General features: G+C 40.8%; 9 protein-coding genes across 16 annotated transcripts; 2 read left to right on the forward strand and 7 right to left on the reverse strand.

The window, feature by feature from the left end:
• Window positions 1-16,851: 16,851 nt before the first annotated feature.
• On the reverse strand, window positions 16,852-42,637 carry atf7ip (activating transcription factor 7 interacting protein). Of its 5 annotated transcripts, XM_028405430.1 has the most exons (15): window positions 42,066-42,636; window positions 24,514-24,566; window positions 23,111-23,605; window positions 22,958-23,018; window positions 22,568-22,762; window positions 21,972-22,147; window positions 21,727-21,864; window positions 21,549-21,620; window positions 21,381-21,454; window positions 19,703-19,767; window positions 18,467-19,114; window positions 18,287-18,388; window positions 18,069-18,146; window positions 17,849-17,925; window positions 16,852-17,703 (listed from the first exon to the last, which is right to left on the reverse strand). In XM_028405430.1, exons 3-15 carry the CDS (start codon window positions 23,597-23,599, stop codon window positions 17,248-17,250), a joined length of 2,631 nt encoding a protein of 876 aa, XP_028261231.1. In that variant the 5' UTR covers window positions 23,600-23,605; window positions 24,514-24,566; window positions 42,066-42,636; the 3' UTR covers window positions 16,852-17,247. The 5 variants fall into 5 exon arrangements, with proteins under 5 accessions (XP_028261231.1, XP_028261222.1, XP_028261204.1 ...); XM_028405421.1 differs by having other exon boundaries at window positions 18,467-19,111; window positions 22,568-23,018; window positions 42,066-42,637; XM_028405403.1 differs by having other exon boundaries at window positions 22,568-23,018; window positions 42,056-42,637.
• A 3,380-nt stretch (window positions 42,638-46,017) lies between these two features.
• On the reverse strand, window positions 46,018-59,876 carry septin3 (septin 3). Of its 3 annotated transcripts, XM_028405363.1 has the most exons (12): window positions 59,850-59,876; window positions 58,842-59,048; window positions 57,231-58,762; window positions 53,945-54,358; window positions 53,727-53,855; window positions 50,139-50,220; window positions 49,905-50,042; window positions 49,424-49,541; window positions 48,749-48,844; window positions 48,470-48,566; window positions 48,327-48,378; window positions 46,018-47,966 (listed from the first exon to the last, which is right to left on the reverse strand). In XM_028405363.1, exons 2-12 carry the CDS (start codon window positions 59,045-59,047, stop codon window positions 47,837-47,839), a joined length of 2,994 nt encoding a protein of 997 aa, XP_028261164.1. In that variant the 5' UTR covers window position 59,048; window positions 59,850-59,876; the 3' UTR covers window positions 46,018-47,836. The 3 variants fall into 3 exon arrangements, with proteins under 3 accessions (XP_028261164.1, XP_028261174.1, XP_028261183.1); XM_028405373.1 differs by lacking the exons at window positions 57,231-58,762; window positions 58,842-59,048; window positions 59,850-59,876 and adding an exon at window positions 56,875-57,010; XM_028405382.1 differs by lacking the exons at window positions 57,231-58,762; window positions 58,842-59,048; window positions 59,850-59,876 and adding an exon at window positions 55,394-55,758.
• A 2,807-nt stretch (window positions 59,877-62,683) lies between these two features.
• Window positions 62,684-68,326, reverse strand: LOC114435878 (serine hydrolase-like protein). 2 transcript variants are annotated; one of them, XM_028405844.1, is made up of 12 exons: window positions 67,662-68,326; window positions 67,320-67,457; window positions 66,272-66,385; window positions 66,147-66,188; window positions 65,718-65,737; window positions 65,551-65,625; window positions 64,575-64,681; window positions 64,167-64,246; window positions 64,042-64,076; window positions 63,851-63,927; window positions 63,673-63,760; window positions 62,684-63,315 (listed from the first exon to the last, which is right to left on the reverse strand). In XM_028405844.1, the coding sequence occupies exons 1-12, from the start codon at window positions 67,672-67,674 to the stop codon at window positions 63,181-63,183; spliced, it is 924 nt and encodes a 307-aa protein (XP_028261645.1). In that variant the 5' UTR covers window positions 67,675-68,326; the 3' UTR covers window positions 62,684-63,180. The 2 variants fall into 2 exon arrangements, with proteins under 2 accessions (XP_028261645.1, XP_028261636.1); XM_028405835.1 differs by having other exon boundaries at window positions 67,320-67,463.
• A 179-nt stretch (window positions 68,327-68,505) lies between these two features.
• Window positions 68,506-74,892, reverse strand: serhl (serine hydrolase like). The gene is made up of 13 exons (XM_028405808.1): window positions 74,830-74,892; window positions 74,674-74,765; window positions 73,667-73,810; window positions 73,130-73,243; window positions 72,068-72,109; window positions 71,931-71,950; window positions 71,781-71,855; window positions 70,788-70,897; window positions 70,634-70,713; window positions 70,514-70,548; window positions 70,356-70,432; window positions 70,186-70,273; window positions 68,506-68,980 (listed from the first exon to the last, which is right to left on the reverse strand). The coding sequence occupies exons 1-13, from the start codon at window positions 74,874-74,876 to the stop codon at window positions 68,855-68,857; spliced, it is 1,050 nt and encodes a 349-aa protein (XP_028261609.1). The 5' UTR covers window positions 74,877-74,892; the 3' UTR covers window positions 68,506-68,854.
• A 1,904-nt stretch (window positions 74,893-76,796) lies between these two features.
• mb (myoglobin) lies at window positions 76,797-78,573 on the forward strand. Its single transcript, XM_028406053.1, has 4 exons — window positions 76,797-76,855; window positions 77,393-77,493; window positions 77,860-78,079; window positions 78,191-78,573. The coding sequence occupies exons 2-4, from the start codon at window positions 77,411-77,413 to the stop codon at window positions 78,329-78,331; spliced, it is 444 nt and encodes a 147-aa protein (XP_028261854.1). The 5' UTR covers window positions 76,797-76,855; window positions 77,393-77,410; the 3' UTR covers window positions 78,332-78,573.
• A 2,601-nt stretch (window positions 78,574-81,174) lies between these two features.
• Window positions 81,175-84,285, reverse strand: pane1 (proliferation associated nuclear element). The gene is made up of 6 exons (XM_028406001.1): window positions 84,129-84,285; window positions 82,602-82,678; window positions 82,321-82,419; window positions 82,142-82,221; window positions 81,896-81,987; window positions 81,175-81,443 (listed from the first exon to the last, which is right to left on the reverse strand). The coding sequence occupies exons 1-6, from the start codon at window positions 84,183-84,185 to the stop codon at window positions 81,294-81,296; spliced, it is 555 nt and encodes a 184-aa protein (XP_028261802.1). The 5' UTR covers window positions 84,186-84,285; the 3' UTR covers window positions 81,175-81,293.
• Window positions 84,286-84,885: 600 nt separating this feature from the next.
• Window positions 84,886-90,608, reverse strand: LOC114435836 (putative RNA-binding protein Luc7-like 1). Its single transcript, XM_028405756.1, has 10 exons — window positions 89,911-90,608; window positions 89,357-89,451; window positions 88,302-88,400; window positions 87,584-87,694; window positions 87,353-87,496; window positions 86,933-87,109; window positions 86,484-86,674; window positions 86,376-86,405; window positions 85,975-86,133; window positions 84,886-85,751 (listed from the first exon to the last, which is right to left on the reverse strand). Exons 1-10 carry the CDS (start codon window positions 89,969-89,971, stop codon window positions 85,514-85,516), a joined length of 1,305 nt encoding a protein of 434 aa, XP_028261557.1. The 5' UTR covers window positions 89,972-90,608; the 3' UTR covers window positions 84,886-85,513.
• Window positions 90,609-91,064: 456 nt separating this feature from the next.
• smdt1b (single-pass membrane protein with aspartate-rich tail 1b) lies at window positions 91,065-92,624 on the forward strand. The gene is made up of 3 exons (XM_028406077.1): window positions 91,065-91,258; window positions 92,050-92,208; window positions 92,372-92,624. The coding sequence occupies exons 1-2, from the start codon at window positions 91,097-91,099 to the stop codon at window positions 92,185-92,187; spliced, it is 300 nt and encodes a 99-aa protein (XP_028261878.1). The 5' UTR covers window positions 91,065-91,096; the 3' UTR covers window positions 92,188-92,208; window positions 92,372-92,624.
• Window positions 92,625-92,708: 84 nt separating this feature from the next.
• LOC114435573 (myosin phosphatase Rho-interacting protein-like) lies at window positions 92,709-100,522 on the reverse strand. Its single transcript, XM_028405351.1, has 16 exons — window positions 100,432-100,522; window positions 99,194-100,314; window positions 98,392-98,531; window positions 97,993-98,146; window positions 97,837-97,914; window positions 97,007-97,039; window positions 96,722-96,790; window positions 96,549-96,638; window positions 96,307-96,401; window positions 95,257-95,896; window positions 94,948-95,182; window positions 94,597-94,696; window positions 94,295-94,454; window positions 94,058-94,171; window positions 93,227-93,313; window positions 92,709-92,912 (listed from the first exon to the last, which is right to left on the reverse strand). The coding sequence occupies exons 1-16, from the start codon at window positions 100,520-100,522 to the stop codon at window positions 92,766-92,768; spliced, it is 3,354 nt and encodes a 1,117-aa protein (XP_028261152.1). The 3' UTR covers window positions 92,709-92,765.
• Between the last annotated feature and the right edge of the window lie 4,934 nt (window positions 100,523-105,456).

Consider the following 105,456-nt stretch of genomic DNA (forward strand, 5'->3'; position numbering starts at 1 on the left):
CTGACAGGCATATCTATTAAGGAGTCCATTTACATCCTGTGGGTGGTCAGTTACAGGTAAGAGTAGTACTTTTGCCATCTCCACTAAAGCACACACTGCATCAGTCATGACTTATAAATAATAACAAACTGTACTAAACAATGAATTTAAACATGATTTTAAACACAACTGCTGCAGTAAATGTCTGATCTGCTAGCTCTCAAATAAAAATCATCTTTTAGAGTGTTTCTATTTTATTTAAATGACTGGATATTGCCTGGGGAGATGCAACAGCAGGTAACAATGTTTGATATTTATTTTTATTGTCAATACCCCAACATGGCATCAATAATTCAGAAACACACATTTTGTTAACGTGTGGAGACTGTTTTTCCCACACATCCTTCCATCCCAAATTATTCATCTCTTCCTGGTGGCCAAGTGATAAAATCAAGGGCATCACTGCAGCAGACTGAGAATAATCCCAGGGTAACATGGAGCGAGGTGTTTGTATTCAACATGTATCCAGCTAGCTGAAGGACCCTTTTAAACACACCTCGCCTAAACAGGGCAACAGCAAATAAATATTAGTGTATTAAAAAAAAGATTAAGAAGTTGATATTCAAGTTAATGTTATGGCAGCATGCAAAGCATAGTAAATAAACCATAAACATTTTATGTCATACATAAACTGCATTGTACTGTTATGTCCTCAGACAACTGAAACCAAGCTCTGCAGTCCTCTACACCATCTTCTGGAACTCAAAATAAATTATTTTTTGTCTTTTTCCTAGAAAGGATTTGCTAAATTTTAACTTATTAATTCAATCAGATTGGGCCAATCAGAGCCCTGTGAGGCTCAACCTGTAGGTATAGGAATGTATCAAAAATGAAACATTCTAATTGGATAAAATTATCCATTAATTACTGTGTGGTTTATCCAATCACCTACCAAGTGTTTTCCGAAAGTGTTAGCTCTTCATAAAGGGGCTCCTAGCAACAAGTCATCCACCGGGTCAGGCTAGTTTAAGTCAGCACTGTGCAACTTTTGTCTCCCTCGTCTGGCTGTCGTTGTCAGAGACAAGTCTGTTACCTGTGAAAGTGCATTACTTCACTAAAATAAAACAGAAGACAGTCCAGTTTACTCTTCCTGAATAAAGGATATCAGTGGACAGCTTGTTTTAAATGGCGTACAGTATCTTCTGGTGAATGGAGTTTATTGTCAGAGCTGTGTCACACTGCTGTGTTCAGTCAGGTAATCAGACATCATGCAGCTATAATGACTCCCCTGCATGCATGGTGGAAGCCAACACAAGTTCTATTTACATCCTCTGTAATTATTCAATTCACTCTCACAAAGTCAACTGTCGCAAAATATGCTGCCTCTTTACTATACTGTTGTAATACAAACACAATAACTATACAAATCTATGCTGCTTTTGTACATCATTGTATCAAATGACTGACTGAATTTAAATATTTAGAACAAATTCTTTGAAATAAACCATCTCTGGTGCTCCTGTTTCTAAAATTTCCACAATATTAAATGCCTGCGTGAGGCGTGAAGCTTCAAAAATAGGTCACAAATATAAATCCTTAAAAAAAAAAACAGGGATAAATGATTCCCTAAAACAGCTGTGGCTTAGTAATCGTTGCTCAAACATAAGTTAATTGTTCATTTGTTTTGGACTTTTTTCAGAAAACATTTGGTGCTCTAATGAGTATTTAAGGCTGCAGGATGCTTATTTTGAGACTTACTAAAAAGGACGACATCACCAGCAGCAACTGTGTGACCGGTTGTCTATTTGAACAACCACACAGGTCTATGACACAGAGGAATAAGCAAAAGCAGATAACACTTGTGACACTCGTTAGCATGATCAATTCATCCATTTAGAAAAAATGAGAGATAATTAGAACCCAGCACTGAGTTGATTTAAATAAATCTGCCACCACTGTAAGTGGTACCAGACAGAGCACTCAGAACTCTAAGTCATGTCACTTTAGCCTCCCTCTGCTTACTGTGCTAAAGTCAGATATAGCCAAGCAGACATTAGAGACTAAGACTCTGTTTAATTGTAGTGTTAGCATTTAAACTGAGACAAGAATACACAAGACGGAGATAAAAGAAAGCAAAGTGTAAAAAATTAAGGTGTATTTGCGGTAAAATCATCATGACACATATAGCATTATTTCAGCCTTTGTATGTTCTTCTAATATATGCTCTAGTCTTCTGTATTGACTAATCTGTCACCCTGCTACTGTCTTGTAGAAGGGCCAGAGAAAAATCACTACTTTATTGAAGAGGGTCTTGGGTGTTTCATTAAGTGCACTTCAGTCTGGTCAAGAATCCTCTCTCTGCTAATTGCACTTATGAGAATAATGATGTCTACTGTCATACTAAGTTCCTCAGCCCTCTAAATAACATTATGGTCTCTTCATTGGAAGCAAGACTGAACAGGGACTGCACACACGCACATGCGGAGGCACAAACACACACACACAAACTGCAAGCGTGTGCACAGTTTACATCACCACACCCATGTGATATAGTATAAGCACAGCAGAATACACACACTCAAAGGCACAGGGATGAATAAAGGCAGGGTTGAGGCAGGATCCATCTATCCCCTAGGGTCTTCATTACCTCATTGAAGCCATTTAATCCACTGAGGTTCTATCTTCTGCTCTGGACTTAATTTAACAACAATGTGACGTGTCTCTCTACAGCAATTCAGGGACCTATAGAGCCTTGAAGGTTCTAGACCACCACTGTTTCATAAACACATTTGGACCCATGGCAGGTATCCTAAATACAGACATGCATAATGGTACAACATTGGTTTCCTATTAGTTTTTTCTTTTTTGAAGCCACTCTGATGAAATGTGTTACCCACAGCACAGTCCATAAAAACAGCCACTAGCAGCATCCTTTTAGCGACCACTGAAATATATTGTTCATAATTTATAATTTTTTTATAATTTATAAGTTTTCCTTTTGTGTTTTTTTTTTCCATTAACAGTCCAAACTATTTTGCGGTCTGCTACTTTACTGGTGGCAAAATCTGAGCATTCAGCGGCTCCCTTGAGGTCTTGATAGCTAGCCTATAGCACCTCGTGGGAGACCTTGTAATGACACACTTACAATCCTGTCTGTCTATTCCATAATTCCCCATAATTACCTGAGGCTACTCATAAGTGCAAGACCTTTGAAAGTGTCCTTACACCTCTGCTTGCACCTAAAGCAAGACTGCCTTTACATGCTATCCAAATAAAATACACAGGTTGTATTCCAGTTATGACAAATATAACAGAAATGGATGTGTCTTAGACCAAGTCCAAATTCTTCTATAATTTTTAGCCAATGCAAACCCCTCTTTCAGCTGTTCATCAGCTAAACAACATACAGAAATCATCTGCTTTGCTGTTCTAGGGCAGTTCGTTGGTGTGCAGACACCCATATCATATTGAACATTACAACATGGTGCTATTTTGTTTTCAGATGTGCTTGATACACTGTTAACACGGTTAAAGGTGGGAGTTGTTTATGTTGTGTTTATGTAACTAGATAACTGCATTCATTATTCTGCTAGTATTCTTCCATTTGCTTGCCTTTACCATAATGCTGGATTTTAATGTTCTCATCAAAATATATTTGTTGCTTTCTAATCAGCTCATATTGTATCAAAACATTGTTTTAAGAATCTGCAAACAAATATGTTGTGTAAGAATCTAAAAAACTATGGATATTCAGCCATACAAATACACACACACAGTGTTAAGGAGTGTGGTACAGTGTGAATGATTTTAATCCTCTGGATTGGGTTTGAGATGCATGCTCGTTTAAAAAAAAATCTAAAATCTACCTAAAAACAAATATTATGTGTTGCTAATAACTATAATAAATTTGAACTCAGAATCGTGATACTGCTGCTGGGGCCTTACTATGGTTAAGAACACATATGTATAAACAGCAACAGAAATGCAAAAGCCTGACAACCCAAGTTGACAAAACTGGTGGACGTAAATGACTTGCTTAAATGATGATTAAAATCAACTTTTTTAAAGGATGTATGGCTTCATAACAGCCTTATAGACACATTTTAGTTCTCTCTACTTCCAGCCATCATTGTGCTGTTGCCATAGACGTACCACACTTTACTTTGCAGTGACACATTACTATTGTGATTTAGACATAAATACTGAATATTAAGAGCTTTGATAATTATTCGTAACAGATATTAGGGGACACGATCCTCTGACCTAAGCTCCCATTAAGTGCTTGGTAAAATACTGTCCTTCACTCACAGGCCGATATGCAGCAGCAGACACACAAAAGCTTGGCTACATTTTTTTCCCTCATTCTCTTTCATCACCTTCCAATTTCCCCCCACTGAGAGACTCAAGTTACCTTTTGGCCTTGGCCCTGCTACACTAATCACTTGTTCCTCTGCTTTGTTGGGGAAAAAATCACTGACAAATGTAGCTCTTTACCCACTGAGCCTGGGTCGGTGCTTCATGTTCAGGTCTGTCGATGAGGAGGGGCGATTTCCTCCTCGCTTATGCAGCTGTCTACTCTTCAAACCCACTCCCAGCCTCAAGTCACAGCTAATTAATTGACAAGGGTCAAATGGAGACAGATTTACTGACACTCTGAAGAGGTTTAGCAAACAGAGGCACTAGGGATGTCAAATAAATACCTGCTAAAAAAAACACCTGATTGAAAAATCTGATGAACTTGCACTTTTTCATAGATGTAAATAATGAAAAGAGTTTTACACTGTTGTTCAACAGGTGTGAAAATTTTTAAATAAATTGGCCACCTGGCTCCACCTCAATGACTACCTCTGTTGATGAGAGGCAACACATTGAAGTATTCCTTCCTCTGATTAAGTATTTTATTTCCTTTTCTGTGTTTTATTATTCTCCCCTCTCTCTGAAAACTACATTATCAGTTTATCACCCCTCTTAGCTAAGCCATCTGCATGAAATGATTTCTTGGGAGACCTGGTGTCTGTTTCTTGTGCATCTTTTGAAGACAGTATCATCATCAAATATTACTCAGTCTCACTCAGCTATCAAACACTCCATCAGTTCTTTTCATCTCCGCACCTCGATCCGCTTCTCAGCCCGCAGATCTCGTCTTTTGTTCTATCAGTCTCTTCTATCTGTGTGAAAAATTACATTTAAAAATACTCTCTCTCTCCCCCGTCTGTCAGTGGAAGAATTTCAAACGGCCTCCCATTGACATGACATGAAAAAAGTGACAGTTTCTGATTAAATGTCGGCAGCCCACAAATTCTGATCATGTTATTAGGGAACACATAGAGAATGAAAGTACAATTTGTACCTCCTGTAATTTCCTGCGTATTATAGCGCAGTGAAGAATAAAATTGCTTGTATAGGAATAGCCACGGTTTGAAAATCTGATCCTGCAAAAACAGATCAGCGAGAATTAGTAGAGAGCCTCTTCGGTAACAGAACGACACATCAAGAAGCTGAGCAACGTGGGTAGAGGCGGCATCACAGTACTGGGCCCCCTTTTCTCTATTCTTAGCTCTTCCTCCTTCTCTCACAGTCACACATGACTAGGTACAGAAGAGGAGAGGTAGAAGAGGCATCTTGAGATTCTGTCTCTAACAAATGCGATGGTACAGCTTCCAGTTTAATAAAAAACACCCTCAGTCTGTGTTTTGTTCCATCTAAACATGAGTAAGACTTAAACCTAACCATCTGTTTGTATTAAAAAAATCTGAGTAAAAGTGCAACCAGCACATCCTCAAACATTAGTGACAGATAAGGTCAACTGCCAATGATTGCCATTTCAACATACAGTATAAAGGGAGGCACTGATTACTTTTCTCATTGTGAGTCGGTTCCTTTGTTTACGCAGCATCAAAATTTCTTGGTTAGGTTTAGATAACATAGCTACCTAACTAAGAAAACACCTTGGATGATTAGGACAAATGTTAACACTGTGTTTTGTTGGTAGTTTACCACACCAGCTATCTGGTATGGACCTACAAACTGATCACTGATGTGTCAGGATGGTAGATGAAAACAAACAAAACAACAGCCATGTGAAAGTGTCTTCATGCAGGTTAATGAAGCAAGTTTCACCTTCTTTAAACCTGAACTTCAGCTAGAAAGTAGTGACTGCGTATGACTATTATGTCTAACACCATGTGTGTCGTTTCATATAAAACTCAGATTGCATGGAGGGAAGAGAAATTTCTGAGGCATTGTGTAGCTACTTTGCATTTCTGCTGCACTCCCTGGCTCTGAGTAAACAATAAACACCAGCCTGCTTAGCACCTGTAATCCTTAGACGACTCAATCAACATTTGTAAAGCTGGTCACATGAGGCACATATCCAAAACTGACTCAGCCGGCTGTCTGTGAGTTCCAGCATCAACATCTCCACGCCTCTATATATTCATGGCAATTCAATGCTGCTGCCACTCTGTTCACAGTCCACCTATCAAAAACGGTGGGTCACACTTACTGCCTCAGATCCACTAATCCCCTCTACCCAACCCACTCTCCCGAAAAACATGCAGCATCACGACACTGCAACAACACACCCCTTCAAGGCCTTGTTGCTTACGCACTCAAAGCTACATCTGTCTACAAAGCTGCCTCCTTCATCCACTGTCACTGAAGCTCCCTGAGGATTTACCGCCTGCGCCCGGATCTTTGCCTGACTGTCTCCCTTTTCGTCTGCCACGCCCGTATTTGCTCTCTGCCATCATCTCTGCCCTCTTTGATTTTATTTTTTTTACACATGCTTTACAAACACACTTCACCTTTTGCCGTCTCGGGCTTGCTGTGTCAGCTCACACCCAACTGTTGAGGAGGCGAAATTAAAGCTTTGATTGAAATGTTGTGGGCAGGAATTTGAGTGCAGAATACAGTAGGTGTGTTCATTGTTGAAGCTGTTGTGTTGTGAGGGAGGGATAGACCAGCTGTCAAACCTCCTCTCAGTCACGCTTCAACAAAGAGGCGCATCATAATTACAGACTAGTATCAGATCTTGTGATCTCGTGGATCTCAAATGTGGGAAATCTTAGATTTGCAAGCGTAAACTAGTCTCACCCAAAGCTAAAAACAATCCAGCCAAGAATCTAATCTGCGATGCCACCAAGAGACAAGTCTTGGAGCTGCTCCACTGGCAGTAGCCGGACACTGTGGCAGAACGACAGAATTTGCACATTTTCTGTTTCAAAAGTGTTTGTACCCATGAGGAATGATCAAACACACTTTCTGCTGGTCTAAACATGCACACATCAATGTCATGCAAATTCCGCTTTTGAGCTCATTTTTACTTACATCGCCTCTTCTTGCACACTTTGTCACAATGCCTTTTAGACAAGCCTCCCCATTATCTTTACACGCCCCTCCAACTTTTAAATATGCCTTTTATCAGTAGGAACTCCTAAGCGGCTGCCAAAAGGAACACGAGCTCAGCAACAAAACAGGCTCCAGCTTCCCCACTCTGTTGCTTTATACGGCTACTATTGTCTCGACCTGTTTTCCCCTGTGAAGCAGCACAACGCCTGTTTTGAAGGGCTTATTGAAGCTAGAACGTCGTTATCCCTTATCTCAACACTGCGCTCCCACACAAAGCACCATGAGAAAAAAAAGTGTGACAAAAAAGAACAATTTGTGCTCTGCTGAAAGTTCTCCTATTCTTCAATTGTCCTCCTGCTCAAAATGAATCCAGAAAGACAATCACACCTGACTTTGCTAATGACGATGTGCATACAGATACTCCTCAAATTCAAATTAAAATATGAGTAAACTAATTATCACTGCATTCACAGAATTGAGCTAAATAGTGTATTATTATTATTATTATTATTATTATTATTATTATTATTATTATTATTATTATTATTATTATTATTATTATTATCAGCATCATCATTATCAATGAAACAATGTTTCGATGACCTGAAATTATCATGAGTGGGGACACTTTGTATGGTTAAACTAGAGTTGAATAAGTGGACAACACAGGAAACTAAATACATCTATTCAATTCAATATTAACAGCTGTGGAGGGTGACAACACAGATATCATGAAAGATAGAAATCATTAATAAAGTGTGGGAAATTATTACACACAATTGCCACTACAATTCAGTATTTCAGCTTTACAACACAAATAAACACGTTTACAGTCTGTAACAAAACAAAACACAACTACACCTGATATAATTTTCTGTGAATTTAAACGTTTAAACTATATTGAGGCTAAATGTTATAATTTAGTGATTGACAGCCTTTGGTTTGGTGGGTGGGTGTCATCTCAGACAGATCCACCACAACTCCCCTGATGCTCCATCTCTTAACTGGGAGTCAGGCAGACTCCACTAGGATTGTAATGGCCATAACCACCACACTAGATTCAAAACAGCTCCATTTGTCCGCCTTTATTTACAGTTTATCAGTCTAAAATCATTCAAGTGTCACTGTTGCAGTTAAGGTTTGGTTGAGTTTTGGATAATATTATGGTGTGGGTTAAAACACACCCTTTTCAAAACATTAAATGTGTCACTTCCATCTCCGTTCAAATTTAACCGCTGCTTTACTTTTACCAGCACAGCGAGGCTGGACATTCAACAATAAAACACCATTTTTGACGAACAACAAATTTCATCTGAATCTCACCTCAGCGGACAAACAGCAAGTGGACATTTGACACATACAACATACAAAATAATTAACAAAATCAATGTCCTACCTTGAACATTGCCAGCCCGGATCTCCTCTCTGCTATTCAGAACTGGCATGATGGAGTGATCTGGAACTCAACTCCTCCTCTCATAGCCTCGGATGAAGGGATGGTAAACAGATGAGGTCACGCACAGAAGACTGAAGTGGGGTCTAGGCAGGCTGAGGGATGAGCAGACTTGGGTAAACTTTAGGGCAGAGAAGGGTGATGCTGGCGTGTTTATCAGGGTGGTTGAAGAGGTCTGCCAAAAATGGGCTTTTGACTTTTGATTTTAGAAGACTGTAAAAGTTAACAATGAATTCACACTGTCAACATTGTGTGTGACACAACTGAGATAAAAATGGAGGGTGTTGAATGTGACGTTTTTCATTCGTCTTTTTCATTTGACTGTCTTTTCCTTCCACCAAAGCAGCTCACCGAGGTCTCCTTCCAGAAATCTGCAAGTGTGTGAATACCGTTGCCGTGGAGATGAGAAGAAGAGCAGCAGTGTGTGTATGTATTCTTCCCCTTCTTTCCTTCCTTCCTTCTTCTTTGGCTTTCTTTCACTGTGTGCCTTTGCTTAATTTAGCCAGTCATGATCACCATCAGCTTGCTGGTCTGCTCTTCACTCTTCTCTTCTCTGCCTGAACAGGAAAAAGAAAAAGAACAGAGTCAGATGGCAGAATATGGCTGTGGATGGAAGTGTTGCTGGTGAAGGCTGAATGCCACTGTGTACTCAAGTCAATTGCCTCTGAGGTCAAGGCTTAACTCAGTCAAGCTGCTGTGTCTACATGCCCCTTTCACTGCGATTTGAAAGTGCTGAATGTTGTTGCCAAGTAATATTATGTAATATGCACACAATACTTTTGTTTTTCCTAACTTTAATCCTGTTTCTTATGAGACCGGAGCCAAAGTGGGTCACAGAGCCTTTAAGGGTGACACACTGATATGTAAATGCATTAGATATGACACAAGAGATTTGCCATAGAATGTGTTGTTTGGGGAACATGTGCATAATGTGTAATCTGGATTTTTAAGGCATTTGCTGAATAAAAACATACAATTAATTTAGTAATTTTGTTAGTTGACTCATTTTGTTGTTTTAATTAATTAATTTTTAATTCCCCTGCAATAGTATCTACTGAACCGGTGGTTTACTAAGGCATAATTTCACTTTTTGTGCCTTTTAATTTTTTTTAAAGTTTCCTCAAGCAGTTTTTGAATTCATTGGATTTTATTACTTTTTACCCCCATTTAGTTCACACCACACCAAGAAGAAGCACAGCAGGGACATATAAAAAAAAAATAAGAAAAATGTGTTTTATGTAAAGTAATGGATTTACAGCTGTAAAATCACCTGTTGATTTATAAAGCGGTCAATTGTTGTATTTACTTTTTTTAAACAATAAACCATTTACTTTTCAACTCAATCAAGTAAATCACTTTAAACTAAACTAACCTGAATTCTCAACAGAAGTGCCACAAAGATTTAGCTGGGGTGCTCAAAACTGAACCCAGCGGGTCCATTATTTGAGAGCAAAATCAATTAGCACTAGTAGAGGAGCAGATAGCTGTTAAGACTCCTTTAAATTCAGTAAAACTGGCCTTAGCCCTCAATAATACATCAAATTAGTAAATGAATGGATTTAATACTCTGCAATAATGGTGTTAGTGATTTTAGTATGGTGACTGTTCATGGCTGACAAGTCACTGGTTGCAGAACTTTAATGTCGAAGATTCTCAGTCATCCAGGTTTTCATGCAGAAGATTCACTGCCTCTCAAAGCAGCTTAATCAGTTCTGACAGATGAAGATCATTTTAATCAATATCTGTACATTTATTGAGGATACAAGATTTGTAAGGTGCTTAAGAGGACACAGTAGATTTTAGTTTAGGAAACTGTTTTAATCCAGTTTACACAAATCACTCTAAAGTTACAAAAGTGGTGCACTTTTAAGCTGATTTATGTAGGATTTGTTAGACTGCGTAATAACACCAAGCTATGTGTGTCACAGTGATGCTGTCAATTATCTTCCAATTGTATCAACCAAATTGATTAACTGAAGAAGTAGTAGTAGTAGCTTCAGATATATATGCATACAATGAATCTTTTTAGTCTGTTACATGACTGTGATTTTTATATGTACATAATCTGTTACTTGGAATAGGAGTGTATTTATGTGAGTATTTTGAAGAAGCCTGATATTTAACACAGTTTAGCTCCAGGAGCATTGTCAGAGGATATCTGCATGTGTAGAATTTAAATCCTGTCTGGCAGTGTCATAAATGATTCATAAAACAAATTTTATTTACAAAAAAAAATCTTTTTCATTCGACTCCCTCAAAGTCTGACGGTCTCTGGTTCTTATAATAGTATTAATGTGCCAAAGATACCTTTAGGGGTGCAGAATATAGTATATCCTTATATGAACTGAATAGAGAATATTAAATATTTATGGAAATAATGACTTTTATGCATGTTAAACACTTTAGTTCCTTTTTTCATCTACGAGCATGTGTGAAGTTAAAATAAAGTTGCTGTTTATGTTTTTAAGTGTACAGTATGGGATGTCCAGTTAGGTTGACCTAACTGGACATCTTATCCTGTCTACTGTTGCATTTTAATAATCTGTGTTATTTTCCTTTTTCTATTTGAACTAGGACTTAAGAAAAGATGAAGATGGATCACTTTGGTCCTGAGACATACAGCTTATTATATCGTCTATAGTGTACTGATTGAGGTCATGCTAACACAGTAAAGCTGGCGTATGAGTCACATTTTGATCTGTTATGTATTCACTTCCAGAAATCTGGTGCAAATCCATCAAGCAAGAAAAAGGAAGGTGTAATGGAGGAGGAAGAGGAGGACATCAAAGTAGCAACTGGTATGCACAATAAGGTGGGAAACCAAAATGTAAATGCATGCACCTGCACAGTGTGCTGGACTAATTGAGCGAGTCAGCTGAAGGAAGCTGTCAAGTGTTTCTGTAAAGAGTTTCTGTTACTCAAATTCACCACTGAACACTGAGACTTTAAAAAGTGTTATATAAGTATTTTTAAAAAAGTAAATAAAAAAAGGCATGAGCTAATAAAACAACCAATTAGTCAAACAAAGCGATGGAAGGTAATAACTTACAAGCAAATTTAAAATGTTGTCCCTAAAATCCCTATATCTGCTCACGAAGGTTCATGCAGAATATATTCCCATCAATATCATGCAGACATTCAAACATAGTACACACACATAAATATACACACACATGCACGTTCCTGCTCAACAAGCTGTACTCTTGGACATATTCAGGACACACACCTTTTGTTCATGCATGTGCATACACTCACTTGCGAGGAAGAAGCAGAATAAGAAGTGAGTGCCATATTAATTCACTACTCACCTAATTAACTCTTTTCTGTAACACATAATTTATAGACTGTAGTGGAGATGTTTTACAGAGGAGCAGAGTTGAGACACAAAAGCAAAGACAGCATAACGAGCGTTCCTTCATATTCCTTCAGGATGACATCCCACTCAATCAAGAATTATTAAGCCTCTTTATCAATCCGCAAGAAAGGTGGTGGGCGTGGAAACTAAAGTAGCTGGTGTAGGCCTACGTTACCAGGCATAATTTTTCACTCTATGGTTGAGTGCACAGGCAATTTCAAGTAAATGTCCATGAATATGGAGGCTAATTGAGAATCTAACAGTGGTAATGTGCTCCCCAAAAAAGGTGTGGCAGTGAGAAGTAGGGACGAAATAAAACACAAGAGAGAGGTTGGAAGTGTGACAGAGGAAAAGAGAAATGTAGCAATGAAATGGGAATTTAAGTTCTATCTGTTTTTATCTGTCTATCAGTCTGCACATGCCACCTCTATGGCACCTCCAATGCACAGCGAGACATTAACCTTAACACGCTCACCAACATCCAACTAATGGCAATGGTCTCTCTTGCCTGACGAGAATGAAGACGAGTGGAAAATGAAGAAAGATTCAGGATTTTAAAAAAATGGATGTAAGAGGAAACCTAGAACATGCCACAAGAATGTATTTATGCTCATATGTGTGGGATGGGGAAGGGGCAGAGAGGCAGTAAAAAGAACCAAAGGCTGCTGATGGACTGACAGAATAAAAACAAGCACAAATCAAGCATGAAATGGGATATAGTGCTAATGACTCGAGATGGTCATTAGTTCCATGCTCTGCAAGCAGGTCAATAAATAACATACAGAGAATATTGTTTTACTAAATGTTCTCAAGTTTGCCAAATTCATGCCAGGATTTAAAAATAAATAAATCAATCAAGAAAATTTGACTGACGATGAATTTCATTCTCTTACAACAGGTTGCGAAACAGATTCTTTATTCAATAAAACAAAGGGGACATGACATGTGGACAAAGATTTCTCAAAGACAACAATAAAAAAAATGGGCGCACTTGGTAACAATGAGAGGGACAGATGATGAAGGAGGGGGATGTGAAAACAGTGCAAGACCAGACCAACATCAACTCACTGAGCAGTCTTCCTTTTAGGCATAGTTTAGTGTGCGAGTGCATGTGTGTGTTAATGTGTGTTTTATGTATACGTAAAGCACACACAAATACACACAGACAGACAGATAGACGGACACTAAACAATAGTTAACCTACCTATAGTAACATTTAAGAATCCCGCAAGAGTGTGATGCAAAGAAAATGGGTGTGGAGGGACCAAAAGAGAAGGAAAAGGGAAAAAAAGAGTCATTCATGAGGAGATTTTTTTTGGTTGTCTCTGAAAAAAATCATCTAAGTTCATTTAACATCAGACTTTAGAGACAGAGAGAGGCTTAAGATGATGAACTGAAGGCAGCAGTTAGACATGGAATGTCAAAGAGGGACTGACAGGGGTGGTATGGTTTGGTGAAAGGGAAGGGAAGAGTGGAGAGGAAAGGAATGGAAAAAAATAAAAACAAAACTCCTTCCTGCTTTCTCCTTTCTCTCACTCATAAATATAAGAAATTATACACCAGGTAAATGGAGAAATAGATGAGGAGGCAAATGATGGACAGAGAGACTATATGAAAAGATGAAGCACCTCCCAGCACCGCGATGAGGAATAAGAAAAATATAAAACGAAAGAAAAAATTGAATACTCCAAAGCCTTCCGTTTTTGCTCTGTTTAGTGAGGCGAGGAGGGAGGGGGCTTTTAGTTATAACCCCCTTCTCTCTCTCTCTCTCTCTCTCTCTGTCTCTCTCTCCCTCTCTGCAACTGGTCAGTCTTCTGTTTTCTTCTGTCCTCCTCAAAGCAAGATGCTACCTTCCCTTCAGATGAGCTGTAACCCAACACAGCTGTTAGACATGGCACTCAGGCTGGCTGCATGGCTGGGTGCCGCTATGTGCGAGAGACAGCAAAGTGTGTGGAGCTGAAACACACCTCAGGCTGGCATAGAGCGCAGAGCACAACTCAAACTGCGCTCACTTGCTCTCCACCTCCTTCTCTAGAGAGAGGGTGAGAGAGCAAGAGATAGACAGGGAGGGAGAGAGAGAGAGAGCAGAAGGAGAACCAGAGAGAGAGAGGGAAAGATGTGGAGGTGGGTCCCTCTGTAGGCTTGTGAATAGAGTGATGCTACAGTCAGGCTGCTGCAACAATTGTCAAGAACATGGTTTCATTTAAAAAATGCAATAGCTCCCTCTGTTGTTGCACCGCAAGCACAGATAAAAGTCTGAGTTTATATTGGAGATACAGTGAGAGTGCTGGAGGAAGTTTACAGACTGTACACTACATAGCAGATATGTGGCTTAAATTCCTAAAGGTACATGAATATTATTAGCAAAGTTTACATAATGCATTATAATGTTGATCATTAGATCATTATTTAAACATCTTAGCAATTAATTAGCACAGATCTGCAACTAAATACTTAAATTGTTCCTGCATAAAGTGATAATTTAGTAACCAAAGAGATTAATATTAATGTTATTTACACACTTTATTTATACTAATACAAAATATAACATGTAAACTACAGTAACTTAAGTCTACATAATATAATGGCACTTTAAACCTAAAATAATAGTTTTTTTTTTACTTATCACTTTGGATAGGGTTAGGGTTAGGTTTTTATTTCATCTTTATTGAACATGTCCAGTTGCATTTTCTAAATTATCTGAAAGACATGAGACATAAAGAATAAAGTAAATACTTACCAAAGAAAGCTAATTCCCCCGTGCTTTGTAGAAGCACGATGTTTAGCTTACTAGCTAAAAGTTAGGTCTGTGAATCAACAAACATCCAAAACAAACTCGCAGGGTGGTAAAACGTCCTCAATAAGGCTGCAGTGTTGAGGGGGCAAAGTATGTCATTAAAATGCGTATACATATATCATATAATGGTGAAAATATATGGGAAAAATGTGGCAAAATCATGACTGAACAGGAGCGGCGCAGTTAGCAAATCACGGAGCTAGCAAGAAATAGCCTCAGTCTGAGTGATACACATGAGCTCCCCGGGGAGGCTAAATAATACATTAACACATGTTGTTTGTAGTAGTAGTGGTAGTAGTCGGAGGAGGAGTGTTTCTACTATGATTTAACGTGGAGTTCGTTTCTGGGATTTAAAAATCTGCACATCTGTTTTTAATCAGCTTATCAAAGAGTTGTCATCTCCACCCCTGCGGCACCTATTAGGCCCAATGTCTTTTTCTTTTGGCACTAGTCAGTTCAACATCAATAGCCTGCGTATTAATTCTTTACTCTGTTACTGAATTAATCTGCTACTGACTGAGAACCCTAAAGTAAACAAACTTAATTGCTTAACGTGTCATAATCTTTTCTCTCACTGGTAAGCCACACAGGAGACAGACCGGACCCAGAATTAGATGTATTATAGGTGTTTGTCTTTGCTGCTAATGTTTCCCAATGGACACTTTGTAAAGTGAGCTTTTGTGCTGTCTTAATCTTGATGCAGCCTGGGAGCATACATGTTTCCCACCCTTCTCCTTACGACACTGGCAGAGAATAAACAGGCAGATATTAAACTCCATTAAAGAGTTTTTCTAGAAGGCATCAACGGCTTATATTGGTCCAGGTTCCAGGTATGTACCTCTCCACCACATGCAGCCAATAGTTAAGGGGTGGTGAACTTCCGTGTTACCTATAACCTCATTCCCCTCAGTGCTGAACAGCTAGATCGCTTTGAGGTCAGTGCCTGCTGCCACTATTGTATCTGTCAGGGAATATTACCCTGCCAGAGTCTATCCCTAAGCCAGTACTATTCTGCCTGGCCCTATATATATATCTGTCAGAGCCAATTTCTGTCATCCAGTCTGTTCATGTCATGATCCATACCACCCTCTGCATCAAAGCTTGTGGCCACTTCGCAGGCAGCTCCTGCTCTAGTTCCTGAGCCAGAGCATGTACCTGCCAGTTTATGCTTTGGGTCTAATGACAGTGACATCGACTGTTCTGTCCCTCAAACTGTAGAACTGGATGTTATTGTGTGCTTGGTCCACAGTCTAGATCAGACTTCCTCTGAACAGTTTTTTTTTGGTTTCTTCATCCAGTATCCAAGAGGCAACTGGACACATGGCATACTTTTCTCTAGAAGCTGTCGCCACTCCCCAGAGTGTCTGCATCAGTTCTGCAATATTCTTTGCTCAGGAAAGTGGCGAAATCCCTTCAGAAATCTTCAGATCTGGGTATTCCAGACATCTCCTCTGACTGTCCCATCAAAGGACCAGTCTTCTCATCATGTATTCAGAACTAATCTGGAAGATCTGTGCAATTATACACAAACCTAAACATAGCATTGTGTTGAAGCTCTAACAAAACCATAACTCCAAGAGCAGTTTGTAGATTTTGCACCATCATCAGTGCTTTAAACTTCAATTATAGGGGTCGGATGCCTTTTTCTTACACACACGGCATGTAGTTGGCTTTAAAATGAAATGTCAGCATTGGCCTAATATTAACACCAACAAGCAACTAAGCTGATACTGACACGTGTATCAAAAATGACAGCATTATGTCAGTGAGTGTAAAACCGGGACCCTTTTTGAAAAGTGACAGTGTAAATTGTGTATCAAAGTACCATGGTCTCTGTGGTGAGTGCAGTGAAGTTAAATCAAACTTGGTGAGTCTAGACTTTAATAAAACTTTTTATTAGCTTGTCAAAGTCTGGCTGCCAGACAAATTTACAAAAAGGTATGATTCCATTTCTACCACACATTTAAACATTTCTGTTCAACTGAGTTGACATGAATGATCCTGTCACCTATTAAAAATTGCTTGGGGTCTGAAGAACAGGAGTGAACAACATAAACAGGTGACTTAGAAAAGAAGTAATTTACTTATATACACAACAGCTCGAGTCACCAAAAAAAATCCAGAATATGAACGAGACAAAACCAACCGTTTGCCGCTTCAGTACTCCAAGTCAGTCAATAGTCCAGTTATAACGAGGACAACTATTTACAGATACTGTACGTGTTCAATGCACAATATGAGTTCCAAAAAACAAAAACAAGAAAAACAAGTAAATCCTCAAAGGCAAAAATATTGTCTCCATTCGTATATGGTTCAGGTAGAGCTGGAAGTGAAGACATTTGTGCACTGAGGTTCACAGAAAGGACCAAAGCGCCCGTAAATGTCTTTGGCTCGAACAGCAAAATGGTACGTGGAGCCGGACTGGAACTGGGTCAGAGTGCAAGCCATAGGGAGAGGAAGGGCCTTCACCTCACCAATCTTCTTCCAGTGCTGCTGAGCTGCATTGCTGGAGTTGTCTTGATGGAAGGCATAAAGGTGATAGCTGTCAACAGTTGCACAGGTCCGATCCGATTCGGCCACACACCAGGACAGCACTATGCCGTTTGCACTGGGCACCAGCTTTAGCTGAGGTTGCTGGGGGGGTGAGGTCCGTTCAGCTTCAGGCGGCAGACGTGGTGATGCAGATGCAGCGGGTAGAGGTGGCAGTGCCGCACTGGAGCCTCGTGATGGTGTAGTAGTGGTCACGGCACGAGATTTCGCAGTAGAGTCCTACAAAAGAGAAAAACTGAGTCACTGAAGAGTATGGAGAAAATGTTTTACACCAAGAAAAATTAAGTAGGTTTTTACTAATGCTAACTGTAACACGCCCAATATCATAGAACACTGTGAGTAAAATGCATTTTTTTATCCTCACCAGTGGGGGGCGGTGGTGTATTGTCAACTGAGGATTGGTGGAGGAGTTGGATTGTGGAGATGTTCTTGCTCCTGCAGCTATGGACAGAGCACAAGCATAGTTCCAGTTCACATTAAATGCAAAATGCACAATATTATAAATTTTAAGATATCTTAGTGTTCAACATGCTGCATTGTCACAAAATCACTTGTTTATGTCATCAGTAATTTGGTTGTCTTACTGTTGGGAATGCTGATGACTTGGTTAGACCTCAGGGTAGGTGAGGGAGTTGCAATGGTGGCATTCTTCACTCCGGTCACTGAAAACCATACAGTACAACACAATTAACCTAATGCTGCATTTAGCTTTTATATTTATTAAGGTATATATATCATTAAATACAAGATATAGAAATAAATTATTGTGTAGGGGAAAGAAAAAGCTGAAGCTCAATCATACCTTGCACATCATCGTCATCATCTGTGAGGTCGATGACGGAGCCCTTTGGTCGTGCTGCTGGTGCAGCTGTTTTGGATGGAGTGGATCCTGCAGCTTGGTTGTCTAACAAAGACAGAAACATGTTGACTAAGAGATTTGTTTGAAAAAAAAATTAGTGTTTCGCTGTCTCAGCACCCTTACCTGTCTTAGATGTAAGAGACGTCCCTTGTGGCGGACCCGGAGCAGTGGAACCTGTTGCTGCCGGTCCAGAGGTTGCAGGTGAAGAAGCTGAAGACATAGCTCCAACTACAGAGACAGACTGAGCGGGTGTCTTTGCTGTGGTAACAGATACTCCAGCATTTGGTGTAGTTATTCCCCCGGCGCCCCCTTGATACACAGCACGGGCAAGTGAGATCTGACCTGCAGGGGTTTGCAAGGCTGGGACTGAAGCAGCAGCTGGGGCAATGGATGGTGCTGTGGTAGTGGCAGGAGCGGGTTTGAGTATGAATGTGGTGGTGGCAGCAGTGGTTTTGGCCTTGTTCAGTGTGCCGGCTGCAGACAAAGAGGAGACGGGGATGTTGACCAGCGTCCCCGTTTGTCCATTCACTGACAAAGGCAGCTGTATGAGGAGTGGCTGGCCTGCTGCGACCATGCCGCTCCCAGGTGCTGTTTTAAGCACCAAGGTCCCTGTTTGACTCTGTGTGGTGATGCCAGTGGCCAAGGTGGAAGCAGCATTAGAGGAGGAGGTGATCAGCTGAAGGATGGGGGCCTGTGAAACCATGGCAGTTGAGGTGGCAATCTGAGTTGGAGCTGGAGTCTGGGCAGACAGTGCTGGAGTGGCAGAGACTGCTATGGAGAAAGCAAATGGCTTGTTTCAGAATGAGGCAGGAGGAAACCACAGGATTATGCAAAAACCTGCATGTTGTGCTGCTTTACTCAGTCAGAGGGTTTGTTGTCATAATACCCTTTATAGCATGTATGGATATTGGACAAACACATACAGACAAGTCCAACAACTTTTCCACTCATGTATATAAGAAAACTTCTGTACTTTCTGACTTACAGTCAGAATTATACAACAATAAATACAACCAAAACCAGCACTAATATGTATATTAAAAGAAAAGAGTCTGGAATATGGCAGCTTGACTGCTCTGCTTTTTTATAGGCTCAAACAGGAGATACCTTTGAGGAGCAGCCATAAATTTGGTTGCTGGATTGACTGTAATGATGAAAACACTGGTAAAGGAACATGTCCCTTTGACTTTGGCTAAACTGCCATTAATAGTAAGATCATTTAATTTGCCGATTATGATCTTTAAAATCATCCCTTTGTAACTGTGAAAGGAAACTATAGCTCTAAATTCCACATGCAACAACACTGACTTGTTGGAGGGCAACATTGAAAACTACTGTGCCACTGGTAATTATACTCACCAGCTGTGTTGGACGAAGGAACAGTTGTTGGAGTCTGCTTTACCTCCATGGATGTCCGGACTGGCCTGTTCAGAAAGATTGCTGATACTTAAGAGTTGCTGAGATTTGAAAGTGAATGTGTCCGTGACAGGACAACTACTGTGGTAAGGTGCTGACATTTTTATTTCACTCAACTTCATACAGTCATCTTTAAACATCTTGTGGCAAGATTCCAACTTAAATGTCCAACTTTTAAATTAAATAAAGCATTCATCAGTACTTGGTTGTCTTCACATGTGGAGGCAACCCCACAACTTCTGCGTGCAAGCCACCAGCAAATAATATCCATTTCAACATATTTACTTTTAGAATGATAATACCAAGGAGCTTAGCAATTTTAGATAATGTTGTGACTTTGAATTGATGACAATTGTCCCAGTATGCTTCTGTGCCTTTAACATAAGTGTGTCAAAACAACACAGTTCTTTCCTCATATTCTCGAAAAAATTCTGGCCTTCTCTTTACTCGTAGTATTTCATTGATAACGTCACGAATCTCTCTCCACTTGTCACATGACAGTACAGGAAATCGACTCTCAATGTACATCCTCATTGTCCTCCTTAAGTTTAGTGGTAGTGCGTCCTTGCCCAGTAATCCAACGTAGTTGACCTTTGCAACCCAGTTACAGTAGACGTCATATGGAACCAAGTAGCGAAATATGTAAGATGCGTAGCGGTCAGGCCTGGGTTTCCCTGAGCTTCTCTTGCAGTTGTGATACAGCACATTCTCTAAATGGGTTGAAATTGTACGGAGTTTAATGTCTGCTCTGGATTTTCCTTCACTGAATTCTGATAGCTTTCTTGCCATGGCAATATCACGGGACCCATTTTTTTCTTCTTCCTCCTCCATCTCCTCTTCCTCCCCTTCCTCCTCCTCCTCCTCCTCCTCCTCTTTGGCAGACAGTGCTGGAATCTTCCCAACAGAGGGCACCACTCCCTCACTGGGCACCTCAGGCTGCAGTTCTACTGTCTGCCGATGGAGCACGCTGTTGGGAGGAGAGGTGCAGTTTTAACTACACTCTGCACTGCCTGAAGTAACGCTCTGGCTTCACATTGTAGAACGTCACAAGACTCAGGACCTGGACCCACGCAGGGTTACTTTGCAGGTGCAAAACACAGACTGGGGCATGTGTTTGTTTAAGTCTTAAGAAATATTTGGAAATTAGGGCTTTGCAAAAGTTGATCCTGACAAACCGAACAAGGGACATTGAAGCTTGTTTTCCAAAACAGTATGGATTTGGAGGATGTAAAGATTCTTTGCTCTGTCAGTTTTAAATTCAGTTTATAATGATTACGGTTGGCAACCTGGGACAATGTCAACTATTCACGCTGTGAACTGTTCTATGTGTAGTGTTATTGGCTTCAGTCCGGTATTGTCACGTTCATACAAAAGCCAAATTATAGTCACACAAAATATCATTGTGCACAGACCACAGCATGATTCACAGAATACATGTTTATACACAGTGAGGCTGTGGACTCATCTTTCCACATGATGAAATGGTCTCACAATCTTGTGCATTTGGAGTGATGTGAGCAAATCTCTCCCAAAAAAACGTAGGGAACTGCCATGCTAGGTTTACATATATAGGATCACTGATAGAGATCTAGATGAGAGCTGTATGTATGGATTCACTTACCGTGGAGCTGCAGTACTGACTGAAACAGTTGTAGCCTTGGTGGCGGCAGCAGCAGCTGTAGCTGCAGCAAGTGCCTGTGCAAGTAAAACAGTAGACCTTTAAAGGCATTTTCAGACAATATTAGGTGCAAAAATGTTGGCATGTAACACAAGAAAAAGTTTATCTGACCTCCTGTTTCCTTTTGTTTTCTGATGCCTGATTGGCCTCTCCAAATTTTTTTGCAAGTCGGGCTATCTTGGCCTTAAAGAGACGGGACGTAGAATTAGATTAAGTCCATGCTAACTCTTTAGCTCATAGGGCTCACTAAGAATATTTTCTCCATACAACAATGTTGCCTTGTACTTACTTGGAGTGTGTTAATGGCGGTTTGGTGCTTTGTGGCACAGTCAATTTTGTCTACTCGGTCCTTCAGTTCTTGGAAATTTTGGTCAAAAATGGTGAGCTCCAAAATCTTCAACCTTTCATCCACGAGTTGCTGCACAATCTGCGGGGAAAAACAACCTCAGGTAAATCTTCAGCATTCTACCAGAGTCCAGTTGCCTCAGAATTGTAATGTGAGTACAAGTAGTTCTGTAGTAGTTCAACACAAACCTTTTCAAGTTTAGTGTGATTGCCGGCTTTGGCAGTAATTTTAAGTTCCAGTTGGGCCTCCAACTCCTCACGTTCCAACTTGGGCCTCTTCCCTTCTTTTTTTACAGCCAGCCCATCTTTTTCAAATCCCTCTGATAAAGTGCGCTTTAGTCCTGAGGTGGAGCTCTTCTCTTGCACTGAATGGGAAAGAACAATATTTTGAAGGTGCCATTTATTAGTCTATTACATGTATATGCGATTGTGTTGTCAGACCCACTTAGTTGCAGCATTTACTTATTTTTTATATTTCTTGAGCCAAAATGTTTAACAGGACAAAATGACAATTTGCACTTTTACAAGAATCTTAAGCCAAATTTTTCAACACAAAGTAATTCTGTAGTGATACTTAGCAAAGAAACTAGGGTGAACTTAAAATCAGGGGAGGCATTACATAAAGTATATCTGCTGTCAAATAACCATGGTTATAGATTTTTTTCTCTGTATCTCACAACCTGTCTAATTTTCAAATAGTTAACAATATCATAAGTATGATGACTAACAATATCCTTTTAACTTGTGATAACCCCATGCTAACTGCAGGTTCCACTATTCCTTACCTGTATTAGATGGTGGGGTTGATGATGGCCGAGATAGCTTCGAGGATTGTCGAACTTCAGTTTTTCCCTTTTTAGGTTCCACTTTCACTGGGTCCACCTGCATTTTTTCCTCATTTACTGTCCCTTTCTTCACATCACTTTTGTTATCATCTTCTTTTATGGTGTCTTCTTTGATTTCAATTGCTTGTTTTCCATCTGTACAAGAAGGTGAAGAAGAGGAAGAAGGAGGAGAAGAATCGGAAGTGGTGAGTTTGGGTGAAGAAGGTTTTTCATCGTTTATTTTGACTGTGGAGGCCTCAGGGTCCACCGCTTTTGCTGCGTCACTATCTGCATCCATTGGTTCTGTGCATTCAGAAACTTCAGTTGTCACAGGCGAACATGAAACCGAACCTTTAACGGAATCCTTTCCAAAATCGTCCAGACTTAGGTCCTCTGTTGAAGTTGGTTCCTCCTAGGGAGGAGTATAAACACAGTATTAATAACCATGCACACATCCAACATACTTTGTTTTTAAAATAAAAACGAACATTTGTGTGTCTTTACCTCGTCCTTTTCTACAACTGGGATGACCTCCTGAAGATCTGTACTCTCTGTTGATGCTGCTGTAATGGACTTCTTTGATGAGGACTCTTCATCCTCTACATTTTTTAGGTCACAGTTAAGAGGAGAGTGGAATGGTGATGTGGGAGAAATTGTTTCATCCTGTGCTTGTGGACTTTGTGAAGATGTAGGAGAAGGAGACAGATTCAGAGACAGGAACGGTGCAGGAGAGTTCAGAGAGGTGGGAGACGCAGGCGATGTAGTGTGTGGGGAGTTTGAGTCCGAGATGTTGTTTTGCTCTTTGTCACCCACTTTTTGCCCATCTTCTTTGTGTGTTCCATTCACTAGAGGTGGTGGTGAAGGGTTGGACAAACCTTGACCTGTTGTTAACAAAGTACCGTGAAGGCTTTCTAGTTGCTGTCGATCGCTTATCTTCATGGTTTTCCTGGCTCGGAAGATCTTCTTTTTTTCCTCGGACGCAACAACTTCCATTACTGCCTGTGGAGTGGCAAGGAGAGATTAGGTGCAATCAAAGGACATGGTGAGTCTAGCAAAGCCACTGCGCTAGTAAAAAGCACATTTTCTTCCAGTTGTGGGCCTGGCCTGATCCTAGTGTTTACGCACTACATAGTGCAGTAATGACTGCAGTTTTTCAGTGAAACCACTAGAGGTCACTGTGGAGCTCCATGGCTCTTTTTGTTCTTTTCTAGAAGGTTCTTCTTTCACTGATGTATGCATACCAAACCTGTCGGTATCTTAGTGGTCTGTTTCTTTACTACAATCTGGACTCAGTATCCTTACCAGATCAGACAGATGCATACTATCTGCTTACACATTGCTGTATCAGTCCTGTAGTGACAACAGTCCAGGAGCAGCTAAGTAAACCAGAAATTATTTTTTGTCAGAAACTACTCTCACAATATCCTCTTTGCCTCAGTTTTCTGATTAACCTATGGATCTCATGTTTACTTAAGCCACAATCCAGAAAACAGAAATGACATTGAGTTACCAACAGCAGCAACCCAACCTTGCTCCCATCCCCCCACATTCCTATTGGTTCAGTTCTCAGCAAATCAGAGCGCACACTGAGCCAGGGCTGGCAGCATGTGGGAGGTTATGCAAAATATGAAGGACTTTCTGTATATAGTTTTGATTGTTGCAGACAATTTAGTTGTGAGGCTAGTCATTATATTTTATGAATATTAATTTCATGTGTATTGATTATCATGCATATACTTTTGAGGTAATTTAAACATGTTTTTATTGGAATGCCATAAAAGATCAAAGGCATTAAGTGTTTGTTGCAGGAAACTGTTAAGCTGTAGTAAAATCTCATTGTACATTCAATAGCAAACACGAAATGTTATGTTATAAATGTATGGTGCAGTATACTGAATGTAACTTACCTTCAAGCCACAAGGGACCTGGTCATGGATTTACCATAAGAATCGACCACGACCTGAGGGAAACGAGAAGAGGGGAGAGGGAATGTATTGTTTAATAAAATTCCTAATGTTTTTGTTCACATAAAACGGCAACAATGTAATTTCACTGTATTAATCAGTGCATTTCTATTGATGTAGCTATAGCGGGCCTTTGGTTTTAAAAGGAAACATTTCCTTGTGTGATAAATTTAAATTGCACATTTCTTTGGCCAAATTTGGACACAAATTTTTTTTAAATAATTCCTAAAACCACTAGGCTACTAGAGTAATTCATCAGGATGTTTACTTTTCAATCAGTTCTGCGTTGTACAACTAAATCTTTCACCCCCATTTGTATTTAATCTTGCTTTTACTGTCAGTGTTGTATTGCTACTGGTACCCGAGGGACCTTCGCAAAGATATTGATAAAGTATATTCTATTCTATTCTATTTACATGCAGTAAAATGATATATGGCACTTATTAGGTTATACTACTGTTGTCTTTTTTTGTTCAGCGTGACTGTAATTTACCATAAAACAGGATGTGCTAGCCAAAGCTCAAACAAGTCAAAAAAATTCAAAACAGGAAATTTGTTTGCCAGAACAATGGAGAGAGAAGCAATGACCTGCAGAGAAGAGGCTTTCATACAAAACAATTTGTTTTTAGTGACTGCGATCTCAAATAATGCAGCCACTAGGGTTGATTCTTCTTCTGCATACTGCCTGTATACTACCAACTCTGGTGTTATACGGTAATTTAAAAAAAAAGACATAGTACTAGAAATTCCACATATTTAAGTACAAAGATTGAGTGTATACTTGACACTGTAAAAACAAGCAGATTGCTGAGACTCTGGTGAAAATTCTTCAAAACTGTAAGCCATTCCTACTAATTTCCCACATGACTAAGCAGAGCCTGTGCAATGACCATAAAGTCCATAATTGATATTTCAGTAACAAATTAAACCTAGAAAGAAACCTAGAAAAAGCACACAAAGCGACGTAAGCTGCAACACGATCACTAGTACTCCTCACATTCCAATGTTATTGCATACTGCGTAGAGCACTTTCCTCCCTCCCCCATCCTTCGGCCTCATTTACTGCACCGTGCAAAAACTCAAAATGGCCGTCAGATCTTTCGTTTGTTGCCAGCCTGAAATCTCAGTAGCTAGCTAAAAAAGACATGCTGGCAGGTACTGAAATAATAGTGGCATGTCTCTTCTAAGAAACTGGGCATTGAGTGTGTGTGCACGTACCCGGGAGGGTTGAGCGCGCATGTGCGCGAGAGTGCGTGTACGAGACTAAAGAGAGAGGTTGTGTAGCCCGTTAGTTAGATGTTTGTCCACGGCAACAAATAAATGTAGAGTATAGAGTAAAACAATATAGCTGCAGCCCTGCAAGGACATACTAACCAACAGATGTCGTTATGTGGGCTTATTTTTACCATCTACGCATGCGTTGATGCGTCACCGGAAGTGGGGGACATTTGTTGTCAAGACGGCTGCCCTAACTAGAAAGCGCTGTGGGAAACCCTGGGAGAGCAAGGGGAGAACATGATCTCAAGTGCAGCAGGGAGATTTGGCAACCCTGCTTTAGAGTTAAAAATGAACACCATCAGGATGAAAGGTACAGCATTATTGGTTCAGTTGTGAAAGATGAAACTCTTATAAACTCTTGCTCAACAAATCACCCTAACATGCAATACTCAAGAATGCTTAAGAGGAAAAGTCATGTTGGTATGCCTACACAATAGTGCAAGTCTTGTTTGTGATGAAGCAGCAGCAACTACTTGGTTTGTCTCTGACAAGCTGTGGTACAAAAGACAGAATGTTTACCTTATATATAGTTTGCATTTCATCAAGTCTCGTTTTCTGTAACCATCTAGATTTCAGGTCTAATTTTGTTCTTTTTAAACACTAGAAACAATTCAATGGTACAATGGTTATGAACTGCAACAAACGTAAATGCATTGTGACAAGATGCCAAAATCCTTATTTTTCTTAACAGTACACAAACTGACACTCTTATCCACAGAGCACCATCTTAACTACGAATTGTACCTATTAAAAACAAGCAAGACCCTCATGCTCCTACCTAGCGGAAGGCAACCTTATTGTCGTAATGGCTACCTAAAGAACTGGAGACGTTTTATACCTGTGTGGTACTTCCATATTACTACTAATCACCTAAAATTCATCGATACCACCACATATATATAAACTGACAATCTGTAAACTTCGGTTACTAAAGTATGCCTAGCATCATGCATCTCCTTGCAGATAAAACATCTCTAAAGACATAGTTCATCAGCTGATTAGTAAGAGCTAACAGCAAATTCCTTAATTTTAAATGAATGTCTGAAATTGATTTTTTCTTCTAAACAAGCTAAAGGCCTAAACATTAAGGCAAAACTTTACCTTCTTTAACTGGTATAGCTACTTTAAAAAGCAAACCTTGAGAAGACTGAAGCAGTTTCAGAGTTTAATATGAAGACATAGAAAAATGCTCAACATGCTTTAAAATCAAAGAAATATCAACCTTTAGCAGGATGTGGGGGATTGAGGCCTTCCATGTATTAGCTGATTGTGGAGAAGTGAAGGCTCAGAGGCCAGCACCACAAAATGAAAGAAAGGAGGAGGGGTTCAGTAAGGACTAGTCCATCTTGTACTTTGCAGAGGTATGTTCTATAAAAAAGTGTGTAACAAAAGTGAGCCTATAGGTACTAATTAAAACCTTTAAATAGAAGAACCAATTCAGCGCTCCTGACACAAAAGTGTACAAAGCTGCATGATACGGTAAAGTTGCATTATTATAATTTTTCTTTTGACAGTATACCTGCAAATGCATATTTAGAGGAACCACAATTACATCCAAACAAAATCTTGTGGCTATAGCATTTTAAAATGCAGCGTGGTGATTATCAATTGCAACTCTAGCTAGCAGCGCACAGACACAGAGGAAGTACCCTGCACAGACTGTTGCTTGGCAACACCCATCCCCCCACTCCAGCACACAACTAGTCCACAGGATGGAAATCTACAGCCAGCATGGATTAAACCATTTTGACAAAGGGCAGGGGAGGAATGTCCTTTAAAAAAAATCACATTATAGGCAAAGGAAGTTTTGTGATTAAAAAAAAGATTAAGAAAAAGGTCAAGGACAACATAAGTAATACTGCTGCAGTGCATAACCCCACCTTTGATACAGTTCTGGAGTGAGAATTTAGCAGCAGCTGAGGTGGAGCTGATTGTAACTATGCAATTTCAATGATACTACTTCAGCTGGACTATCTACCGAGGCTTTTCCAGACTGTATCTGAACTGCATACATATGTCCACCCAGGTACTCGGCTGCAGTCCCTGAGCTGAGCACCAAGTTAGCCTCAGCCTACTACAGTCCCAGTAAAAGCAAACAACACAAAACTCAATGGTTAAGATTGTGATGGAAAACCTTTTTTTGAATGATGAAAAATTCACCTTTATCAGGAGGAGTTGAGAGACTAAAGCAATCTCCTGGAAGTTAATAAAAATGTTGAGCCTTTTAACTGCACTACTAACCCCCAGGGTTAAAGGCAGGAAGAAAATAAGGGGGAGGAGCCTGACTAAAAGTGTTCCATCTGTCTAAAGCCTCCATTTTCACAGGTAAAGCAAAAGATATTCATTTCAGTAACTATGTCATTCTAACATGTGTGTTGCCAAGCAAAAAAAGCAGCACAGAAGGCAAAAAACCCCTCATCTATCATGGAAAAAGTGCATGCACCTTAGTCAGAGTTTAGCTAGCAGCGCACAACAGCGCTACTTTGCACACTCACACACTCAACCCAGAAGCAGCTGCAAATACCCTCCCCCTCTCGCTTTCTCTCTCTCTCTCTCACACACACACACACTAGAACAGCCTCTCCTAGTTAAACATGGACTGAACCATTTTGTTGTGGGGGGGTAGGGTGGGGGAAGGGCATAAAAACAAGAGATATATAGGATAGTATTAAAATGATCAATGAAACAATGTACTGTTACAAATTTGTTATACAGAAACACAGTGTTTATTTTTTTCTAATTTGAAACAAATGCTAGCCTTTCAGCTGACTTTGGTGCATTTCCTTAAGACAATCAATCTAAGCCAAATAAAAACCTTTGCTCAACACAAATCAAAGTCTGTTTTGTTAAAATTACAACATCTGAGATTAAAAGAGCATCACACTTAAACTTAGCCACTTAGTGCTGAGTATTTCCTTTAATGACATTTTCATATGCTTGCAAGAAACCGTACGTTTTAGCCATACAGTCTCATGCTAGCTGCACCAGCAAAAAAATTAGAGCACAGCTTGACACAATAAGCAGCCTCTATCCGCCCACAGAGGAGCCTCTCCCACAGCAGAGAAGGCTGCTGTTAAACAAGACCGAACCATTCCCGGATAGGGGTGTTTTCTTCTCTCTAATGGAAGAGAGAAGACCTACTTTAAAATACAAACTATAATAAATATGCTGGTGTTGATATTTGTACCAATGGATTCTTAATACAACTGTAATCAAATCATTTTTTCTGATTTGACCGGTTAAGACAGACTTAAAATGTTAAGGATTAGGATGATTTTTATTAATGAGTACTTTCTTTTGCAATCTGTCTTCATCAAAATAGATTCTAAAATAATAAATAAAATAAAATAATAAAACTCTGCTGTGCATTCTTTGGCCAGCCCTTCTTTCTGCCACTGCAGAAACACAAAATGGCCACCAGTGTTGCAGCGAACAGACTGTGCACAGGCATGGGCAGATCATATAACAAACTCCGCCCACTGGAAGGGGAAAAACAGCAGAGTGTATCTGCAGAAATCTCCATACGCATATGTGGATCTCCAGGGAACAATACATTACTGAGTTTAAATGTAACTGCATGTCATTGTGGTCAATTCTAAAACCTGGTTCAGTTTGTGTACACTGTTCAGCAACCCTCCCTAACTTAAAACTTACCAGAATCAGTTACCTTCATTTTTTAAAACCTCAAATAAGGGCTATAAATGTTTTATAAGCCTTATTTTAAATAACTGGCTAATAAAAAAATGTATTTGTTTTGAAGTTTGCCCATGGTGCTTCAATCAGTATGGCAAAAAATAAACCTGACTGTCAGACACAGAGGATGAAGCTGGTCTTAATTTTTGATGAACCAAACACTGAAAAGTTATTTAATGCTATTTTCTATGACATACTAAGTGTAAAAAAAAAGAAAAGGAAAAAAAAGCGAGCCAGTGAGAATAGAGCCTGCATTCCAACATTACTGCGCACAGTGCGCAGTCCTCCCTCCCCCTCCATCACTGCCTGCATCTGGATTCACTGAAACTCAAAATGGCCACCTGATCTGCTGTGCGCAGCCACCCAGAGCTCAGACAGCTTGTTACATCTAATATCTCATCCTGATTCAGTAGTACCATATACTTAACAATAATTCCCCTTAATTACCAAGACATTTAATAATTACTAAATAAATCCAATTAAACATTTGGCAAAAATCCGTACATGGTATGTGGCCATTTTTCTTCAGGATTTCACTCGATTTAGCTTATTTATTTTACAACTCAAAGGTTGTAGCAGACATCAGTGGATCTGATTGCTGTGTAAGCTTTAATAAGGTTATCTGTATTTCACATTTGTTTTTAACATTAAACTTTAGTAGTTATTATGCTAACCTTGTTTGTATTTCCATCTGAGGCTTCCAATCCCAATCACAGTGCAAGGATGTGTGAATCTGAATCTGAATTACCCAGAGGTAATGAAGAGTGTGTGGAGTCGTGTTTGGATGTTAGTTCTGAAATAGACTATGGTACTCAATCCTCAATTCTCAATCCAGACAGGCTTCTTTTTTCAACACCTGCAGTGTGAATAATTAAAAACCGTTGTTTAAGTAGCTATACTTTTGTATTTATGAAAAAATCATTAACTGTATTTTATGTGTGATTGTGCATTCTATTTAAGTACCAAGTCTCATAATTTGCAACAAGAGAAGCAGTGTGAGATTCAAGCTCAAGCCTGAAGACAGTCCCAACGGGTACAATACACCACCTTCCTCATTGTTTTGTGTTGGTTTCCCATATGATCACAGCTTGCTCCAATCTGACAGGCAGGAAACAATATGAAGCCAAGAAGTTTGGTGGTAAAGTTTCCTTTACCATCCATATATTTATGTCTATTTGTGTCATTTTTTTCCCCATCACATCAGGTGGATATTTTTTCTTAGCAGACAGGTCCCGAATACGTTTACATTTTACAAAAAAGAAAAAAAACTAGTGAATCTGTCAAGTACACACACAATTGACCAGCCTCAACAATTCTCACAGTTTCTCAATTAACATATGTTAAAAAACACAGTAACAGAAAGGCTTTTCTCTAAATATAATTAAACTGTTCAGCAACACTCTTAAGCTACAGTTGCCTCAACACTGCTCGCGTAATTTGGATTCCCCCCTCTGCTTTTCACAAAATGGAGGAGCGAGAGCGCAGTAGAAGGAAAAAAGGGAAGAAAAGTAGGAGGGGGGGGGGGGGGGGGGGTGTGCAAACCAGGAGTTTCCATGTGAATCAAGCAAGCACCACATGGTGATTATGCTTTAGCCATGCGCAGCTGAGGGAGGCTACAGGCATAGCTACAGGAAAAAAAATTGATCAGCATATTACTGTAAAGTAATCAAGGTGTAAAATGAAGCTAGCTTTAATATATACATATATTTATAAACAAAATTAAACTATTGTTTGATATCAGAAATGAAAACTGCAGAACTGTTCCCCTTCATGTAGTTAAATGTGACAACTTTAAGAGCTACCCTTGAGTAACTACAGTTTGAGCCAGACAGTATGATCTAGCTTTAGCTAGAACACAGTCAGAATTGAATCCACAGCCTGACAGCGCGCCAACACCCCTCCCCCACACCTGCAGTCTGCTCTCAACTGGAGTTTTACAGCCAAGCATGGACTAAACCATTAGAGGGGTGTTTTCACCAACAGCGGCAAGAGCTACAAGGAGGTGACACATTTAAAGCAGTCTGAAAAAGACAAGCATGTACTTACATGTCTAAACTAAATTAGCTTAAGCTTAAAAGAAAGTGTAATGTAGAAGTTTTACCTTTCGAAAATAAGTCAATTAGCTAAATTTTATTTTTTCGATGTAGCAATAACTCGTTCTTCCTCATTCTTTTACAAAGATACATCTTTACGTAAAAAGAATAACCCAGAACAGTATCTGCTCAGTTCTACTGCATACGACACAGAGAACTCGGCAACACAACTGTCGGCCACTCCCATAGAGAAGTCAACACACCACAGAGGAGCAATCAAAAGTGATATTGTGTTAAATGACTAGCTTTGCCACCAACTAAAACATTTTATAAAGCATGTATACAACAGTCATGGACTGACAGCTACCTTCAACACTTTCCCCCACTCCAGGGGACCAAGTACAGCTAGGAAATACAGAGATCTATTCTGTGAACTAAAATAATGCTAGAGCAGCACAATGCTAAAAACCTGGCAAATCCCTTGCCATCACTACTGACCAGAGCATTTGCATGTGTGTCCACATGCTGCAAGGGGAGCGGGTGAACTTCGGACATTGGTAGCAAGGACAACAGATGAGCTTCGAACAGTCGAAGTGGAAGGATTTTCGCTTGATATGCACACCCCTAATTATAAGTCAGTGAGTAATTGGTTCAATATGATAAGATATTGCACAAAAGGGTTCAGCGAGGTGGAGCAGAAGTTCTTAGTAATTCATCCCCTTGTTTGCGGACATACATATGTAGATCAAAACCTACAGGATTGAATCCACACATTTATTCTGGTGAAAAAATGTTATGTCAAGCAAATGTTTTATACTCATGGAAACAAGTCTCTCCTGTGGTGTCAGATGCATACTTGTGCTTTTTAGGCACTTTGTCAACCAAAAAAAGAGGGATCCATCAAGAATCAGTCCTTTTTGGAACTTTTTGGAGAGATGGCTTGTCCTGGTATTTGGCACAGTTAAAGGGTGTTAACTGAGTAGAGTATAACTCTCTAGAACTGGTGGAGCATCTTTTAGGGTAGGTTGGGTACCTCTGCTCGCACAGAAACTGCATTCTCTGCTGTGATTTTTTGGTGAAGACAGCAGTCCCTATCACACAGCCTGTTCAAGGCATGGCCATTGCACCTTTATTTAAGCCTGCTCATTTTGTGTAGCATTTTGTCACACCTTACCTTTACCACAAAGGAAGCTCCAAAACAGAATTGGTGGCTGCGTAAAAGGACAAGTTGACGAAAATGCTCACATCTTGTTACACCATGCAGGCATGCCTTTTGAAAGTGCACACCAAAGAGGAATTCACTACAAAGCTGGATTAGAACACCAAATGTCAGTAGCAAATCTCCAGATTCTGATGGGACAGATTTTGTTGACATTTTTCACCATGGTCCTTTGTGTAAAGCAACAAGAGCAAAGGGTAAATCATGCATTCCTGGGGTAACACCGTGGGGGAAAGTCTTGGATGTGATTTCCACCACAAGAAGGTTATGACCTACCTTAAGGTAGGTGTTGGTATGGGGAGCTGACAAATGAACAAATTCGTTCATAAGCCCATTAAGAACTGAGGTGCCCTTGGACTTAGATCATTCACAGACATATGGCCTAACCTGCCAGTAACAAGTACTAGTCATATTCTCTAGGTATGGCAAAGAAGTCGATGCAGATAAAATCACAGTCTCTTCCTGTGGTTATTTAACACACCTCTGTAAAGATTAAGGCTTGTTGGTTTGCAAAGATCCTTAGACAGCAGAAAGACATCTGGGACTTTCTGGCCTTGTCTTTGTGCAAACCCCTTTTTACATTAGCAGTACTCACAATGCCAGTCTTTTGCAGCACTGTTATGACTTTATCCTCTCAGCCGATATCAGAGGTAGTAACAGTGAATGGGCTGCCACAAGGCACTCCTGCGAGTTGTAACAACGTATGAAACATTTTGTCATTATTTGATTTCCTGCATTTGATATCATGTCTTTTGAAGGCACACACAAAGGTGACATGTAAGCTTTGTGAATGAGCAGATGAGGTGTTGATGGCCAGGTCAAACTTGGAAGAAACGTGCAGGTGTGCAGTCAGGCGTTTGGTTAGACTTGGAGGGTTGTATAGTTTAAAAGTTGCAGACCCTTTCCAAAAGGACAATGGCTAATTAGCCAAGAATGTGTTTTAATCTTCAGAACATAGAATAATTGTACACTAAAATAACACCTCCTAGATGTCATTGAATGAAACTTGAGTGGAAATTCCTCAAGACAAGTCAAAATGAGGCTCAGTAGTGTGTGTGGCCTCCACATGCCTGTATGACCGCCCTACAATGCCTGGGCATGTTGCTGATGAGTTGGGGGACGAGACATGATGTCCTAGATGTGCTGATTGGATTCAGGTCTGGGGCACGGGCAGGCCAGTCCATAGCATCAAAACCTTCATCATGCATGAACTGCTTACACACTTCAGCCAAATGAGGCCTACCATTGTCATGAATCAGAAGGAACCCAAGGCCAACTGCACCAGCATATGGTCTCACAATGGGTCTGAGGATCTTATCCCGGCAGCAGTCAGGGTGCCTCTGGCTAGCACATGGAGGGCTGTGCGGCCTCCAAAGAAATGCCTCCCCACACCACTACTGCCCCACCACCAAACTGGTCATGCTGGAGGATGTCAGTGTGTTAGATGCTCAGTGTGAACCTTCTCGCATCCGTGAAGAGCACAGGGTGCCAATGGTGAATCTGCCACTCTTGGTGTTCTCTGGCAAATGCCAATAGCCCTGCACGGTGTTGGGCTGTAAGCACAAGCCCCACTTGTGGAAATCGGGCCCTCATACCACCCTAATGGAGTCTGTTTGTGACAGTTTGAGCAGAATCATGCATATCAGTGGCCTGCTGGAGGTCATGTTGCAGGGCTCTGGCAGTGCTCCACCTGTTCCTCCTTGCACAAAGGAGGAACTGCTGGGTTGTTGCCCTCCTACAGCCCCCTCCGCATCTCCTGGTATCTCCTCCATGCTCTGGACACTGTGCTGACACAGCAAACCTTCTTGCCACAGCTTGCATGTGCCATCCTGGATGAGCTGCACTACCTGAGCAGCTTCTGTGGGTTGTAGACACCGCCTCATGCTACGTCTCGGAGTAAGAGCACTGACAAAATGCAAAAGTGAGCAAAACAACAGGCAGAAAGGATGAGAACAGAGAAATGGTCTGTGGGCAGCACCTGCAGAACCTCTCCTTTAAAGGGCTTGTCTTGATAATTGCCTCTCATTTCCACCTGTTGTCTGTTCCATTTCCAACAGCAGCTGAAACTGATCCACAATCAGTGTTTCTTTCTAACTGGACAGGCTGATTTCACAGAAGAGTGTTCCCGTTATTTTTTGAGCAGTGTATTTTCTGATGTTCTTTGTCAAAAATTTTCTGGTGCCCGCTCCAGTAGGATGCCTTTGTCTTAGCCATGTCACATATAAAACATTGTCATTATTTGATTTCCTGCGGGTTGAGGAGGGGATATATTTTTCCTTGCAAAACTATGTATAGGTAGGCCTGTCGCGATAAGCAATTAATCAATTAATTGCACTGTACTTTAAATGGGCTCCATACGTTTTTCAGCCACGATAAATTACATTTGCACAAAATTTGTTATCGTGACAGGCCTATGTATAGGACTACAGAATCAGTGACTCATAGATCCTTAATCCTTGGTTTTTGGTAGCTATACAGGAAGTCACACATTGCAACCATATTTAGCCTAAATTTTTAAGGTTGCACTGAAGATCCTCCAGCATAGCAAGGCTGTCAATGAAGTGCTGTGACTATTTTAAGACTATACAACAGCCTGAGACACAAGGACTTTGATACATTCAAGGACTGTTCAGTGTACAGGACAATATCGTTTCCATTATGGATTTAAACAATTACCAAGCTTATGTCATTTGACCGATGAGTTGACTGAAACTACCGTATTTTCGCGACCATAAGGCACACCTAAAAGTCTCAAATTTTCTCAAAAGTCGGCCATGCGCCTTATAATGTGGTGCGCCTTGTGTATGGGTTGAGTACCAGACACGGGGACGTTATACGTAAACTACGTACGCTGGCAGCAATTCGCCAATCAGCTGAACAGTACGTCATACGTACACTACGTACGCTAGCAGCGATAAACCAATCAGATGGATACTATGTAACACGTACACTATGTATGCTGGCAGCAATTCACCAATCAGCTGAAATCTATGGTACTGGCGCAGCAAAATCCAGCGGATTACAAAGAAAAGCTGGCCAGCTTCCGTATCTACTGCAGTGACAAAATTGCCAGCAAAAACATCCAGCCCAGCCACATCACCAACATGGATGAAGTCCCCCTTACTTTCGACATCCCTGTGAACCAAACTGTGGAGAGAACAGGGACCAGCACGGTATCAATACGGACCACGGGGCACGAAAAGTCAGCGTTCGCTGTTGTTCTCGGTTGCCATGGTAATGGACAGAAACTTCCGCCTATGGAAGAGAGATGCTGCCTAAACAAAAGTTTCCAGCAAGAGTCGCCGTTAAGGAGAAACGAGGAGACGAGGAGAAAATGGGAGAGTGGCTCAGGGAAGTTTATGTAAAGAGACCGGATGTTTTTTTCCACGCATCACCCTCGCTGCTGATCTGCGACATAATCCCGGGAGGGTTAACAAAGGACTCCAACCACTGGACATCAGCATAAACAGGGCGTTCAAAGTAAAGTTGCAAGCGGTGTAGGAGCGATGGATGGCAGACAGTGAGCACAGCTTTACTGGGAGGCAGTGCCGGACAAGTTACGCCAGCATATGTGAATGGATTGTGGATGCGTGGACTCATGTTTCTGCAGTGACTGTTGCCCGAGCTTTTGTGAAAGCCGGCATAATTTCTGAACGATAATAATAATAATTTCCAAACGAGAAGGAAGCTGGCAGGTTTGAACTTGCGCAGTTGTTTCCTTTTTACTGTACATTGTTGTAATAAATATTCTGTAAAGTCAGCCTGGTAAGGATGAATTAAGAGTCACTGTGGTGCATCTGATTAAAATGCGGGACAACATATATCCGAAGATGGTCTTTATTTATTAATAAAGTGTAAAGATAAAGTTGGAATCACAACAGGAATTCAGCAGCAGCAGCCACTATTCTGCCCATAGAAACACACACGCTCTTTCTCTGTCGCTGCCACCGTCGAGAGAGAGGCTGCACCGACTCTCCTCACTGATATCCAGCCGGTTTTTACTGAATCGCTGCTGATAGAGATGTGAGCGGCTTGCGGAGGATGCGGAGCGGTTTTCTGGGTTTTCACTTCTGCAGCGCAACGTAACTCTCTGTCTTAAAGCTCAGACGCAAGAGTCCGATCGCACATCACTGCAGCTCAACAAGCAAAACACCACACAGACACGCATGTGAAACAGAAAAATGTACATACACATTTCAAGTTGTTATGCAGAATAACGTGAGCAACAAACCGCTGCATCTGTATTATGTAATTATTGCGAGCTACAGCGCTATATGCAGCGAGTAATCAAACTATAAACAAAGTCGTTCCTTCACAACAATAAAGTTCGACTTAACTCACCGTTTTGCTCCTGTTACCTTTTTATTTACGTACTGGTATGTTTTAGCGTAGCATGCGTCTTATAATACGGTGCGCCTTATGGTCGCGAAAATACAGTACTTGTCAGTTAGAAGAACCCTAGCATTCTCTGTTTTTCAGGCTCAGACATTGACAATAAGGAATAACACTGCAATGAGTGCTGAAGGAATGAGATCTATAACAGAATAGCATTTGCATGTTGTTACTTCCGGTTCCATTGTCTGGAATTCAATGGGTTTTTGGTTATATCCAATAAGGCCTGTGGTTATTCATTGGCCAGAATATTATGTTTAATCTTCAAACACCAAATATACTACCCAATAACTTTTCTGTTTCTACGTGCCTTAAAAAGACAGTTGCAAACAAGTGGCTAAATGACAAAACTAAAATCATCTGGGTGTTTACACTGTTGATAGTCATGCAACCTCACTGTAGTCATTCAAGAGCTTGAAGTGAGGCAACTGGAATTGTTAAATGAAAATGACCTGGATTACTGAGAACTTAATGTAGTTGGTTTGTTAGTGTAATTTTAATTTTTGATTACAGTATTTAGGCTTCAAAAAGATTACCTCACTGTCAAATTGTGTGGGTATCGTACACATTTGTTAGTCACAGCTACTGAAACCCACCACCCCTGCTATATTTTATAATACTAAACACATGTAAAGTTAATTGTAACCTAATAAGTTGTTGTCATTGTTTTGGAGGACTACTTTGGCAGAATTACAAGCCAACAGGATGGACTTCATACTTAGTGGCAAAACACCAGAAGAGATTACAACAAGGGTGCTGTGCGCCCATGATGCAACGACTACATGTCTGCTGCTGTGCATATTAAATGCATGTTAACTATATTATCACTACTTTTTATAGAGTGGATAAAACCCAACCAACATTTTTTTTACAGTTTTTAAAGTGCTCATAAACCAGTTAAAAACTGGCTGACTTTCTGTATCTTTCTCCCGTAATCCGCTTTCAAAACAAAAAAAATCATAGAGCTGTACTGATTTATCGAGGTGTCAGGTTTATGTCGCTGCCGACCAGCGCTTTAGCCAATAAATAAGAGTCACTAAGGCCGAGAATGAATGACAACAGTGCCATTTTTCACTTAAGACAACAGGTAGATGTTTGGCTTCTGGTTGAATGAAGGGGGATCTAGTGTCATCATTCACAAAGGGTGAATGGTATTTGTCTAAATACTAATAAATAGGCATAAAAGCTTAAGTAAACTTTCAAGCAGAAAGCTCAAATGACTCAGTCATCCATGCAGACACGATAAGTGTAAAACACAATGTAATGGGCAGATAAGTATATTTTGTGCAAACTTGCTTATGTGATTTATCAGAAGGTTCTGTTGATGTAGATTTACCAGATTATTTATTCAAATCATTATTTAAAACAGGCCTGTATGTGTTGTATGTGTACTAGGACCCTCCTAAACAGACAGACACATGTATATGCCTGACGCAGCTATACAAACCAAATTAAACAGGCAAGTCTTTTACAAATATCAGCAAGGCATGGTAGAATTTATGGTGAAAGTATTTCGAGTTTGTGTCCAGATCCCATTTATCATCACTTATTTCAAGCCTGAGGTAAGAGAACCGGCTTTGACTGGCTGTAACTGGCTGAAACCGGTTCCCACTGCCCTGGCATGGTATCTAAAACCTAGCAGCAAGAGAAATATACTGTAACCGAGATGCGGTTGCGGAGGCCATTCTGAAAATCCTTAATATCAGATATGTTACTTATAATTACTTTAAATATATACACAGCAGATGTTTTTACCAAGTAGATATATGACATTTAGATCAGACTTAAATAATTAGATTAAATACTGTGTGACAGTTAGAAGGAAATTTAGAAGGAAGGAAATTTCTATGTTGAGCGATATTTCTTAAATTTACATGCTATAATACACTGGCATGGATATGGTGTTACCTAAAAAGAAATCTGCTGCTGTAAGCAATTATGTCACATACAACAAAGTATGAATGCACAGCATGTAAAAGATGCCGTATGTGGCATGAATTAGAAATGTTTGCAGATCACATATGAGGGCATAATATGCTGCTGCTACTTGTCCATCACATGATTTTTTTTTGTTCGCTTACAGGACGTCCTGTTAGATAACAATATGATCTACCCATCTAATGAGAACATAGCTAAAATGACAGCACCTTACAAAAAAGACTCACAAATGAGCACTGACATGTATAACTGAGACACACACCTGTGTGAACAGGGTCCGAGGAAGGTGCAACAGCTAGGCATACTAACTACTCTTTTTTTAACCCTAACCCTCACATGCTCCTTTTGCACAATATCTGTTAAATCATAATCAGTAACCTAAATAATCAAGCTCTCATTTAATGTGTATTTGTCCGAACCTTGTAAGTCGTACTGTTAGCAGGAGTGAAACCTAAATGTTTCTAACATCCACACACACAAAAGAAACATCTAAAAAGGTGAATACTCCCAATGTGTGAGGTAAGACCAGAAAAAGGGCTGTAGCCCCATTCAAGTAAAAAGTGAACCTGATGCAGTTCACACAACGAATCGACAAAATCTAGACCAAATTTTTTATAAACAGCATGGACAGAGTCCAAATCTGAAGACCAGCACAATCCCCAACCTGTGGCTGAACTGTGGCTCTGCGGTACAGGCGGTAGCCTGGTCACATATCTGCACATCGTGTCACTTAACTATATAAAAGATCTTTTCCCCAATATAGAGGCCCACAGGACAGGGCAAAGAGACAGACTGCACGTACCACCATTGACATTAGGCCACACCCACATCCTAGGACATTGTGGTCTATGGAAAATTACTGGACTGTACCAAGTAAGACCAAGAGGGGGTGTTTAACTGCACAATGTAAAAAAATGCACCAGTTTCCACTACATTTCTACCATATGTTGGTGATGCCTGTTCTTTTTACCTACAGATGTTTTACAATGAATCATGAAACTATTGAGAAAAAAAATCAATACATCTTGTTAGAACACTGCACTAAAGTGGTTTTCGAAGGAACATAGCCCTTTTTTATTTTTAATAACTACATTTTCTATTACCTCAAGATCTCCTCAAGATCTCATAAAAAAAATCTGTCCCTTTTTTTGCTCCTCCCCCAAACTGTCACCTCTGCAGCATGCTGGTGGTGCTTGCAGCTTGTTTCTGCACATCCAGGCACACAAACCCCTCTTCCTAATGTAGGTTTAGAACATATAATGTCTCTCTTTTAAATAGTCAGAGAAAACCTGAACCTCTGGTGCCCAATTAAATAGAGCTGGCTCAGAAAACTGTAGAACGCTACTGCAGAATTAGAGCAAAATTCTTATTAACCATATGAGAGGCTACATAGAAGCATAGCAATGCAAAAGCTAAATACTCCGAAGACTGACACGAAACCTTCTGAAAAATGTAGGTGGCGCCTTTGAAAGCTGCTTCCTCTTCTGCAGTTAAAAAAAACCTGACTGTGTAATGAATTACAAGTGCACCATGTGAGCGCTGCCACTGGGTGAGGTGGGGGAGGTGAAACTAGAAACAGGGCTGTACCATGTGCCAAAACGGTAAAAAGCAATCCTGTAACAGCAAACGCTGTATGGACTGAATCAGAACCAAAAATTTTTTCTACATGTCTTTTTGCAGCATGCACATGATGTCCTATTGACTGGTGAATTCTTTAAGTTGTGGTTGACTTATGTCTCTGTGGTTCATGCAGCAAATAGCTGAGCTGGTCAGTAATCTGCACATCATTTCACCTTAGTAACAAAGAATGGAGTTTTTATCTTTTTGTTTTGGAAACTAACTGGACAGGACACGAGGAAAACTGCTCAACTTTTGTGTTACTGTAGACATTAGGCCACACCCACATCCTATGACACTGTGGACCATGGAAAATTACTGGACCGTACCACTTCAGTCCAAAAAGGGGGGTGTTTAACTGCACATTTTAAGAAATAACTGTCCTATGCAGATGTTTTTGTATGTTTTGTTTTTTCAAATTTGGACTTTTATTTTTCTAAACTTTCAGTTGAGGAACACAGTTAAATAGCCTTAAGTTAAGGAGATATTTTAAATATAAATCCAGTTCAATAAGTGATTTATTTAGCCATTTTTGACATCTTGTGTTACTTCTTCCCTCAAGGTAGACAACCATTCATCATGAACTGCCTTTTTCTGTTCCATCCTACAAACTGTCACTGCAGCATGCCGTTTGTGCCTCCTGCTTTGATTTAGCACCAACACAACTATGTCACTGTACAACTAGGACCAGAAGGACTTAAAAAAGGTCCAAACACACAAACAGTATATATGTAATATATATGTAATATATATACTTCTTCTTCTAAATGAGTATATAGCTGAAGTAGCTTTTTGACAATTAGCCATCATTAGCAGCCAGAATATCAGTCTTGAATTCATGTGTTTGTACAAAGCGTGATCGCATTAAAGTGTGAAACTGTTATGTAAAGGGCAGAAAGCAATAAAAACACTGCTTAAAAATAGCATTATTTAGAAATCATCGCTGGTTCAACGCTACAGCGGTTATCCGTGCGTTGGAGTGCAACCAGAAAACATCACCTTTAAAAAAAAAAAATACAACTTATATCAACATGAAAAGAACTCCTGTGAAATTCTAAGTCTATTCTACACTATTAATATTTAAGATTACTTAAAGGCTATTTATTTAAGTAGCATCGCAGCAGCTAGCTACATCGTAGGTAAATCTAGATCAGCTACATTTTTATTAACAGGGAACGGAAATTTTTATAAACACGGAATGAAAACTTATTTTATACTCAAGGGTAAATGTGTCACTTCCAAAAACCATGTCACGAATTTGTCTGAACCAGCATGGCAACTGAAAACTGCTGTGCTAGCATGCTAGCTGCAATACCTCGACTCACCGACTCTTGCGATGCCGACCGATCTTCCCGCGATTGTCCGCCCGGGACGTTCGTATCCTCTTCCTGCCTCTTCCGGACTCTGGTGTGTTCCGCCGTGAGGAAGTGGTTTCTGTGGAGAATCTGGTCCAACGGTTTCAAGGTGCAAACTAATGTGAAGCTGTGCCACACAACAACAACTCTAGTTGTGTGTCGGCGGGTTCAACAGACGGCTGTCCGTGTTCGCTCAGCAGCAGGCTCCTCCTCCTTCAGCACACAAAAAAACCGACACAACAGACGTCACGTCAGCGGTTGGGGGTTGGTCGGTTGGTACGAAGCGGTGTCGTTGAACGTACGCAAAGATCTGAACATTAGCTTGTCTCCGTTTTTTCTTTGTAGCCTCTCTGCTGGTGGCCGAGAAGGTATGTATGAATGAAGTGATCCAGGAGGACACAGGTCGGTGCGTATGGATGATCTGACTCAAAGTGTGTTTTAGTGCAGCAGCAGCAGCAGCAGCAGCACCTCAGCTTGGTCGAAACAGCCACAGACAACAGGGAGCAGAACATTAGCATGGAGAGGGAGGGGTGTGTGTGATCTGTCCTCCACAGAAGCCCGCGCTCTGGAGGAGGGATTATATGGAGGAGGAGGAGGAGTCAGAGCAAAAAAATTTTCTATAAACCAAACTACAGCAGTGACATTGTAGAGGTGTAGGTTAGGCAACACGAGAACCAAACAGTGCGTGTTAAAATGTATGATGAAGTATCTGAGTGACCTTTGACTGGTCTGTGTAATTGTGTTTTTTTGGTTTTGTTTTGTGTTTTTTTACTTTAGTGTCTAATCAGCCACATGAGACAGGAGCCCTGAAGAATGTAGAGAAGAAAATGTTTTTACCTTCTAAACTCTGTTACATTTACTGCACAGCAGGTCTGTAGTGTGTGGCTTTCTCCTGCCATGCATAATGCAGGTCTGCCATTTTGTTGACTTACTTGGTGAACAAACAACCTGCAGTTCCTCTTGAGTCCAGCAGAGGGCGTGTGATAGTGATCTCAAACATAAAAAAAATGTTGGTTCCTGTTCACCAAAAATAACCTAAACCTTTACCCTGCCAGTAGTGTGTGTCTGTTTCCCTCTCTGCGCTCTTCTCCTTCTCTCACACACACTTGCACACCAGACAAGTGTTGTATGGAGAAACCTTGGAATTGTTGTCAAGTCTCTAATACGTGGGATCAGCTCCAGCTAGGCTACATCGTACTCCTGCCTCTGTTTACACTGGAGTGGATATTTTTTGCATTTTTTTGTTGAGGCTTCACATGTATTAGGCTTCTAATGTTTCAGAGTCAGGAACTCAGAAAAACAGCAAAACAAAGACTTGACTGCATTTTAGCCTCTTGAAATCATAGCCTTCACATTAATGTGAAACAGGATTGTGGTTTTCAGATGTCCTCTGTCAGTTCTTCATTATGCAGGTCAGCCATTTTGTTGAGTCACTGCTGCAGTAGAAGTTGCAGTACCTCAGGGATCCAGCAGAGGGCGTGTTTAATGCCCTGTAATACCTAGAGAAGAAATAACCATGACCCTTGTGCTTACATTAGCCTGTGTCATCGCTACTTGTCTGAAAAACATGTATTCAGACCTAAGGGTCTCTTAGGAGTGGCCGCTGATCGCTGAACTCTTCTTTTCCTCTCACACAGAGACTTGGTAGTCTGAATGAGGGAAGCCCTAAAAGGTTTACATGGGTAACGCAAATCTCTTACAAGCGGGATCATATCCAGCTTTTGTACTGGTGCATCTAAAGTAAATGAAATGAAGTATTAAACAAATTGGCATAACAGGGCTGCTGTTTACTTTTACAGTTTGTTCTACTGTTATTTAATAAATTACTTAAAAAAACAGCTAGTCCGCTTTTTCCCCACCGTCTCTAACTAACAAAGTTGTTGGAAAATTTGACAAAATCTATAAAAAGGCTAAATGGCAGGTTAGCGCTACACCTTTAATCCTCCCACCAGCAGGAGGATGACATTTTTAACTACAACGTGTTGTGAAACAGACTCATAGCTGACATAGATGATGTTCATTCTGCAAACCACATACATCCAGCACTGTTCAGACCCGCACACTTCTGTGTCATAAAGAAGATAAGGAGCTGCAGCCGGTGGAAGGTGGGTTAAGGTAAGGCTAGTTTATAGTGTGCCCGATGTGATTTCTGAGGTGGTTACAACATTAAACTGTCAGCCATTTTGTTGACTCACTGGTGTGCAAAGCACCTGCAGATCCTCAGGGTGCCTGTAGGGGGTGAGATGTGATGTTAAGAAATGTCCACCAAAAGAATATTCTCAACCTTCAGTAGCCACCTACAGTTATAGTGGTGTCGTGGCTCCTTCCCCTCACAGACATGCGTTCATACAAGATCCATGTGATGAGGAGTGAGAGTCACGCCGTCTGCGCTCTTCCACACAAAGGCAGCAGTGCTAGTCTAGGAGAGAGAAACCCTGTGGTTAGAGAAATAGCAAGTCTGCATTAACAGCAGAGTATGACTAGAGCAATATATCTAATACTGAATAAATTGCAGTAGTCATAAAAAAAGTGTTGTGATTTAATGGATTGTCATAAAACAAGCAAAAAAGATGTTTTTGGAGCTAAGAAGAAAACCCATAGGATGACTGAGCAGCAGGTCTGTGGTCCTTGGCTGTTTCCAGACACATAGCACATCACGCAGCTCAGCCATTTTGTGGTCTCACTGTGCAAAGAACTCGCAGTTCCCCAAGAGGCCAGCAGAGGGCAAGCTGTGGAGATGTAGATCACATGTGTCAAAGTGTTTGTCCACCTCCTCAAAGGAGTGTGTTCCTCCAACAACATCCATAGTCAGTGGGTGGCTTTTCTCTGTCTCTCACACACTGGCACATTAAACAAGGCAGCTGCTTAAAAATAGAGAAAAAATGTCCTAATTAAAAGTGCTTTTTGGTTTTGATGGTACGCTGACTTGTAATGTGGAGAACGGCTCTCGGGTCAATGTTACGTTTGGTGTTCTTAGTACTGAAAAGCATGGCCTAGGTAAGATTAACAGAGAACAACCACACCCATATCGCCTCATCTGGCTCAGTCAGTCACATGATGCAGGAAGTCCTTGACACTGGTGGCACCCATTCCAGACTTGAAACCACTACAAAGTCAAATCCACTGGTCAAGACAGAAACTGAGTCAGGTAGTTAGGTAGCCATTGCATTGCGTCATAGTTTACGGTTATCAAATGTGAAGGATTAACAGCCAGCACCTTCCCATGATGAACAGGGTTGTTACCCTCTGACTGAAAACCGGTTATGCTGGAATGAATTGCGTGATTTGCGAAGATATAAAATTCTCAAAAGTTCAGCAGCCATAAGAATAAAATCATCATCAGCACACCTCCTCCAGGTAGGTTTGTGATTTGAATTAATGCTAATCTCTATAATGACCAGAGACTCACAGTTAACGTCTAACACAACAAAAGTTTTTTACATAAACCTGCTTGTATATAAAGTATAAAAAACAAATGAATAATGATGATTTGTTTCTTGGCTTAATGCTGACAAAATGTGAGTAAAAAACAAACTTGCTAATGTTTTTTGTCACAGTGCCACCCTCTGGTTAGTAAGTGTAACTGCAATTTGTACCATTAGAGGAACAAAAATCATGTGACCAGCATGTTTCAAATGGTAATGATCTGTTTGAGCAGATCATGTTTTTAATGTTTATATTAGGCAAAGCAGGTGTGAGGCGTGTCCTTAGAGCAAACATGTATTTTTATTACATGATGTTTTTATGCAATTTTGTCATGACGTGTGTGTCACCTTTTATTGAATATTCCCGCATTTATAAGTTATTGTCATGTATACATTATATACTGTACATAGATGAACATGACAGTAATCAATTACTGATACAGCCATTAGGTTCAAAGCTCACAGAATATTTATAAATAATGAAAAACAATGTAAAACATGGGACATGTGCTTTTATTAAATAAAGAATAAATTACAATAATAAGACATTAATGTATAAATAACACTGAAAATTACACCTCAATGTGTCACAGCAACTTTGCAAGAAGTGGTGAGTAAATGAACAAACTGAACAGGCTGAGCGATGTGTGTGTGTGTGTGTGTGTGAGATGGGTCTTCAGTTTAGTCTCATGACATATTGATTTAATACACACACATCACAGGTTCAGGAGTAGTGAGGCAATGTGAATTTGTAGTGATGAGTGAACTCTAAGCAAGCAGGCAACATGGGCACGAGCATGCACACATACACACAGCAGAAACAGGATGATCTGTAACACCGCAGCACACCTCTGACTGCACTAAAACCACAGACGACGAGAGTCATTTTCATATAAAAAACATTCACACGTGCACGACTGAATAAAACAGGATTGATATTGATAGGTTAGTTCGTTTTGGCATGTTTGTGCTCTGCTGTTAACAGCGAATGGCAGAACAGTATAAATGTTAAATTCCTGAAGGAAACTTGGTAAACATGATTACAGCTCAATAAATAAATTGATTTTAAATGATTATATCTACATGCTTACGCTTATAATATCTTGCACACCTGATCTGAGGGGACCACTGGTTACCACTGACAGCAGCATTGTAAACGTCATCAGGAAATGAGATTTCACACACTGGAGAAGAAGTCACAAAAATCTCTGCAGTCAGAACATCTGAAGGATGTTTCTCATTTAGTTCTGTCACTGCTTTTTCATGGCAGAGTGCTGCCACCAAGTGGTGAAGTGAAGGAATTTCATTTTTAAACGGCAACACCACACTCCCAGAGTTCGTCTGTGTTTACATACACATCACATGGCACAAGATATCAAAAAATATTTTCAGGTATTGGCTCTTCTGACAGCTGCTGTGCAGAAAAGAAGTCTTTTGGGTCAAAAAAATATTGATTTCATAAATGGCCACTGAGAAGAGAGGAATGTGCATCCAACACATCTGCACAGAAACACTGTACATGAATTATGAAATTAGACTTTTATCATATAGGTTATATTAAATGCTAGCAATTTAAATACCTTTTTTAGTTGGAAAACATATCACAAGATCCAAAAAATCTGTGGCCTGAATGCTCCTCCCAAATGTCCCACACTTTTGTATCATGGTAGCTCACTGACCCTGTGGACTCTGTGATCACACACTCACTCTGATGCCCACATGGACTGCCTATGTTGCAGCTGTCTCCCACCTTTTGTATGCAGGGTCTGTGCAGCTAAACTATTTTAAAATGGAAAATCAAGCAAAGGGGATATTAGAGAAATTGAATGTGTTTCCTTCATGCAGTGGGTTATTAAAGGAGACAGTGCAGCTTTAAATGTTCGTTAAGCCGTCCTGACAGTAAAGCTGTGGGGATTCTTCCTTCAAATGAACAGTCGCTGCTGAGAATTTTAAAACAGCAGCAGCTCGCGCATCACGACTGCACAGGAATTTGTAACACTTCAAGCAGGTCTAAACCAAAGCCTCTCATACACACAAAAACGTGGCACTCTCTAAGTTTGTACTACCCGGATGGTGAGTAATGGCATGGTGCTGGCAGTGGATCAAATGTCGCCTTTAGAGGTTTCCTCACATAAATGAAGGCAGGTTTTGATATGCTCAAAGGAATTGGAGAAAAGGACGAGCAGAGATCAAATGATGCCAAATTTTACAGATGAAGGTTTTTTTTTTACCAAACATGCAGCAATGCTGTGGTGACAACAATGATGGTATTTTGTAGATTCATCTATCAGCCTCATTGCACTGCTTTGATTCTGACTACAGGTTGCTTTCTTGGGTGTCGTTAGAAGATATGGGGTGCAGACCTCCGTTCTCGTTGAGTCTCTTTGCGCGGTAGGTTTCATAGTGAATGTTGTGAGTGACTTCTTTCAAATCCTGCAGGTGAGACCTAAAAAGGAGGGATGCAAAACACAGAAGGGGGGATTACTAACTATGAGTATACCATTTTGAAGCAGGGAGACACCACAATTGTTGTGTTTATGGGATTCAGTACAGTCAGTATGTTTGCTGAGTGCCAAAATCTTTGCTGTCTGAACGATGTTCTGCTACATCCAACTAAACTTTAATGAAGGCCTGTTTGCAAAGGCACATCAACTGGTATCCAAACCAGACCTGCATGCAACAGTATATACAGCTCTGGATATAAGGATTTCTAATGCTTCCTTTCTGGGACTCCCGCTACCTTCAGCCATGAACTTATCAATCACAGAGCTGCTGCAGAACGTACAAACCACAAGAGTGATTTTACCTGATCAGGAAATCCCTCAGCTGAGCAAACTCACAATGGTTTGGGTTTTCAACTGTAAAAAAAAATAAATTATAAAAAGGACCATCAGCATCATCTCTGTGGCAAAGGAACATAAAGCCATTGAATAAAACAATCCGACTCACCTTCTACAATTCCCCACGCCGTCTTTCTCCCAAGAACTCGTTTACCATTCACTTGATATTCTTTGTCACTTCCCACCACAGCAAAGGGCATTGTCTCCTACAGATACATTATTATGGTCAGTGTAGGTTTATGAGTTGAAACAATATGCCCCAGAGCCCTGGCATTCTGTTCTGAGGTGTTGGTGCATGTATGGAGAAGGGAGTGGGGGGCTAATTCTCCTGCAGAGAAAGAAAATAAGTGGACTAATGTAGTGTAAAGGGGAGGAAAGAAGCACTCACTCTGATCTTATCATTGTCACTCTTGTCCTCCATGTCATCATCAAACTCTTTCTGTGGGTAAAACTCAACCCCACTCATCTCCAGCTCCTTCCTTACCTGCAGCACAAGGACAAAGACAAGTTCCATTAAGACACTCGAACACAGCAAACCAGAAAAGGTATGAGACCTAAATGTGTTGACATTCATGGTTCAGTTTGTAACCACCAGCATGAAATATAAAAGCTGTTAATAAAAATGTTACATATCTGCCTTTAAATATTTGACCCAAAGACTGTTCAAAAATGGCTCTCCAGCTGTGAGGCCAAAGCATCTCGATTGCCACCTGGTGGCTGACTGCAGTACAGGCCAACAGAGCTTTAAAGCTGCTGGCTCGATGCAGAAGTGAATGATTGTTTGGGCAGCTTCACTGCTTGTCCTCTACAAAGCTACTCTGGTTCCAAGATGGTGTCTTTTCCCATTATGGTGGCTGTGCCAGTAAGCTAAATACATACATACATTTTTGCTTCACCTTTGTGCAGTGCACGGAGGCACTGACCACGTGCTGTTAGCAGTGCATATTCATGTGTTTATGTATGCCTTGTCTTTGCCAATTTTTGGACTTTTGACATGGATCCATTTTTGAAAATGTTGATATAAAATGATTAAATATGTTCTGAAATAATAGGTGAAACTCACCCTCTGCTTGAACTCCTGCCTCTCCTCAATAGTCATCGTGTCGGCTTTAGCGATGACAGGAATGATGTTGACTGAGTGACTCAAGCGTTTCATGAACTCGGTGTCTAGCTGCCGAAGACTGTAACAGACACAGAGTAAGTTTTATACATTTAGAACATGCAACAGTTAAAAAAATAATCAGGACAACAAATACCAGATGGAGGAACAACCATTAGATTTCTACATTTTCTGTAGAAAGCAGCAGATATGAGAGATTTAACAGTGTGAACGCTTTTTCAAAAGAGTTTCTATTATTGTCATTGGACAGCTCTGTTTTCCATTAATGCGTAGTTTCATAGTTGTCACCAGGATCTAACTGTGAAGTGTTCAAACAGGAGAGAGGTGTGTGTGTGTTAATGTATAATGAAATGTTTCTGTGCACTTAAAGATAATTTGGGGTGATTACTTCACTAATGTCTAGATTTGCCGAAGCTGAACTCACGAGTGTCCGGTTGGGGAGATGAAGTAGATACAGCAGTGCACTCGGGTGTCAGGGATCCGCTTCTTTCTGGTGATGTTGACCTCCTCCTTTAGGAACTTCTCAAACTGCTCATTGATGTACTTGGAAATCGGCTCCCAACTGTGGATACAACAAGAAAATAAAGTAGTCCTTTGCACACATTTTTCATTATAAATAAAGCAGCATTTATGATATTTATATCTTCAGTGACCTCACCAGTTATCATTATTGATTTGGTCTCCAAAGCCTGGAGTGTCAACAACTGTCAGCTTCATCTTCACACCACCTTCTTCAATAACTGTAAAAAAAGGGAACATAAAATATGGATGACATCTAAATATTTTTTAATCTTTTGTGCACAGACTGGTGAAACTATCCCACACATTTGGACAGGCAACCAGTAGAAACAGTGTCTACAGATGACAGACACATCCTAATGTTTATCACACCTTCAAATCCACATAACTAAAACAAATATATTAGCATCAGCTGTTGCAGATTAGGTGCTGATGATTAGCAGTGCGGCTGTCCTCCTTGTCCTCATGCCAAGATTTAAAGAGCTCTACAAGACCTTCAGGATAAAAAAGCTGCACATGTCTGACTCTATTCATGGATTTAAAAAAATCTTCAAATAATTTGAAATAAATCCTTACAGTACAGGACTGAAATGTAATTTCTGCACCATACTAAAGCAGGCAGGTTTAAAGATGGAGATGCTTCCATGGCACTACCAATAGCTTTCTGTATTGTGGTTCTGCAGCTCCATGAGGTGGAGCATAAGTGGAGCTGAGGTGGGGGGATATCCTGATCTGAGACACACTTGTCTGTCAAAGCAGTCATGCTCTTGAAAATGCAAAATTTTAAAAGGTAATATATTGTATCATTTGTTTCAGTTTGTAAACATGTAATTCCAGCTATAAAGGGCGGCCATTACCACAGACCATTAACACACATTTAGAGTCAGCCCCAAGTGGCCATTAGAGGAGCTGCACCACTGTATCGGCTTCATGTTTCAGCTCCTGATGTTGCTGCTTGGTTTTAAGTTTTGATTCCCTGGGGCAGCAGAGAATCCTTTGATGATTTATGCAAACCACACATTTCTGTTAAAAGGGCCAGCAGCCAGTTCATCCCTGGAAGAGTATTATTCTATTTTTGATGTTTACTTGGCAATGTTTCAATTGCTTCTCCAACTGTGTCATAGTGTGTCAACAGTTTCGACAAGACATACATGCTTATATATTTTTCACTGTGTATTTAGTTTCAGCTTTTGCATGAACACCACCCTTCTGCTGATTCTCTCAGCACCGTCACTCGAATGTCAGGCCACTGTCAGCCACAGGCGATGTGTGCATGATAAACTCAAGCGACTAAACACAGAGTGTCTGACGCATCCCCGCAGTGCCGCTGTGTTGTCAAGGATGTGTTTAAATGCCAGTCCCAGATGGTATAATGAGTACAGTCCTGCATGCTACATACTGACGACCCCCCAACCAAGTTCATAAACCTGCAGTCAACAGTCAGTCTGGCACCAATACACACCATGGCTGTAAATACAGCCATTTTCTCTGTACTGTAGGAAGTTTTTCAGACCTTTACTGCTGCTGCTTAGTTCTCGGTTTATCTCAGTGGAAACATTTGATAATTACAGGGGTGCTTTAGAAGAAACACTTTCTGATGCCTCGCCCCATATTACTATTAGTGAGCCACAAATTGGGCAATGTTTACTCCTTTGCGTCAGTTGTCAGACTGGATCGATGTTTGTTACCATGGAAACGCAACTCTTGCCTCTAAGGTAGTCTAGTAGCAAACAACTGGGCTATCTTTGCAACTACCTAATTTGTATCAGGCAACATACAAACTAACAAAGAAGAAAATCTGTGCCCTATCTGCTCGTGTGTCTCACTTCGAAATGTCCAAATAATAATAATGATAAATAATACAGACACACTGCTGTGAGAGTACAGAGGTTAAGTGAGACAAAAGAGAGAAACTCAAAAGCTCATTCTGTCAAACAAAAGTGAGATGAAAAATAATAGCTCACAGGATCATAGAGTACGTGTGTGAGCAAATATTTATCAAGCCTGAAGATTAACAGCCATTTTGAAAAGCCCCACAGTTAGTCATCAGTCCTAGGACTGATCGATGCGTGCCAAATAAGAGTTGTCAGCGATCCAGAGGTAATCTGTTGGTCTGCGAACAATCTGTATCAGCCGATGACTGCATACAGTTTGTTATGAAGTAGTCTGACATGTCTGTCATAAAAAAGATGAGAAGAAAAATGAGGTCAAGCTTTTCGCTACAGCAACGCCATTCAGATTATTTCAAACTACGCCTCACCACCAAGGCAGAAACGTATTAATACTACAACATCTATAAATATGGCACAACTTCGTTCTATATGAGACATTACACAGTAGCTTTTAATTTAATGAAACAAACCTGAAGCTTTAATGCACACAGGACATCGTATGCACACATATGGAAATATGAATTCCTCCTGTCAACAGTGGGCGTTAAGTGGAGCTTATGAATTTGCTTACAAAGCATCAGCTTTAAACTCTATGTATGTGTAAAAATACATTTAGTTTAACAAGGTTTAGATCTATATTATGAACATGTGCAAAGTTTCAAATTACTTTGTTAGCAACCAAATGAGAGCTGTGTGCATAAAAGGGCAACATAGTTATAGATGGGGGGGCCATCATGACCAAATGATGACAGTTGTGCATGAACAAGGAACCAAGTGCATGTGTGACACAAGCTGGTCTTATGTGTGCATGTGGAACCCGGTTACTCTTGTACATTCATGCTAATGACTGAATCACTCCATGTATTAAAGCAGCCTTGTAACAGTGAATATCTGCATACTCTTTTCATTCCATGCTAATCCAGACCAAGAAATCATCCAAATGAAATTTCATACTTTTACATACTGCTTAGAAACCATGTGTTACTATGACAACAACATTGTTCAGATCAAGCTAAACCACTCCAGACCAGGGGGTCTTTTCTGTCTTTCTCTATATCCAGCAGCTCAAGTGGTACAAACCAGCTAACAAATCTTTGTGAAACTATCCCCTGCATTCAATGATTGGTTATTTAAAAAAAAAACATCTGTGATGATATCAGTGCCTTTCCACTCAAAGCTCAGTGGCTAAACAAAAAACAAAAAACGGTTGGAGCACTTAAAAAAAAAACTCACAAACACAGACTTACAGTTCATGAAAAATAGTGGAGCTTAATTTATTTTAATATCATATTACCAGTTACTACTCATCCCTTTCATCTGAGCTGCTGGTACTCCCCTTCTCCTGCAGAAATCCCCCTTTGCCTCCTGTCATTCAGCACCAGAAGACCTCTACACCCACCAGCCCACCTGTTGTCAGCCCTGTATTATTCAGTTCCCAGCATTTACACATGCTCCTTCATCTCAGTCCGAGGTGTTAGCAATCTATGTGGAAAGTCCGTAACACCACAGATGGTGGTTGTATGACACATTAATGGCTCCTCTCCCAAAAAGGCCAATCGTCTGCTTAACCAAGAAAACACGTCAAGCCGCAGCTACATATAACTAAAATCAATGTTTAAATCATTAGAAGTTTGACATCAGCAAATAAACAGCCAAAGTAAACAGATAATAAAAGTGCCTGTTGGACTGGCAGAAGCTGGCTCTGCTGAAAATAAATGGTGAGTTCTCCTGGCAGCGAGCGAGTAATGCACTGTAAGTAGAACAGGCTCAGGTTCAGACCGTTAATTTCCCCTGTCTAATCAAATACTAATACAGGATCTCCCTGCTGCACTCACCATGAGACACTGACTTGATCTCCACAGTTTTGGGGATCTTCTCGTCACGGCCCCATCCAGCACTCCGCCTGCTCACCTGCGACTTGAATAAGGTGTTCACCAGAGTGGACTTTCCGAGACCACTGTGACCTGAGAGAAGAAGAAAGATGCAGGAGAAGAGATAGGGTCAACAAACAAGACACAGAAAGTGTAAGCAAGTAAAGTCCTCTGTGACTCACCGACAACCATGATATTGAAGTCAAAGCCTGCCTTCATCGTCTTCTTCCTCATCTGCTCAATGATAGTGTCAATGCCAATGTATCCGAGCAGAGTGGATCCCCCGGTGGAGCTGTGGGAGCCGCTGTGACCATGAGGACCAGTGTTTGCAGCAGCGTGGCTTCCAGCATGTCCCAGACCATGTCCAACGCCGTGTCCCACACCGTGTCCCACGCCATGACTACCAACATGGCTTTGACTGTGACTTCCAATGGGAACTGGAATAGCGCTCGGAGGGGGAGCAGCAACGCTGCTTCCAACAATACCCGGGCCCTGAGGTGGGAAAGGACTGGAAGGGGAATGAGCTCCCACATTTGGGGGCTTGGCAGGGACGGCTGGTTTGGGTCTAACCTCTGGAGGAACTATGTCTGACATGTCTGCAGAGGAGGAGACAGATGGAAGGAAATTATATTAAAAACAGACCACAAAGTGGGCCAGTAGAGCAGCTGAAGTGCAGGCATTCAAATACACACACTTTGACATGTACAAGGCAACAAATAAAGAGAATAAATAAAGAGAAGAATGCCTCTGATGGATAAATAAGTATTGTATGTATAAGTCCTACTGGTACATCCCTAAATGTAACTTTTCAATTTTATATGTGCCTGACCTGCAGTAAGTGTGTCACTAATTGATTATAAAATCAAAAAGTAACTAATTGGCAACAAAAAATGGCAAAAACAGAGTTCCAGCCTCTTGGATGCAGCTTTTCTTTCTCAGTTACAGTGATAAGTTCAATATGAATAAGTCGAATAAAGCAAGACATCATGCTGGAATTATGGACCTTGTAGCAGACTAATTATCCATTCTGTATGAGCAGAAGACACAGAGGTTAATCCTCAAACTAGATAAGAAAGATATTTTGTGTGCACTGTGCCTGTATTTGCTGACAGATGGTAGCAGTAACAGGCATGAGGCTGAGCCAAAATGTTGATAACCTCGGCCCTTCGGGGTGTGCACGAGGAGCAGCCTGTGCAGAAAGTCAGGGCAGCCATAGTCGTAGATACAGATCACACAGGTCAAGAAGGCAGTGGCTGTCACTTTGATTCACTGTGGTCATACAGCTCTACGCCCACCCACGCATACAGCAGCACATACAGCTCAAACTGATTCATTATTTGATCACCTCAGCTAATAGTAAACACTCACACTAATGATGCTCTGCAGACACAAAGACTGCAGCCGCGTCTGTGAAAACCCATTCAACCATCACGTTAAGCCTGTGTGTGTTTTATACAACACACAACGATAGCTCCATCTCAGCCTGCCGGTCCCATTGTCTCTCGCTCCCTCTCTCTCCAGTCATGCTGGATAACAACGACTAACCGCGACTCTGTTAGCTAGCTGCTAGCTGTAGCCCGCTAGCAGTTCGTCTCTGCAGCGTCACACACACAAATTCCCGTTCAATCTACCTGCTGCTGCGCACCAAGAAGCAAGAAGACGAGCTTTTCTCTCTGCTGGACTGTCGCTCAGGGTCCGAGAACAAACACCGTATAGCCAACACACAGATAACGAGCAGAGGAGAAGGTCATGTGATGAGCCTGGGTACCTCTCCTCTCCTTCTCTCTGGCCGAAAGCCCCCCTTTGTCGTTACCAAGGCGACAAGAGGAGAGGGAGTGGGGAGATGCAGCGCACATGCGCAGTATAGTTTTGCCTCAAAGGGACATTTTTTGGTACAGTGTCTTCTGTCAGTGATACAGGCTATTTATAGGCATCAGATTGTACTGTATTATAATTAGATAATTTGGATCTAATGTCAAGAGACGTTTGCTCCAGAAAAAAATGTTAGTGCTTCAGTTCATTATTTCCAAAAAAGGGGATACACACATGGTGTGTTGTATTGAAAACCAAAAACTTAATTACATAGAAAGCCTCAAGAATTGTCATACATATTGTCACATATAATATCATAATAACAATATCACTCTTATCTATGCTTTAGGTTGTAAGCAGAAATGTTTACAATAGTAGGCCAATATCTTTATATATTATATATATAACTTATACATGATATCTTTCCAGATCTTTTCTCTGTAAAGTAACAATTAACTACAACAACTGATACAGTAATAGTAAAATATCTTTGTTTGAAGTGTACCTTAATTGTGAAGTAGCAAAACGCAGGCCAGCAGGCCTTGTACAGATTGTAATGATCTCTATTAGACTTTATTGTTCCATTATCTATAAGCATACTTTTTGTATGTAGCTTGTAGAGGTGGAGCTTGTTTGAGTGCAAAGACATCCGCTTCAGCAAGCTTCAGCAAGCTTCAACAAGCTTCACCAAGGTAGAGAAGATTGAAGCAAGGCGTCTGGACTTGTAGAGTTTTCTAGAAGACGTTTCGCTGCTCATCCAAGCAGCTTCATCAGTTCTGTCAGTTCATCAGAACTGATGAAGCTGCTTGGATGAGCAGCGAAACGTCTTCTAGAAAACTCTACAAGTCCAGACGCCTTGCTTCAATCTTCTCTACGTATGATGACCTGGATGACTGAGAATCTTCATCAACAAGCTTCAACAAGCTTCAACTACTACCTTTGAAGCATATGAAGTAGAGGTGAAGATCACACTATCTACTCCAAACTCAATGATTGATCAATATAACAGAAGTTTCTGGAGATCAAGAGGTACACACAGAGCTTTCTTTAACAGAATCACATCTGAACAAACTCTCGGTGCAAACCAAGACTGTGTGAAACAAAAGAAAACTCAAATCTGACAAGCAGACAGTTTTTTTTTGCTTATTGAGCCTCTAAAAGCTGTTTAAATGAAACATCTGACAAACAACTTTTTAGTTGTCTAGTCTAATGTAACACTGTGTCTTCTTAAGCCTCCATCCTGCATGCCTTGAACCCACACCGCTCTGTTATTAGAATGCCTTTCTTTAGCTGTACTCACACTTTATCTCTGAGTTGCTCTCTGCTTGGCCTTCCTCTGATTTCCTTCCTGCATGTTTTCATCCTGTTTGTGCATCTCTGTGGAAAGCTACTTTGGCATGTCTTCCTGGACTATTTACTTTGACTTTAACCACCGCTTCAGCATGTCTGTTACTCTGCTGATAAGGAGCAGTGCCTTCTACCCCTCTGCTATCCTCTTTAACCACCCCCTCATTTGAGTCCCCACCCCCCAACCCCCCCTCAGATAGAAAATTATTTAACACTGAACCCAAATAAAAACAAGATGAAAGACTCTCTTATCTATTATTTGATGAATTTGTTCAATTTAAGTCTTCCAAGTGGTTTGGATGTACTCACCCACATACACTGAGCCTGGGTAGTACATGGTGACGTAATAAGGGTCCTCTGAATCCTCTGTGATAAACGCTCTGTCTGCAGAGTAATTGAGCAGTTCTGGTGGAGGAGCAGCTGTCTCCCCTGGTCTCTGGTGTACTCTGTGCTGTGATGGCAGGTCAAAGACCCCCTCGGAGCTGATGCCAAAACTGTTTGTGTTGCAGTGTGACACAGAGAGGGGCCAGCTTGCAACATATTTCTCTGAGGGGTGTTCCAGAAGGTTTGTTGGCACACCGCAGTGGTGGTCAGATGGTGTTTGATTCTGTGCTGCATCACTGACACTCACCTCTGCGTGGCTTTTGTTGTGTACCTGCTCTAAGTGATGTTTGTGAGAGGTGGTGCAGTCAACAGAGGCAGGATGGGAGGCCTCATGGGCCTGAGGCGGCACCAGACACGTCTTCAGTCGATTTGATCCGCGCATGCACTGTAAAGCTTCTCTTCTCTGATCAATGTCCTCTGACTGGCAGCTGGGGTCCTTCGATACACTATCAGACTGGTTTACTGCAGTGTTTCCATCCTTCATAGGAGTTTCACGCTGACACTTGAATGAGAATCTGTATTTCTTGATGTTTTGAATTGCATGTGTCTGTACTTTGTGTTCCTGTGGTCTCCTGCACGAGTCTGGTAGAAAAGTTGTCTCCACTCTAGTGTCTGCTTCAAATCTTCTTCTCCTCGCATCCATATTGGGTGAAATGGCTGACTGACTCAGATGAGTCTTGGTCTGAGTGTGGTTGCTCCTCTGAAGAGAAGCTGCCCCATCAAACACCAGCTGAGACTTTCTGTGAACAACGTTAAAAGACTTAATCCCATCACACTGTGAGGCCGATGTGTGTTTACCTGTGGCTCCACTTTGTTGTTGCTGTTTGATGTTTGACTTTGGTATAGGGTTTGCAGTAATGTTTTCTGTTTTATATATCCCGTGTCTTCTTTGCATTAAGCAGGGAGATGTGGCTGGTAGTCTGTGGGATTCAAAGGGAGTCTGATGTCGAACTCTTCTCAGTTCAGGATGAGTAAAGTCCAGTAAAACCTCTTGGTCAAGCACGTCATGCTTAACTACATTTGAAGGATTTGAGATGGGAATGGAATGAGCCCGTCTTTCTCTAGCAACAGGAGAAGGTTGTTTTCCACCGTGGTCGTCTGAACTCGTCCCCTGGCACTGGGATGTTGGAGAGGGGCTCAGCCGGGGTGTTGGGACAATGAGGGTTGGAGAGACTCTGAGCTTCGCCTCCGGCTGGTTCAGTGAAGAGGGATCACTCCACTGCGAGGCGGGGAGATGAAGAGAATCACTTGGCCTCGGTTTTAGTGTGGGAGAGGAATTTGGCTCTGAAGAGAGAGAAATGGAGATGCTGGGCTTTGCAGAGAGAGACTGAGAGCTGAATGTTTTGGGTTTTGTCCTTGGAAGTGTTGAAGCTCTTTCTCCGTGGTTTCTCTGCTGACAGGCCTTAGTCCATGACGGCTGACTGGATGTCTTGAAGGAACAAACGGAAGCGAATGATCTGAGAAGTTAAAAAAAAGAGCTGTAAAATGGATTCAGTACAATCGTCATACATTATGTAGCACTCTGCTTCAGTTCACCTGTCGGTTGTTGACAGTTTGGTGTTGTGTTTTTCAGAGATGAGTCCCCTTTCATCGAATGATGGGATTTGGATGACTTTCTTCTTGATGACAGGAGAAGAGAGGGAGAGGGGAGGTGACAAACAGACTTTTGGATGCTCCTTTGTTTGTCTGCAGGAGGCTGATACTTGTGGGATCAAAGGTGCCAGGCGGTCAAACACACTCATTCTGTGTTACACAAGTAGATGAAAAAAAGACTCTAATTAAACTGAAGAAAGCAGAGGAATGAATGCATGACAAACATTTTCAGAGGAGATCTCCATTAATAATCCTCCTAGAGATACATAAATATTTGCAAATGTAAATGACACATGTGCCTGTAATACTAGAGCACAGGGGACAATCGATCTGTGCGATGAGTTCTGCCTTTAGATTTGATTTATGAAAGGGCTGGATGTTTAACATAAACAGTGATCTCATGCAAAACCGAGAATGTTTTCAACGCCTAAAAGTGGCAGCAAATAAATGCAGCCTTAACAGCAAACAAATGACAGCACATAAAGACATTAATAACCCTACAGGATCTATTGGTAGGCAATTTTAGGGTAATTGGATGTCCAGGGGTTTATCACCATGGTATCACTGGGTCAATATAGTTCTTCTGACAGCAGTGCTGACTTAAAATTCTCAATAATCACTGAGCTATTCATCGATTTGACCTTAAGTAACTGACTTCACCATCTCTGCTTTGATTTTACTGCTGTGTCAGTTCACCTGTACCTAGCTCCAGTTAAAAAAATCTATTACATGCTTTTATATACATCCATCACTTATGACTGTAACAGTGTGACACATCAGAGGTATACAGTATAGTAATACAAAGTAGAAAATAAAGAAGAAATACTCTGTAAAAGGAACAGCTTGTGAGTGGGTATCCCATCACTTCCAAACAGAAACCTGGCTGCTGTGCACCACATGACAAATCAAACAGAGCTTTTTAAGGCCAGAGCTGATATAAATGAGACTAACCTGATGTGTTGATGCTTTGTCTCTGTTGCCGACACACCGAGTGAGTAAATAAGACAAAAAGTGTGAGACGGGAGCACAGCAGTAGGAAGTAGTGGGCACACAAGTGCCATTCTCTCCATTCCTGGACACTGAGGCTTCACTGTTTGACTCCCACTCTGGTCTCACATCTGGTTTGGTTCACGTGGAGATTGTTAAAGTCTGAACCCTGCAGTCTGCGTGTTTACAGAGCACATTAGTGATGATAGCATTTACTTAAGTACCTGTGGATGTACTTAATGGCAAGCAGTTGGCCTGTTAGTGATATATTATGCATGCAAGATTTAACCACTAAAAGGTTTGCAAAGGGTCACTGTGATATATTTAAATGAAGATACATGTGAGCAGAATGTTACAACAAACCTAAAATAAAGTTGCTCTCTCAGCTTCTGTTCTTCTTGTGTTTTTTTGGGGGGATGTTATAATCTTAATTATTCCACTTCTTTATTGCTCTCATCTACTTTTTTTCTAATTGTCCCCCAATCTTGGGATTATTTGGGATTTTTTTAATCATAAACTATGAGGTATTTAATACATTTTTAATTTGAAAATCATCTGTGGAGGAGACATAAACTGGAAGAAAAATAGAAATATATCGCACTTGAGTGAACTTACCATCCACCATCATGCATAAATCTGTATATTATTAACATGCACAGAACAAAGAGGTGAAGATTGAAGAGTTTTATTTTTGTATGAATAAAGGAAGCATATGATCCTCAGAAGAGGGCTGTTACACACCCACAGTGTCCTCACCATGCTGTCAAGTAAAAAACAATGAAAAAACAAAAACACTTCATCACCAAATACTCTTTTTTTCCTGTGGTCTTGGTCCATCTAATAATCTTGGCACCTTGTGTAAATAAGTTACGTATTTTTCTTATTATTTTAAATTAACATCTATACCTACACCATTTTGGCACAGCGGCACTATAACAATCCTCATGCGTCTCTCAGCAGCTGCCGTGCCGACATCCGAGGGAGGATTAAAAAACCCTCCCTGCTGCCAGCAAAGTCGTTCACTAATTAAATGCACAATATGAGTAAACTTCATGACGTATGTAAAGTGATTGTCAAATTACAAAACGTATGTAAAAGTTGGCACAAGTATAAGATGGCATGACATTTACAAACACTAAAGGGCATCATCTCTGTCTGCGCGCAGTCTTCTCCTCCTCCTGCGTTTGGAGAAATTCTTAAAAACCTTTCTGCTGCACTTTTCCCTGATCCCTGCAGCGGAAACCTACAGAGATCAAAGAAAAGTTGGAGCGATGCGGGGTTTTAATGATCTGATAATCTCCACTCCACAGTTCTCTTCCTTTTTTTTTCTTTCCCTTTCGGTCGTTATAAGGTGTTGGCTCCCATCCCAGCGGTGTCCCGGCTGTCCAGATGGCCCGCCTCGCTTCGCCTCCCCATCTCGATCATATCAGGGCATTGCTATCGTCATCTCTGCAGTTCACACTGGCCACCAGCGGGTGATGCCGGACTGTTTTGTTGCTCCACTTGTGGGCATCCTGCAGCCCGGGCTCGAGGAAGTACAGACACGCTCCGAAGCCTGCCAACACCAAGACGGATACCAGCAGGTAGAGGGGGACGAACCAGTCCAGGAACAACCACGACATGACGGCTGTGAGAGCAGAGGGGTGGAAAGGGTGGAGAAGGAGGAGGTGGAAGGAGGAGAAAAGACATCGGAGGTAGAGATGTGGTGAAAGGTGGAGGAGCACAATTGTTACTTAAGCCTTACAAATACGCAGTTGCAGCATCCCACCAGAAAACCCTCCATACACTCCCTCCTCCACACTATCATCAGCATCAGCAGCAGCGGGAACAGGCTGCCTCACTTCTTCTGTCATGATTGTTGACTGGCACATGGGCGCTTTCTAAAAATAGCTCACGGGAGTAAATAAGGCGCTTACCTGTGGACGCTGCGCGGTCAGGCTGTCTGTTAGTGGCGGTTTGTGATGATCAACCAGCTGCGAGTCAAGACAATCATCAGATTATTTCCAGCGCTGCAGCTCCCGCTGTTGCATGCGCGAAACTCACAGGTGCTCTCCGAGAGAGGCACAAGACACAGAAGCTGCATGCGGCTTCATCCTCCAGCTCCTGGCTCTGTGACGTTCAAAAAGGAGGGGCGGGGGTTGCTATGACAACACCCCTGCTGATGGCTGAGAGGATGGAGGGAGTGGGAGGGAAACTTATATAACTATAATCATCTTTTTTTTGGGTAGGGGGGTATGGAGGAGGAGGAGGATGAGGAGGAGGGGGGCAAGCCCTTCAGATGTCTCTGGATGCTCACTGCCTTGCTGCTTGCTGCGTAAAATCAATTCCACTCCATTTAACACAAGGCCAACACACAGTTTATGTGACATTGAGAGTGGGAGCGGGGAGCATTTTTTGTATGAGTGGCTCCTTTCATGTCTGCTCTAACTGGCAGCAGCTGCAGTTTCATTTCTCTTCTGGAGTCACTCCCCTGTTTTTTTTTCTTCCACACTTAAGACAAAAGCTGAGTGAATGCCCTACATGATGAAAAGTTGTCAGAGTATGTCATCATTTTTACTGGGTGCCATTTTTTAGCTCATTCTGCATGGGCAACAGATTTGTCAAGCTGAGCCGAGTAACACAGACCAGACTCACGTAGAGAGAGCTGTGAGTTACGACTGCATGAAACAACATGATCTCATATTAAAGCACCACAAGTTACCACCATGCAGTCAGATCAGCATTAAAACCATATTATTGTATTGTTACACCATACATCACGATAAACATACAGTACAATACAGCTATGGGATGCCACTCAATTAACTTATACAGCCACAAATTATGACACCTTTACCTTATATGCATATCCTACACGCAAACAATGCAGTGTGTTGAATTTATGATCAATCATTTAATGATGCAAAAACTAATAATCAATACATGCTGGAGTTCTTACCTGACACAGTGAGTACAGTGATTTATGACTGTGCATCAGTTTGCTGCATCATGACATCAGACAATAAAATACACTCCTTTGTGAGTGTGACACAAAAGTGATTTAAACAGAATTAGGTGCATGATGTGGGACACAAACTGCTCTGCTGTTATATCACTAAGATGGAGAAAGTCACTCAGTGTCTGACATTAGTAAATGCAACAGCTGATTTACAGGATGAAACAAAAAAAACATTTCAATGAGATCTTGTTTAAAATTAATGACAAACGTTTCATTTCATATTTATATCGTTAGAGACATGAAGTGTAAGACTTCCTCATTGCAATGTGATATTGTGGGTGTGTGTGTGTGTGTTGATTATAACTTGTGTGTCAGATGATGAGGCTGGCAGCTGCTGCGACTGCACTGCAGGAAGTCAGAAATGAGAGGAGAGATGACTTCGGGATTATTTAGATGGACGTGATGATCACCTGGAACTGACACCACAGTGTGCTGAGAAAGAGAAAGAGAGAGAGAGAGAGAGAGAGAGAGAGAGAGAGAGAGAGAGAGAGAGAGAGAGAGAGAGATTGTAATATTGTATACATCCAAACCTAAAGATGAGGTTTTCATTGTATGGATACTGTATATCCTCCTGAATGCCGCAGAGTGCTGCACTTAATGGGCACAAATGGGAGGAGAGCGCTTCAACTCCACAGAGCTCAGCCTACATCTAAAGTATAAGTGACACTTATTTGCTCCACCCCACAGTACCAAGTGGTGCCGACTGGTTCAAGTCAACAGCACAGCTGCCCTTCAGCTAAGATCTGTAAAAACCAAACAACCAAGAAATGAAATGTGAGTAAAACTCACATTTCTGTCAAGATAACCTTGGAGAACCGCAGAGGTGAGCTTCTTTTGAGATGATTCTGGAAGTGTTGAACTGTAGCCTTTGTCTGCTCTAAGAACACAGAGATTAAAACCTTTTTTTAGAACATGAACAAGAATTCAGGAACATTTACACACATCAGTGTGTTGGGGAATATCTCACAGAATGACTAGAACCGGGGCTTGAATCCCAGACTGCAGCGCCAGACATTGCTCTAAACTGGTTCGCATGATGTTTTTCTGTGACATGACAGAAAACAGAATGAGGGGTAAACTTCTGCTGGACAAAACAGGGGAGTGTGCAAAGGTTAAAAAAATGACTCACAAGGAAGTTTAAAAAACAAAAACACTTACAGAATTAACTCGCAGGTCTCTGGAGAACACAAATCCTGCAGAGGCACAAACACATTCAGCTGCCAGCAGATGAGAGAAAGCAAAGTGTGATGATTCCTCACTGACAGCAGAAGATAAAGACGTACCTCCTTCAACTGGAGTTAGACCTCGCTCTAAAAGGATGTGCACAGCCTGCTCAGACAGAGTCGGGTTCGCTGCCAACAGTCTGGAGGAGACAAAAACAACTGAACACAGACAACCACAGCAAATCAAACAGACTTATTATAGTTTGTTCTGTTGTCTCTCTGTGTGTAATTTATTGTGTGAAGTTGGATTATATTCATTGATGGACAGTCAAAAACAAAAGGATCAAAATAAATGAAGAAGAATTGAAGTCATTTCTATGAATCAAAAATCAAATGTAATTCAGATGAAACCTGGTGTCTACCTCACTGCTGGCAGTTCAATAAAAGGGCTTCAATCCAGCACAAAACACATAAAACAGAGCTGTTTATTTTGTTTTAAACTGGCCATAAAATGAAACTGTGCGATACCTCTGCACTGCCTTCTCATATGTGTAAACTCTTGTCTTCTCCTCTGTCTTTTTTTCAAACTGCAGTAACTCATCTATCCCCTGTCTCATCAGTTTGGACATTTTTTTCTGAAATAAAACAAGACAGGAGCAGATCAGGAAGACAGTTTGGGAATTGAACAATATAAGATTGATTTGTTTGTGAGGAACAATTAGATGATTTTGCACAAAGTCTCAAGTAAAACAAAACTTAAGTCACCCCGTACTTCAGTTTCGAGGTTTTATCACCCAAAAAAATCTTTAAAAGGCTGCGCACCTTCTCACAGCACGGTGAAGAAGTGGGCGGGACAATTCAAACATGAAGAGAGCCCTGAACGTGACCCTCATCCTGGAAGCTCATTGTCACCACACAGGAGACCACTGACAAGATCCATGACGTGATCTTGACAGATGGACGAGCAGAGAAGGTAACTTCACGCCCCGTAATGAGAAGTAGTTTTGGCACCACATGACAAATTTCTCCAGAAATTTCTCCAGAAATTTGTAACCATGGATAAGACTAGGTGGTCATTTCCACCCACAAACTGGGAGATCAGTGAGGTCTGCACTCAAGATGATGCTGGGATATAAGAGGAATGCTGCTGTAGGGTAGCTGGAAAGGGGTCCTACTAATAAAAGGGGGACAAATGCACTAAGCTCTGAGACAACTACAGGAGAAAATCAGCATGGAAAGCTGAGAAGTGATGGCTGTCATCCAGGAATGTGGATTAGAGCCCATCGAACACCTGCCTTATTTACCAGATTTGGCACCCTCTGACTGCTCTATCCTCCCTAAGAAGAAGAAGGAGCTCAGTGATTGTTATTTTGACTGTGACAATACTGTGGATCACTGCAGACCTCTTCCATGATAGATGGACATGTATAGGGAGGGACTGTGTGACTCCTTCATAGAACTCATTTTAATGAAGCACAGTGATGATTAAAAACAATGAAAATACCGGATCTGTTGGTACAAATCCATGAACATCCAGCAGCACGAGAGCGTCCACCATCTCAGGGTACAGAGCAGTGAACTGTGGGAAACACAGCGGACTAATGATGCCTCACAAGAAGACACACTGTCACCACTGTCTGTAGTGACAAAACAATGATGAGGTGTGGTTACCATGGCAGCAATGTGTCCACCTGTAAGAGGGCGAACACACAAACAACGCTCAGAGCAAAGTCATTACAATTATTGATCTACTTTCTAAAATGGGTTCTGGCTGCAAACAATGATTAGTTTTGCAATAATAAATCAGTCGGTGATACAAAATGAGGAAATTCTCACATTCTAGAAGCTGTAACAGGACAGTGTTCAGTTTTATAAAATAAACTACATGATTAATCAAAGAGCTGGAGATCCATTTTCTCTTGACCAGCAATTGATTGAACCTCCAACCGTTTCAACACTGTTTTGATTGATCACTGTGCACACAGCACTGTGGCCAATTTAATCAATAGAAGCAGATTTAAAAAAAAAAGCCAACTTCTCACAGCAACACTGTTATATTAAGAGTTTATAGCATGAGATGTGTCTGTTTAAGCGACTCACCCATGCTGTGACCGATGATGGAGAACTTTTTCCAGTGGAGACCTGTGTTTGAGAGTGAGGGAGGAAAAGAGATATAAATCAAAGTGCTGAATTTGAATTTGCCACATAAGACATCTAAGACTAACCGTCCACAACTCGGCACACATCTGTCACGTATGCAGGTATTGTGTAGGAGGCTCCGGGAGGACGATGTGATGACAGGCCGTGACCGGCCAGGTCCATCGCCACATACCTGCAGCCTGGGTGGAAGCAGAGACAGACAGAAACACCTGGAGTCAAAGGTCAACACAAACCAAGCATGGGTGATGTCAGCAATGAATCAGCTGGACAGTCAGTGACGGCATCTGAAGCGTCATGCACGCTCTCTCATCTTTCACCTTCCTGCTCTTCTAATCTGCCATTCTATTAGAGCTCTTGTATATCCTACCAGATAATCAGACAATCATGTCCCCTCTGCTCCGCTTTTACTGCAGTCAGTGGTTATCTTAGTGCGCTTGCTGCAGCCCTCCTCCACCCCACCAGACTTCATCAACAACCAGGCCAAGCCACTCAGTGCCCTCATCACATCTAGACTCCGGGAGGCTTCCTTTTTTTGCCTCTGCACAGCCTCACCTCTAATGCCAATGCACATTTGTACACATAACAACAGAACATTGACATTTGTTCAATAATGTTAAATCTCTTCTGAACTGTACTGTAGAGTTTTAACTGAACAGGCTCAGAAAGAAGAAATTTCATCCTTATAATCCTCCTTTTGGGATTTTATGTTGGAGAGTGCACTGAGGACTGTGGAACAGAATAACAAAAAAATGTAGTGTTGTTGCTGATTTTTAATGTTGTCTCACACTGACCGTTCCCTGAGCAGTTCAGACATGTGATGTAACTTTCACTGTGCAAAGGATTGTGGGTAAGAAAAGCAAGCACGTAGGTAAGTAAGTCATACAAAGTAGTATGACAGCTTGCATACTGCATAACAACATGGCATACTAAATGGTTTAGAAGTATTGACACTGAAGCCCGTTCTAGGCTTTAGGATGGGTGCTGTCATGTAATGTTTGTGTTACATCATTTGTAACAGTACGATGAACATTCTTGTCAGATTTTTAACCTTTTAGTATCATCGATGTGAGCATGTCACAGACAGTATTCTAGTCTGGGTCTGTGGTGGATTACCTTCAGGCAGGAGGGGGATGAGTGTGTTGAATGAGCCACAGTTATCAGCCCAGCCATGCAGGCAGAGCACTGGACGACCATCATTAGGACCCCAGACTTTACCTCTGATCTCTCCCCATGGCACTGCTACACACAGCTCTGAGCCTGCACACACAACAACACAAACGTGAGAGCAAATCAACAGGGCAGCTTTATAACTGTGTTTAATTACAGTGTCACACCAGGAAAGTTGGCTTCATGCCTTCAAAGCTGCTAAAACTGTGGATCTAAAGTCTGCAGCTCAAAGCTGAACAGACAGACTTTATAAGTAACAGACAACATGTTACAGCTTCTTGTTCTTACCTTCATTAGTCATTGTAGTGTTAATATGGCCAGGCCACCATGACCCTGCATCAAACAAACCTTTGTAACCTGCAGTCTGCTGGCGCTTTCAAAGGGGCGGAACTTTTCTTCACTGCACTTTGTTCCCTCCGTACGGACTTACAGGCAGCAACCTCTAGAACAGTTTTTTATCTACTGTCCCTCTTCCAAAACCTGCAGTAAATTTACACAAAATGATTCTACAGAGAGAAAGAAATTCAGCATTTAACATCCACTTTTCATCTCGAAAATGTACTCAATGGGAAGAACAGTTAAGAGTTTAGACAGGCTTATTGTCTTAAAGTCTGATGTTTCTCAGAAATAAAAGCCTTTCATTGACAGTGTGTTTAATCCTGAGCCCAGATTCATTCTCTGATGGTACACACCTTCCTCTTCCTCACTGCTCACTAACTTTTGAGATTAGACACGTGGACACACACTTCAGAGAAATTGTGGAGCTGCTGAAATATTAACAACAGGCTGCAGACTTGTGAGACAGCCGAGATGCCACTGTGAATTTCAATCATTCCTCAAAGGCAGCAGGTACGAGGTGATATGGAGCAACTGACAGTGTCTGAACTTCAGAAAAATTTATTTTGAGTTTTTATTTAAACTTAATCAAGTTTTTTTATGTGATGCACCAATATTTTGTTTCCAAAAATTGACAAAAATGTGTATTTTTTCTTTAGTGTAGTTTTGATGCAAATTAATTACTTAAGTTAAAAATAATAATGATCTTGAATTTATCTCCATTATTAGTAGTCAAACATTTTTCAAGTCTTTAATTTAGTTCTGACAGGAAAAATGAGAATTTAAAGAGCTGCAGTGTGTGACAGGAGACACATTTACTGTTCAAACTCATTCAATACTGCACGAAGACCTGCTGTTTACCAAAGTCAAATGAAGTTGTTGTAAATGATTCACATTCAGAAGTTAAAAAATGGATTGTACAAAAACAAGCTCTTGTGTTAGGTTCACTCTTCTCACCCAGTAACAGTGGAGGTAAACAAAGGTGGCTTTGTGTGAAACTTTTTGTTCAGAGCTCACAATGACACAGTCACTCACATCAACAACAAAAAGTCCACTGTGAATCACAGAGCAGCCGGCTGATGAGTGTGAGTGTAAACAGTAGTTAGGAATCAGTACTGAGATTTGATAACAGATGTTTGAATGCATTATAACTTAGAAGTCTGCACATCTGGTAGAACTTTGGTCTGCAGGAAGTCCGACACAAGTGGAGCAACGACTTCAGGGTTATTCAGGTGGACGTGATGGTCGCCAGGAAGGGACACCACCGCGTGCTGAAATACACACACATCATGACATCAGTGTGACATTTTTTTAAATTAGATGTGACCACATCTTTATGTATGGGATGCTAAAATGTACTGAAACTAGACCCTAAACTCATTAGAAAAATGTTCACTGTGGTCATAAATCGTGTGAGAAGTACATAGACTGCCAGTGGAGTCGCCCCCTGCTGGCTGCTGACCATTAAAACTGCAGATTTAATTGTGCTATTGCACTTGATAGCATCCAGCAGTAGCCTTTGGAGCTGAAAAACAAAGCCAACACAAACTGCAGTTCCTGAAGTGGCCACTAGATGGCTCAACGGCCAACCAAACCACAAAAACACACATTTACAGCCAGTGGCAGCGCACTGAGCTTCAAAACTGCTCTTCTTAAAACAACTCTCATCTTTATTCATGGTCTATGTTTAGCATTAACTGTTTCTTACCTGCCTGCACATCCTGATCTAATTATCAATTATTCAGAGTGTTTTGGTGAATGCCAGTATTTGTTTTCTAGCTCTCTTGTGACCTCTGCCACTGCCCACAGGAATCGAAACATTTAGGGGTCTGAATCACTGGCCTGGTAGGGCCCTCTAGACTGTGTCCACTACTTTTAGATGGGTTGAAGATCCCATTGTCTTTGTAAAAAACATTTGAACCACATAAAATCACTTTTCTTCTCCTAAATTTAACTGATTAACTGGGAACAGTGAGAATGAAGCACGGCAGTAAAGTTTCAGGCTTGAGAGATAACAATGAGTTAAAAGCAGCTATAAAGCTCTGTAAAGCTCAGAGAGCTGTGGATTCAGCCAATAATTCCCTGTAGGAGCATCACTAACAGTGGGCTCTTTCACAGGGTTTTTATAGTCACTTGATACATTATTGTCATTACAGAAAGACTGATCTCAGCTTTGAGCTTCTCTTGTTTCACACAAAAGAGAACTCGCTGGAGACGTAGGGCTGATGCACATCCTCTGCTCTCCCTCACATCAGCGGCATCTGACCAAGATCCAGTATGTAGGTCAGTGCTGAGGTTCACAGCTATAAAAATGTCTGCTGCCTCTGAGATGTCATGCTCATACTCATACTGTGCTCCTGCTACTGTTGCATTGCTGCAGCCGTCTGTCTGTCTGCTAGGCACAATTACACACAGGCTAAAAATAAACAGATGCAGGCGTGCCTATTTAACAAACAGACAGCTAAGGTATACTCACATTTCTGTCCCTGTAGGCTTGAAGAAGTGCTGATGTGAATTTCTTTTGTTCCGCTTCAGCAAATATTTTCTCAAAGCCGTCTTCTGCTCTGTAAGGACAGAGATTATGTGCTAATTTATTCTGGTAATTTGTAGTTATTAGTGTAATAAGGGAAATGTGAGGCACCTTACAGAACAACTAGAACAGAGGCTTGTATCTTCGACTGCATCTCCAGGCTCTGCTCCAGACTGATGCGAGCTATGTTTTTCTGAAAACATAAACAAACCATTGTGTGCGTGTACTTTGTGGTACCTTAGGGAGAAATGGGCGCACTTCAGCAGCCACGTACCAGATTAATCCGAAAGTCTCGGGTGAACGTCACTCCTTCGGGAGGAAGACCACATTATTTAGAGTGAAGTCATTTTTACACCTTTAACTGACTTCAAAGCAGAGAGGAGAACATTTATACCTCCATCGACTTCAACTAGACCTCGCTCTAGAAGGATTTTTGCAGACTGTTCAGACAGAGTCCGGTTCACAGCCATCAGCCTGAAGGGGGTCCAAACAAAGTTAGTGAGAGTTCACTCTGTCATTTAAAACAGCTGAACTAGGATAAATAGTACCTCGTCACTGCCTTCTCATACGTGTAGACTCTACTCTTCTTCTCTTCCATCTCTTTTTCAAACTTAAGCATGTCGTCCAGCCCCTGCCTGATCACTTTGGACATTTCTTTCTGTAAGATAGCACATAAAAATATGAGGAGAGCAGCTAAACAGTGTGAAATATTATATAGAATTATGATGTGACTGCTTAACAAAGACCCTAAGGACTAAGCTGTGCCAAAAGCACAGTGCTAAAAGCTTTAATTCAATGTGATGCCTTTCAAAATGTCACACAACCAACATATTTATTCAGTTCTTTACAATCTAGACTTTATCAGACATTGACATGAAGCCTTATAATGCAAATCAAACCAAATAATCAGAGGCTCCATAAGCATGGTTGCTTTGTTGGCTACAGTTCTTGAAAGGCCCTGTTTGTTTGGATAGATACAGCAACAGCGTTTGGTTACAGCTAATATGACTGTGTTGATAAAATATGAAAATAAAATGTCAGGTCTTTGTTTTAGCTTTTACACAGGTCACATTTTTGAGCAGACATAGATGATACTTGTGATGTGAAATCTTGGGCTTGCAAGTCAAACAGCACTGTGATTCTCCTCTTGCTCCATTCTGTATTCATGTCAACCCTTAATTATCATTTTTTAGTGTGACAGAGGATTCAGCTGGTGGAGGCCGGGATGCTGAGGCTTCTGGGCAACACTTGAAATTCAGAGCATCCGCTGATAACGTTCAAAAGAGATTGCATTCTGCCTACGTTGAGTCAGTTACCTCCCTGAACTTAATCTCATTGTGACCAAATTAGTCAGCCTTTAAGGCTTCAAAGCAGCTTCACTTTAGGTAGAGGTATTTAACATTTTTATCCTGTCTGTTTGTAATTAGCTTTTTATCACTATTTTGTGAAGAAGGCTGCAGGGTTTAGTAATGAACGTGTGGCTGCTGCATCACTGAATAACGTTTTCAATAAATGGACTATAATGGAATATAAAAAAGTACCGGATCTGTAGGTAAAAATCCATAAGAGTCCAGCAGCACGAGAGCATCCACCATCTCAGGATACAGAGAGCTGAACTGTGGAAAACAGTATAAACATCACACAGTACTGTCTATAATATACATTAATCATAAGATAGGATGTCCACCTACCATTCCAGCAATGTTACCACCTGAAGTGAAAAATATATATATATATAAATAAACATAAATATAAATATAGTGGCCGAATGACTGAAACAAACCACAAACTTTTTAAAGTTGTAACTCTTTTATATGGCTGCACTCACCCATGCTGTGGCCAATGATGGAGAATTTGTTCCATTGCAGAGCTGTGGGAGTAATTTCACACATCATCAACCAGGTTCAAACACTGAGACGGTTTTTAGTTAGAAGAAAAGCTGCGATTTAACTGTCATAAAGACGTGCCAAGCAGCTGCAGCAATTTGGTTCAAAGTGATAACATGCTCATTAACATTTGTTCTGTATCACTACATTATGCCTTGTGAAATGTATGAAAAATCATATAACGTAATCAATAATTGTCACCATTATCATCATCTTTGCAGCACAATTAAAAAAAATTTTTCACCAAAAAGACAAAAGTAAGTGAACCCTGAGTTAGGATTTGTTCCTTATTGAGCACTGATTGATCAGAGTGGAGATTTGTTTGATATGTTTTACATTTCCTCTGCTGCACAGGGAAGCCAGCAGTACTACACTACGATGTTCTAAATTATGTAATACCCCACTGCTTACCACAGTGTGAGTGGGTCTTTATTTAACTGTATTTTGGCAGCTATAGAAGGACAACAAGGTTGAGCTGGTTCGCCTCTTTGTCACCTACAGGCTGAATGAGAAAGACTTCTCAGGTGACAGATGATAAGTACTCAAATACAGTAAAAGCACAGTCTTTGGGGATTACAGCTTTCCTTGTTGCCTGTAATCATGACTGCTTTACACTGTCTAAACTTAATTTGATGCCAATCACCCATCCACCGACATCTTTACCACCATCTATAGGTGAAAAAAGATCCCTCTCTGTCTGTGTAGAAGTTTAAGACATTTTTACAAGTAATGCAAAGTGTTTCAGGAAACAGATGGTTGTTGATCATCATAATAATGTTAACTAAACTGATTATCAAGCTAATCATCTGCTTAATACAACCTTAAATCTGTGCAACTTGGCCTTTTACAAGAGGTTAATCCACTCGTGCCACTCATCAGGGGCAATTTAAGACAGCATGTGACTAAAAATGATGTAAAGTGGATAAAAAACGGTCCACTGAAAGTAGATGTAAAGATCTAAATTCCTGAATATGCATGTTCTGCAACTTCCAGAACTCACACACCGTCAACCACTCTGCGTATGTCCATCACATATGAAGGGAAGGCATACAACACTCCAGGAGGGCGATGTGATGAGAAGCCGTGACCTGCCAGGTCCACTGCCACATATCGGCACTCTGGGTGGAATGACAGAGAGAAGGACTGAGAGTTTACATTTAACCAACAGAGGTAATAACATCATCATAGAACATGCCTGTAGGAAAGAAAAAGCTTCAGTACTTGAGGAAGCAGCTGTTCTAACAGCACCTGCATGCTGCTCTGCACAGTGACACGCTTTCAAAGCCAAATGGAACCAAATGCAACGCAAGGGTGAGCTGAAGAGTCTCACAAAGGAGGCAGCTTTTGACATTACAGCTCTTACTCTAAACCTGTTTCTAGATTGTCTACAGTAGGAGAAGTTGAACATGCTGATATATAAATGAAACAAGAACAACATGTAGAAATGTGACAGAAAACCTGAGGCTGTAATGAAAGTGAAAGTGTTAAAAACTATGATGTGTCATTGTGAAAGATTTCTTAACTACTACAATAATATTTACCTTTCGGCAGGAGTGGAATGAGGGTGTTGAATGTACCACAGTTGTCAGCCCAACCATGCAGGCACAGCACAGGACGACCATGGTCAGGACCCCAGACTTTACCTCGGATCTCTCCCCATGGGACTGGGATGGAGAGCTCTGAAACTACACACAACACAACCTTGATTTACAAAAAACATGCATTTTCTTATATGAATACAGATTATTGAGCACAAATATTTATAGTTGAATTATTGAAAGATTCCTGTATTATATGCTTGAAGTGAAATACCTTGGTGTTTCGGACTCAAATAAATACAAATAACAAATCAAACAAACTTTGCAGTGTAGAGACCCAATTAACTCAAACAGCCCAAATATTATTTAAGTTAATGTGATGAAATTCAAAAAGACCATCTGTTTGAACAACCAACATGTGCTTCAGGACCGACTAAAGAAATGTATTAATAATATATTCAGCACCTAGTGAGAGGTCTGCATTAGGCAGAAGGAGATAAACTATTCATATAGTTACTGACCTCAAACTTTCTGCATATTCACTTTCTTCTACCTCCAACCAAAAGATAACAGTGACATGCAGATTCTGACCTCGTCTGACCTCACCTTTAGTAAAAAAGAAAACTGTACACTCTGCAGCTCATACACAGCAGTCTCATATGTATTCTGCTCACAAAGACAAGCACTGCTTTTATGAAAGTGAATTGACAGGCAAAGTTTTAAATCACCTACAAGGTCGTGTAAACATTTACTGGAGTCCTGAATATTTCTGTAATCACGACAGACCCTTCTAATCATAACCAAAGAGACTCAGACCAATAAATAACTTTAAATATGCTCTTAACCCTTTGTTGTCCTCCGTATAGTTTTTTTCTTCTTCTGAGCAGGCATCTTTGTTCCTATTCTAAAAACTTCAAACCCACAATTCAACTACAAGTATTACTTTCACACTTGTTTTCTTCTGTCAAGTTTTCAAAATCGATAATAAGCGAATACAGCTGCATTCTTACCTGCTTGTTTCACTGCACTGTTTGTTAGGTGTCTGACGCCTTTCAAAGCTTGTATCATTTCTGAGACCACTTCTACTGAACTTCCGATGTGACTAAAACATATAAAATACACTGAAATGTCTCCTAAGAAGCCACAAAAACAAACTTGTAATCAACCTGAATTGAAGGCTGTACAGTGCTGTTTTCCGGGTGTTGAAAACCATGTGATGAGTCTTGAGGTATGCTATTGGATAAGTGTACACGTGGTCTCAGAGTCTGAACCAATCACCGTTGAGACTTACCTCTCACCCAGTGTGATGTGAAATGTCAGCCAGCAGAGGGCCTGATGGTGTTTTTAGTGCTCACAGGTGACACAGTACAAACTGAAATAAACGCTGCGGATTTAGAGATTATAATATGACACAATCAATATAAAGAGTGCATATTATATCAAAATGAAAGTTTGATTATAATAATATAATATAATTTGCGTCCCCTCCCATTTTTAGGCTACCATGAATAGTCTACAGTAGTTAATGAATTTCAGAAACTGTCTATGGGCGTTTTAGCCCTGGATCTTGCCTCTTAGGCTACTTCCGGTGATACTTGGTCTGTTCCAGAGCTATCACTTGCTTTGTCAAGTGCTAGAGCCGTTAGATAGAAGGCAAGTATGTTCCATGCTGGAAAAATACCTACCACCATACACTGTGGCATTCAGAGTTAGCTGTAATCTGCAATTCACACAGTCTAGTCTCCTTCTACCAGTTTAGTTGGTAATAATGCTTAAAGGTTGTTTTTTTATCATAGGACCAACATTAAGCAAGATGAAGTTTTTGACATATTGAGACTGATCAAATAAATATTTCACATAAAACCAATATTAAAAACGTCCCTTTAGAATATGTTACATACATAAAAAGATGTCAAAGATACATTATTGTGAATATACAGTTGACCTGTATATCTTTTTACTACTTGACCCCTCACATCTCCTAAATGTGTCTATTGATCCATTAAATCATGTGAGCTGCAGTGTGAGTGTGTTGTGTGTTGTTAATAACTAACTAAATGCATGTTGCAGACTAAAATGATACTTTTCTGGAAACACTTAACAACAGGTAAATGCATGCAGCCTGAAAGGATTACCTACAAAACTGGCTCAACAATTTACAGCCTGGAATACTGTACTTAAATTACACTGTTTGAACAGGAATCAAAAGTGAGATATTAGGTTGCAAAAAATAGAAATACAATAATTATCTATCGGAGTATGAGGATTAAAGCTTCCAGAGTTACACATTTTAAACATATCAGATGTTTAAATTAAATTAAAAAAAATCAAAACATTACAATTATGATTTATTTGCAATAAGAAAACAAGGGTATCAGCTGACGTTTCTGCAGAGTATTCTGTGTATGTTAGATGGTGTTGGGCATTTGTCACTGTACAGAAAATTTTATATGTCTTAGCTGTGCTGTTTCAGAGAGCTTATTCCCAGCCTGCAGTACACCGACTTTTACTGTATGGGTTTCTGTTTAACTGCTATAAACATTTAAATAATTATAAAGCAATCATCTAAAGAAGCGGTGTAATTTCCAGCACCACTGTAAAATATGATGACATTAAAGAAAAGAAAAATAGAAAAAACAAAACAAAAATCAGACCGTAACCTGAGGAGCATAATTAAATGTAATCCCTCTGCTGGAGACGGTGCTGAGGAGCCAGATGAAGTGAGGAGAGATGCCGAAAGTGGGAAATGATGTCCTAATCATTCACCATCACAGTGCTTATTGTGTTCAGACAATGTTAAGGAGCCTTGTCGCCATGCTAATAAGAAACACACACAAGTTTAAGGTATGTGGTGTCAGCTCTGTTTGATATAAACAGAGTGGACAAAAATACCAGGTTTAGGTTAGGTATCAAGTTTCATCCTGTGTATGTTTTTTATAGTTTTTGAAGTAAATGGGATTTGAAGGCTTACACAAAATAAATGAGATGATGTCTGTGCAGAATCAGGAGATTCTGGGTTGAACATTTTACAGGTGTTGTGGGCATTTTAGGAGATGTGCAGTGAAAGGAGGTGGTCAGATGGGAGGGCTGGAATAACACGACAGAGGGAGGGAGTATAAAAGGTCAACCAAGTCAAAGCCAGGCCAAGACGAATTTGGTGTAATCACACGGGATATTTCACAACCACCGCAGGTAGGTTGTAGCTTTCTTTTGCAATAATGTTTTGAAAAGACAAAATGAAATGTGTGGATTAAAAGCAAAGATTTGTTTTAAAAACTGACATCATTTAAATTTTATTCATGGTGCATTAAAATGTCCTCAGGCAGAATATTTTAGTGCCAAATTTAGTGAAATAAAATAGGTCTTATAGGGCTTTTACAAATTAATTAGCCAAACAAAATTAATAAACAACCTTGAAGACAGCAAATACAAAAACAGTAAAGTGAAAAAGAGTTCGTTTGCATGCTTTTTAAAGCCATGTAAAGCCAGCAGTGAGTCTGATTTCATCTGGCATACATTATTTAGAGCTGCATGATACAGACTGACTGAGGTCAGCCGAGGTCACTGTGTTTGCCTCCTTCTTGTGAAGAGTTGCCCTTGAATGAAGTGGTGACTTCTGAAAAATGCAATGCCAACACAAGGATAACATATTGTGTTAATGCAGAATTCTTTTTTTATTTCCTATGAAATTAGGTTGTAATTACTCATGTGTATTCACTTTCTCATCAGGCTGCATCTCTTTGGATCATGGCAGACTTTGATTTGGTTCTGAAGCACTGGGGTCCAGTGGAAGCAGACTACACTGGCATCGGGGGTCTGGTTCTGACCCGGTCAGTGGTTCTGAAAAGATAAGATTACGCTGTTCTGTGGGTCAGACAGATGGCAGAGCTGCAGGCAGGATTTCAGAAACACAGAGATCTCTCCATAATAATTCAACACAGGTTGAATTCATTGATTAGATTCTTATACTATCTGAACCATCTTTTTTATTTATGCTGTTTCATCACATCACCATGGAGATGCTGTCGTCTGCAAAAAAATAAAGATAAATTAAAAGTCATATTTTTTCAAAATACTAGCCGAGCTAGGACTTTGGTGCACAAACATGTCTGCCCAGATAAATGCCTGGAAAATAAACTTCATATTATCTCAGTAGATGCTGAGTTTCTGGTTATATGTGTTATCTGTTGTCTTAGTTTATTCACAGAGCACCCAGAGACCCAGCAGTTGTTCCCAAGGTTTTGCAACATTGCTCAGGCTGACCTGGCTGGAAATGCAGACGTTTCTGCCCATGGTGCCGTTGTGCTGAAGAAACTTGGTGAACTGCTGAAGGCAAAGGGCAACCACGCTGCCATCCTGAAACCTCTGGCTGTCACCCATGCAAACAAGCACAAGATCTCTATTCATAACTTCAAGGTGAGGACGGTGCACATGAGGGAATGCTTCAAAAATATTTGTGTCGTTTTTTTATTTTCTGTAACCATAAACAAAATGTTTTATTATTTATTATTTTCTTTGTCTCTTCAGCTGATTTCTGAGATTGTGGTTAAAGTCATGGCGGAGAAGGCGGGGTTGGATCCTGCTGGGCAGCAGGCCCTGAGGAAGGTGATGGCCGTCGTCATCTCTGACATTGAAGCCAACTACAAAGAGCTGGGCTTCTCCGGCTAAAGATCAATGGCACGAGAACATGTACAACATGCAGTAAAATAATAGCATATTAACATAACTGCAAAGAGCATAAGACGCTTCACAAACTAGCTTTTATTGCAGGGTTGCTTCACTGCAACACATAGCAGACATTTTCTTTACTGTTCAGTGTGTACTTCCCGCTAACAGAAAGTCTTTGTGGAAATTTCAATATACTGTAAATCATACTCTCACATTATCAATAAATCTCTTTTGACCATTGATTCCCATCCTTGTGTGTAATTTTCTGAACACTTTACATCTCACAGACAGACTGTTAGAGACCTGCTGACTGAAATCAGGTTGAAACACGTCAGTGCTATCAAAAGGCTCCACTTGAAAACCAGCATTATCTGTTGGACTCTCCTTTCAGTCTTCTGTCACGCGATCCATGTGGACGTGACCAGTTGCTCACAGAGGAAACTATTGTCTGTATCACTCAGTCCACTTCCTGACACTGAACACCCAATCAACCCTTTGCTTTTCAAGAATACCCCAACTCAATCCCAGTCCCCTGTGTTACACCTCAACACTACTGCTGCTGGTAAAGTAAGACAACATTTAAATCTGAAACTTGTGACCCATTTCTCAGTTTACAGTCATCTCGAACCAGGTTGTTTCCCATTCAGCCACACTGAATTTTAGATGGGGGGGAAAAGTGAAAGGATTTAAAAGTAAAAGTAAATAAGGCATCCAATGTCAAGTAAATTATAGAAGTAAATTAGAAGTAAATTAATCAAGAATACAGATTTTGATAAGGTTTAAGAAGGTCTTTTCATGGTTTCAGAAGAGGAGTGACAGCCTCTTAATGTCTTCCCAGGACAGCATAACAAGGAAAGATGGTGTTTGGGCTCAGACATAACAGTGAGTGATTAAGTATTTTCTACAGGTTTATGGCAGGAGATGAACTGTCTCACAACAGTTATCTTACAGTGAAACATGCTGCTCAGTATTCATTCGTACTCCACACACCAGCGCCACATCAACTCAACAAGGTAGAATACAACTTCATTCTACACACGCACTGGATAATTGCTGCTCCATGCAGTTCAACTATATTTGCTGTCATTAAAGAGAAAGAAAAAGAAGTTCAACACATTATTAAATTGAGTGAATTTCCCACACAGTGAGCAGCAGCTGCTGTAAAATGCTGCTACTAGAGTGACGTCATATTTCCATGCTCTTATCAGGTTCTTTCTGTCCTTGAACGCCTGAAATAATAAAACACCCAAAATCACATTTCTGCACACTGACCCTTAGCATTTGTGTCCTTTCTAAGTGGAAAGAAGTGCTCATTTCGCTTTGACTGAGTGGTCAAGTGCTTCTGTCATTTGAATTAAACAAGCCAGATATCTGCGTTATCAATGACATTCCTCTGGACTTCTGACTCCTGGTCGTCCTTCCAGTTCCTGACGAGGAGCCAAATCAGTGTTTGGTTAACTTGTTTGATGAATAACTGCCATGATGATAATCTATTATTAGTGTTTGTGGGTCCTATGCAGACGTGACACCAGGCACAGCACCTTTGCACACAACGCTACCTCCTGCACTGAAACTTGATCTAAAATCTGTTCAGCCGACTGAGCCGAGGTCAAAATCTCAGGTTATTTAGCAACAAACATGGAAAAGAGAGACAGGGGAGGAGAATGACATTAATGATGAAGGAAACCACTAACAGTAGGTGAGGTTTCACTACACATTATTTGTGTAACAAATAACATTAACGAGGATATATTATTGACCAAATTGACATTGCATGCCTTGTGACATTTACTCCTTCTGAACCGTTTCACCTCTTTACCTTCTAAAAAGTTGGTCAAATGCAAATCCCCCTGTGCAAACACAATGCAGAGTAAACTGAGGAGTTGTTTCATTTGTGTTTGTGGATAAAAGAAGTCAGAAATCTTCTATCAAAAAGTTATCCAGTGCTAATATTACTTACACCTGCATTTTTTCCTTATGCTAGAACATCTGCTATGTCCATTTGTACACTGTACAGTGTAGCCGATGGTCCTGCTTCTGCTGCAGGATAATGGAATATATATGTATATATGTAAATATATATGTATAGATTACATTATCCTGCAGCAGAAGCAGGACCATATTCACACATAGGTGAGAATCATAAAAAAATCATAAAAGAACAACAGAAAGAGCAGCCACTACCAGCCGATAAAGAACATATGATGTGAAATAAAAAAGAGAGCATGCACCGATAACAACAGTTGAAAAAATCATTGACTCCTTCTGTGGGCTAAAGGGTCAATGATTTCAGTTTATGAGGATGTAAATGTGAAAAAAAGCCAGATATCACTGACATTCCTCCAGCCCTCTGACCCCCAGGTGTCCTTCCAGATCCTAACTTGAAGCAAAGCAGTGTCTGCTTAACTTGTCTGACAGATAATTGCCATAATGATAACTATTAATAGTGTGTGTGTGTGTGTGTGTGTGTGTGTGTGTGTGTGTGTGTGTGTGTGTGTGTGTGTGTGTTTGTTGTGTGTGTTTGTGTGTGTGTGTGTGTGTGTGTGTGTACATGCAGACGTGACACAAGGCAGAGTCTTTGGTGATAATCTGGAAGACACGCCTCAGCTTCCTTTAGCTGACAAACAGGATGAACAGAAACAGCATCTCATAAATGCTAATATCTCTGAGTCAAGAAAACGCACTTCACACAGGATAGAAAACGTGGATCCACTCATTCACCTAACCTTCTTTATCCTACACAGGGTCACAGGAGCTGCAGCCTATCCCAGCTCTCAGAGGGTGCTGCCCTGGCCAAGTCACCACTATATTGCAGGGCAACACAGAAAACATAGCTTTTTATATGTTTACGTTTTTTATTATATCTATAATGTACAGATTTAACTAATAATATTTACTGCCACAAATAAATAGAAATATAAGGAAACCAAGCAAGATACCAAGTAAGGGAAACTCAGTGGACCTAATTAAAGCTCGGCTGGTCGATGTCTGGGGGCAGAGTGCACCTTGACAGGTTTGACAGGTAGAGAGCAGTAGTGATAGGAACAAGACCTGCTGCCACCTTCAGGATAGTCCACAACCTCTCTGCCGCGCTGGCCACACCATCTGGTGTCTAGAGGGAAGGAACAAGATGACATTTGATATTTTACTGTCGACAAAAGCACAAAGAGCACTAACTGCTAATCCACAATACACATGCACAGCAGCTGTCTCAGGGTTTGTGAAAAAGACAACAAGATCAATTTAAGGATTTACTGTAGTTCTTTTAACAGAACATCCTTTCTGGTCCAAAGACTAAGAAAGTGAACTGAATGATCAAGCAGACTTACTGCCAGTTAAGCTGCAGTTTACACTGAGACAGTGATCTTTCTGTTGCTGTAGTGAGCAGTGGTGTCAGTGTCAGTGACAGGTCTGCTGGTTCTGTCTGAAAACTGCCTCTTTTGGTTTAACTGTATGCCGCCTTCCAAAATTAATTTCTAAGTAATGTCACAGCTTGTGGCACAAAAAGATTTGTTAAATAAATGAGGAAACTAGTTGTTTGGTTACGCTAAAATCAATACAAACCTTATCCTCTGCAAACAGCAGGGGGCAGTGAAGCGTAGCAGCCAATTTTCTGACAGCATCCAGACGCTCCATGGGGACTGAAGCATTACGGCCTGCAAAAGTCAAAAACGCAAAAGGTCAGTCTGTCATAGAAACAGGAGTAAAGCTGAACTGAAACTTGGTCATTTTGTATTTTAGATTGCACGGTGTATTATGAAAAGTGTCCTCTTCCTGTTAGATTTAAAAAGATTGGAACTGAAAACACACCATTTGTGACCATGAAGCAGACTTTCCCAAGGAAATATCCAGGGTCCAAATATTTCAGGGAGGCTTCTGCTGACTGAAAACTGTGAAAACACAAAATAATCTTATATTTTCATATCAGAAATATCAAGAGTGTTTTCCACGCCTGAATAAACCAGGTTTGTAGATGATTTTTTAGGTACCTGAGCTCTGATGTCAGGTTAATAATGAACACCACCAGGTCTATCCTGGGACGACTGTCATCGCTGTCCGTTGGTAGAGGGAGACTCTTACTTAATCTCCTGTAAGGTACAATAAAGGCACGTAATGTCAGGTAGAATGCAATTGCTTGTGACAATGATGAATAATAATGAGTTCCAATAACAGGGTAGCAGACAGGGTTTCCAGTTGTGTGGTAAATGATTCTCCTTCATAACAGACCCCTGACTTCAGCAGTCCGCACGATTAACTGAGCTCTACTCACACATTTACAGTGACGCTGGTCTCCTCCACCAGGGCCTCGGCTAAACTCTGCTGGAATTGCTCCTCATTCTCTACCAGCTGTAGAAAAAAAACACTCCAAGTCAGCACAAAATGTGCTCATCCTATTTTGTCACATGAAGTGAAAACAGGAAGAAAAGAATGTCTGAAATGTAATATTCACAGGAAAACCTCCAGCCACACCTGTACTGTCCTTTTCTCCCTAACAGCTGTTAGTTGTTAGAGTTGTTACTGTGTCCCCTCAGAATTTTCTCTTCATAATAAAAGATGTTGTTGCTCATCAGACAGGAAAAGGTTAAAAAACCATCTCTAACAAGTTTGTAATCCATAAATTCAGACAGATAAAAGGAGGAGATTTATATAAGGACACAAAGGACCTCAGGTTAACTTCTAACTAAAGGAGCACATCGGTTGATGTTAATGTGAATGAATCCACCATCAGGAGAACAACCTTGGTGTTTATGGCACAGCGGCAAGGACAAAGCCACTGCTCTCCAACACAGCATTTCAGTCAGTTTGCCAAACATCATGTTTGGAGATGAAAAAGCACTGCATTCAACCATCTGGACATCATCCAGTCTCAAACGTGGGGGCGAAAATGTCCTTGTTTAGACCTGCTTTGGTGCATCTGGGCCAGGACGGCTTGCCCTCATTGATGTACCGATAAAATCTGAATTACACCAGTAAATTCTGAAAGAATAGTCAGGACATCTGTCTGTCTGCTGAATCTTAGGAGACACTGGGACATGCAGCAAGAAAACAAACCCCAAGCACACGAGTCATTCTACACAGAGGAGGTTAAACAAGAACAAAATTAAAGCTTTGGAATTCCCATGTCAAAGTCCTGACCTATATCCAATAGAAATGCTGTGAAAGGACCTAAAGGAAGTAGTTCATGCGAGTGAGAAAACCCACCAACATCTTAGAACTGACACGGTTCTGAGGAAGGAGCTAAAAAACCCGAAGCTGCTGTAGGGTTCAGATACTTTTAACTCAGAGATATGTACAGATATGTAGAAATGATTCATTTTCTTGAATAAATAAATGCCCAGTTATAATATTTATGTTACATTTGTTTGATTGAGTTCTCTTTGTCTACTTTCAGGACTTGTCGAAGCCGCACTGTATGAACACGTGCATACTTTTCTAACTTAACACTGTTTCCTGTGTTTGGAACCATTTGACCTATAAAACATCAACCATAAACCCTTTTTAAACATGTAACTCGTATCACTGGAGGGAATAAACAGCAAAGAATTACAGAATAAAAGCTACTGTGAAATCGGTTTCCGCTAAGGTAGGAAGATACCTCATAATATTTAAACTATTTATCCAAACAACAACAGCATCGATACACCTAACTACCACTGTTAATGTGTTTTGTAAACCTGTCTAGCTGAAGCTGATGTCCGTGACAAACTAGCAAGCTGACCTGAGAGCAGCTTCACAGTCACAACACAGTTTGTGTGTTGGCGGCGCTGCCATTCGGCTTCGTAAAACACAAACTCACCAAGACTGTCGCTGTGTTCAGAGCCGGGAGTTTACTAAAAGGCCTCAGCTGCGACATCCTCGCGTAAAAACTCTTTAAAAAATGTTAGCTTCGTAAAAATTTAGTATGTTTCAAGTCTGTGTAAATAACCTCTAGTCATTTCTTTCCTACGCGCTTCTTTTCCAAACGTGCGTCTGACGTCATGACGCTTACGCTTCATTATTAATTGTCTCCTGCCACCTAGGGACTGCCGGGTGTACTGCAACTTATCCTTCACGGCCAATTGCACAGTAGATTGTACACAATGGAGACAAAGACAAACAGCTAAAATACACATTAGGAAATGCTGTTCAGTGATTCTTCTTCGAAGGTAAACTATAAGTATCCCAAACCATTTAATCTTTAATCTCGTGCTTTTTGTTTTATATGTACAGGTAGTCTTTTTTTAGACAGACCTGTGTGATACAATTTAGTACAACAGCTTTGCCAACATCTACCAGTACTAAAGCTCAGAATCTTATAACCTAGAGGACATAATCTGAAATACAGTTAACAGTTAACCACCAGAAATTAGAAAGCAAACTGTACAACAGTGTATTTGAATGGAAGCAGAACTTTTTATTTACTTTATGGTGGCACAGCAAAGTAGATCTTCACCCCACCTTCCCTCCCCCTATGTCCAGGCCAAATCACAGTATGTAAATACTATGCATATCACCTATAAGCCTTCACATGTCATTTTCTGAGTGGATAATTTCCAAATAGTGTCTTTCAGAGGTTGATGTGATTTTTTTTTATTCAAAGCAGAAGCTCATCTTTAAGGATGTGTATCCAGTTTCAAAATCAGGTTGTTATGGGCTGAAGGCAGCAAATAAAACACAAACATTAGAAGTGCCTTCAACCATTCACAGCTCATTTGTGCTATGCAGGATGAATGAATCAAACCTGTGAAATTAATTTACAGCTTCTTAACTTGATATAATCATTAGGGAACAGGAAAATAACATTGATAATAAAGATGCAACTAATGATAAAAAAAATAACAGCACTTCATGTGAAAAAAATGAAATAAAAACAGACTTTAAGTAGGGTTGTTGTCTTTTCACTCACTCTTACCTCATCACTGTGAAAATAACAGTACATAAGATTCCACAAGATGGCATAAAAAATGACTGTACTGTGTCCAGGTCAGTCTAGCATCACACAGTCTTATAAAAGCTGGCTTGCATGTTTCCTTGATCACCACCACTGCAGTTGTCCCTAACCCCCACCCAGGCAACATGTTCCTCTTTCAACATGAACACACATACAAAGTCAACACACACACCAGCATGCTTTCATGTTTCCTCGCTCCTTTTACTCCATAATATATCCAAATCAAAGACTTCAGTGGTATCCCCTCTTCTTCATATCTCCCCAGACTCTCGCTCTTCAGAGCTGGAGCGCCGGTCCCGCTCATATGACAGGGATCGCTCTCGTTCCCTGCCCTTGGTCATGTCCGGAGAGGGGGACCTTTCCCTGTCCTCCCATTCTCCATACTCTGCTTTGTCATCACGCACAGCCTCTCCAGCACCCTCTCTCCACTTCTCCTGGGACAGCGAGCGCTCTTTGTCACGAGTGTGAGATGATCTTTCTTTGGAGGACCTGTTGAAAAACCACAGCCACAGACTGTTTTTAAAAATATGCTTCTTTTCTCTTAGGTTCTATATCTGGAAGCTCAGCAGAGGAGTCTGTTGGTGTAAAACATCTACAGGACTGACTTGTTGGTGTGATAATACATCATATACACAGAGCTGTACACCAAATGAACAATGTGTAATCACTGGTTACACGAGACAAACATTTAAGTGATGGATGGAATCCACACCTCTTTCTTTTGTGTCTGTGGGAGTGGGAGCGTGAGCGATGTCTATCCTTGTGTCGATGTTTCCTCTCTCTTTCTCTCTCCCGATCCCGATCGCCTCCTTCTCTGGAACGGGATGAGCGGTGGCGCCTTGAACGATGGGAGGATGAACTACCTCCATCCCTGGATAACAATATAAACAAATTTAAAACATTTACATTGTTAAAAAAGGTGGGTTGCTTGGTTACAGTAAGAGCTACAGCCTCCGAAATCCTCCTGAGATATATATGTTGTCTTAATGTATTCAACCAGACAAGAGTCAGCTGTCTCAGGTAGAAGACTAACCAGATGAAATCTGTACATGGCTACTACATTAGCCTTCAAACTGGGTGAAATTATACATAACTTGCAGATTTTCAGCATACCTGTACCGGTCTCCACTTCTAGATCTTGACCTATGACAGAAAAAAAAACACGTTTAGGCATTTCAGCTAACTTGTGCACAGTAAACGTGGAGGATGACCATGTCCTACCTTCTTCGCTCCCTGTCTCGCTCTCTCTCCCATTCTCGCTCCTTCTCCCTTTCTCTTTCTCGTTCACGCTCTCGATCTCGTTCTCTTTCACGTTCCCGCTCCATCTCCCACTGTCGCTCTCTTTCATCTTCTCTTTCACGTTCTTCTCGTCTTTTCATTCGCATCCTCTCTTGTTTATCTTCAACAGCTTTCTGGAGTTAAATAAATGTATAAATCAGCACAAAGGACTAGAAGTAGGGAAGCTCAGTATCCTCTTTCAAATCTCTTCCATCTTGCCAATTGTTTTGTATGTTATCAAAAAATATTTTTTTCTGGCACATGGCTTTGAAAGGTGCTACATAAATAAATACATAGTCCAATACAACTGTGCATATGCCTCAATAACTACTCTATCCCTGATCAATACTCTGTAATGAGCTCTGTTGATACTAGTTCTGGAGCATCCTTACCCTTAGCTTATCAAGCTTTTCCCGAATTTCAATAAAGCCGAGGTGCAGTTTGCCCCCAAAGTGGTCGGCCAGACGACGATCGTTGTCATGGAGACCCAAGTAGGCTGAGCACACCTCACACACCCGTAGTTTCTGTTGCTGGAAGCTGGAGGCTGGCATCGAGTTCCTGTACACATCCTGGGAGAACAAAGATTTCAGCTCACAGTGACTTATTCATAATCAAACCTCTGCACTGTATTATTTTGGATTTTCTGTTCTAAGACATGTTCATGGATGTCCAACACAGGACGCAAGCAAGCAAAATGTTACCATCAAATAAGTGTGTCACTAATAAACAAAAGTATGTCATAGGCGTGGCCACACATTTGATCAATTTAAACACAATAAACGACAACATTTGTAATATATAATATATCTGACCTCTGCTTCTTTCTTTAAGGCCCTGGTCTTCTCCACCTTCTCCAGCAGCTGCTGGGCTTCGTCTACGTTCCCCTCTCCTCCCAGCTGCTCTGCTCGGGCCAGCAGCTTCCCGATCTCTTCATTTAGCTCGTGGACACGTTCAGCCTTTTCATGGCAAAACAATAAGTGACAAAATAAGTTTACGCTCTGAAAAAAAGCAGCTAAAACAAACATACACAGCCAGATTTTCACCTTTGCAGCCACTTCAGCACTGATCTCATCCTGCGTCTCTGCTAGTCTCTTCTTTGCCAGCTCAGTTCTCCGGTCACAATCAGCGATGAAAGACTGAAGGTGTTCAGCAGCCTGCGATGGAACCATATTATATTACTTTACAGGACAACTAGGTACCTCCACTACCATCCACGTCAATCTTAGTGTGATAATAAAGCAGTGTACTGTGCTATGTAGCTATACATAGTGTAAAGAATATATATATATAATATATATATATAGCCATGAGTACTGTTTACTTAGAAATGATTAGATCATAAAAGATGCAGTGTAAGACAGGAAATGTACAAATGGATTTAACCATAAGTACTGCTGAGAAGATACATCTCTGACTATTAAAGGTCAGCAGAGGTTGCTTAAATATTTCATTTCATGAGCTCTTTCAGGTATTGACACTAGAATTGATCTTTCTTCTTCTTCTATCTTTAAATTCTGGAATGTAATGTTATGTTATCACATGCAGTTACCAATGTAAAGTTAATATGTGTCCCTATCAGATAAAGTCTTTCAGCATCAATCTACAGAAGATCCAAAAAGATTCTGGTATGTTTTTATCATTTTTAAAGCACTCCTACAGACAACTGAATTCAGTTGTTATTATGGGGAACCACAGAAAAACACTGGATATATACTGGAGAGAATCTGGAGAGCTATACACATGAGTGTGTATACAACTTACATCAAGTTCAAAGAAGTATTCTTGTTCCTTAGAAGCGATCTCATAGTCGGCTCTGAGGGCCAAGTCGTGAACCTTGATACACTCTCCCAGGTCCATTCTCTGCAGGAATCAGTCAAATAGTTATCAGGCTTGTACTTTAATTCCTGGAATTTGCCCTTATATGCTTATAATTCCTTGGCGTTAAACTGACATCCTGAATAACAGATTTTTTTTTACCGACATCAGATGAAGTATTAGAATTTGTGTATAATGTGTATATGTGGTAGAGTGTAACATTTACTTTTGTTTTGGCTGTCTTCTAGCAGACTGGTTTTAAAATGAAATTGTGACTATGAGGTTCAACAACTGACTCTTATTTGAGTGTATTTAAAACATCACATCAGATACACACTGTAGGAATCAGCCTAGTCGATTTTAATCTTAGCAAGTTGCACAAAACCAATTTGTTCATTATATAATCTTGTGCAGCTGATGAAGTCTATCCGCAAGATAAATCTTACAAATAGTGAAACAAACACTTTCACAGATCAGTAATCTCATGTCCTTAAAACAGTTCTTTGTCTCATTTGTTAGCTACACTTGACTACACTCATTTCCCCTTTCTCACATACGTACATTTTAATAAATGTTCAAATGAACCAATGTGTCAGCAAAATTAATCTAAAATGTTTGAGGTAAAAATAAAAAACAAAAAGTATTTTATTCTTTCTTCCGTGATTGAGCATGAGGACCTATTAGATTTATTTGCAGCCATTACTGTTTGTAGAACTGTGTGTAAAGTAATAACTCCACTTTCAGCTTTTACATCAATAATATGCAGTTATAGCTCTAACAACTCACAAGCCGTATAGAATAAGAAAACGTAGGTCAGGGCAAGCAATCCTGCATGTTCACTACGTTTTTACTGCTGTACTTTTGTTCAGAAGTTGTACTTCTACTTGTAACTTGTAAATGACTTTTGAGGACAATGTAGTGGAGTTTATTAGTAGATCAAATTAATTCTATCCCTGTTAAGACATGATCATGCTCTCTGTGTGTTTAAGTATCATACTCACCGTGCCTGACAGAATGTCATGAGGACATGAATCCAACAGGTGACTTTTGCAGACTCGGTCATCTGTGAATTTGATTCTCTGTCGCATAGTGTCACCTTAAAAAGAAGAAAACCAGAACAGAGGTAGCCGTGGGTTTAGTCTTAATCCGTTCTTGAGCTAGTCATGCGAGTAAAATTTTGCCCGAAAATAAATGAATTACTCTGGCGAGACATTGCATCCATCAGTAGACACAGCTGTTTCTATATACATGCAAGCTTAAAGTTATCTGGCAAGTCTTACAAAGCGAACACCTGGTAGAAAGAGACACTGCGACCAATACAAGAGCAAAGTGACCAGGACTACATAAAGTGTTATTGCTGTGGGTTCTACATGTGACAACAACTCCTAAAGTCCACTCATACAACAGGTAGCTAGCCGGTTAGCTGTCCTCATGTTAGCTAGCAAGGCATGCCTCACTGTCGCTGTCTTAGCTTGCCGGCTAAGCTAGCAACAATCATTTACTTCTTTCTTAATTTTATCAGTCACAGATATAAACCACAACGAGCTTTGCTCACCATCCCTCCCTGTCCCCATGAGCTGGTCCAGCATCGCCCGCATCTGTGCCTGGGCCGACATGTTTGTCTGGGTGTTTAGCTAACGCTGTGTGAGTCAGTCCTCGTCAGCAGCAGTCTTCACACATGCAGCCTCCTCCACTGCAGGCCTCGGTGGCTCCTCCAACACAACGCGGACAACTTTTCCCACAATGAGGAAACCTCCGTTTTTCCCTCGACCCAGCCGACTGATTATGTGTAAACCTAGTTAAATCTTCTGGTTATTAGAACACTTCAACAAAAGCTATCTGTGACTTTGTTACGATGGATGGCTTTGGGTCGGCTGAGCAAGTGCACCGTCTGTTTGAAAACTGCTGGAGTCCGCTGGTCGGCTCGTGTGACGAGTTGAGACAGTTTTGGCTGTATGTATACAGGGCGGTATGTTAGCTAACTAAACCTGTATAGAAATAAGAAAGTAGTTCTTCTATTACATGGTATCTAACTGCATTTCCAGCCACTGAGCTAGAAGTTATCAAGTTTGTTCAACGTCCTCTCTTCCGTCTTCCCGTCCGTGCGCGTCACCGCGGAGCGCGCTCTAGTCCTTCCGCTCCGAGGAAGTGCTGCAGTCAGCCACGCGCACTGGTAGGTTTGTGTGACGTAGCAGCCAACTGTCATTTACGTTTCACAATGCGATCGAGAAAACATTTTTGTATTAATACAGAGACATATTAATTATTCTGTTGACAACTTCTGGCCCATTCTCCGCCTCACAGAAACTTTGATAATTAAATATAAAAATGAACGTCATGCGATACTATCGGAAAGGTCAATTGGTAAAACCGTATTTTTTGCGTTAATATACTACTAATGTCTACTGTATTGATTATATTTAGGTCCTAGATTTAGGCCTTAATATATACTATATAATAAGTAAGTTCAAATTGGCTCGCACCCACTGACATCCATTACCTAAGACTCATAATTTAGCGTTACTAACAGATATGTAAGACCAAACAGAACATAACGTGTATAAATATTTTAATGTATTTAAATCGTTGAATAGATAAACGTCAGCGGGACTGATGGTATTATTGTATTATTGTAAAGTTTAAAATGTCTTAAAATTATTACTCATCGTTGGTATTTTGGTCACGCCCAACAAAGTCGTCCCAGTCCCGCCCATAGAAACATCCCACTCCGTACTGGAAAGATGGCGACGAGTGTACTGCGGGTCCTGTCGAGGCTCTCTACCAAAAACACGGGGATAGTGACCCGTAACACCGGTATGAAAACATCAAACATATCCAGGACGACTCAGAGCAGAACGGCAGTGTTCACGGCGTCGGGGGCAATCCTACCCAAACCGGAAAAAGTGAGTGTTTTCTGCTTTGGTTGTGGAGAGAAACCCGACAAGATATTTGCCTGACTGGGTGGGCGGGACTTGCTGCGGATTGACATCTGTAACATCCAATAAAAACACAGAATGCTCACGGGCTGTCTTCGGCAGCAAATGAGCGTATGTTTATCCAAACGACGGGCATTTACAGGAAGTAATTACTCCTAATTTATTTAATTCTTGCCATTTCTTGTGTCAAAGTGACGGTATATGACAGTATTTCACATATTGTGCATTTAGGAGAATTTCAGCGGAGGAATTGGTGAAAAATACATTGATATTATAAGAACACTTCATGGTATAGATTGTTGTTTATGCAGGAAACGTCGAAGTGATCGTCGATAAGGGAGAATGTATGTCTATTACATAACTGTTATCATATCCTAAATTATTTAATGCTGCTTTAATAATTGACATGAATATTAGCTTTTAGAATTATTTGAGAAAGGGAAAATATTTGCTCAAGCTAGCCAAAGGGCTAAATTTAAAAAAAAAATGGATGACTCAAAAAATAATTTAAAAAGGATGGACTGATAGCTGAGACCCTGCTGTAAGGCCAACATTTATTCCAGCCTAGTTACTTTGGGAGTCTAATCTCAGCTTCCTCAGACAGACATACAATGAATTTGACTCACTGTGCTTATTAGAGGAACATGCTAAACTAGTTTTGGCAGGATATTTGTAGAGAATTATAGGCTACATTTAGACTAATATAAGTTGCAGCCCATTGAGGGGACCCTGATTTAATACCATTTAATTTTTTGCAGACGCCATTTGGTCTCATTCGCATGACAATAGTGGTGGTGCCTTTCCTTTATGTGGGAACTCTTATCAGCAAGAACTTCGCTGCTCTCTTAGAGGAGCATGACATCTTTGTCCCTGAAGATGACGATGATGACGACTGATCAAACTTGGGGAAATAAACGGTAAAGTCAAAGTGTGTGTTAGCCACACCTTATTTAATCTTTAAACGCAGTCTTATCCTGTGTAGAGGGAGTGTCAGCTATGTGTTGAAGAATGCAGGTTGTGGCATGTTTGCAATATACACCAGATAACAGATTTTTTTAAAATAAACATTTATATTTACAGGGTGCTTTGCAATATGGACTGAAAGCAGACCAATCAGCAAGGGAAATATGGAGAAGATGGGACTCTTCCAAACATATCCCCCTACCTCCAACCATCTCCTTTCTCTCTGCTTATATTAATCTTGTTTTCAGTAAAATAATTTATCAAACACTCTCATATCATGTGATGCTATCAAAACTACTTGTAATGGCTTCACTCTTGTTTGCATGTTTGTGTGTACCAACTCAATAAACGGTGGATTACATCTTAAAAACACTTGTTTTTTAAACTGAGCAGTTAATAGTTGCCATCCTCTTCAGATATCCAGTCCTGACAACTCATATCATTATTTGTATGTTATAATGGTGTCTTTAATTGCTGTCACTGTTCAGTGTAGATTGTAGGTTGTCCTTGGTCAGGTCTGTCTTGCTCCATCATGAAGTGCAGCATTGGCCAGTCTCAAGTGTTCGTTGAGGGAGCCCATCTCCAACTGTCCACGACCCCTCATGTCACTTAATTCTACATAAGCCTCCTTAAAACGCTCGTAAGCTGCGTCTTTCTCCTAGGAAAAACATAGAAGGTAAATCAAATTCAAACATCTGGTTACATGAAAGCTCTGTTATTGTTTTTATAGTTTGTATTGTCCAAGCAAGTGGGCAGCAGTGGCTCAGTGGTATAGCAGGGTTGTCCAATGGTGGTTCGATCCCAACTCCTCCCTAGTCACTGTTGTGTGTCCTTGGGCAAGGCACTTTACCTGCATAGCCTCCAGTGTTCTCACTGGTGTATGACACTCTTTGCTGGGCTGCCTTAAGCAATTTCCCCATTGTGGGACTAATAAAGGTTTCTTAAAAAAAGACGTCAGAACTCAAAACATACCTTGGTAAGAGATTGAACCTCATTTTGCAGACAGCTGATTTCTTTCTTAAGATACTCCACCTCGTTATCTTTTGCTCTTAGCAGAGTCTGAAAGACATGTGCCCCTTACAATTACCAATAAATATATATTGGAAATACACTTGAAAAGTAGCAGAACACAGAAAACTAAAGGAAAAATGAACAAAGTAGATCACATTTTAAACATTATCAAATATGCAATACTTCTAAAATAATAACAAAGTGCAAATTTCTATCTCACTGTAAAATAGACATTTTCTTTTTCAGACTCTTTCTTTCATTGTATCAACAGAAGAGATCTATGTAATCAAACAGAAAAGCCACAAGTGACATTTGAGATGCTGAAATGTCAATTGAATGCCTTATTTCTGAGCTCTAAATAAAATATTTAAATGTTCACATAAGAGGTAAGAGACTATTTCTCTGGGCCAGGTGGTAGATTAAAGTATTGTGATGAGAGACATGCACCACAATTCAGCCAGTAGGTGGCAGTATATGCTGCACAACATGAACGAGGTCATGAGAAAAAAGCAGCAGTGACACTCTTTTGCAGGGAGTCATTATTATAGATTAAACAATAAAAATGACTTGGTATATTTGTTTTAGTAATGAGGGCTCAGAGTCCCACACTTCCTGATCTCAATTGTTTTTGGCTCACAGTGACGAAGGTCTGCCCTTCAAGCTGGAGATAATGATTCAGCTGCGGCAAACAGAGCTGGATCAAAGTGCAGCGAGGAGTTAAGAGGTTTTTAGATTTTCAACTGTCACATGGTAAAAAGAGAGTGTGTATCACAATATATTTATTAACAGTACCTCTAGTTCTAATGCAGTGCGCTCAGTGCTGCCAAGGGATACCACGTCCATCCTTTCACCCGTGATGAAATAACGCATGCGGCTGATCTCTTCTGCCAGTTTGGCCTTAAGCTCCTGAAAAAGAGATTTTTAGCTACGAAGAAATGTTGCATCCTATTACAGAATGTTTTTTCACCCTGTTACAGTTTTTTGAGTTACTTTGTATGAGATACTAAAACAATGAGTCAAGGCTTGAACCTGGTTCTCTCTGCGGAGCTGCTCCAGCTCTCTCTCCTTTCGGTTGAGCTCTGTCTCCCGGCTCTTGCTGTTCTGCTCAGTGCGGCTCAGCTCCAGGCATTTCTGAGAGTAGCGTTCTGACAACACATCTAGTTCACTGTGCAATACGTCTGCCTGGGGCCTGACACGCATAAACACACAAATTCTGGAGTAAATCATATTGCACCACTATGCAAAGTGGTCACAGAGTGGAACTTCTGCAGCCAGTGAGAGCCCCTAAAGAGGAGTTGCTCTTGTCAGCATGAAGACAGTAATGAACTTACATGTGGCCACTGTGTGAAGAATCCATGTGGGTCACTGCTCCAGACAAATGCCTGGCCTTCTCCAGCTCCTGTCTGTGGGCTGCTCTCAGTGCTTCCATAGCTTTGAAGAAGAGATAGGAGCTTAAAACAACACAATGACACACTGCATCAAAGAACAACTACACTTTAAAATCCACTTTGAGCATCAAAACACTGTTATTCATTCTTCTAGATACTGGTAATCATTTATACAAAGTGACATATTTACCACAGTTAATTCAATTAATGTTACAGACAGGTACAGATGAATAGTGTAGTGGGAGCTAAAAGAATGTCGAAGCATCAGGCTGTAGATGCTGTTTCTTGGCTTACCTTTAGCTGCTGCCTGGCTTTCCTCCTGCAGCATCCTGTCTCTCTCCTCCTCCAGCTCTCTCACCTCCCTGGCATGATTCTCCTGCATCTCCTGCAGTGCTTTCCTGTGGGAAAATTCCATGGCTTCCAGTCTAGCTCTACAGGGGGCCCCTGGGCCACAGGGGCTGTCCACCTCTATCCCAAGGGCTGCACGCTCCTTCTTAATGCCCTCTACTTGCTTACGAAGAGAAGCAGCCTGGGACAGTTAGAATGTATTAGGGATTTATTGAGTCACACACTTGTCTGTTAATGAAATTAAGTTTTTCTTACCTCCTTTTGAAGAACCTCAGCTGTATTTGTTTGACTGATTTGGGCACCATTTACAGATGGAGGAGCCTCCTTTGCGCCTGATATATTTGTTTGTGAACCAGTGACAGACTGTTTGGTCTCTTCAGGGCTTGACTGATAAGTCTGGGAACCAATTAGAGACTCCTCTGATGCCTGTTGGGTGCTTGACTGATGAGCCTGGGCTCCAATAAGAGACTGTGCAGTCATGTCCCTAAATGACAACGTCTCAAATTGAGCCCACTTCCTGTTAACCTCAGAGTCCAGGGTTTCGATGACAGGCACAGGCACACTCCCCCTTTTCAGCTCCATGTAGTCCCACCTGCTGCCCATCTCACTGAAGGGGACCCCCTCTTCAAACCACTTGTTCCTCTCTTCCAGGCGCTTTGCTTGCTCGCGGTCCCAGCCCTCCCCTTCTTCTCTCAGACTGGCCGGAGACAAGTCTGGCCCCAAATCTCTGTCTAATGCTCTGTGGTCAGCCTGGTGGGAGTTTGCAGCTGTGTTGGCGGAGGTGTAAGTGGCGGGCTTATAGCTGGAGTCCCTGCAGGTGAACTGAGCAGGTGGTTGGCATGACGACGGTCTCCGGGAGAGGGGGTTCTCTTTCTCGCTGCCAGTGTCCGATTGGCTGAAGGCAGAATGAAGGAAACACAGGAGGGTAGAGTTACACATCCAAAGAAAGACGAGAGAGGGGCTTCACTTCTGACTGACCAACTAATCTCATTGTTTGTGTTTTTTCACAGTGGTCAGGTCTGTGTGATGCTTCCTTTAGATTCAAAATATGTGTGTGTGTATTTTCGCTGGAGCAACATTGTGGGCCTATTAAAAATAACACATTTTCATTATGTAAGATGTAATTGGTAAACATTATGATTAATTAATAAAAAGAACATAATTCTTTTCTTTCAAAGATAAACAGACTTATTAGTTTGAGTACCAACGGTAAATCTTTTCTTCGTGTCATTTTTAATTTTAAACCTCAACTACAACATAGTCAATACACTTTTACTTTTACTGCCAGTACAAAGTCAGACTCACTGCATGTTGTTCTGGATCGCCTGCTTTAATAGCTTCACCCAGTTCCGCCGAATTCTGGACGTTATAACAGAGAGAGTGAACACTGCTCTTTTTGTCTGGAGAAGATCAAAAGACACAAACACGCACACAGAGACACACACAAAGACACACACACTATTAACACACTATTAAACAGGAAGTAGCCAAACATGTAATATCTAGTGCTGAGACTGTACACGAAAACAAGTGCAGTAAATACATACTTGAATTCTGAGTCCATAATTCTTCTCTACATCACAGTCAGACACGTTCACACAGGTTGTCAGGTCAATCTCTCCGTCCAGATCATCCGACTGCAGGTTGATAAGAAAACTTCAAATTTATTCAAACAAGGCGCCACCTCAAACTACTAAAGTCCTAATATAGCAGGCCATACCTCCTCAGCCTCTGAGTCTCTGTAATACCTCAGGGAATTATCACCAAGAACAAACCAGTGTTTCCTCCACTGTGGAAAAATACATTAATTAACTGGTGGTACATGCATCAATGTAATTATATCAACGTCTAGAAACTGGACTACTGAATTAGTATGAGTCTATTCTTGTGTTGTCAGTCAGGATGTATGAGTGTTACTGAAGGCATTAGCATAGAACGCGACCATATTATTTTCTTTTTAAACATAGCATAAGAAGATTACAAATTTAGAGAAATATTCATTTACCTTGCCATGTTCATCCAGTCTAGACATCCACCCCTTCCAAGTAACAACATCTGCAATGAAAGTATTAGAGTGACCAGGTTGACAGCATTCTACTGTGGTTTGTGTCGCACACGTTACTGTGAAACAAAGGAAACGGAAGCCGTCAGTATGAATGTGTGTTCGTTAGATAACCACATCATTCAAGAGTTGCAGGCAAGAAAGCTGTGTCTGAAAACTAGAAGATATTGTACAAAGAAGGAACATAAAGTAGGAAGGTGTGTATTTTCCATGATTAAAACTGGAGGAACAGGAAGAGAAAGAGGAAGTGGTACAACATCATAAGTATGACTTGAAAGCACACAGTATGTTTGTGCAAAATAATAAGAAATACTCACCATACATGAGTCCAATATTTATGTATGTGTCAGACAGACAAGTAAAAAAACAATTGAAAGAGATGAAAAATATTTAAGCCAGGAAGTAAAAAAAATGTGATCGCTCTTGTTATGGAAATACTGTGTGCAAAACAAACTTCTAAGCAGTGAAAGAAAGAAAAAAATACAAACATATCAAGGTTCAGTGTTCTACAAATCAGCAGTTTTTGCTATGACAAAGCAGCACTGACACTGCAAACCACCCTAGAATCTATTAATAAAGATGATAAAGCATGTGAACATGCTGCCCTGAAATGTAGGAGTGCTAAGTAATGTATTTTTTCCTGCAATGTGCCTCTGTGTGAGGCATCCAGGAAAGGTTTTACAATGTCTGTACAATATACATGACCCATTTTCATCCAAACACTTTTGTGATTTACTGTATACAGATGCAGGAAGTCATGAGACTACGCTCACCTGTGTCTGCAGGCATTCAGGAGGACCTCCCTCCTTCACCCTTGAAGATCTGTGTTTTCCACGTTGCTTATCTGAGCACTTTGATGAAATGAAGAGATAACACTACTGTTTGTAGCCTGTTGATATTTACGGTCTGCAGCAAGAACCCCTTCTTACCTGTGAATGAATAGACGCTGTTGACTGTCTTCGAGATGATCGTCCATTTTCAGAGTCACAGCATTTCTCTCGTCTGTCTCTCCCCCTCTCTCTGCCTCTCCCCCGCTCATCTGGTTCAGTCCTTGGATTGTAGATGTCTATTTCATCCTGACACCTTCAGTAAAAATTAAGACATCTTTTACAAACATATTGACAAAATACACGCTGAAGTAAAACATCTGTAAAACCTTCAAAAATGTGCCATGCCTTGCTTTTGCCATAAGTACGACAATTATTCAGTCAGACTTTGATGTTTACTAGACTACCCTTTCACTATTCTGTAGCAAAGGATGTAAAGTAACATGTGCACTAGGAATGCAGATGAATTCACCATGCACTGCCATGGAGTGTATGACCTACCTGTATGTCCTGACTCTCTGGTTTCTGCATGGACTGGGACTCTGGTTTCTCCGCCTAAGCCCTGGAAACTCTTCCTCTGACTCCAGATAGATCTTTGGAATGTCAGCCAGCACTACATAGTCGTCCATACTCATCCCCACCTGGAATTCATACACTTTACATAAGTTGTGATATAACGTGCAGCTTCTTACACAGTGACTCTGTGAGGCTGCAGGAAGGCACAGTAGCGCTTTGAGATAAATGCTAACATCAGCATGAGTGTTAACATGCTGATACCTGCTACTTAGCACCAAACACGCAGCAGTTTTGGAGAACACTGACATTTTTAACAGAAAAATATTATTGGTCCTGTTACACATGTGTGTGTGTGGATTATTGTCTTAGATCTTTGTATTTATTCCTGAGTTATGGTCAACATGTGTTTATGAGGTCACTGTGACCTTGGACTACCAATTCCTTATCAGCCCACCTGCAGGTCCAAGTGCACATTTATATACATTACATTACATTTATTAGAATAAATACATGTTAACAAAATCCATCAAGGTATTGTAAGTTTTTGTTCCCCACAAAAACAGGATGGATGGACTGTTGTCAAGTATTGGTGCAGAGGCAAAATTATATCTTTTTATAACATACATCCCAACAATTTCTAGCAAAATGAACAATCACACTTAAAATCATTAGGATTTGTCCTCTGACCAACTAGAACATGCAAAGTTTGATTGTAGTCTGAACCAACAGGATGATGTTATATTATTCCTCCTAGCATTGCTAAAACAACAATACCCAACATATGTACCTCCTCAACTTCTACTGCAGCCTTCTTGGGTTCAGAGGTCAGCAGGGCCTCCATGCCTCGCCTCATGTTGCTCCTGCTTCTCTCACCACTGACATCATTGTTCCTCTCACTCCCCTTATCAGTTTCTGAGATTGCAATGTGGGACATTGATCCACCAAGGACCTGAGCATCTACACCGCGCCTCAATGAAGAGGAGCCATGTGAAGGTGGGAGGCTGAGTAGAGAGTGTGCGGACCCCTGCCAGGAGCCCTGAGAAGGACTCAGTCTGCTGTCTCTGGAGTGAGGTTCCATTTGCGGAGTGCGACTGTGAGGACTGTAGCCATTCCTGGATGGGGACACTTCTCGGCTGTTGCGAGTTTGTGTGTTGGCCGAGCTGTTGACAGCTGTTCGGGTTCTCGGTGATGCCTGAGATCCTTGGTATGAGTTTTGCTGAACAGCAGAGGAGCCACGGCGGGAGATAGACTCCAGATTTCTGTACAGTTTCTCAGAGTCCAAAGAGTGCTTATTTGAAGCCTGTGATGCGCTCCTCGACTCTCGGCTACGTCCTTTCTGAGATTCATATTCACCATTCTGTAAAGGGAAAGAGTCTGTGCGCCTGTGAGAAGGGGTGGCACGAGAAGGTGAGGTGGTGCGAGAAACAATGGACCCCCTCCTGCGGGACGGACTGGACCTGCCTGATGTACGACGAGAGGCACCATGTGATGGAAGCTGAGAAGAACCATGAGACTGAACCTGACTCCTAGAAAGGGAGCTTCCTCTTCGAGGAGATTCAGTCACCTTGTACCGGTCTGGGCTCACAGAGCTGGTACGTGTAGGAGAATTACTCTCTGAGTTAGCTCCTGGTCTAAAGTTGGAGTGGTATGTGTACCTCTGAGGGGATTCACTTCTCCATGTTTCCTGCATGTACGTCTCAGTGTTTCTTCTCTGGGAAGGCACTCCAAGGTTGACAGTCCTAAAGGGGACGCAGGCTTTAGGCTCACGAACATAGTTGTTTGGGAGAGGATGTCCCCTCTCATAATAACGATACTGCCGTTTGGTGACCTCCTCCATCTGCTGCTCACCACCACCTCTTCTGTCTGGAGAGAAGTAGCCGCTCTCGTGTTCCCTGTTGCTTCTGGATTCTGAAAATCATACAAAGCCTCTGACTTAATATATAGCCTGTAAGAGAACATCATGGATCGGGTTGTAATTCAGGTCAGGATCAAAATGTCTGACAGTGAAAGAAGTCTTAAACTGACCTGAAGCCCGACGGGACCTGTCTCTGCCCCTTCTTTCATCCATCCAGGAGCTTTCAGAGCCTCGGTGTGGAGACGGGTCCAGTCGGGTCATTTCTCTTTGGGCCACACAGTGCCTCTCTGAGCTGAGGGATCTGCCCCTCTCTGAGCTGGTGGAGGCAGAACACGTCAGTCAAAATAATCCCTCAGAACATATGCACAGTTACAGTCTTATTGCCTTTATTAGCAGTATTCCATGATGCAATCAAATATATCCTCCCACATTAACACAGGGTTGCAGCAAATTCCAAAACATGCATCATGAAACATTTTTATTTTCATTTTTATTTCACCATGGTTTGGGTCAAAACAGACATTGGTATGATGTTAAACACATTTTATGACGTGCATGTCTTCCTTCTGTAACAAGGTTTCAAATTCAGACTTTGACACAAGCACACTGAAAGCATGAGCTATATGAACACTGATTAATTGCCTTGAAAATGTTTATGTTCAGACAATAAGCTAATTCAAACCAAGACCACTGCAATTTTTAACACATTCATAACTGAATCAACAAGTGTGTGGGGAAAGGAGTGGCTTAAAACAATTAAAGTATATTGGTCTTAATTGTCTTAATATCTGCGAGGCTTTATACATTATTATTATGATACATGAAGCACTTGAATAAAAGAAAAGCAACAGCAAATTTGAACCCAGCCTCAAAGTGTAAGCCACCACCCGACCCTTCACCTCTGTTTGCAGAGGTCTTTATGCTAATGTGTGTCAGCAACAAGCCACCTAAATGTGTTGATCTGTCCATCCAACTGTATGACCACTTGCCTTCTAATTTTTAGTATATGTATAATGAAGCTGATGTTTGTCTTTGAGTGACTCATTCATACCCTACCCCAAAGGCCAGTTCTTAGAAAAAAAATGTGTCTTCTAAAATCAGGCTACAGGATACAGTCACCTGGATTGTATGTCAGTGTCACAGATATTAAGTTCCCACTCAGGACTCAGACTGTGCACCAGACTCCACTCGTAGGTCCAACCGCCGCTGATGTCATCACTACTGGTGCTTGTGGTCACCTCTGACAGATTGTCATCATCTGCATCCTAGTTTAATGAACACAGAAACACATTTTCATGTGTTAACAGACTGTTTAACCCAAACAGTAACTTAACTCAAAAACATCAACAATGTTAATTTGGCATTTGCACAATTGCAGCATGTTACTAATTAAGTTTTATATTTTCATTTTATTGTGGTATCAAAAATAAGCACCTACATCACATTATGACTCAAGCAATAGCAGATAGTAGCTACTTGATGCCAGCTGTCTTTTATCACATATATTTTGAAGATCAATCAATACAAAGTTACCACTCAGACACTGATATACAGCCACTAGCACCTCAAACATTACAACATATTTCACTTACTGCTCGATGTCCTTAAGCCAGATCTGCTGTGAAGGCTTTGCAGCTCCTTCTTCCTTTCCTTCTCCATTCGCTCTGGCTAAGCCAATGCTTTTAGACTGCACAGGACGTAACTCAAGCTACTCTCCGGTCATGCTCATGATTTTTTCATTGCTCTAGTGCTTTTGCATTACCAGAACCGCCCACTCTGTGTCTTTCTCCTCGTTATCTTGATCTCTCTGTCAGTTCCACCTCTCATTACCAGGTGGACGACAAAGGTTTTTGATCTTTTAAGAGCCAGATCTCTCAGATACGTGTAAGCTTAAAGAACAGAAAACTCTCTTTTGTTTTCAGGCAAAAAATGTGATTACAAACACAATTATCTGTGATATTCCTCTCTGTTTAAGTTTAAGTTAACTGGGCCAGTGTTGCATGAAGGTATGTGTTTGCATGTGTCATATGAACGTGTCACATTACAGCTCATTCCCTAAGGACTGTGATGAACTTTCATTAATTAATGATACAGAATCAAATGCCACCTTGTTTCATTGTCCTTCTCCCACCTCCATAGTAATTTCACTTGGTGATTGTGTTGTATTTTTATTGGATCATCATCTCAGGTGGATCAGCTTCATGACACCTGTTGTATTCAGTAGCAGCGAAACACTTGACCTTTTCCTCAGCTGTTAACCTCAGTATGTATTCTGGTGTGAAGGCATACCTGCACCACTGTACTTATAATTTAGTTTCATAAAAGCTCTGGTTTGTTTTTCTGTTCAAGCTCGAGGCTAAGTAATACTGACCCCGTTAGCTTTAGCCTCGGTCATTTAGAGGTGTAGCCTCTGCAGTCAGTTTGTTTTTGTGGTATATTTAAAAGCATCCCGGTTACCTTTTCTTATCTGCTTAAAACTTTACAAAGTTAGTTAGAGACACCGGTTTCTGTGTTGTTTTTAGTATTAGCATTAGCATTAGCATATACCAGCTAGCTAAACATAGCATCGTAGCATAGCAGATACTATTAGCTAATTTCTCTTGCGCTAATGATACTTTTTTCTTTTAAAAATTATATAAGCAATTATTGAGCAATCAGTCACATTCTAGGCCAGTTCTCTGTTCATACAGGGACCTGTGTTTTCACAGAATGACAGCATGTTACACACCCACTCCTGTACATCAGCCTGTTGTGCTTCATCTTTGAGGTGCATGTGATCCGGCCGCAGGCAGGAGCTGCACCGGGAGGGGTCAAAGGTGTTGGGCTGGAACCGGCGGCAGTAATAGTCATCAGCAGGCAGTGACATGTCGATCCTGCTTAGTCTAACCTGCAGCGTTTGGTCATTTGTTCTCAGGCACCTTAGTATGTGTTGCTCTTAATAGAACTGATGTGCTGTTATTTCCCAGGAGGCTCCTGGTGGGCTCTATAGACACATTTCATTAACATATTATGAACAACAACCATCATCAACACAGGCGAATCCTTATTAGTTACTATTAGATAGGCTCTGAGAGATTAAAGGTTCTTTAATTTCCAGTATTTGCATCCAGTGACATAAGCACAATACTAGTGTCTAAAAACTGCTCTCTGTGAGTCATGCCTACATGTCACTAATGATGTGGTGTCTCTTTAGGCATACTTGGAAGCACAGTTACTCAAATATCCAGCTAAACGGAACTGAAACACACACCGCCATTGCTGATATATTTACACCTGAAGTGTAGCCATTACATAGAGGGAATCCCCTGCATAAAGTTTCATGGGTGTCACATGCAAAAAAACTACATCATACTTACCTTAGCGATGACGTCCATTTTTCAAAAGGAAAGACGTTAAACTGGGTAATATATAAGAGAAGATCCTTCACTGAAAGCTCTTTGTCTTCAGAGCCCCATGGACATGATCTGGTCTGACAATACAGGTTGTTGGTGGCTGGGGTCTTTTGTCAGAAAAGAAACTTTCACTGGTTCTCACATGGGCACAATATGGGGAGTGTACGCTATCAGATATCATCATCTTTAGAAAGTGAAACACAGCACTAACTTCTCTTAACAGATGTCTTATGGACGACGGTGGCCTGCTGCACAGATGGTAACTCTGACAGAGCAGCCACAAAGAGGACAGGTAACAGAGAAGAGCTCAGAGGGACACAAACATCAAATCCTCTTTTTAAATCATTAGATATCCTCACAATATAATTTGGATAAGTTTTTCTCTTAAGGCTTAAATGAGATGAGAAGCTTGATTAATCTGCAGACTAAAGCTTGATAGTATAGCTGCACAAAAAGAAAGCTAGTGAGTATCAAAAAATGTCTAAATTTCAACAATCACATTGTTGGTTTTATACAGAAATGTGGGTTTAACTTGTGTGTACCTGTTAAACTATGTGTTTGGATTGATAAATTCACATTTGGGGGCGGTTATTTCACAATAGCGCCCCCATTCTTGACAGAGATACTGCAACTTTGTTTGACTGGATTCTTAACAATGCAGTGTTTGTGTTTGAGTTGTTTGAAAATGTAATGATGCTTGATGGCTATCATCTTAGATAGAACAGAAATAATGGTGTGATGGTTGAGGTCAATAAAAAAGTCAAAAGGTTTGTACACATCTTGTATAATGAAGGTCATTTTACCTCAATGGGCACAATGTCTTTCTTCTTTTTAATGACCTTAAGTAAAACAAACATAGTACAATTCATATTGAACAGAGCTGCCATCCTTAGTAGAGTTAATTCCACTGTTAGGACCGTTTTTCAGCTGGGACTTCAGTGTCTGAAGAAGCCACCAGAGGGGGCCTTTTGTCTCAACAGAGCTGGTGTGTAAACATTACACATTAAGGATGTACACAAACTGAGGACTAACATGCACTTCCAAATGCTCACAGTCAGTCCCTGCATTTTGTTACTCAGCCTGCACACACACACACATACACACACACAAATGTCCGAGTACCATCTGCTTTCAGATCCCACACTGCTCATCAAACATCCACAGAGATGCTGTGTATTTATAAGTGCACCTCAGTCTGTGTCTTGTTTTAAAATGATTGGTGAGAATAGAGCGCTGCATCTCGTTTTAGCACACGTCGGCAGTTTGTGATAATTAATTAGGATTGTGTGAGCAGTGCTATCAGATGAACTCCTAAGACACAGGAGTATAATTAAACTTTTTTGGCAAGCAAAATGACAATTAAGGAGCGATATTTTAGTTCTCTGCCGTGTGTGTGTGTCTCATGTGTACTGTAGCCACATTCGGCTGCTCTCACAGCACTTGCTGAACCAGTCTCCATGGAAATGTGGTTAAAAAAAGTTCAGCTCGCACAATTTAAAATTAACACTCAGGTAAACATTTTAATGACTGCGTAAAAACAACTTGATAGAAAGTGAAATGAGGCATGTTTCTGTTGGAGGCTAAAAGTTGTGTTGTTTTTGTTCCATTGTTCCATTTTTAGAGTTTACACATGCAAATTAACTGGAGTATATGTGGCATGTTATACACTGAGGTGGGGGTGATGTTGGACACAGTTTTGAAGGTGTTGCAGAGCTGTAATGTTTTGACTCTGCAGCAACTTCAAGTGCTGAAACACATTGAAGTAACACCTGCAGTTCCTCTAAAACCCACTTAAGGCTGAAA

This window comes from Parambassis ranga, chromosome 1, assembly GCF_900634625.1.
Source record: "Parambassis ranga chromosome 1, fParRan2.1, whole genome shotgun sequence".
Classification (NCBI taxonomy): Eukaryota; Metazoa; Chordata; class Actinopteri; family Ambassidae; genus Parambassis; species Parambassis ranga.

What these genes read in the sequence shown, in the direction of transcription:
- atf7ip (XM_028405403.1), bottom strand. Translation starts at nt 23,599, where the DNA reads ATGGAAGTTGTTGCGTCCGAGGAAAAAAAGAAGATCTTCCGAGCCAGG. An exon ending in ATCACACTAAACTTGAAAAG is followed by an intron (nt 21,865 to 21,971) that starts GTTTGTGTTGAA and finishes TTTTCCCCGCAG; the next exon opens with ATTGTGCAGCAACTCGTGGA. An exon ending in GTCAGTACTGCAGCTCCACG is followed by an intron (nt 19,768 to 21,380) that starts GTAAGTGAATCC and finishes CTTTCTGAACAG; the next exon opens with GCCAGTCCGGACATCCATGG.
- septin3 (XM_028405363.1), bottom strand. Translation starts at nt 59,047, where the DNA reads ATGAGTGTGTTTGACCGCCTGGCACCTTTGATCCCACAAGTATCAGCC. An exon ending in CCCAGGCTCAGTGTATGTGG is followed by an intron (nt 54,359 to 57,230) that starts GTGAGTACATCC and finishes CCTCCTCTGCAG; the next exon opens with ACATGTCAGACATAGTTCCT. An exon ending in GATCAAGTCAGTGTCTCATG is followed by an intron (nt 50,221 to 53,726) that starts GTGAGTGCAGCA and finishes CTTTTTTTACAG; the next exon opens with TTATTGAAGAAGGTGGTGTG.
- LOC114435878 (XM_028405835.1), bottom strand. An exon ending in CATCCCCCTCCTGCCTGAAG is followed by an intron (nt 66,386 to 67,319) that starts GTAATCCACCAC and finishes GCTTCCACCCAG; the next exon opens with GCTGCAGGTATGTGGCGATG. An exon ending in GTGGACACATTGCTGCCATG is followed by an intron (nt 65,626 to 65,717) that starts GTAACCACACCT and finishes TGTTTCCCACAG; the next exon opens with TTCACTGCTCTGTACCCTGA.
- serhl (XM_028405808.1), bottom strand. Translation starts at nt 74,876, where the DNA reads ATGGTTTTCAACACCCGGAAAACAGCACTGTACAGCCTTCAATTCAG. An exon ending in CATACGCAGAGTGGTTGACG is followed by an intron (nt 72,110 to 73,129) that starts GTGTGTGAGTTC and finishes TTACTCCCACAG; the next exon opens with CTCTGCAATGGAACAAATTC. An exon ending in GATTTTTACCTACAGATCCG is followed by an intron (nt 70,898 to 71,780) that starts GTACTTTTTTAT and finishes GCTATCTTACAG; the next exon opens with AAAGAAATGTCCAAAGTGAT.
- mb (XM_028406053.1), top strand. Translation starts at nt 77,411, where the DNA reads ATGGCAGACTTTGATTTGGTTCTGAAGCACTGGGGTCCAGTGGAAGCA. An exon ending in GGGGGTCTGGTTCTGACCCG is followed by an intron (nt 77,494 to 77,859) that starts GTCAGTGGTTCT and finishes CTGTTGTCTTAG; the next exon opens with TTTATTCACAGAGCACCCAG. An exon ending in TCTCTATTCATAACTTCAAG is followed by an intron (nt 78,080 to 78,190) that starts GTGAGGACGGTG and finishes TTGTCTCTTCAG; the next exon opens with CTGATTTCTGAGATTGTGGT.
- pane1 (XM_028406001.1), bottom strand. Translation starts at nt 84,185, where the DNA reads ATGTCGCAGCTGAGGCCTTTTAGTAAACTCCCGGCTCTGAACACAGCG. An exon ending in ACCAGCGTCACTGTAAATGT is followed by an intron (nt 82,420 to 82,601) that starts GTGAGTAGAGCT and finishes TGTACCTTACAG; the next exon opens with GAGATTAAGTAAGAGTCTCC. An exon ending in AACCTGACATCAGAGCTCAG is followed by an intron (nt 82,222 to 82,320) that starts GTACCTAAAAAA and finishes GTGTTTTCACAG; the next exon opens with TTTTCAGTCAGCAGAAGCCT.
- LOC114435836 (XM_028405756.1), bottom strand. Translation starts at nt 89,971, where the DNA reads ATGTCGGCCCAGGCACAGATGCGGGCGATGCTGGACCAGCTCATGGGG. An exon ending in ATGACATTCTGTCAGGCACG is followed by an intron (nt 88,401 to 89,356) that starts GTGAGTATGATA and finishes TGATTCCTGCAG; the next exon opens with AGAATGGACCTGGGAGAGTG. An exon ending in CACAGACACAAAAGAAAGAG is followed by an intron (nt 85,752 to 85,974) that starts GTGTGGATTCCA and finishes GTTTTTCAACAG; the next exon opens with GTCCTCCAAAGAAAGATCAT.
- smdt1b (XM_028406077.1), top strand. Translation starts at nt 91,097, where the DNA reads ATGGCGACGAGTGTACTGCGGGTCCTGTCGAGGCTCTCTACCAAAAAC. An exon ending in TCCTACCCAAACCGGAAAAA is followed by an intron (nt 91,259 to 92,049) that starts GTGAGTGTTTTC and finishes AATTTTTTGCAG; the next exon opens with ACGCCATTTGGTCTCATTCG.
- LOC114435573 (XM_028405351.1), bottom strand. Translation starts at nt 100,522, where the DNA reads ATGACCCGACTGGACCCGTCTCCACACCGAGGCTCTGAAAGCTCCTGG. An exon ending in CAGAGAGTCAGGACATACAG is followed by an intron (nt 98,147 to 98,391) that starts GTAGGTCATACA and finishes TTTTTACTGAAG; the next exon opens with GTGTCAGGATGAAATAGACA. An exon ending in TCTTCACACAGTGGCCACAT is followed by an intron (nt 94,455 to 94,596) that starts GTAAGTTCATTA and finishes TATGCGTGTCAG; the next exon opens with GCCCCAGGCAGACGTATTGC.